Here is a 143,557-nt window from a genome sequence, read left to right as displayed (position 1 = left end):
TCATATTATTTTCTTTCCAAAATTAAGGAACTAACAAGAGTTTAAATTTTAAATAGATCCACATGGTGGAAAATTTATAAATGAAACTTGAAGAAAATTTTTCTAAATAGACCCAAATGGTGAAAAATTTAGAAATAGAAATAAAAATAAAAAAAATAAATTTCAATGATAAAATTCTTAGTAATAGCAAATAGATGATCATCTAAAAGATTTCTAGATAAGAAAATATTTATAACTGTGACCCAAATGGTGAAAGGATTAGATATATTTTTGACAAAAAAAATTAATAAAGAAATTGATTAAGTTTTCCAACGACAGAGCCTCTTCAAGAAAACAAATGGAATTCTTGAATAATCTTGAGGTGATAAAGTATTTTTAATAATTTTACTAGATTAATTGAAAAATCTTAGAAATCATTTTCAATATTTAAATATTAAAATAAAGATCATTAGAAGAAAGATAATTGTTAGGATAGTTTAAAATTAAATGGTACCATCTTAGATGGGCATTATAGGGGTGTTATAATCTTCTCCACACATAATCAAACTTTCGAACTTAATTCTGTTCAAAAAGTCAAAATCTATTCTTTAAAAACTCTTAGTCAAGCTTAGGAGCTCTTTAAAATGATAGATTCATTAGGTAACCAATCACATCTTATTAAGTTTAGCTATAGATTTATGGATCTATACGTTATGACAGTAACCATTGTTAGTGGTTTGATAAAAATTTGGTAACTTTAATACAATTTTGATAACTTTTGAAAAAAAAACATTATTGTACATGAATAATAATATTAAGGCTAAAATACTAAAAAAGCACTTGAACTTTATCACTTTACTTAAATAAATCTTTATACTTTTATTATACTCAAATAAACCCTTATTTTTTTTATTATATCCAAATAAGCCCTTGTTTCAAATAAAATATTAATTTATGTTAAGGGTTTATTTGAGTACAAATTAAACATTAAAGATTTATTTGGATACAAATTAAAGTTTAAAAAATTATTTGGGTGTAAAATAAAAGTTAAAAACTTATTTGAGTGTAATAAAAATATAAGAATTTATTTAAATAAAATGATAAATTTTATGGATTTTTTATTATTTTAACCTAATATTAATAATTTTTTTGACAATGAATAAAGTTCAAAGGCTTAAAATATACAAGTCATGAACTCAGATATTCTTTTTCTAGGTTAAAGCTAAGGAATCTCAAGTCCCCTAACAACTTTTTATGTACCAAATTAAAAGCAAAAGTCATTAATCCTTTCTCCCAAAACCATAACAAGTTATACACAAGTCATATAAAATATTCCCTCATTCTTTCCTTCCATGTGCTCCCAATCAACAAGCATTGTCAAATATTCTTTTCTTCCAAATGCGCACAACCAACCGAACCAAACAAGTAACGTCAAATATTCTCTTCCATTTTCATGTTAAAAGCATTGTTCTTTGTTCTTTGTCTTAATTACTATTGGTTTTTGAAAAAAATAGATGTCGTCTTCCTTCTTTTAATTTGTTAATCAGACGAATCTTACATCGCCTCGGGACTTTCCCTTCTTTATATGTACCAAAGAGCCAAAATCATATTCCCTTTCTTCCAAACATTAATTGTTAACCAATTGCACAAGTCATGCATCCTCAAATATTTTCTTCCGTCTTGAAGATGCCCCTAATCAGTTAATTCAACTACTAATATAAAAAGTTTTTTTCCTTTTAAAAGTTTCTATTTGTTCTATATATATGTGAGTAGGGAGGGTATATGTGGATATCTCAAAAATTGAAAAAAAAATTGGTTTAAGGTATTTTTGTCAAACACTTTTTCTATTAATAAAATTGAGAAATTCATCAATATTTTTATATAATTTTGAAACAATATCCGATATTGATTCTAGACAATGTATGATTTGAATTTAGAAACTTAAAATATTTCTTTGATATATATCATTATTAAAGTTTAGTCTGATCTTTATAACTTTTTTAATTTTTTTTCTTTAAAATTTTCTAATTGTTTCTTTCAAAAAAAAATTCTAATTGCTATTCTCATAAACAAAAATTAAAATCAAATCAAATGTAAATCAATTATATACCCATCATCAATAATTAACATTTTGTGATTTATTGAATACATTATTTAAACACTTCAATTGGATTTCATAAATTTATATATAATCCAAAATTCAATGAAGTTGGAAATTAAACATGTAGTCTCTTAATATACGAATGTTATTATATAGAATATTTCACCAACAATTATTGTAACACCCTTAATCAATCATAACTAAAAATTAAGTGGGATTTATAAAAATTTTATTTGAAACTAGAAGTGAACTTTTATATAATTTTTTTATTGTAATTGAACAATTATAATAAAAAAATTATAGGTGACATATTCTCATGTAACTAAGTATTTATTCAAAGGAAAGGTAAAAGTACAATGCGTATTGTTACTCATTAATTTATAAGTAATAGACTCGTAGTGAGGGAGTGGTTCTTAGGATACTATTTAGATCATGGCTTTAAAGCTGAAGCATGGAACTTGGTATCTACTGAAGAGACCATTATCAGTCGGTCGTATAGTTAAGAGGAGGAAGATATCTTCACTTTGTGCGTTTAAAATTTTGATTGAGTCAATGTTTAATTAATAAAATTAATTTAAAATATTATAAATAAATTTATAAATTATATAAATATTTTTGTAATTATATAAACTAAAAATTATCATTCATCCTCCTTCTTTAATCATATCTCATTTCCACTTCCCATTCCATATCCCTCCTCTGTATGTATGCATACATGTGCGTGTGAGATTTAGACCAAGCTCAATCTTCGTAGCAGGGTAGATCTTTTGATTCGTTTTTCTTCCTGAAACCGTGTCTTCATTATCTGCTATTGAAATTGCAAGCCTAGTCTTAGAGGAAATCTCTTGTTTGTGGGATTGCAGCGAAAGAAAAAGAGAGTAACTTATCTCGATCTGTCATCTCGAAAGGCGTATAAGATCTTTGAAAAGAGACACAGAAAAGCTTAGGCAGCAAAGGAACGATGTGAAGAAAAGAGTAGAAATTGCTGAGCGGCAACAAATGCGGCGTAGGGAGCAAGTCCAAGGATGGTTACGGAGAGTCGAAGAACTAGAAGCTGAACTTGACATGGTTTTAAGGGAAGGAGAAAGGGAGACTCAGCAAAGATGTTTCTGCAACTTTTCTCCCAAAAGATTGAAGTCTCGTTACAAACTCGGGAAGCTTGTAGCAGAAAAATTGGAAGTTATTTCTGAGTTGAGGACAGAGGGAAGTTTTGTTGATGTGGCTGACATGTTGCCCTCGCCCTTGGTGGATGAAATGCCCCTCGAGGACACTGTCGGCATGGATTCAAATTTCAGGGAAGTTTGGAGCTACCTTTGTGATCAACGAGTGGGAATCATTGGAATATATGGTATGGGAGGTGTGGGCAAAACCACCCTATTGAGTAAAATCAACAATGAACTAATTGGCAGAGTTGGTCAAGATTATTGTGGATATTTGGGACGTGGTGTCAAGGGATCCAAACATGCAGAAGGTGCAGGCTCAAATTGGCCGAAAACTAGGCTTCCCTGATGACAGATGGAGTAGGAAGCGCGAAGGAGAGACAAAAAATTCCATCTTCAGGGCGTTGAAAACGAAAAGATTTGTGCTATTGTTAGATGATGTGTGGGAGCTTTTTGATCTTTTAAATGCTGGGGTACCACTTCCAAGTGAACAAAACAAGGCCAAGTAGTTCTCACTACACGTCAAGAGGATGTGTGCGATCTCATGCATGCACAAACGAAGTTAAAACTGAATTGTTTAGCATGGAGGGAAGCATGGGGATTTTTTCAAAGCAAGGTGGGAGAAGAAATCCAACGGTTGGAGCCAGCCATACCCAAACTAGCAGAAACGATTGTAAACGAATGTAGCGGTTGCCGCTTGCACTCATCACTGTTGGACAAGCCATGCGTAGCAGAAGAACCATTGAAGAATGGCGTCATGCGGCCACCACGTTGAGGAAATCTGCTGCTGAATTCACTAGTATGGAGAAAAAGGTACTTTCTCTACTAGAGTTCAGCTTTGATAGCTTACCAGATGATACAACTAAATCTTGCTTCTTGTATTGCGCACTGTATCCTGAAGATTTTCATCTGGATAAAATGAATCTTATAAATGCTTGGGCTGGAGAAGGTTTTTTGGATCAAAGTGACTATCTAACTGAAGCTTATGATAAGGGGCACCATATTATACGGACCTTAATGCTGGCATGCTTGCTGGAAAGTGGTGAACGAATCGGAGATAATTACATTAAAATGCATGACATGATTCGGGACATGGCACCGTGGATAATTTCAGATAAGGGAGCTACGAAGGGGAATTTTTTGGTGCAAGTGGATGTCAAATTGACCAAAGCACCTGCAATCTCAGAGTGGGAAAAGGCTGAAATAATATCACTCATGAACAATTCTATTGATCAACTAACAGCAACACCTAGGTGCCTCAATCTGTTGACTTAGAATCTTCGATGTAATGCTTTGACAATGATATCAGATAGCTTCTTTGATTTTGTGCCTTCTCTTAAACTGCTAGACCTATTTCACAATAAAAGTTTAGAAGAGTTGCCCATAAGCTTTTTTGAGTTGGTCTCCTTGCAACATCTTGACCTTTCTTTTACAGGGGTTAGAGTTTTGTTTATGGAGTTCAGGAAATTAACGAAGCTGAAATTTTTATATGTGAATGATATGGAAAAACTTCAGATTCTTCCACAACAGGTTCTATCAAATCTCTCAATGTTGCAAAGATTGGACTTGTTCCATTCTGGTATCTCAGATCAACAAGAGGACGGTAATGTCTTTTCTGGTGGTAATGAACTGTTGATGGATGAACTGGACTGCTTACCGAACCTGCAAGCCTTAAGTTTCACTGTGAAAAGCGAACATGCGCCTCAAAAATTTTTGAGGTCAGACAAATTACAGAACTGCACATATGACCTAGACATTGAGTTGTGCAGAGGCACCGCTATTCTGCTACTTCCGAAAGATATGAGCTTATCATGGGTTCAAATCTGTAACCGCAGTGATTTGGAAGAATTGGCTATTGACTGGTTGTTGGAGGAGGAGGAGGGGCAAGAAATGGTGCTTGACAATCCATGCAACAACAGGAATTTAAGGGCGAGTTGTTTTATTCACCTTAGTTCCCTCATAATCAAGAAGTGTAAAGTTCTTCTGCATCTGAATTGGCTTATGTGTGTCCGAAACCTCAACTCTCTAGAAATTGCGAATTGTGAAGCAATGAAAAACCTTATAAGCGATGCTGATGGGAGTTGAAATAACAGAGGAAAGTTGGGTTTTCCGCCATCTTCAGACGTTACATCTTCATGATCTGCCCCAACTGGAGAGCACTTGTAGTCATCCTTTTCCTTTCTATCTCTGCGTCAAATCCATGTGTTTGACTGCCCAAAGCTCAAGAAACTCCCATTTCATGCCAACAGCGCCAAGGACAAACTATATATTATTTCAGGACAGGAAGCATGGTGGAATGGACTACAATGGGAAGACATGACCCTAAAATCTACTTTCTCCCCTTTCTTCCGCAACACTGATGCTCCAGCCGGATAGTTGGGAGGTACTAGACAGCTAAAAAAAATTGCCTTTTTCTATTTTTTGTAGTTCAACTGTTCCTTAATCTGAATTCTGAATAAATTGAACTTCAAGTATATATGCTCGTTATGTAGGTGTGATCAATAATGGCTTTGTTGAAGTGATCCATGATTCGGTGCAAGGAAAAATAGAGAGTTTGGATGGGAGCTTTTCATCTAATCATAATTGCAGTCCGTAATGCATATACACGGCTGCTCATTCCCTTAGGCTTGGAAGCAATTTGCTTTAAGTTGACTAGAGAGTTATGGATAATTATTTTCTGTTATTTGATCAGTGCGTCCTACAATAATTCCTTCAACCTGCTGTGTTTGGGCCATAGCTCTGGTTTGCATCTGTTAATTACTTGTTTACAGGGAGTGATGTAATGGCCTGATCTGTCAACTTGGGTCTGTCTTAAATGTATTTCTTGGGTTTTGAGGATGGTGTTGGCTTCTTTCCTTTTATTTAACTTCGTTATGTTGTAATTTTCTGTAACCAGAATAAATAATTCCATGTCATCTTGAATTATTTTTTAAAAAACTAAGTCAATTGAAATTTTAAATGGAAATAATTATAATAATTGCATTTAAATTTTTAAAATTTATATGAAATCAAAATAATTAAATGCAGAATAGTGACAATGGATTAAGATTTCCTCTATGTCAAAAAAATGGACCATTTACATTCGATTATTTCTTTTTTAATCAAAAGCTTTGATTTTTACATAAGAATATAAGATGTTCAAAATTTTTGGGTTCCATTTAAAACTTTCAAACAGGCTTGAATTAGTGCAGAAATCAGCTGTAATTCCCAACTTCATATCTCAAACCTATAAATGGTGGTAATTTATTCAGTTTTCATGACCAAGAAAATAACAGAAAACTTGTTCCAAGTCCTTGAATTTTCACGCACGTACAGTTTTATTTGATTATTAAGGGTGAGTGACAGAAGCTACGATGAGAATTAGTTTGACAAGAGTTTTAACAATGCTGATGATGTCAATTATGCTTGTGCTAGCTGTGGCACTGGAAGAAGATTTTCCAGGCCTCGATAATGCTGCTGAAAATATTCTTCCTTTGGATGCTGCCATTGCCATGCCTACTGAAACCCCACATTCTCCAGGAGCCCATTCGCCCTCAGCAATCCCTTTGGCTCCAGGTTTGGCCCCAGATCAGTCCCCTTCAACCCCAGCAACCACTTTGACACCTTACACGTAACAGTCCTTCGGCACCAACAACACCTTTACCCCCTCATCGCCCCACCTTCAACAACCCTATTGCCCACCAACATACCCTTTGCCTCCGTCAACCCCTTTATTACCTCCTGAAACTCCCTTGCCTCCCACAATCACTATGCCTCCAGAAGGCATGACATGTGAGGACAAGTGTGCTATGAATTGTTCTAAAAATATCATTGAATTCCTCTATCAGATATGTTTCAAAATCTGCAATCTTAAATACCAGATCATTCAATCAGAGTTCATCTACAATTGTACTAATAATTGTGCTCAATCCATTCCCACCAGTTTTGCATCCGGTACGAAACTTCCCTACCTCTTTAATCAATTGTCTCTTTATACCTTATGTCTTTTCCTTTAAAATTATTATTTATCACAATTTTGCTGGTTCCTATAATTATCCTATGATTCTGACAATGGGTGTTCCTGATTTTTCAGATGAAGGGCAAATGGATAGCTAGGTGAATTCCTGCTATCAGAAGTGCAGCAACCATAACTAGGCGTTCCTTGTTAAAATTTCCTCTATATATATAGCCTGTGATGAACTTAATCGTCCAGAGATATGTTTTGAGTTGAGAATAAATGAATAAATTAATTGAATTTTTTGTTGTTCAATCGAAGGTTTGAAATTTCTTGGATCATTCTCTCATTTATTGTGATTGAAATTTTGAAAAAAATGTAGATTCGTAAGATATTGTTAAAAAATTTATAGCCCAAGTATCTTCACAAAAAAAATCGTAAGTATTTTCTTAGAAAACGATTATGGTACAAACTAATAAATTGATCAAAATTTTAAAATTTTTGGAATTCTCCATCTCTTTTCTTTTTTCTCTTTTCATTTGCTAAAATAAAATAATAGAAATTAAATGGCATTAAGCCTTTATGATAATTATGGAACTCAACCATACGAATTAAAGTTATCTTTTTAGTGAATGAATAAATGAATGGTTGGGATTTATACTTTTTCTTAACGGATTTGATAATTGAATTACTATAAAATATATCACTAGGTACCTACAAAATAAATAATTAGATATTATTTTAACTCAAACTTTAGCATTGGTAATTTAATTCGTTTATGCATCATTCAACTATTATTATTAGGCCACGTATACATGTGTCAATATTTAAAAATACTAAAAGATTAAGAAAAGGCTCCACATGGAAGCCATGTGACATCCACATGGCACATCCAAGAATTAACTGATTTTGGATAGGATTTTTACCACTTTAGCAAAACACATAAAATTTAGTTTTAATATGATTGAAAGGAGTATTGATGGATTTATGTTTGAGTTTGGTTACGATTGAGTTAACTATGTTTGAGTTTGAGTTAACATTACATGATTTGAAAATTCAAATTGTAAATTGTATTTTTTTTTCTTCAAATACTAATTGATACATTTTGTGAAAATTAAGCTGTCAAATATATAATTAACTCAAAATAGCAATGTTAAAATAAACTAATGCATGAGAATCTAATCCCAAGACCATATATAAAGAAATTACTGTCAAATCATAAGACAAAATCAAACATTTACATGTAAATCCAAATAGTTCAAAGAAATTAATTAATTACAAAAGTTTCTTTCTTTATTTTTCTTTACTTGGTAAGGGTTTAGGGACATTCTATCTTTGAAAAACAGCCGGATATGTATTATGTACAATACCATATTATAAACATAATATTAGGCTGTAAAACTGTATTAGGCTATAAATATGCAGCCGGATTGTTTTCCTTTCTAACAAATACATATATAGGATTAAATTACACAAAAAAATTTTATATTGTTTTTAATAATTGATTTTAATAGATTCAAAGATAAGATGAAATCATTTTTTCTCTTTTCATTTGGTCTCTCATTTCTTGGATTTACTGAAATTAATAATTAAAAAAGATAAAAAATTTTAATTTTATACTACCATAAATTGATCACTCTCATATATATATATATATATATCTGTATATATATATATATATTTATATTTGATACACTGCTAGTGTATAGATTCTACGCACTATCAATGAATAAGATGATGACATCTTATTAATGAAATAAATTAGATAATGCTACATCATTAATGAGTAAGTTTTTTAAAAAATATTAACTTTTATATATTTATTTTAAGGGTTAGTATTTGCTCATTAATAAGGTGATATCATCTAATTTACTGATAGTATATAAAATTTATATACTGACAATATATCAAATAAAAACTCTATATATATTCAGATTGTTTGAGCTTTTATAATTAATTAGCTTGTGACCCGTGCAATGCACGATATTTTATTTTTTATAAAATTATTTTAATTAATTAAATTTAATATGATAATATTATATTTCTTTTAACTAAATTTATATGTTGTTATTGTATTTAATTCAATCTGAAATCAAAATAAAAAAAAATTCTTCATACAAAATTTCTTTAAAAATTGGAAAGCCTATTTTGTCTTTATTTTTTCCAACAACCTATATATTAGGTTTGGTAACTTAAAATTAAAAGAATAAATTTGGATTTTAGTATAAAATGTGTGATAAAGAATGCAAAAATATAACATTAATTCATGATTGGACAATCACTTATTTAAAATAAATTATTTTAATTTTAATGAATTCATCAATCAAACATAAACATTAAGAGAATTTATAATCTAAAAAATATATGTTAAAATTAATTTTAAAATTTTTGTTTTAATATGTTAAAAAATCTAATAATTTGATTATAGTCAATCCATTGATATTTATGTTTGTCAATTAATCACTAAATAATAAAATTAAAAGATTTTATTAGCAAGCATATTTATCTCATACCTGTACATATTACTTTTTCCCGTTGATATGTATATATATTTTAACATTATATTTGAGGCTAGATTATAAATATAAAATATTAGATAATATAAAATCAAATCAAAAGTACATAGTACTAATTTAATGTAGGATAAAATTTATCTAAATAAATTAATAAAATTTTTATAAAATGTATATAGTTATCAATTTAATAACTATATAATTTTCAAATTTTATAAGTTTTTTTTTAATGTCAAATAGTTGATAGATAATAATTTTTTAAAATATGTTTTTTTATGAATTTACTAATTGGAAGTAAAATAAATTATTTTCTCATAAGATAGAAAAGAAATCTTGTATTTAATATAGTATTGTAATATTAGAAAGATAATATATAAAATTAAAATTTGGTCTTTTGATAATAATTTAAATTTAAATTTGTTTTAGTACTAATTATTAAATGGTAATACATCAAAGCAAACTCCTATTCTTTGTGGTGTCAATGTTGAATGTTAAAAGTTAAGAATAAAATTTAATTTTGAGTAATTTAAGGTAAACAATAATGAAAAATTAAATTTTAATTACAACTTGAATTGTAACTTATTCATAAAAGGCAAAAGCACTGGCTACTTATAAGGAAATGATTGTAATATTATATTTATTGTATAAATCATTCAAATAAATTAATTCTTAACTTTTAATCCTTTAAGAGGTTTAAATCCTCATTTAAGTTTGCTTTGTCAATAACACTTGATTTGATCAATGCTAACACTATTTGAAAACTTGATTTTTACTTTAATTTTCAAAAAACAAATTTACTTGTCATAACGTCTAGATCCGGAGATCTATCGTTAGACATTGACTTTAGGGAGTCGCCACCAATCTTTTTTATCTAGGTGTGATTGGCCACCTAAGGAATCTGTCCTTTTAGGGAACACCTAAGTTTAAGAGTCCCTAAAAGAATAGGTTCAGGTCTACTAACCAGAATAGGATTCGAGAGTTCGGTTACGTATGAGGAAGGTTATAGCACCCTCACAACGCCCATCAAAAGATGGTACCAGCTTAAATTTGTGTTATCCAATGAGCCTTAAAATTTTACCAAGTAATTAATTATTGAAAATTATTCTCAATTAACTCTAATACTTTTAGCAAAAAATTGAGAAAATTCCCCACCTCAAGAGTATGCAAGAAAAACTACCGTTTCACTTGCAGAGGCTCCGTCGTCGGATTATTTAAAGAAAAATCAAAATAAAAATAAAAAGAAAAAAAATGATTGTTCTTGTGCAGGGAAAATTGATATTTTCAACTTTTCCCCAAAAATCTCTTTTTTTGAAAATTTATTTTTAAGAAAAATTGATACTTTCAACTTTTCCCCAAAAATATTTTTTGCAAATTTTGATTTTCAAGGAAAATTGATACTTTCAACTTTTCCTCAAAAACCCTTTTTTTGAAATTTTATTTTCAAGGAAAATTGATACTTTCAACTTTTCCCTAAAAATATTTTTCGAAAATTTTGATTTTTAAGAAAAATTGATACTTTCAACTTTTCTCCAAAAATATTTTTTTGATTTTTATTTAAAGAAAATAGAACAAAATAAAAGTGAAAATAAATAAAGATAAAAAAAATAAAGAAAAGTAAAAAAAAAATAAAAATAAGATAAAGATAAAAAAATATTAAATAAATCTAATCTAATAAAAAAATAAAACAAATAAATTAAAAAAATTCCAAAAAAAAAAAAACCTGGAGTGGCTCGGCTATCGGCTCGGCTCAAGAAAGAGAAACGGCTCGGGGGGTGGCTTAGGAAGCTCGGCTCAGCTCGGAAGGGGGCAGGTACGCGCGGGTCAGGAAGCGGGTCGACGCTTGGGTCGGGTCGGATTTCGACAAAACACGCGGATCCTCTGGGTCACTTAAAGCCAAAACGACGTCATTTTAGGAGGGTATAAAAGGCAGTTCCCTTCGTTTTTCGACAGAAGCCTTCTCCCCTCTCTCTCTTCTTCCCTTTTTCTCTCTCTTCTCTCTAAAAGCTGAAGAACTCCGGTGGAATATTCATCGGATTCTGGAAAATGTCACCGAAATTTGGAAAATTTCACCGGAAGTTGGTCGGAAGATCACCGATTTCTGGGATTCCTCTCCAGAAACTGGGCAGGTCGCCAAAAACTTTAAGTTTGGCTAGAATTTTCGCCGAAAAATTCAAACTTAGCCAAAAAATTCACCGGAATCTGGAATTTCCAGAAATTCCCAGAAAAAAATCGCCAAAAAGCTTCAAAAAATTCTTCTCACTCCCAGAACACTCCTAAACCTTTTCTTAGCTCTCTATACGCCCCTATTCTCTCAATCAGTAACTCTTACTTACTGTTTTTTATGTCTGTCCTTCATTCTGTTTCAGGAGGTCCCTTTTATAGGGATTGATCAGGAGTTCCTGATCAATCCCAATTCCTCCTTGGACGGGAATTCAATCTTTGAATTCAATCTCGACACTTCTGATTGAATTCCCATTCACAATGAGATTCTTCAACTTTCAATCATAGCCATCAAAAAAAGAAAACAAAAAATAATAATAATAATAATAATAATAATAATAATAATAATAATAATAATAAGATAACAACAAATAAGATAAACAGGAAAAAGAAAAAAAAATTATTAACAGATAATTAAAAATCTAAAAAAATATTACAAAAAAAATAATACATAAATTATAATATAATAATAAATATATAACTATATAAATAAAATACATATAAATATTAACAAAAAAAATAAATAAAGATATACATATATTAATACATAATAATAATAATAAATAATACAATACAAAAAAATAAAAATAATACAAGATAAAAATTGAATTGGGCTTACCCATTTGGGCTAGGCCCAATTGATCTGGGCCTGAACCCAATTTGGTGTCTACAGCTGCCCCTCTTTGCACATTTTTTGTGAAACAGAAATTGTGCAAAGACGTAGACACCTAATCAAGGCTCAACTCAACATTGTCATTTTTTGTTTTTTTTTTGTGTTTTTTTTTGTTTTTTGTTTTTTTGTTTTTTTTTTTTTTGCCCTTTTTTCTTTTTTTCTCTTTCTTTTTGTTTTTTAATTTTGATCAAAGCTCCTCTAAACAGAGGTTCAATGACTTCGAGAAACATAAACAAAGCTCCTCTAAATAGAGGCAACCCTTTTTTGTTTTTTTTTTTGTTTTTTTTCTTTAAAAGCTCCTCTAAACAGAGGCACCACGACTTTGGAAAGTAAATTGCTCCTCTAAACAGAGGCACCATGACTTTGAAAAATAAATTGCTCCTCTGTTTAGAGGCACCACGACTTTGGAAAGCAAATTGCTCCTCTAAACAGAGGCACCACGACTTTGAAAAGTAAATTGCTCCTCTAAACAGAGGCAACGGAACTTTGAAGAAAGTAAATTGCTCCTTGACAATCATGTCCAAAGGAGTTGAAAGTTGTGTTTGAAGAAATTTCAAGAGATTATGCCCAAAGGTCTTATAAATTAACCCTGATACCAAAAGACATCCTATTTCAAGGATTAGGAACTTACCTGACAAGTTTCTTCTCAAACTTGCAAAATATCTTCATATCTGTCTTCTCTATGTAGGATGTTGAAACACCACTGCTTCTTGAATTCATACACTATACTTTCCTGAAAGTAGTGTATGCTATGCAAATGCATATGAATTTCAATGCATGCTATGCAAATGTTGGCCAAATAATTCCTATTCAATGTATGGTACTCCAGTTTCTCAAGCTCTTTTTTCTTTCTTGGGTGTCAAGCCCTTTGATTCTTCAAGGATCCAATTACACTGCTCTTCTAGGATCGAACCAGTGTAGCTCTTAATTTTCTCTTCCACTCACATTCTTCCTGTAACAAAAAATCTCTTCCCAGATTCAATGTCCTAATCAGGAACTGAACGTCTCGATTCTGCCTTTATCACTCTTGATTTATTCAATGTAATGTAAAGATCTTTTTATGTTGTTATTCATTCATCAATCATTATTTCAAACTCAAAAAGTAAGAATGCATTTGCACATTTCTTTCGTGGTGGGGTATTGAGAAGAAAGGAATATGAATGGTTGGGAAACAGTCATAAGAAAAAGGCATAAAGAAATGAAATAAAACTTTTCTTATTAGCAAATGTTGGCAATCTTTGGCCAAGAAAGAATTACAAGGATAGGTATGGGGACAAAGCCCAAAATGAACAATCAGATAATCATGATAACACATCTCAAAGTCTTTTCTGAAAACCCAACCCTCTGATGTATTTAACAACTTGGAACTCTTTCAAATTTGCTAGCCTCCATATCAGCGAGCTTTTAAATTCGATGCTGTATTCTCCTTATCTAAGCCGTCTTTTCAAGTTTTCAACTTAGACAAACCCCGTATGACTCAAACCGCCCTTTTGGGGTTTTCTCCTTGAGTCCTTCTTTTTCACTTTTTCTTTTTTCATTTTTTCATTTTTTCAATTTTTTCATTTTTTCATTTTTTCATTTTTTCATTTTTTTTCATTTTTTCATTTTTTTAAAGCATAGTATTTCTTCACAGCATCAGAATTTATAGGATGGGGTAAATCATTTCCATCCATCTCAGTTAGTATCAGTGCTCCACCCGAAAAAGTCCGTTTCACCACATACGACCCTTCCCAATTCGGAGTCCATTTTTCTTTACTATCATGTTGGATTGGGAGAATTCTTTTCAAGACCAACTCTTCTTCCCGAAAACAACGAGGTCGAATCTTCTTATCATGAGCCTTCATCATTCTCCTTTGATATAGTTGACCATGGCACAGTGCAGTCAATCTCTTCTCTTTTATGAAATTTAACTGCTCATAACGTTTTCGAATCCATTCAGCTTCTTTCAACTTGACTTCTTTTAAGACTCTCAAAGAGGGGATCTCTACTTCCACTGATAATACAGCCTCCATCCTATAAACCAAAGAAAACGGGGTTGCCCCAGTAGAAGTGCGAACTAACGTTCAATATGCATGCAATGCGAATGGCAACTTCTCATGCCAATCTTTGTAAGTCTCAGTCATTTTCTCCAAAATCCTCTTTATGTTCTTATTGGCTGCCTCAACTGCTCCATTCATTTTCGGACGGTATGGTACCGAGTTATGATGCTTGATCTTGTATTGAGCATATATTTCTTGCATCATCTTACTATTTAAATTCTTGACATTGTCTGAAATAATTCTCTCCGAAAGTTCATATCTACAGATGATCTCTTTCTTTATGAATTTACAAACCACGGAGCGTGTCACAATTGCATATGATGCTGCCTCTACCCATTTTGTGAAGTAATCTATCATCACAAAAATAAATCTGTGCCGGTTAGAAGCCTTTGGGGCGATTGGACCAATGACATCCATGCCCTACATTGAAAATGGCCATGGTGGTGTCATAACATGTAAAGCAGATGGTGGAGCATAGATCTTATCAGCATATATCTGACATTTATGGCATTTACGAGCATAATCAATGCAATCATTCTCCATTATCAACTAGTAATATCTCATTCTCATGATCTTTTTTGCCATCATATGTCTACTAGATGTGCTCCACATATTTCATCATGCACCTTTTTAATGATTTTCTTCATTTCAGTCTCATCTACACACCTCAATAATACTTTATCCTTGCTTCTTTTGTACAGGACATCTCCATCCAGGAAAAAACTCATAGCCAATCTTCGGATGACCCTTTTATCATTTTCTGTTGCATGAACTGGATACTGCTGATCCTTGACATACTATAAGATGTCATAATACCAAGGTTTTCCATCTTCTTCCCCCTCTACATTAGAACAATACGCTGGTATATCCTTAACATCTAACTTGATGGGCTGAATGTCCGTATTATCATTAATTCGAATCATTGCAGTCAGAGTAGCCAATGCATCAGCAATCACATTCTCTTCTCGAGGTAAGTGATCAAATTGGATATCTTCAAATTGTTTCGTCAGCTCTAGAATATACTTATGGTACGAAACGAGTTTTGAATCTCCCATCTCCCATTCTCCTTTCAATTGGTATATAACTAGAGCTGAGTTTTCAAACACTTTCAATGCTTTCACTCTTCTTTCTATAGCAGCTTGCAAGCCCATGACACACGTCTCATATTCAGCGATATTATTTGTGCAATTAAAATTTAACCTCGCTGTTATAGGACAGTATTGTTCTTCTGAAGAAATCAGAATTGTCCCAATTCCATTCCTCAAGGCATTAGCAGCTCCATCAAAGTAAATTCTCTAACATTTTTTTACGTGCTCCCTTTTCTTCGGTTGGGAAATAGTCATTAAGTTTTCATCAGAGAATTTCAGCTTCATCGGCTCATAGTCTTCAGTAGCACGATCTACAAGAAATTTTGCTATAGCACCTCTTTTTATTACTTTTTGGCTCACGTATATAATATCGTATTCCGAGAGCATTACTTGCCATCTAGCGATTCTCCCAGACAAAGAAGGCTTCTCGAAGATATACTTAATGGGATCCAGTTTTGCTATGAGCCACGTAGTATGATAGAGCATATACTGTCTGAGTCTTTTGGCATCCACGCTAATGCACAACACATTTTCTCCAGTGAAGAATACTTGGATTCATATTCCATAAATTTTTTACTCAGATAATAAATAGCTTTCTCATTTCGACTAGCCTCGTCTTGCTACCCTAGCACACATCCCATTGAATTTTTACATACAGTTAGGTACAAAATTAAAGGTTTTCCTGGAACAAGTGGCACCAATACTAGAGGGTTTGATAAATATTACTTAATTTTATCAAACGCCTCTTGACATTCTTCATTCCATTTTCCAGAATTATCTTTATGTAGAAGCTTAAAGATGGGATCACATTTGTAAGTAAGCTGAGAGATGAACCGAGAAATGTAGTTCAACCTCCCCAGAAAACCTCGAACTTCTTTTGGTGTGCTGGGAGGTGACAAATTCTGGATGGCCCGTATCTTATCGGGATCGACTTCAATTCCTCTTTCACTGACCACGAAGCCTAGCAACTTCCCTGACTTTACCCCAAAAGTGCACTTGGTTGGGTTTAACTTTAACTGAAATTTTTTCAACCTCTCAAATAATTTTCTGAGGCTAGTGACATGATTTTCATCCTTACAAGACTTCGCAATCATATCTTCTACATACACCTCAATCTCTTTGTGCATCATATTATGGAAGAGTGTTACCATGGCCATTTGATATGTTGCCCCAGCATTTTTTAACCCAAAAGACATGACTTTGTAGCAGAAAGTTCTTCACATGGTTACAAAAATAGTCTTTTCCATATCATCCGCAGCCATTTTTATTTGATCATACCCCTAGAAACCATCCATAAAAGAGAAAATTGAATGTTTAGCTGTGTTATCTACCAGTGTGTCAATATGAGGCAAAGGAAAGTTATCTTTTGGGCTAGCCTTATTCAAGTCTCGATAGTCTACACACATTCGTACTTTTCCATCTTTTTTAGAAACTGGGACTATATTGGCTACCCATTCTGGATACTTGGCCACTTGTAGAAAACCTGAATCAAATTGTTTCTTCACCTCCTCTTTAATCTTTAACAGCATTTCGGGCTTCATCCATCTCAGTTTCTGTTGAACTGGCTTACATTCTGGCTTTAAGGGCAATCTGTGCTCCACTATCTCTATGCTCAGCCCTGGTATATCCTGGTAAGACCAAGCGAATATATCTACAAATTCTTGAAGTAGGTTTGCCAATCGTCGCCTATCTCCAGACGAAAGTGAAGTGCCCATTCTGACCTCTTTTTTATTTTCTTCATCTCCCAGATTCACTAAGTCTACTACCTCCTGATGAGGCTCAATTGGCTTGTTCTCTTGTTCAATCATTCTCATTAGGTCTGAAGGCATAACATATTCTTCAGAATTCTTTTCATTATCAAGTTCATCAGTATTAATTGAATTCTCAAAGCTGACCTCTTGATTGTTATCATGATTATCTTCATATTCATTTAAAGACCTGAAATTGAATGAAATGGGATATGTTGGCAAGATGTGCTTGGAGAGATGAAAATAATAAAGACACAAGAAGAAATGAATGAAAATGCATCCTTCCTAATTTTTATTAAAAATAATAAATGATGAATGGCCCAAACAAAAAGATCACCCCATAGCTTTAGGCGAAAGCTATTGAGATGTTATAATTACATTGCATCAAAATCAAAAGTCAAAGGCATCTCAATGGCACTCCAATTATTGAGCTCAAAATCTGGTGGACAAAGGCGAACCCACTCCTCTTGATCAACCCTTACTTCATCTTCAACAGCATTAATGGCTAACTGGGCCAAATCGTCTTCCACACTTTTTCGTGCATCTGGGTACATGAATCCTCCAGGTCTGAAGGTTTCATATTGTAAACACCATTTTTTTTAAAATTTTTATTTTTATTATTTAATTTTTTATTATTATTTTTTTTTCATTTTTGCGTTTGTCTTCTTATTCCTTTCTTTTTCTTTTTTCTTCATCTTTATCTGGTTCAAATCTAGTACACAATCCCTAAAGTCAAAAGCACCACCGATAGCTGCCAACGATCGACAAGCCACCAATCACGGATGGTAGGTGTGATTTTTCAGTTGAAAAATGGGATTCGAATCTCAGAAAATCTGAGATTTGAATCCCAATAAGCTCTATAAATAGAGCTTGTAAACCAGACCAAAAGGAGAGGGGGAATCGAAAAAAGAACAGCAAAGAAAAAGAAAGAGAGAGTTTCTGTAAAAAAATACAAAAAAAATCAACACAGTCCTCCCCGTAGGGAGGAACCCAGCGTCAAGCTTCTTGCACGAAGAAAGAAAGGTCAGCTTAAAAAAAAAAAGAAAAAGAAAGAACGCAAAAAAAAAAATTTTGGCCAAAACTTTGAAGGCAGATCTAGGAATTTTGAGACTTCTTCTGGTGAAAAAGAGGTCAGATCTACGCTCAGGGGGTCGAGAAGAGCTTGTGGGAGAATTTTGGAATTTTCTGACCACCGGAGACGGCGGCCGGTGACCGGCAATCGACGGCGGTGACGACGGACGGCGGCAGCACCAACGGTCGACCGGCGCTCGGCTGAAGAAGAAGAAGAAAAAAAAAAGTTTTTTTTCTAGAAAATGAAAAACTGACCAAAAAAAAAATTTGAACCTTTTATATAAATTGCCAAAATCAAAACGACGTTGTTTCATTAAAGGCCCAAAACGACGTCGTTTTAAGCCCGAAGATCCGCGCGTCAACCCACGACCCGACCCGGGGTCCGTGCGCTTGACCCGCGACCCGCGACCCGCTTCCTTCATCAGCTCTGCCCGGTCTGACTGGAACGGACCGAATCGCCCAGACCAAACCGAACCGGTATTGGAGCGGACCGAACCGCCCAGACCAAGCCAAACCGTCAGATCGAACCGCCGAACCGAACTGGGCGTTGACTGGACTGTTGACCGGTCCTGTTCAGGTAAAAAAAATTTTTTTTTTGAATTTTTTTTATTTTTGTATATTATTTTATTAATATTTATGCATATTAAAATATCTATATTTATTAGACTAATTGATGAAATTGTGGTTAAATTTTTTTATGTAATTATGTTAATAAACTTTAAAAACAATAATATAAAAATAAATTTAATAATAATACTAAATTAATAAAAAATAAGAGAAAAGGAAATTTTTATCCGATGATGAGATTCAAAGGTATTCTGAGTAGTGATGCCTACGAAATCTCTAGGTGAGAAGATTTTTTTTAGTACTACCAGTGTATTGGAGTATTTATAAAAAATTTTTAATGCAGTAAATATTTTCTTTTTTTAAAATAATAAATAAAAATTGATTAATAAATTAAAATATAAGTAATAAAAATAGGAAAAAAGAAATTTAATCCAATGATGGGATTCTAAAAGTATTTCGAGTAGAGATGCTTTAAGAAATCTCTAGGTGAGAAGATTTTTTGTAAAATATTACCAGCGTATTGGAATATTTATAGAAAATCTCCAATATAATTAAATTCCTTTTTCTCTAAAATTTTAATTAAAATTAAAAAATTAATAAAATTTTTGAATGAGAATAAAATGTGTGCATAAACATGAAAATATTTTGCATGGCATGCATGACATAATTTCTTACGAAAAGTAAATTTAGACCTCCAAAGATGAGATTCTAAAAGTATTCCGAGTAGAGATGCTTTAGAAATTTCTAGGTGAGAAAGAGTTCTTTTAATGTTACCAACGTACTGGAACATTTTAAGAATTATTTCAATAAAAAGGTTTTAATTTATTTTTCTCGAGAATAAATTTTTTTAACATGACATTTTCTTACGAAAAGTAAATTTAGACCTCCGATGATGAGATTCTAAGGTATTCCGATAAGCGATGCCTAAGAAATCTTTAGGTGAGAAAAAGTTCTTCTAATGTTACCAACGTACTGGAACATTTTAAGAATTATTTCAATAAAAAGGTTTTAATTTATTTTTCTCGAGAATAAATTTTTTTTAACATGACATTTTATTACGAAAAATAAATTCGAGCCTCCAAAGATGAGATTCTAAAAGTATTCCGAGTAGAGATGCTTTAAGAAATCTCTAGGTGAGAAAGAGTTCTTTAAATGTTACCAATGTACTGGAACATTTTAAGGATTATTTCAATAAAAAGGTTTTGATTTATTTTTCTCGAGAATATTTTTTTTTAATAAATAAAAAATCAAGAAAATTATTTTTTGAATATTGAAAATAAGATCGTTTTTATCAAAATCAAAGGATAACACGTTGTTAATTGGTACCGTTTTTTAACGGGCGTTGTGGGGGTGCTAATCCTTCCCCACGCGTAACCGACTCCCGAACCCAGACTGTTGCGCAGACCCTAAAATTATCTTTTTTTTAATAAATTTTAATTAATTTTAAGATTTCATTAAAAAGATATGTTTTAATAGGTGGCCAATCGCACCTAGCCAAAAAAGATTGGTGGCGACTCCGTTATTTTTTTTATTTTGTTTCCAAATTCGTCGGGCGGATACAAAACCGTTACGACACATATAAGTGTGGGATAAACATCAGTCTTGCTGTCTTTCTTGATGGCCTTCTTTTGACTTCCCACTTTGTCATCTCATAGCCTAAGCCTGCCCTGTCGCTATTGTCCACTATTGTTGGAGGTTCTTTAATTCCCTGTAAGTTTTTGCCCAGCCCAAGTCCTGGATACCAACCTTTGTTGATGACTTGGCTCACCACTATCTTTGAAAAAGACTGACTTTGAAATCCTTCGTCTACAGTATTGACCAATTCAAAAGATCGATATAAGCATTCCAATGCTTCTTTGGCAGCCTCTACATATGGAGTGTTCAATGGTTGGGTCACTAGCATATCTTTTTCCCCAACTACCACTACTAATTGACCTTTCACATTGAACTTGATCTTTTGATGCAAAGTAGAGGGCACAGCTCCTGCCATGTGAATCCATGGCCTTCCTAATAGACAGCTGTAGGATGGAGAGATATCCATCACTTGAAATTTTATATTGAAGGTGCATGGCCCAATTTGTAAGGGCATCTCAATATCTCTCAGGACTTTTTTTTTTGTTCCATCAAAGGCTCTCACAATCATCTGACTGTCTTTCATATGAGAGTAATCAATGGGTAACCTTGCCAAAGTTGACATAGGCATGACATTGATAGCAGAACCATTATTGATAAGGACCTTGGCTATGATATGGCTCTTGCACTTGACTGTGATATGCAGAGCCTTGGCGTTTCTTTTTTCCTCCAAAGGAATCTCATCATCACTGAATGAAATGTGATTTGGCATAACTAGATTTCCAGCCAAGTGGTTCACATATTCAACAGACACGTTATGGGCCACGTATGCCTGATTTAACACTTTCAGCAAGGCATTTCGGTGTGGCTCTGAGTTCAACAACAGTGATAATAATGAGATTCGAGCTGGTATTTTATTCAACTGTTCCACAACAGAATACTCACTATGTTTTACCAGCTTCAAAAATTCACAAACCTCCATTTCTGATACTGGTTTTGACTGATCCTCTTCAGGCTCTATCTCCGGATTATTTCATCTTTTTTTTTTCTTTAGCCTTCTCCTTTCTAGCCCTCTCTAGCATTTCTAGAGTGTAACATCTCTCACTTCGAGTAATGCTTCCTACACCAATTATGTTGGAAGCATTGGCTTTGGAGACCTCTTCTTCTTACCCCTGCACTACAGTGTCACAACCATATCTCCAGGGTACAGCTTTATCATCTTTGTATGGAAAAGGAGTCGGGACTTTAAAAGTTATCGACCTGGGGAAGAGTTTATCTATGACTGATTTTGGTTTGTTTCCACATTGAATTGTTACTGGTTTTGGAAACAGCTTTACAGGCCTATCAGTCATGCACACCTAAGCATTCTTCAAGTCTTCTCTTTTTTCATAAACCTCCATCTGATGTGAATCTAAGAGTTTTTGCACCTCCTGATGAAACTGCTCACAAGTCTCAATGGAATGGCCTATTACCCCACTATGATACTTACAACTAGTACCAGCTATATATGCTCCATGATAGCTGTGTGGACTTACCAGTTGTATCATGTCTGCTCTTAAAATATCAAACAATTGGTCGAGGGGTGTCTTAATATCTACCACTTCCTTCCTCACATGGCGCTCCTGTTCTTCACCTATAGCATTCACATTATGATTTGGCAAAGGATTGCTTTGGCGCAGTCATCCCTCCAGTGTCAAAAAAAATCATCCCATCCTTGATCAACCGTTGCACTTTGTGTTTCAGGGTAGTGCAATTTTCGGTAGAGTGACTAGCAATCCCATAATGGTAGTCACAATGGACGGTGAAATCATACCACTTAGGATAAGGTGGCTTAAGGGGTTTCAATTTGCTTGGAGCAATCAAATGATTGTTGTAGAGCTCCTCATACAATTTCATATAGGTTATTGGAATAGGGTCAAAAACAAGTTTCTCACGAGTGGTTCGTTGCTCCCGTGAGCCACTAACAGGGTTAGTTGGGCGATTTTGTGGTCTTGAGGTAGGTTGAATGTTAGGACTGTAAATGGCATTTTGGGGTCTATGAAGGGTTTGATAGGTTTGGAGGTATGGTGGTTGTGTAAATGGTTGGTATGGGTGAAAGGAAGTGTTATTTACAGCAGGGTGATATGGCAAATATTCTGGTGGTGGGTAAGGTGAATAACCTCTGATTTGTCATCTATCAAAGCTCACAGCCTGAGCTTCAGTTTTTTTTTTCTTTGGGACTCTTTTGCTAGATGCTTCATTTTCTTCTAGCTTACCATTCTTGATGGCACTCTCAATGATCTCTCCCGAGATTATCATATCAGCAAAATTTTTTGTCGCATTCCCTATCATCTTTTCATAATAGGGAGGTTTTAAAGTGCTAACAAATAGCACTGTAGTTTTTTTCTCGGTCAGAGGAGGTTGTACTTGAGAAGCAACATCCCTCCACCTCTGGGCATACTCTTTAAAAGATTCGTTTGACTTTTTTTCCAGATTCTGCAAAGACAAACGATCGGGGGCTAAATCGATGATATGTCGATATTGACTGATAAAGTCATGTGCCATATAGCTCCAAGAGCGAATGCGAGTTCTGTTCAGCTGAACATACCATCTGGCCGCAGAGCCAGTAAGACTGTCTTGAAAAACATGCATCAATAGCTTTTCATCATGTGCATGAGCTGTCATCTTCCTGCAATACATGGTGATGTGAGTTTTGAGGTACTTTGTACCATCATATTTTTCAAATTTTGGTATCTTGAACTTATGGGGGATAACCACATCAGGAACTAAGCAGAGCCCAGCAGCATCAACTGACCCATAAAAGCTAAATCCTTCCACAGCCTTTAACCTTTGCTCTAGCATGCTAATCTTGGAACTTTCCTCAGCCTCCACTCTCATCTTTTCCTTCTCCTTCTCTTTTAAATCATCTAGATCAGGAATTGATTCTGCTACTTTTTTAGTGAAGACATGATTTACATAGCTGTTATACTGCCCTGGGTTAAAAGCTAATGGCATTCCAGGATATGTTGGATATACGAAGTGTTGTGGTGGGACCTCTTGAGCAGACTGGACCTGAGGTGGGCCAAAACCTGAAGGGTACAAAAGGTCAGCCACTTCTTGCTGACTTGTATTTCTTTCAACCCCTTTTTCTTTATTCATGTTATTAAGAGCTTTCAGAATCTTACTTAGCTCACTTTCAATCTTTTCCTGTGCTTTTTCTATCTTTTCAAATCTATGAGAATTTTTCTACTCCATTTGCCTTACTCTGGATCTTGTGTTGAATCGATGGGTAGGGTTTTCACTAGATGGAGCTATCCTAGAACCTTGAGTATCATATCTTAGAATTAGTAAATTTGCATGATCATCACATGGTTACTTTGTTAAGTGTAATGAATGAGAATGCAATGAATAAAAAATGCATGTATGCAAAGAGCATTTACCTTAAAACGGTATTCAAAAAAATTTTCATTTATTCCAAAAAACTTTGATCTACATTGAGTTTAAAATCCTAGAATTATAGCCATAAAATTGTTTGATCTGTTCATACTGGGCCTTAGCTTCTTCTATAAAGTTTAAGAGATGCTGTCCATGTTCTCTTACTGGGCCCACCACCTGTCTTAATGCCTCTGCCTCTTCCACCATCTCTCTTGCCTTACACACCCCTTTATGAATTTGGGTTGTTAAGTGCTCAATGTATTTCTGCCTTCCTAGGTTCTCTCTTTTACCACACCAGACTTGGTATGATAATTCTCTATGTTTTCTAACCAATACAGTGATGTGGTCTCCTTGTTCTTCCAACCTTTGACTTAGCCTGTTCAAATAACTATTTAGCATATTAATTTTTGCCTGTGCTTCGGTACTTTCTTCTTTCAATTCGGCATACTCTTGCTTCAGTCTGGTATTTTCTTCAGTCGGCTCGACAATGGTTATTTCTTTGGCTCTTTCTCTCATACATAGCCTCTTATGCTCCTGGTGTAACTTTGCTAGATCTTCAGTAGCTGTATTACGTTCTCTAGCAATCTTGTGAACTTTAACTTCATAACTTTCGGCTCTATTTTTCCACTGGGCTTTTTCTTCTTGAAGTTTCTGAATCTCTTGCTTTAACTTGCTCTTTTCAGACTCAAATTCTTTTGTTGCCAGCTCTAATTCTGATGGCGTCTCTTCAAGTTTTTCTTCTATTGGTGGTTGAGAGATTTCATAAGTGAATACCATTTCTTGTCTTCTCTTTGTTCTCCAAACCAAGTAACCTGGGGTTACTTTTTTGGTAAATGGTCCAGGACTCACTCTTTGGGGATTTTTCCATGCCTTGATCATCTCATTCATCCTCTGAAATGCTTTAGGCTCACTGTAAGAGAAATCTAACTGATGAAGCCCATAAGTCACAGGAATAAACTGTTCTCCCCCCAATTGCCTCCTCACTAGGAGTGGTGCATAATTCGTCACTCCCCATAAACCCAGAAGTGAAACCACTGTACTATCCCTACATTGGTATAACATAGGTTCACGATTCATCCATGGGGCTAACCATCTCACCCTGGCACCTTCCAACTTTTGTAAAAAAGTTATCCATTCTTGTTTGGACTTCCGTTTTGACCACCTACTTTCGCAGAATTCTTTGATCGAAAAATGATTACGGATGTAAATCTTTGAGAAAGCACCATTTCCTTGTTCAAAATGGCTTTTCATCCACACGTATAATAACTGTATGCATCCTATGAAGTGCCCTCCATTCCGACGACAATAACTCAAAGATCTGATAGTTTCTGCTAATATTACCGTTGAAAGATTACAGCCATTGATCACACTCTCAAAGAAATCAACCACCGCTATCTCAATATGTCCCAAAACCTTTGGAAAAATCACCAGTCCGTATATAGCCAAGGCAAATATGTCTAACCCCCGTTCTTCATTGGCATGTTACATCAGAAACTCATGAAAGAACTTCCAAGGTAGGCAGACCTGTTCTTGTTTCTTCTTTGTATGAGAATCCACAACTTCCTTATCTATCCCCATGAATTGAGCCAGACTTTTACGAAACCCTGACTTATGCTTTTTGACATATATCTTGTCAAGAGTCTTGAGATGCAAACCTACTAAGATCGAATATTCTTCTATGGTGGGAGTCATATCAGCTTCGTTAAAGATGAAACATTTGTATGCAGGATCCCAGAATTGTGTTGCAACTCTGATTAGTTGATCATCAATAAACACTGCTAGAAGGTGTGCTATATGCCCATGTTTCTGACAAAACTGCTCTTATCTTGACGGACTCATCTTTTTCCAGATATCAACCAAATCTTTTAAATTGTTCTGTTTGAGGAGGATAGATATTTCTTGAGACAGAGTAGACTCATACCCAATTGGCAAGCAATCTCCCATCTTCAATTGAGTCTTTTCTGACAGGGCCCTTACTTCATTAGGTGTCCCACAGGGTGCTAATACTGATGAAGAGCAAACTAAGCGTTCATTGGTGTCCATGAAAAAAAATTTGTTGAAAATCATTTTTCAGGCAAATGTTCTTTATGCAACTTTATGATATGCGCATGGACCAATGCAAAAGAAAAAAAAAGGTTAGTATACCCAGAAAAAGAATAAATAACTAAATAAATTTAAACATCACACAAAGTAAAAATGGTGAATCCTATGCTTTTGGTCAATTCTAAAAGGGAAGAGTGATGGCTCTATCTATGGGTTAGGCACTCTTAAAGTTCACTATATGTGGTTTTAAGGGTCAAAGTCTAAAGGTCCTCAAATTGTTCCTTACATCCTTGTCCATCACAAACTAGTAAGGCACCCTAATCCTCACCCATTACAGGCTACAAGCGGAAAAGGTTCAATTTGAGTGGGAGTATTTCGCTAGCCACTGCGGAGGCATTAGACATCACGAAAGCAATAGGTACTTTACTCTCTCCTAGAGGGACGAAGCTCGGGTGTAGAGCTCATGTTATGCACATGCATATGAATGACATAATTAACAATGTAAATAAACATGAATGAATAATAACACATATATACAAAAAGGGTTCAATTTTATTAAGCTTTTGGATAACACAAATTATTTGCTGGCCTGACTCTCAAGTCCCCAGTGGAGTCACAAAGCTGTCATAACGTCTAGATCCGGAGATCTATCGCTAGACATTGACTTTAAGGAGTCGCCACCAATCTTTTTTATCTAGGTGTGATTGGCCACCTAAGGAATCTGTCCTTTTAGGGAACACCTAAGTTTAAGAGTCCCTAAAAGAATATGTTCAGGTCTACTAACCAGAATAGGATTCGGGAGTTCGGTTACGTGTGAGGAAGGTTATAGCACCCTCACAACGCCCATCAAAAGATGGTACCAACTTAAATTTGTGTTATCTAATGAGCCTTAAAATTTTACCAAGTAATTAATTATTGAAAATTATTCTCAATTGACTCTAATACTTTTAGCAGAAAATTGAGAAAATTCCCTCACCTCAAGAGTATGCAAGAAAAACTATTGTTTCACTTGCAGAGACTCCGTCGTAGGATTATTTAAAGAAAAATCAAAATCAAAATAAAAAGGAAAAAAATGATTGTTCTTGTGCAGGAAAAATTGATACTTTCAACTTTTCCCCAAAAATCTCTTTTTTTGAAAATTTATTTTTAAGGAAAATTGATACTTTCAACTTTTCCTCAAAAACCCTTTTTTTGAAATTTTATTTTCAAGGAAAATTGATACTTTCAACTTTTCCCTAAAAATATTTTTTGAAAATTTTGATTTTTAAGGAAAATTGATACTTTCAACTTTTCTCCAAAAATATTTTTTTGATTTTTATTTAAAGAAAATAGAACAAAATAAAAGTGAAAATAAATAAAGATAAAAACAATAAAGAAAAGTAAAACAAAAATAAAAATAAGATAAAGATAAAAAATATTAAATAAATCTAATCTAATAAAAAAATAAATAAATAAAACAAATAAATAAAAAAATTCCAAAAAAAAAACTGGAGCGACTCGGCTATCGGCTCGGCTCAAGGAAGAGAAACGGCTCGGGGGGGCGGCTTGGAAAGAACGGCTCGGGGGGGCGGCTTGGAAAGCTCGGCTCGGCTCGGCTCGGCTTGGCTCGGAGGGGGCAGGTACGCGCAGATCAGGAAGCGGGTCGACACTCGGGTCGGGTCGGGTTTCTGCAAAATGCGCGGATCCTCTGAGTCACTTAAAGCCAAAACGACGTCGTTTTGAGAGAGTATAAAAGGTAGTTCCCTTCGTTTTTCGGCAGAAGCCTTCTCCCCTCTCTCTCTCTTCTTCCCTTTTTCTCTCCCTTCTCTCTAAAAGCTGAAGAACTCCGGTGGAATATTCGTCGGATTCTGGAAAATGTACCGAAATCTGGAAAATTTCACTGAAAGTTCACCGAAAGTTGGCCGGAAGATCACCGGTTTCTGGGATTCTTCGTCGGAAACTGGGCAGGTCACCGAAAACTTCAAGTTTGGTCAGAATTTTCGCCAGAAAATTCAAACTTAGCCGGAAAATTCACCGGAATCTGGAATTTTCAGAAATTTCCAGAAAAAAAAATCGCCAAAAAGCTTCAAAAAATTTCTTCTCACTCCCAGAACACTCCTAAACCTTTTCTTAGCTCTCTATATGCCCCTATTCTCTCAATCAGTAGCTTTTGCTTACTGTTTTCTGTGTCTGTCCTTCATTCTGTTCCAGGAGGTCCCTTTTATAGGGATTGATCAGGAGTTCCTGATCAATCCCAATTCCTCCTTGGACGGGAATTCAATCTTTGAATCCAATCTGGACTCTTCTGATTGAATTTCCATTCACAATGGGATTCTTCAACTTTCAATCACAGCCATCAAAAAAAGAAAACAAAAAATAATAATAATAATAATAATCAGATAACAGCAAATCAGATAAACGGGAAAAAGAAAAAAAAATTATTAACAGATAATTAAAAATTTGAAAAAATATTACAAAAAAAATAATACATAAATTATAATATAATAATAAATATATAACTATATAAATAAAATACATATAAATATTAACAAAAAAATAAATAAAGATATACATATATTAATACATAATAATAATAATAATAAATAATACAATACAAAAAAAATAAAAATAATACAAGATAAAAATTGAATTGGGCTTACCCATTTGGGCCAGGCCTAATTGATCTGGGCTTGGACCCAATTGGGTGTCTACATTACTCTTAAAAATTTTGTGCCTATTAACACAGTTTTTTATTATTGGATCTATTTTTCCAAACTATCAAGGTCTATTGTTGGGTAAATAACAAATCTCTAGTAATACAATAATTTATTATCTCTATTGTTCAATATACTCTAATGAATGCCAACACATTTCTAACACATTTCATAAACTTAAAAGAAACCAATTAATTTAGTTAGAGGTAATTGATAGAGATTGTATGTTAAATGATTAATGTGAACTTCAATTTTGTTTTGATTTTTCAAAAGAAATGATATAGCAAAAAAATTAGCTTAATTCTCATTATGTATAATAATATATAATAAATCAATATATTTATAATTTAGATAACGAATTAAAATTTTGTTTTCATTTATAGGTATAAGATAATTGAATTTCATTTGTATTGGAATTATTGAAATTTAGAAATTGTTAATCCCATGCAAGACTAATTTGTGTAAGCCATCCATATTTGTTTGGACAATTCTTTGCGTACCATATCTTTTTTTTTTTCATGGTAATAATCTTTCATTATAGTATTTGAGATCAGACATGTTCATAATAACAACTTGTTAGTAATTAGAAAAGCTGGTAAAACTTTGTACTGAATATTAATCACATAACATATGTATATACATTTGCACATAAAAATTATAAATTATTTCATAAAAAATAAACTAAAAATTAAATTTAAAGATAAAATAAAGCAAGACATTTTATATTGTGTATGAAATGTTTAGATTAATTTCTAAGGCATATCAACATATTTGTATATTATACTAATATTGTTCCAAAAACTAAAAGCATTTTTTTTTTTTGCTAAAAAGTGAATTGTAATTTTAAAAAAGAATAAAAGAAATCACATTTTGAAATAAAGAGGAATAAAATAAATGAAAGAAAAAGAAACAAATCAATGGAACAAATAAAAAAAAAAGTGAACATAATAGAATTATAGAACAAAAGACCAATACTATTATCTCTAATGAACAAAAACATATTCTTATTTAGAATGTTGAAGTTGGTGTGAAAAATTAAGAGTAAAATTTAATTGAGAGTGATTTAAGGTAAAAAACAAGTAACTTTGATTACAATTTGAATTGAAATTTATTTATATAATGTAAGAGTAATGAATATTTAAAAGAGAATAAGTGTAATAATCTAAATTAAATAAATTTCTTTTTTTACATTACAAATAAATAAAATCAAATTAAGTATATTTATTTTTTAAGACTAAAAATGTATCAAATCAAATAAAATAATGTATTTATTACATGACACATTGTATTTATTCATGATTGTACACATATAAAAAATAGGCATCTACCTTAAATATTTTCTTTTTTGTTGAAGGCTTTGATTTTTATATATTTGTATAAATAAGATATAAGATTAATAAGGTATTCAAGGAATTTAATATTTATTATAATAAGTTGACTAAAAACTAAAAATGAAAGTAACGAGAGTAATTTATGGAATGTATAAAAACTATCACTTAATAAAAATTTAATTTTCTTATCATTATTATTTTAATTTCAAAATCTTTTTTTTTCATTTCTCTCAAGTGTATTGAATACATATTATGTTTGACTATTCTAATTATCAAGCATAAATTACTCTTAATTTAAAATATTATTACTCTTGATTTGGTTCTTAATTTATTTTTGTCAATTAATCATTTAAAAATAAATGTTAATGATAATCATTGAATGTGTTTTATAATAATAGAAACAAGTTATTTTCAATTAAATTTATTTTATCATTAAATTGTAAATTTTAAATGCATAATTAATTTTGAACACATGTCAATTTTTTATATTGTTTACATATAAAAAATGTAGACTATTTATGTTGGATTATTTCCCTTTTGTTAGAAGCTTTGACTTTTATATATTTATATAAGATTTTAAATGTTAAATACAAAATTAATTTTGAGCACATGTCAATTTTTTAAATTATCTACATATTGAAAATGTGACTATTCACATCAAATTATTTCTTTTTTTGTTAGAAATTTTGATTTTTAGATATCTATATAAGATAGTTATTTAGCATTGAGAATTTTATGCATGAACGCATGGGGAAAGGTGTGACCCGTCGCAATGCTATGATTGTCACGACAATCATGATGTTTTTCATTACAGGGCACAGAGTTGCTGATTTGTTTTCAATATATGAAATTCCATTGAAAATAAACAGATTTTTTACGTAAATTTCGTCAACCACTTTTCAAAAAAATTTTGACCAAAATTAAAATAAAAATAAAAATAAAGAAAATACTCAAAACTATATTACCGATAGATTGGTTGATATTATCAATGGAAATTTTAGTTGGTGATGATTTTGTCATTGCCGATGAAAGAGTATTACCATCCTCACATTATATACGAAAAATTTTGTTCAGAAAACAGTTCTTATTTTCGAGAAAATTTTCGTTAGAAAAACTTTTCTCTCCCTCTCCACTTGTGGTGCAAGAAAACTCAATTTCTTTTTTGAAATAAAAAGAAAAAAAAAAAAGAAAGAAAGATTTCATAACTAGTTGTTATTGTTCTGTTTGCAAGTCTCATGGTAGGAACCAAAAAAGTTTTCAACTTTCTCAGTATATGCAAAATCAGAAAGAGAAAAAAAAAACCTAAAAATATTATAGGAAGTAAAACAACCATCATCACCACCGTCAAACTCACCATCATTTTCTTTGAACCAATCCCTTCCATCACTCCACTCAATACTCTCCCTTTCAGAGTCCACTTCACTCTTGATTTTGCTAATGTTTTTCGTTAGCTATAATTCTGTTGAAAGCTTGAATAAAGCCGATATCTGTAGGGTTGAAGCAATTTATTTGCAAGAGTAAATGGTGAAATAGTGAGCTAATAGAAGTATATTTTCTTTTATAATCCAACCCGATTTCATAGAAAGTAATTATGATTTTCATTTGCATTTATAGTTCAATCTCTTCTAATCACTTTGATTATATAACTAAAATCCAATCTCGTTTATTAAAAGAAGTATGATTGACAAGCTAGCAAAAGTGGTTAATTTGCTTAATCATAGGCATTATAAGAATCAATTCAAAATTATCACATGTTGTTAATTACTTCATTCTCCTAGTTAATTAGTGATTACTTGTTTAAATCAATTCTATTCAAAATTGAAAAACTGTATGTTAAGTAGTGATATTGTCCTGTTTGATCAATTCTTTTTGAAAATGTTAGAGTAGAATATTTACATTTTATTACTTAACTAGTCTTAAGTCTTTACAATACACTGAAAATAATTATATATAAAAATTTATTATAATATGATTAATAAATTTATATCAGAATAAAAAATTTTAAAATATATAAATATACAAATATATATTTTATATTTTATATTTTATATTTTAAATTACATACGTACTCTTGACATGATTTTTTTCAATATATATAACCTATCTAAAATAAATATTTTCATATGAAATTAATTATATTAAATTTCTTTTAAGTAGTTATCATTATTTTTTTTAATTTTGAAAATACCATATTTGTTCTAATTTTTATATTTTAATTCATATAATTGTACAAAAATCTACTGTCAAATGCAAATTGGTGTCATAAGATTCATTTTACCTAAATTAATTATATTAAATTTCTTTTAAATAATTATTGTTCTTGTCTTTGTTCAATTTTTTAAAAAAAAAATTAAATTTATAAGTAAAATTAATTTCTTCTAAAATCATGGTAATTTAGTGAAAACATCACTATTAATTTTTTTAAATATGAATTTTTTTAACCAAATTTAAATTTTTTATTTAATTCAAAATTATTTTTTCCTTTGCCATCATATCTCATTAAATTTTATTATTCAATTTCATTATCACTTTGTCAATTACTTAGATTATAAATGTTGGATTCTTAAATTGATTCAAAGTATATTTTTTGTAACTTTTACAATTTTTATCCGATCAATCATAAATTTTTATTACTATTTTGCCTTTTGTATTCTTTTTTTTTTTTCATTTCATATTAATTTATTAGTTTTTTCCATCAAATAATTAAATAATGTGCTTTATTAGCTTATATAAATTGAATTAGTTTTCTACCATCTACCAATTTATTATTTTTTTCTAATACTATCTATATTTTAAAATTTGTATAACATTTTAAAAAATTATATTTTTATGCAACATTTCATATGAACTTATTTATTTTAGATAGATTTTATATTTGAAAAATAAATAATGTCAAAAGAATGTATGTCATTTAAACTAAAAAAATGTATATTTGTATATATATTTTAAAATTTTTTATTCTTATATAAATTTATTAATGTATTATAATTAAATTTTTATATATAATTATTGCTGTGCATTACATGGGCTCAAGCCTAGTTTATGTAAAATCTTTTTTTTTGGTAGAAAAAATCTAAGGGTAGATAGGTTACTCAATTCTTCAAGTCAGGGTAAGATGTGTCGTATCTGATAGCTTAAGATAAGTAGTTACAGGTTATGCATTTGAGATGACCCCAACAAGTGACTGCCAACAGAACTCGAACCCAAAATCCCTTTGTTGAGGAAGACGAGCCTAACTGTTTGAACCAACCATTTATTGGTAATTTATGTAAAATCAAACCAACATAATTTAATGCAATATACATGGCCGTTTTTCAAAATTATCCACATATCAATAATATAAATTATTCACATTGGATAATTTCTTTTTTTAAAAAAAGGTTTTGACATTTTATATATTTGTATAAGATAAGATGAAAATTTTTTTTCTTTTTACTTTAGTTTCATAATAAATCACTAAAATGTCTTAATTACAAGAGTAAATGTTCAAAAATTTTGGCACTTAATTCTTATTGATTGATATTGTCTTCTTAGAACTCCTAAATAGGCATAAATTAATGGCAAAAATCAGCTGTAATTCCCAACTTTAAAAACGGTCTTTCTTATCTACAAGTGCTTCATGTTTCAAACTTATAAATGATGGTATTTTATTTAGTTTCATGATCAAGAAAATAACAGAAAATTTTTGACCAAAATTAGAGAAAAAACAAAAATAAAAATAAAAAACTCAAAACTACATTATCAACAAATTTATCAATATTATCGACAAAAAATTTTATTGGTAATGATTTTGTCATATTCGACAAAAGAGTATTATATCCTCACTTTATCATACGAAAAATTTTGTATAAAAAACACTTCTTATTTTCGACGAAAAATTTTGTATCTACCTACCTCTCCGCTTGTGGTGCAAGAAAACTCAATTAGTTTTCGAAGTATTTCCATCCTCCCAATATATCTCTATCAATTAATTAATTATCAATTTGTAGTCACTTTCAAATTACAGATCAAATAACCAACTTTCCAAGTTTTTAAAGTTTCGCTTCATAGGAAAGTATTCCTATATGTTGAATATCATCATTAGAATACAAATATTATTTTAAGAGATTTCAATATATATAACAAGAAATATTAACATTTAGAATGACTGTTCTTCCTACTCTAATTATACTTATTACATTTCTTATTCTTTTTTTCTAGGATTTTTCAACTTATGCTTAATCACATATTTTAAATATTCAGTATGTTCATTTCTATTATGATTGAATGGAGAATTTTGAAATTAAGTCATTTTAAAATATACCAATTCAAAGAACTACATTTCTAATTGCATTATCAGGTTAAATAATTTTTCTTAAAGACATTTTGAAAATTGAAGTTTTATGAGATAAAATTAATTATAAAATAAGGTTAATGATATTAGATATAGAAAAAAAATCAAAAGAAATATGAAATATGGTATCATTATATTTGTAAAAAAAGTATATATATTACTAAAAATTAGTTTTAAACCCATGCGATGCACATGAGTATATTTATAAATCAATAAATTAATATATAATATAAAGTTTTTTTAAATAATAATATAAGTTTTTAAGTTTATGAATAACTCAAAGTTTAGAGCTTTATTTCTTTAATTTTATATATTCTAATATAATAAAATAAGAAAATTATAAATGGGATATAGTTATGCAATTAATATCAAATTTAAAAATAACTCATTATAATTTATAAAATCCAAGTAATTTCTAAACAAAACTTAATTGTGTCTTTGATAAAAATGAATTGAAAATTTTGCCATTTTAAAATGAATGTGGTGTACATACTTTTTTCATTGGAGATTATTCTATAAGTTATTGGGGTGAAGAAACAATAATTAATTCTTAAGTATTTCTTACTATTTTTGAAGGATATATCATTTTACTTAATAATTCAACTGATTGCAAATAGAGGTGAAGATATAGATAAAACAATAATATATAATTTAATTAAAGTTTTAATTATAATCTAAAATATATAACTTTGTAATAAAGATAGTCATTATAATAAATCTATATTGTTCCAATAATTTTTTACTTTCAAGCTTAGGATCAAAGTTATACATCTTATTCACTGTAAGTTTGGAACTGTTTATATCAAAATTATACTTAGTTGTCTTCATCTCGAACACAAAAATTTTACTATCTTTAAATATTTATTAAATTTTATAATCTTTATTTTCCTAAATTATAGTTATAAACATATCATTCAATTAAATTAAATATTGATTAATATTAAAATCAATTTTAACTAAATGCCTTAACAGAAATAAAAAATTGATTGAATTAATTTATCAAATTAAGTAAAAAATTAATTTAACTGTGATCCATATATATATTGATTGATTTAATTTGTTAAATTAAGTATAGGTTGTAATCTTGTGGTTTATATAATCCATTTAAATTCTAGTAACCAATGAAGAAAAACCTATGGTAAAAAAATAAATGAAATGTTAAATATTGTTAAATAAAAATATTAAAAATAAATAAAATTAACTAATCAAAGAAAGCTCTTAAAATAAATACAAAATAAAAATATACAAATAAATAAAACTGCATGTGCCTAATATATTACAATTATATATTTTGCTAAGTGAAGTTTTAAAAAAAATTTTGGCAACGATATCATGATAATATTAATGGTAATATTTCCACTTTTAAGTAAAAAAGTACAAATAAAACAGTTTACAGACTTGATGAGAGAAATTAATTTGAAAAAAAAAAAAAAACTCAACTATTGCACTTCTAAATAATTAAATTAAAATTTCATATTTGAAGCAAATCTCATCCAATACTTGAGACTGTTGAAAAAAGTATTACCAAAAACATAAAGATAAAAACCATAAAAAATAAAATTAGTGCACATTTTGTAATTAGCTTTATCTTTCTTTCATGATAATGATACAAATTAAACTAATCAAAACAATCATAATTTGAAATATAAATTATTGAAAATAAATAAATTGGATTTGCGGACAGAGCATGATAGGTTTTTCTAGATTTATAAAAGCTAATGCATTTGGAGAATAGACTTCAAGTAATGCGATGATACATCAAGATACTTTATTTATAATAGAGGGTTTTTTTTTATTTTAATAGAAAATAGGTAGATTTTACATATATGCAAATTAAATTTGGCATAATTAAATAGATTCATTTGAAAAATACAACTTGTTTATGTTTTTTTAATACTATTTTTATATTTTAGGATATTTTAACTAATAGTAAAAAATAAGTTTATTAAAAATATAAATATAATTAATGCATTTAAATATTTAAAATTTATATGAAATCAAAATAATTAAATATAGAATATGTGGCGATTGTTTAAGACTTTTCACATATTAAAATAATAGAATATCCACATTAAATTATTTTTTTATCAAAAGTTTTGATTTTTATATATAAGATATGAAAAAAAAAGAAAAAAATATATTTTAAAATAAGTTTTTCAAGTTAAAATTAAAGAAAATAAAAGTCGTGTTAAAAAAATAATAAATGTTGACGTTTTATTGAAAAATTAAAGAATGTAATAAATTATGCATTAATGAAACGAGCATTTGAACATTTTAAAATCCCTGTTCAAATTCCAAGCATTTTGAAAATTCTATTTTTATTTTGCAAAATATAATTTTATGATTTTAATTTCTTTGATTGAAATTTATTCCACCTACAAAATAATTAAAAGGTCAAATCCACCAGCCATATCTGGGAAGGCATCTACTTACCAGAGTAAAATATTAAAATTTTACACTAATGTTTGACCAATGATCTTTGTTTAATCCAACGGTCCCGAGAACGTCAACTAATTGTCCACATTAACAATAGTCAATTACACCTGGCGATCCTCTCTTTCTCATGATCTTACTCTTTTCCCATTTTAACTCTTTCCATAGTTCTCTTTTTATTTTCCCCAACAATCACGTAATTATTTTTAATAAAGTGATAAAATCAGAATTCAAATTCCGTCAATTTTAAGTATAAAATAAATATTCCTTTTTTACTCATCCATCTCCCGATTCTCCCTCCCCACATCTGCTTATGATCCAAAATTTTCATTTGTTCTTCATATTCTCCAAGTTGATATGCATGCAATCCATCCACTTAAAACAGACCATTTCTCCCTGCCTTTTCCCTCTTATTAATATGCGATAGAAGATATCGGTTAATTACTATGAAGCCCTGCATCCTTATTTTCTAACAATTTTTTTTCATGGTAATTTATGCAAATTTTAAAAAGTTAAAAAATGTGAATTGGGGTAACTTTATGGAAGCAATCATGACTTACTGTTATGGCCAATCTTTTGGGTTTTTGTTTCTTCCATTTTCCTAGATGATGAAGAAAATGAAAAGAGTTTTAAATAAAATATGTGCAGAGATCTTGAAAAAGAAAGAAAGTAGTAAAAAACCAAGGCATGGGCAAGGAGAGAGATTGGCTTGACAAGAAAGGAAAAAATAAAATAAAATAAAATGGTAATGAATTTGTTTAAATTGTAATTTATAGTAGACATTATATTGAACTAAAATCGATTGTTTTGAATTGGTGTAAAAATATATTCAATGCTTTAGCCTTGATTGATTGAGAAATGCTGAGACCCATAAAAGATGAAAAATGTATTAAGAAATATATATATTAATATTCTCCATTATTCATTAAACGAAACCTAAAACAAAGAAAAATCTAACAAACATACTTGAAATAGTGAAATAAAAAAAAAAATTCCTAATTGTTATTGTTGTTCTGCTTGCAAGTCTCATAGCAGGAACCAACAAAGTTTTCAACTTTCCCAGCATCTGCAAAATCATAAAGAGAAAAAGACCCATAAAAATATTGTTTGAAATAAACTAAATGGAGAAAAGAATTGCATATAATTCTTAGATGTAAAAATGTAGGATATAGAGATAGATTTTAGTGTTATTACCAGTGGGATTGTAAGCATTGACCATGGAGGTTGCACAATCACTTGTACAATTATAGACAACTTCTGAGGGATTAAGTTTGCATCCTATCATGCAAAGACCAAAACAAAGTGCAATGCGGGAAGGAATGATGCGAAACACGCACTTGAAAAAACACTTTCTAGCACACACTCCCATCTCGGTAGCTGGATGAACATCTGCTAACTCACCTCGCACATGAGCTAGAACAACCAATATCAACAAGGTCACCATCATTCTTTTTGAACCAATCCCCTCCATCACTCTACTCAATACTCTCTCTCAAAGTTTCTTTCACTCTTAATTTTGCTAATGTTTTTGTTAACTGTAAGTCTGTTGAAGGCTTAAACAGAGTCCATATTTATAGGCTTGACGCAATTTATTTACAGGGGTAAATGGTGAAATAATGAGTTAAGAGGAATACATTTGTTTTGATAATGCAGCCCCATTTCATAGAAAGTAATTATGATTTTCATTTGCATTTATGTTTCAAATCTCTCAGAATCACTTTGATCATGGAACTGACATCCAATCTCTGTTGTTAAAAGGATCATGATTGACAAGGTAGCAAAAGTTGTTAATTTTCTCAATCATAGAGATTGTAAGAATAAATTCAAAATTATCATATGCTTAATTAATTCATTCTCCTAGTTAATTAATGATTACTTGTTTAAATCAAATTTTTTTCAAAATTGAAACCTGTATTTTAATTAGTGATAATGTCCTGTTTAATCAATTCTTTCCAAAAATGTTGCAATAGAATATTTGTATTTTATTATCAAACTCTTATATAAATATATAAAAATTAAAGTCTTTGACAAAAAAAATTAAGATAGCCTGTATTGTTGACATATGGACAATTTTGAAAAATCCCCATATGTACTGCATTTAATTATGTTAATTTGATTTTATATAAATTTTATTTATTTAAAAGATTTATTTTGTCTAAATTAAATATATTTATTATCTTATAAAAGATCAAACATTCTTACCTTTGATAAATATATAGTAAAAATCAATTATCTTAAATCACTTTTAAAAAATTAGTTTTTAATTTGAAATATCAAACATGAATTCTATAAATAAGATATATGCTTTGAAAACATTGACTATTTAATGACCGTAATTTTAGTGTTTAATTAAAAATAATTTATACATTTATTAACTTAAATGAATATATAATGCTAAAAATTAAAACATAAACTAAAAAGCCTAATTAATTGCAAACATATTTTTAAATTTCATTCTATTTTCAATCACACATATTTATAGGCATAATTTACTCTTTAATAAAAACTTTTCAAAATGTTAAATATAGACTTTCCAATATAAGACAAGATTATTGTAGCAAAGTAGAATCTGTCAAAGTAGATATTAATTTAAAATCAATTATTTTAACTCATCCCTAATAATTTTATAAGAAATCAATTATTTTATGAGAAAAAGTCAACAACAATTCTTAATTTAAATATTATGTTTCCATGATAGGTTCCAAAAATATATTTTTTGATTTGCGTATAACCATTTTCCATAGTATGTTCCAAAAAAAGAAACCCAACCAATTAATTTTCTCTTTAATTAATCTTTTAAAATTAATTTACATTGCCTCCTATATGCTTCTTAAATTTAAATTTAAAAACGAATTTTACCAACACGTCTACAATATATAAACATTTTTTAATCATTTTCAATAAAAAAAATTCAAAAATTCAAATTGAATTAAGTTGAAGGATACTTATTTTATATAAAAATATAAAAGTCAAAATTTTTGACAAAAAACGACACTATCCAATGTGAATTTCTTCTGTCACTTTAATCCATTTTGGGGTTTAATTAAATATAATTTAAATCATTATACATTGTCATTGTTTTAGATTGTATTCAAGTGATGATGCCTTCATTTTAAAATTTAGAATACAGTCACCCGAAAGGAAATTAATTTATAATAAAATTTATTCAATGTGTCTTTAAAATTTTTTATGCTAATTGAGACAATAAATATTGATAATAAAAAATCAAATATTGTTTTGTTATCAAATTGATTCATTTTATATGGTCTAGGTTTTAGTTTCAAATTCATATAGGTAAACTTTTGATTTGTGCTAGACATATTTTTGTTAATTTTCTAAATTTTCTCAATTTTATTTTTTATAAAAAATGTCTACATATACTTCAATTTCCTAAACTATTAAAAACTTTGAGTCACCTAAGCTTTAATATCTTTTTTTCTTTTATTCATTAATTTCTTCTTTTTTAATGATATAATTTGAGTGAGTAAAAGGTATAGAAAATATGTCCAGCAAGTAATAAAATTAAGAAATTAATTTCAAAAGGAAAAAACAAGTAATAAAATTATAAGTAATTTCCTCTGATTGATTAGATTAAGAGGTGATGGAATTAAATTGAATTTTCAATCTAAAATATCTAAATGATATTCCTATTTATTTTATTAAAGTAATTAATCATATTCCTGAATTTAATAATTAAGAATGTAAGTTGATACTTAATAAATTGATTGATGTGATTGAGGCTATAAAACATAATTTGAATGATTTGGATATGATGATTAAATTGTTAAGTGAATATTTTACTAGATTAATAAGTTAACAAATTTTATGAAATTATAACTTGATAAGGCTTGAAGAAATTACAATAGTCAATTATAATTATGTCCAAAAATAAACGATGCTTCAATTGGAAACTTAATTCTATTTGCAATAAACACAATTTCTAAATTAGAATCAAATTTGAGAAATAGCCAACATTCTTTAAGGAAAAAAGGAAGAATTTGTCAACTTATTAATTGATATTGTCTTCCATTTAGAACTTCTACACATGCCTGAATTAATGACAGAAATCAACTATAATTCCCAACTTCAAAGAGCTTTCTGTCTCAAACCTATAAATGGGGGTATTTTATTCAGTTTCATGATCAACAAAATAATAACAAAAAACTTGTTCCAGTCCTTGAATTTTCACGCACGTACAGTTTTATTTTGATTATTAAGGGTGAGTGAAAGAAGCTATGGAGAGAATTAGTTTGACAAGAGTTTTAACAATGCTGATGCCAATTATGCTTGTGCTAGCTGTGGCACTGGAAGAAGATTTTCCAGGCCCTGATAATGCTGCTGAAAATATTCTTCCTTTGAATGCTGCCATTGCCATGCCTCCTGAAATCCCACTATCTCCAGGAGCCCCTTCGCCCTTAGAAATCCCTCTGGCTCCAGGTTTGGCCCCAGATCAGTCCCCTTCAACTCCAGCAACCCCTTTGACACCTGAAACTCCTTCGGCACCTCCAACACCTTTACCCCCTCTGATCGCTCCACCTCCAACAACCCTATTGCCCCCAACAGACCCTTCGCCTCCATCAACCCCTTTATTACCTCCTGAAACTCCCTTGCCTCCCACAATCCCTATGCCTCCAGAAGGCTTGACTTGTGAAGACAAGTGTGCTATGAAGTGTTCCAAACTTATCTTTAAATTCCTCTATAAGATATGTTTCAAAATCTGCAATCTTAAATGCAAGCTCATTCAATCAGAGTTGATCTACAATTGTACTAATAATTGTGCTCAATCCATGCCTGTCAGTCTTGCTGCCGGTACGAAAACTACCCTACCTCTTTAATCAGTTGTCTCTTTATACCTTCTTTCTTTTCCTTTAAAGTCATTCTTTACCAACAATTTTATTGGTTTCTTTAATTATCCTATGATTCTGACAATGTGTGTTCCTGATTTTTCAGATGAAGGGCAAATTGATAGCTATGTGAATTCCTGCTATCAGAAGTGCACCAACCATAACTAGGCGTTCCTTGTTAAAATTTCCTCTTCATATGTAGCCTGTGATGAAATTAATAGTCTAGAGATATGTATTTAGTTGAGAATAAAAGAATAAAATAGTTGAATTTTTTGTTGCTCAATTGAAGGTTTGAAATTTCTTGGATCATTCCCTCATTTATTGTGATTGAAAATCTGAAAAAAGAATGTAGATTCGTAAGATATTGTTAGAAAATTTATAAACCAAGTATCCTCACAATAAATATTCTACAAGTATTTTCTTAGAAAACGATTTTCGTACAAACTAATAAATTGATCAAAATTTAAAATTTTTGGAATTCTCCTTTTTTTTTTAATTTCTTCTTTCTCTTTTCATTTGCTATAATAAAATAATAGAAACTAAAGGACATTAAGCCTATAGGATAATTATGGATCTCAACCATAGAAGGAAGTAAAGTTCTCTTTGTGATGAATGAATAAATGAATGGTTGAGATTGATACTTCTATTAAGGGATTTGATAATTGAATTACAATAAAATATATAAATAGGTATCCAAAAAATGTATAATTGCATATTATTTTAACTTGAGCCTTAACATATATTGTTAATTTAAGTCGTTTGTTTCATTCAACTATTATCATTAGGTCATTTATATATGTGTCAATATTTAAAAATACTAAAAAATTATGAAAAGGCTCCCATGGATGCCATGTGACATACACATAGCATATCCCAGAATTAACTGATATTGGATAGGAAATTTACCACTTAGACGCCAAAACACATAAAATTAAGTTTTAATTGGATTGAAAGGAGTATTGATGGGTTTATGTTTGAGTTTGGATATGATTGATTTAATTATGTTTGAGTTTGGGTTAACATTACATGATTCAAAAATTTAAGTTGCAAATTGTATATTTTTTTTCTTCAAATACTAATTTATATATTTTTGAAAAATTAAGATGTCAAATGTATAATTAACTCTACCAAGCATTGTTAAAAGAAACTAATGAATGAGAATCTAATCCCTATAGCATAATATAAAGAAATTACTGTCAAATCATGGGAAGACAAAACATTTACATGTAAATACAAATAATTCAAATAAATTAATTAATTATAAAAGTTTCTTTTCTTTATTTGGTAAGGGTTTAGGGACATTCTATGTTTGAGAAACAGCCAGATATGTATTACATACAATACTATATTCAGAACATAATATTAGGCAGTAAAATTATATTAGGTATGCAGTCAGATTGCTTTCCTTTCTAGCAAATACATACATACATACATACACACACACACACACATATATATACATATATATATATATATATTCAGGTTGTTTGAAATAGCTTTTGTGATTAATAATTTAGTATTGAGAATTTTAAGCATGGAGGGCAGGGGGAAAGGTGTGACCAGTCGCAATGCTATGATTGTCATGGCGATCGTGATGTTTTTCATTGCTGGGCAAACGTTTGCAGTGTTAGACCATCCATGCTTCACTGACTGCGTGTCTGGCTGTGATGATCCACCGCAACACATTAGAAAATGCATCCACCAATGCTACATACGATGCTCTCATGACGGCACCGCTACCGATAGCAGGAAGGTCTATGGGCGACTGCTAAAACATTGATTAATTTTCAACAATGGGTAATAAATATGTATAGATGTAGAATCTGGCAAGTACTGCCATGAATTCTACTGTAATAAACACAAGATCATCAACGACTGTGCTCTTAATAAAATGCAAGTGATCTTAGTTTTAAATTGCAATTAATCCCACTACAAACGATTTTGGCTTTTTCTTTTTTTTTTTTTAAACGACAAAGCGTTATTGATTTTTTATTTACTATATTCTCTTTTTTGATCAATTTAAATAAATTTATTTTTGTCGGATCTAATGAATTAATAAAAAATTATTTTCTCATACTTTTTTAATATATTCAAACCTAAATAATAAAGATAAAAATATACTTTCTTTGCATTCAAGTAAACTTAACAATTTAAAATACGATATAAATACGATATAAAAATAAATCATGATAGTAATACGATTTAAAATTTTATTAATAATTATATATGAGTTTAATAAAATAAAAAATATATTTTATATGTTTTTATCAACATGAATTATGACATGCAATTTTCATATAAAATATAATACAAACATATAAATTTTAATATTTTATATAAGACAAATACATAAATCGTCAGATCTAACCCAAGCATCCATTGATATTTTGGTGGTTTTGACCTTTTCTTTTCTTTGGTTTCCTTTAATTTCAAAATTTATCACCTATATATATGCCAGAATTTTGTTCTTCATTGGAAGGGGTTATATATCATATGATTTTTTTTTCTTTTTGTATTTAAGATCTTTTAAGATATTATTAAAGTACTTTTTTATTTTTACTTTTATTTCATTATTTTCCTTTTAACTTTCACAAAATTTGTTATAAACTAGAAAAAAACAGGATAAAGTATGAAATGATAAGATACTAGAAAATTCCCCGGCTACGCCCGGGTCACTTATCTTTTTATTTTTGATGAAATATAAATTATTTAAAATTTTAATTGAATAATAAGTATATATGTTTTTTATGTAAAAATTTGAATTCACACATTCTTAAATAAAATAATAATTAATTAGTAAAATCTTTTATAATTTTTAATTATTTAAAATTATAATATTTTAATATAAAATAAAATTATGATTTAAATATGATTAATAGTATACATATGTGATTTTAATTTATTCTGAAATTTTAATAATTACTTGAATTTAATTCTCAAGCTAGAAAAATATATGTATATATTATTTTCAAAATATTCTCCCCATATTTTGACTCATTAAATCATTTTTTTATCTTAAGGAAAATTTTGAAAAAAAAATTGTCACCAAAAAATAATATCCGATTCCAATTATTGAAAATTTTATAATAATAATAATATTTATTATTATTATTATTATTATTATTATTATTATTATTATTATTATTAATTAGGTACTAGTTTAACACTTGACACGTTTTTTTTTTTTGAATTGTTAATATTGTACCATGTAGACACTGTGATGTACGAATCATTCATTTATCATGTTAAATATTATTTTTTTTTAGTTATGATTTGATGTATTTTGGTTATTTCTAAATTTAGATGTTTATGAATTTATAATATTTATAAACTTAATTAATTATGAATAAATGTATTTCATCTTTCAATGTTATTTAAATTTTAAATATATAAATTCATATTTATTATTAAACAATTGTGAATCAAATTTAAATAGAGTAAATTTAACTATTCACAAATTTAATCATTTAATCATTTATGATATTCATAAATTTAATTAATTGTTAATAAATACTTACTGTTTAATGTAATTTAAGCTTAATATACTTATTAAATGATACAAATACAAATCAATGAAATCAACGCATTACATCTATATAATTAAGAAAAACATTTACATGTAAATCCAAATAGTTCAAATAAATGAATTAATTATAAAAGTTTTTTTTCTTTATTTGGTTTTAGGGTTTAGGGACATTCTATATTGAGAAACAGCCAGATATGTATTACATACAATACTATATTCAGAACATAATATTAGGCAGCAAAATTATACTAGGTATGCAGCCAGATTGCTTTCCTTTCTAGCAAATTCATACATACTTATATACATATATATATATGCAGGTTGTTTGAAATAGTTTTTATAATTAATAATCTTTAGTATTGAGAATTTTAAGCATGGAGGCTAGAGGGAAAGGTGTGACCACTCGCAATGCTATGATTGTCATGGCGATCGTGATGGTTTTCATTGCTGGGCACACAGTTGCAGTGTTAAACCAGCAATGCTTCGATGGGTGCTTGTTTGGTTGCGATGCGCCACCGCCACAAATGAAACAATGCATCCACCAATGCTACATACAATGCTCTCATGACGGCACCGCTACCGATAGCCGGAAGGTTTATGGGCGACTGCTAAAACATTAATTAATTTTGAACATCGGGTAATAATATATGCATGGATGTAGAATCTGACAAGTGCTGCCATGAATTCTACTGTAATAAACACAAGATCGTCAACGACTGTGCCCTTAATAAAATGCAAGTGATCTTAGTTTTAAATTACAATTAATCCCACTACATACGATTTTGGCTTTTTCTTTTCTTTTTTTTAACGATAAAGCGTTATTGACTTTTATTCAGTATATTCTCTTTTTGAATCAATTTAAATAAATTTATTTTTGCCGGATCTAGTGAATGTATAAAAAATTATCTTCTCATACTCTTTTAATATATTCAAACCTAAATAATACAGATAAAAGTACACTCTCTTTGCTTTTAGTAAATCTAATAATTTAAAATACGATATGGTGATACGATATAAATATGATACAAAAATAAACTACGATAACGATACGATTTAAAATTTAAATAATAACTATACATGAATTTAATAAAATAATAAAATATATTTTATATTTTTATGTCGATATGAATTATGATTTAATTTTTATATAAAATACGATATGAATATATAAATTTTAATATTTTTATACAATGTAAATACATAAATAATCAAATCTAACCCCAAGCATCCATTGATATTTTGGCGTTTTTGAACTTTTCTTTTCTTTGGTTACCTTTAATTTCAAATTTGATCACCTATATCTATGCCAGAAGAATTTTGTTCTTCATTGGAAGGGGTTAAATATCATATGATTTTTTTTTTCTTTTTGTATTTAAGATCTTTTAAGGTATTATCAAAGTACTGTTTTATTTTTAAATTTCATTATTTTCCTTTTAACTTCCACAAAATTTTTCCTAAACTAGAAAAAACAGGATAAAGTATGAAATCATAAGTTACTGAAAAATTCCTCGGCTAAGGTCGGATCACACATTTTTTTTTTTTGATGAAATATAAATTACTTAAAATTTTAATTGAATAATAAGTATGTATGTTTTTTATATAAAAATTTGAATTCAGGCATTCTTAAATAAAATAATAATTAATTAGTAAAATCTTTTATAATTTTTAATTATTTAAAATTATAATATTTTAATATAAAATAAAAATATGATTTAAATATGATTAATAGTATACATATGTGATTTTAATTTATTCTGAATTTTTAATAATTACTTGAATTTAATTCTCAAGCTAGAAAAAAATATATGTATATATTATTTTCAAAATACTCTCCCCATATTTTGACTCATTAAATCATTTTTTATCTTAAGAAAAATTTTGAAAAAAAAACTGTCACTAAAAAAATCCGATTCCAATTATTGAAAATTTTATAATAATATATTTTATTGTTATTATTATTATTATTATTATCAATTTTTTATGTAAATGAATAAAATCATTAATCCTAAATTTAACATTAAAAATATACATATATAACACAATTTATATATGTAATAAATGGTAAAAAGTATAGTATACAATATTCCTAAACACCTTATTAATTTAACATTTGACAGAACTAAAAAATTTAAATTTAATTCGGCTAAAATTATTTAACCTTTACTTTCTCATATTTCTTTTTTAATTTTCTAAAATGTTACAATTTATTCTAATATAAAAGCATACTAAACTCTTAGGTTTTGCCTTCCCTTCTTTCTCTTATTTCTCACCTTTAGTCGTCACCCGCCAACCTTTCTCTTCTTTTTTTTTTTTTAATTTACTTCTATTTTTAAGCTCTTTAAGCTTATCCTTCCTCTCACTTTTTCCTTTTTATTTTTATTTTTTAGTCTTTCTAATCTACTTTTCATTTGCGTCCTTCCTTTATTTGTTGGTAGATTTTAGCATGTAGGTTTGGTGAATGGTTTACAGTGGTAGTTTAAGAGATAGAGGGACTGAGGTTTTTTGGGGTTTCAATCTGTTATGCCCGTGCTTTATGTTCTGTTTGTGTGATGCGACTACGGAGAATGGTACGGTGGTGTAAGAATTTCAGGTTACAATGTGCGAAAGGTTTATGCTTATGAATTTTTTGTGTCTGTTAATTGCTGTGAGCTACCAAAAGTTTATAATTTTTTTTTTAAATCTTTTTAAATGTCTAAAGACTTAAAAAGATTATTTTAATTTTAGTTCGTATGTCAATCAAAATATGACAATTGGCATGACATTGACAGTCTGAGTAAATAATTGTTTAAACGGTAAAAATTGGGAAGTTACTTTTATATTATAGTCATAGATATTAAAAATTAGGTATAAATAATTATAATATAAATGAAATTCTAACTATTATTACTTCTATAAAAGAAAAAAACAAAACAAAATGCGTTCATGAACTTAAAACTTACTTTTTAAAAGAATTTAAACTAAAATTTTTAATTCATCCAAATATTAATTTGTTTACTTTACAAAAAAAATTACATCATAAAGTAACAGCCAAATAGAATGTTTTTTATAAACCCTTTTTTATGATAAATATAATTTTTATAAACCAATATAATGGGTTTTTTTTTTTAATCCTATCAATTTGAATGGATAACTATATTATTAAATTATAATTAATCAATTATAATTTAAAATAATGTAAGATTTATAAAAAAATTTTATATATTTATAGGTGATGAATTTTTATAAAAATTTTTTATTATGATTGCTTAATTATGAAATTGTAATTCTTTATTATAATTGCTTAATTATAAAATTATATAAAAAATTGTAAATATAAAAAATCATCTCAATTCCATATGCAAACGTGGCAAAACCCCATTGGCTCCCAATCATGAAACTTCTTTTAGATTCATCCAAACAGAACCCGAAGGCCTCATGTGATTCACTGTGTACCAGAATCCAACCCAAAGCACTCTCCCGATCTTACGTCTTACTTGACTCTTAAGTTTCCTAAAATGCCCCTATCATTTACAGTAATTCCCAAACCCAAAAATAAAAATAAGAGAAAAAAGCTTTAATCAGAAAAGAAAGCCCTATCTCAATTCAATATTTTACCCAAAAATCCCCAAAAAAATCCCTACAAAATCTAGGGTTTTACTGAGTAACGCTACCCCTAGATCCTATCCTCTATGCAAATAATTCCTTAAATCTCAAGGCTTGTAGGGTTTTGATTCTCTTCGATTTTTAGGCGATTGGTTTTGAAATTGGTCTTTTGCTTCTTACAAGTTGGTGTTTGGTTTGCGACAAATTGATGGCAACGGCAGGAGAAGAAGAGGTGGAGTACGAGAGTGATCCAGAGGAGGTGAAGCGTTCGCTGGCGATGCGGAGGAGAGAGGCGGCGAGTGACGATGAGGAAGGCGAAAGGGAAGAGGATAACAATACTGAGGCGAGGATGGACCGGAGGGCTGTGATTCACTCAGAAGAATCCGACGGTCAGGGCGGTGCTGCAGACTATGATGATGAAGAAGAATTGGACTTAGAAGAAGTTTATGATGAAGAGGAGGAAGAAGAGGAAGAAATTGATGAAGATGAGATAGAGGAGGAAGTAGAGAAAGGAGAAGTGCAAGGGCATGTGGAGAGAACCGGAGACGATGTGAAGGAAGCGGTGGTGGGTGATGGGAATGTGGATAATGTTTTGGAGATTAATAATAATAATGATAATCATGTGGGGGAGGAAGATGAAGAGGAAAAGAAAGAGAATGAGCCATTTGCTGTGCCAACTGCTGGGGCGTTTTATATGCACGATGATAGATTTCAAGACAATGTTGGCGGTCGTCATAGGTATTCTATTTATCTTTATTTTTTGTTTTCTTTGCTTTTGTGGGTTAAAATTGCTTTGTTAATTCATAATATGTTTAACTAATTGAGCAAAAAATTAACAATTTATAGAAAAGTATGTGGTGCTTTTTCTATAAGATTATTTGTTATGCCTGTTTTAACTTTTTTTGTTTAATGATTGAAATTGGAATGCTTTCTTGCGGACAGTAGAAATTAATTTTGTATACCTTTAAAATGTTACATTTAGATTTCATAGAAGTTATTACATTCAAATGTGCTTAATTTTGGGTTTTTGACACCTATGATGTTCATGTACTTAATGCTGCTGTTCTATGTTTTGTTATCTTAAACCTTTAATTGGTCCATGATTATTCAAATTTAAGGAAATGTAAGGTTGTAACGATGAGAGCTTAACTTACTTGCTCTTCTGGACAAGTATGGCTTCTGGTAAATTTAAATTATGTAACTTTAATAGTTGGGAAATGTTGTAATTCACTCTAGCATAATGTTCCACAAGTAGACTTTGTTTAAATACAAAATGCTCTCGTTCTTTATTTAGATTTTTTTGGATGTCATTGTTCATTCATTCTAAGAGCTTAAAGGCTACCCAGTTTGATCCAGGCATGAGCTAGTTGATCAGGAACTTTGTTGTAAAACACTGAGTGGCCCAACACAAGACCAACTTTAACTTGATTTGGTCAAAATTTAGGCCCAGATTGGAACCTTGGTCTTTGAGGACATTATAAGTGCTTATGACTATTTTTCCTTGACTTTATTTGCTTATGAGAAGGGAAAAGTAACTTTTAATTCTGAACATATTTTTCATCTATATTGGCAATACAATGACAACTATTTGAAATTTTAATAGCAACAGGCTTATTATGGTTCAAATCTTTATTTATGTCCGTATTTATCATTGATTTGTGTGTGTAAGGACTAACTGTGTTATAGTGTGTGCATATTTTGTAAAGATTGGGTGTATAATCCATCTGCTGACCTATTAATGGGAAATAGCGCTCCCTTAGAGGAATAGCAGCCGCTACTTAGAGGTAGTGGCACCCTCCGCCACCGCTGTTTACTGCAATAGGGTTGTGCACAGTGATTCATAGGTGTAACGGCTTTTAGCGGCCGTAAATAGCGACGTAGCGGAAAATATCGGTTGTAACGGGACGCTAAAGCCGCTAATGTTGTTTTTATTTTCAGCTTCATACCAAAACAAAGAAAAACCCACTCAATATCCAGTCAATTCAATCAAAATTAAACAGATTTAAGTCGTCATCAATATAAAAGGATAGAATTAATTCAAGGTAATAAACAAATATTCACTAAAAATTACCAATTTTCTTCACATCTTTTAATATTTTAGCGGGGGATGGTCATGAGAGAGAGGTCTGTTATGGCTTCCATGGGTGTTGGCTTCAGTTTCTGTTATCATCTTCAATCTTTGCATTTGATAAATATATATAGGCTAGACTTTATAGTTGAAAATCTTGAGGGAGGGATTGTGGTGATATGAGAGAAGCATGAGGGTGGTGGTTGGGTTGGGTCATGATGGCTCTGTTGGGGAAGAAAAGGGGAAATAACCAGGGGAAAAACAGAGATGGGTGGGGAAAGGGACATATGGAAGGTTGCTCATCTGTGGCACAAAATCAAAAGTGGTTTTTGACTTTTTATTGTTTAGGTGAAAATCTAAAGAGAGAAAGACAAATGGATGGTGGAAAATTGGTATTTTAATATAATTTTTTTGATAATTTAAATGAAAATTAAAAGTTAATTGAGTTGTTAATTATTTTAAGAGTTTAAGAAAGCAAATTTGGGAAAATGGGGAAATTTGAAAGGCTGCCTTTTGTGGGTTTTTTAAAAGTTAAAATTAATTTTTTATTTTCTCTTTCCTTGGGTAAAAATTTTGAGAGGGAAAGACACATGATTTGTGGGAAATGGAAATTTGAGAATTTTTTTTTGAGTTATTTGAGAGGGAAATATGCACAATAAATAGTGAAGTTTATTTTCATAAGTTTAGTATATGTTTTAGTCTCATATAAAAAATTAATCTTAAATTATTAAATTTGGTATTACTTATGTTATTTTAATTTTCTTTTATATTTTTTGTGTTTTTATTTAAGTTAGATTGCCAAGATTCTTATTAATTAATATCTTAAAACTTTTGGCTATTATTTTTCTGGTTAATTTAAAATTAATGAGCTTAATTTTGTATACTTGAAAAAAAAATTTTACATATGATACTTTTTTTTTAATCTCATGTATTTATAGTAGTCATAATCATAAAATTCATGGATATGCATATTGAACACTTTTAAATATGCACATTGCCAATTTATGTTATAAAAAATAATAATTTATTTTATCATATAAGTAAAGGAATTAAAATGTCATAAATTATTTTAGATAGCATAAAATAAGAGTTTTCGTGGATAAAATTATTATTTACCCAGATTTGGTGAGTTGTGCAAAAATTAAAAAAAAAATTCATGATCGTGGTAGGTGCAACGACCGCTATTTCATCTGTTATGTCTGCAATCGCAATAAACACTACGCAACCGAAAACTGGATCGCAACTGCAATTTAAATCTCTTATGGGACTGTTGAACTAGTAACTGATAAATCTTTGCTATCATTGCTTAATTTCTGGCCCAGATTTAATCTTTTTATGGGTTCAGCCCTCACTGTTGTATTTTGGTTTTTCTTACATTCATAGGTTTGCATTGTCATGTCCTTATCCTGCTTTCTGCATTCAAGTTATTATTAATGATTTAAGTTGTATATCAACCTGATTTGCTCGTTTTAGGCGAACACATGGTGGAAGGAAATTGTGGGAATCCAAAGACGATAGGAAATGGGGACATGACAAGTTTGAGGAGATGACTTTGCAAGAAAAGCATTATGAAGGGGTAATGGTTTTGTATATAATCAACTTGCATGATTAGTGTTTCTTTTCTTAATCTCATTTGATCTTTTTCTTTTTGCTTACTGATATGTTTTTTCTTCCACATTCAGGGAAGAAGATCTTCTAGAGGTAGATATCGAGCTCGGAGTAAAAATCGGGGTTCAGATCATGGTTATCCTGGTGGAAGTAGGTCTAAAGCATTTGGGAAAAACAACAATCAGAACCAGGCTCCTAAGGCTGTGAGAGGAAGAGGACCTAGGAGGTATGGACCTACCATGAAAAACAGCAGTCAGGCACCTCCTACACTGAACAAACCGTGAGTATTAATATGCATTTTTTTTCTTAAATTTTCTATCTGTTTCTACCATGATTAAGTTTGCATGATATTGAATGAGTTAAATATTTCAGTTTTAGAAAGCCTCTTCAGGGAACTTCACAAGCCAATTCAAATAGAGCTTTCACACCTGCAACAAATGCAGACACAGCATCACTTCCTGCTAGGAAACATATTTTTGCCTCAAGCTTGAGTTCTGCTTCCCCACCCTTTTATCCATCAGGGTCTTCCAACAAAGACATTACTTTGACTCAGAAGAAGGATATGCAAGCTGGAAGCGTGAGCAGGAATCTTCCCCCTTCTGTTACAGATGAGAATTTTTCTGTGTCGCAATCAAATTCATTGCGAGGGAAGAATGTACTTGATTCTCTCAGCATGGCAAAGCTTTATATAGATGATTCCAGCACGTCAGCTTCTGTGAAGCCTTTGACCAATGTGCAAATGCTGCGTTCTGGATCTTCATTGGATAATAGTAATACTAGTCAACCCTCTCAGTCCAGGCTACAGGCTAGAGGTGTAGCTATCCCAGGACCAAAGGCTTATCAGCCAGCTCCACATCAGAACAAAGTCAATAGAGTTTCTCTACCAACACAGGTCAATGCTATTCGGAGAAATCCTGTTCAAGGTAGGTCTCACTATTCTGTACGAGCAGCTTCTCAGCAGTTGGGCCAGCATCCTGGTATTGGGTCTCAAGCTTCCTCTCCACCAAAAACATCTACGTCAGTTAGTTCCTATGTGTCTGGAGAGGTTGAATCTTCAGAAACAACTAAATCCAAGGGTGCATTGGTAAGCAAGGGTAAAAACAGTGTTCAAGGAGCTGGAAGGGGCTCTTTTCTGTATGGTGGAGCTCAGATTATGGGAGCTACAAGAAATATGGCTGTCGGCCATGGTAAAGCTTTTCCCATTTATAATTCTTTAGTTTATTTGGATAACATAATCTACTATAAAAGGTAAAATGTAAAATGTAAAGTGGGGGAAATTGCCTTACCTGGAACAGTGCATACTAAATCCTGGGGCCCTTTTTTTAACTTTTTGTATGGATTAAATTAAATGTTTTAGTAAATATTAGATTTAATTTTCATCTGAATATCTTTTATGGCCTTTTGGCTAAGATCAGATGGAGTTTTAATTCCTGGAATGTAGTTTGTTTTGATTAGGAATATACTTTTTTCTGGCTTGGCTAGAGGTTGGAGTTTGTTTGAGTTTGATTCTTTTGGGTGTTAGGGAAGAACTTTTATCTTCTGAGTTGCTTAGATTCATTATATTATTCTATATTTTCTCTTGGACATTTCTTTGCTTTCCCAATTCCTGGCATTAAACTTTTATAATTTTTTAATCGTTTTTTTTTTTTCCTGAATGCATGCAGTTATGCAATTTGGGGGCCAGCACCCTGGTGGCCTTAGCGTTCCTGCTGTTGGCATGGCATTTCCTGGATATGTTGCCCAGCCGCAACTTGGTACAGGAAATTCCGAAATGACATGGTACAATAATTCTTTCCCTGTAAAAAAGTTTTTTCTTGGATTACATCTGCTTTCCAATGAGAAGTGAGAGTGATGTCTCGATCAGTTCTGTAAAAGGCCAATTGATTTTCTTATGGAGTAAGTTATCTCTCCATAATTAAACATAACTTATGAGTTATGAGTCAGCTTTTCAGACTCCACATAGTTTCCAGATAAGCCTTTCATGGCTAATCTCCAATTTGCTACTCATTGTGGCAGTAGTGAAATGGTAATGTAGGAATAACTTTTAGCTTGAACATTTATTTGACTATCAATGCAATGCTAAATCTCTCTCTTGATCACCTGTTTATTTGGATTTATTCATCTGTTTAAGCCAAAAACACTAATGATTTTCATGTTTATGTTTAGGCTACCAGTACTGACAGGTCCTGCTGGGGCTTTAGGGGCAACGTATTGTCCACCTTATATCGCTGTTGATGGGGCTTATCATGCTCGTTCATCGGGACAGACATCTTCAACAGGATCCTCAAGGTTAGTAGCATGGTTTTGGTATCCTTCAACCTGTTTGGTTTAAATAGCCTTGATTGTCATTGTTTTCCTTCTGCTTGCCAGGGTGGGTAGGGAAACATTAACTTCCTCATTAGTCTTGGAAACTGGAAGCATTCAGTATTTGCCTCTTTGTTTTTAGTGTTGAAGGTTAACATCTGGTTGGAATTTCTTTGCAAGAAACCCGTTTAATCCATATTAACACATGGTTAAGCTGAGTTGAATGAGTTTAGTTATATACACAGTTCTGTTTATTCAATCTTGGCTATATCTTCGACTTTATAGGAATCCAATTAATATATTTGGTGTGAAAGCCAAGTCTTTTGGGGGATACTAGTATGATTGGTTTACATAGAATAATTGCCCTTTTACATTGATTAACTTTAGATAGAAAATAATTGTTGAAAGATGTTTTAAAAGAGTCTAAAGGTTTGATGTTCTTTCTTTTTTTTATCTCTATAATGGCCTACTGGTATCTCCCTTCTTATTGCAATGTTTTTATTGGGAGATTGTTTGATGATCAAAGTCTTACACCCTTAGAGATAGATGTCTGATAATTGATCTTAAGGACAATGTCTAGCACTTTTTCTTCTCTACATGCTTAGCTGTTCGTGTGTGTGTGTGTGTGTGTGTGTGTGTGTGTGTGAGAGAGAGAGAGAGAGAGACCAAAAAACTAGTGAATCTAAGATGACAGATATTGCATCTGGTTTTGTTTTATTCTATTTATAAGTTACAACAAGTAGTTATTGTTGTTGCTTGGTGATTGTTTTAGTAATATTTAATCACCCTTCCTTTGCAGCAAAGAAAATACTTCTAACAAACCAAATAATGAATGGAGGCCTTCCCAAAGACCTGGTAAGCAATGATCTTGGTTTTATCTTAGATTTGGTGGACTTATGGACATAGACCTTTCCCATTTCTTATATTTTGGTTGTTAAACAACTTGTATCCTATGCAGAGCTTGTGAGTGATGAATTTGGGCAACGACAAAGTAACCCAAATAAGCAGCCTCGCAGGTAAGTTGAAACTCCTAAGTTATATGTAAGCAATGGGAGGTGAAATTTTTCAGTCTGTTTCTGTCATCTACTATATCTAAGCATCATGATTTATTTTATCCTTCATTTCCGTGCAGATATTCAGAGATGAGCTTTACCAAGTAATTTACTTATTTAAGATGGAGCCTGTCCCAATTAACTGATAAAGGTTAAAATTTAGCAATGAAACTTTTTATTATCTTTATGGATATTTGGAGTTTCTTATTTGTGAATTACTCGATGGTGCAGGCCTTTCTTCCAGGCCCTTTGTGATCTCCAGCTTTTGACCTGGACCACTTTGGGCGGCAATTTGTTTCAGGATATTGTAGGTAAATCATGCATCTGCCCTAGTTAATGCCTGCTTAAGCTGTTTGGAATTTAAAAATTCTCCTTTCTTTTAGAAGAAAGTTATTACTTATTAGTTCCGTGGCAATTGTCTCATGTCCAAAAAGTAAAACAGAGCATCAGTAACAATGCAGTTTATATGCCTGCGCTTTCCCTCCATCCTCTCCCCCTAATGAGACATTGGAAATTTCTTTTGTAATTACAGGCACATGTGAAAAAGTTCAAGGTCATAAGCAATAAAGACATAATTTATGTGGTTTAATGTTGGTGGCATTTTAGAGACTGGCATTGATTTAACATGTCTGCGATGGATTTAGGCAGTTTTGAAGTTTTTTTCTTGGCATTTGTGCTTTCATGAGTTCATAATCAGTATATTATCTGCAGTGGTTATTTATTTTCTCCCATTAATTGGAGGTGTCCTGGTCCATTCACTCCAATCATAAATCTCTCTCACTTGCAATTTTTTTTGGCTGGCAGTATGTATGAGAAACGCCTGTTCATGCTACATTCAGTTTAAGAATATTGTTGTGGCTTGATGGGTGGCATTCCCTTGTTTAAATGTGCGGTATGAATATATATTAGAGAAAATAATCTTCTTTTTTTTTTTTCTCAGTTACACTGCAAAAAATTCCTAAGACTGCTATTACTGTTTGTAACAGGTTTTTCTTGTGGCTTGATTTTCTAATGAAGCTTCCCGTAAAAGTATGAACAAGAATTATTGTGCAGCAGCTGTTTGGTTGGCAAATTTTAGTTTTTTTTATTTTTATTATTATTATCATTTGCATAGATGGTGTTCTTGTATCTCTTTGGCGAGGATAGTTGCGTGGTTGATGGGCTAGGCCTGGTTTTGAGAGTAACATTATCAATGTATGTATGGGGTTTCTGTTATATTTTTATTTGAAGGCTGAGTGGTTATTGAGATAACAGAGTTGTTGAGAATTGAAAGGGTAATGAATGAATGCGTTTTCGATGGGACAAGGTGGGCTACTGAGTGGCCAATTCAAAATGAATTGCTGGCTTGCATTCCCAAAGCTTGGAATTACTAAATTACCTGGTCTCTCCTGTCCAACAATTCATTTCACAATTAAAGCCTTCCCCTTCTAGCCTGGCATTTTCATTAGATATTTGAAGTAATCTGATTTAAAATTTTAATAAATTAATTTTGTGAGTTTGATAAAAAAAATTTTATATTTGGTGTGATAACATAAATTTGGTCGGATAATTTTTATGTATTATATGTATTTAATATATAATAAATACAATTCAAATATACAAATGATCAAATTTAATTTCCATTATTATCTTTATACAATAAAAAAATTTTATACAATACTCTAATCATTGTCTTATAAATTTTTGAAAAACTAATAGTAAATTAATATTCGGATACGGTAACAACATATGTTAACATCTTGAAATAAATTATTGAATTCTTTCTATCTTTGTAAATTTAGAACTTAACTAACTCTTTTCTTTTGCTCTCTTAATCTAAAAAAAATGAAGCAAGTGGGGGTGGGTCCCTGAGTTTGTTAAGCTTCCTTAATCAAAGCAATTTCAACCCATCTTAAAAAACTATATCCACCGACTCCTCATAATGCAAAAAATAAATAAATAAAACTGAAACCCAAACTCTAAATAATATTCCACACGTTTCTCCGATCGATTGCCCATCATAACTTCCCCACCTTCGGATTTAAATAAACTACACCCGCGCGCCTGATCGGACGATCCACAGAACAAAGGAGCATACGGGATTCCTCCTACAGCTGTTTACACTAAAACAACCCACCCGCCATTCTTCAAAATTTTTGTTCCAAGACACTTTTTCCCGTGTGTTAACTGGCACGTGCGATCCTTTTCAACAAAAAAGTTTCAGACATTGCTCTCTTCCTTAAACCTCCTCTCTCTCTCTCTCTCTCTCTCTCTCCTTCTGGAACCAATTTTTTTACTCTGATCTGTTTCTCTCTCTAGAATTTTCTTTGGGACCCTTTCTTTAATGTAAGCTTACATCAATCAAGAACAGAGATCCAGAAAGAGAAAAGAAGAATCATTTCTTCATTTTCTTCGAATCTTTTAATGTAAGCTAAAGTAGTTGCTTTTTTTTATTTTGCGTTTATTTTTAAGATATTTTCTTAAATATTCTGTGATCTTAAGTTTTAGTTCTCTTTTTAATGTTCTTTAGCTCCTGTAACTTTTAAAAGTTTGATTAGTTGGTTTCTTGATTTTTTTCCTAGCTTTCGTATTCGAGTGCTAAGTTAGTTACATGCATAAAGATGCGTTTGGTTGTCGAGAAAATGCAAGAAAGAAAAGAAGAGAAAATAAGATGTGGAATGTAGTGAAATTTGAAGAGCTTGGTTTTTTCCGTTCTTGCTGTTTTCTTTTTCTGAGAACTGTTTGGTTGCTGAGAAAGTATAAGAAAAGAAAAACAATTGATCTCAACGTTTTAAGATTTATTGAATGTTGCTTTCCATTTTCAATATTCTGATTGGTTCCTAAGAAAGTGTTAGGGAATGAGTTAATAGAAAGTTAAATCTAGTTTTTGTCTAGGCATTGTTTGGTAGGAAACAGATTATTTTCTTGCTTTTCAATCTTCTGGTAGTCTGAAAGATAGAACGTTAACTCTCACAGCTATAATTTGCTAAATCAGGCTGTTGTTTATTCATCGCATTTTTTGTTTCTTTCAAGTAAAAATCAAGAATTAATGCAAGACTTGGTAACTTCTGCGAATTGTATTATTTATCTTTTCCTGTGTTTGTATGCCAATAATATTTTTTACTTTTCATGCATTAGATATTGATGCTGTTGTCTGAAGAATATCAAACCTGTATTTTCTTCATCAATGTAGGTTTGGAGTTCTAAAAGCTGTAGCAGAAGGTGCTTGTAAGCATTTGGAGTTATAAGAACAGCATAGATCCTTAAGTGCTGTGTGCTTTTGGTATTGGCTAACATATGAAGAATGTTGATTTAGTTTGTCAGCAATATACTCTAGCCAGAAGCTAATGGAGGAAAGTGTCAGCAAGGGACCATCGTCATTAAGGCAAGGTAGCTTTAAGTCCAGTTTGTCAGGAAGATCAACTCCAAGGAGTTCTCCTACATTTCGGAGACTGAATTCAAGCAGGACTCCAAGAAGAGAAGCTAGAAGTGGTGCTGGTGGCATTCAGTGGTTTAGGAGCAACCGCTTAGTTTATTGGTTGCTTTTGATCACTCTTTGGGCTTACCTTGGATTTTTTGTCCAATCCCGGTGGGCTCATGGTCATAACAAAGATGAATTTTTGGGTTTTGGTGGTGATCAAAGGAATAGGCTTGTGGATGCTGAAAAGAACACCCGAAGAGATCTGCTTGCTGAGGACAGTTTGGTAGCAGTGAATAATGGAACTAAAAGAACTCAGGTCTATAGTGATAAAAATTTTGATGTGATTTTGGCCAAGAAAGGGAATGACGTTTCATCTAGGAAGAAAAGGAGTAAAAAAGCAAGGCATAATTTGCGCAAGATGCATGGTAAGCCAAAGGCAACAAAGAACATTGAAAATGGTGACAGAGAGGTGCAAGAACAGGAAATTCTGCTGAAAAATTATACTTACGGATTACTTGTTGGTCCATTTGGGTTGGTGGAGGACAGAGTGTTGGAGTGGAGTCCTGAAAAGAGGTCTGGAACATGTGATAGGAAGGGGCACTTTGCACGCCTTGTTTGGTCTAGAAGATTAGTGTTGGTATTTCATGAACTCTCAATGACAGGGGCTCCAATTTCAATGATGGAGCTGGCGACAGAGCTTTTGAGCTGTGGAGCCACAGTATCTGCTGTAGTTCTCAGTAAGAAGGGAGGACTGATGTCCGAGCTTGCAAGGAGAAGGATCAAAGTGATTGAAGACAGAGCAGATCTTAGCTTCAAAACTACCATGAAGGCAGACCTTGTGATTGCAGGATCAGCAGTTTGTGCATCATGGATTGGTGAGAAATTTATTGGAAAATTTTTATATTTTTCTTTGAAATTGAGAGTAATTGCTTCTGCACAGATATGAAGATCAACTATCATCTAATACAAGGTTGCAGCATTTTTCATTTTAGCTGCATAGTGTTTTAAACACGTGGTACTAAGCTACATATTTTCACTTCTCAAATGAAATTTTACATTAGAACTTATCTTGTGTGTAATAATGCTTCCATTAAGATTATTGATCCTTTTTTTTATCTAAGTTTGTATATGATAACTTAATCCAAAAGGATAGTCCATTTCAGTTTCAATAATTTTGCAATATTGCTTGATTTTCATTGATTAAAAATGGCATCGTCCTATACTTCCTTCAAGCATCAACTGACTGTCCTAGAAATTGTGATCATTGTGGGTTGGAAGTGCTAGTTTTTAATTCTAGAAAATTACTTATTGAATATAGTAAACAATATACATGCCTTCAGTTAAGATGGTCCACAATGTCCTTTATTTTAGATTATATGGCTTTAACAATTTATAGTAATTTGTCTTACTGCTTGAGTTGATGGACTATACTCTTCCATGGATTGTTTGCATTTGTTGATAGTGACTGGGTAGTAGACACTGCTTTGAGTCAAAATGCAAAACATTTTCTCTAACAAAGTAGTGGATTTATCAGTCCTGTTACCAAAGTTGACCTATCTCTCACGGTCTTTCCCACACACATGCATAGAGACAGTCACATGAAATTTCCCCAATCCCAATTAGCGTTGTCACAGTTTGTTCACCTGCACTTTGGAATAGCAGTAGGTATCTGGTTTAAGCTTTTGAGGTCATTGTCAAAAATTTTTTATCTATATTGGACACTGGTCCTCTTAACTCCCTGTTATTATTACCTGAAAACCACGTGAAAAGCTATTGAAAATTGTCATAGGTGTGTATTTGTGTACTAATTTTAGTTTGCGCTAAAATCCTTAAACTTAATTTTTCATTGGTTGGTCTGCATCTTGTAGTTATCTTTCATTGTCATTTCCACTACAGCTTAATCATCCGAGTTCCCTAGAGTTTTGAATCATAATGCCCTGCATATATGCAACTGTGGTGTAATATTAGATGCAATGTGTTGGTTTCAGATCAGTATATTGCTCATTTCCCAGCTGGGGGAAGTCAAATTGCTTGGTGGATTATGGAAAATAGAAGAGAATATTTTGATCGGTCAAAGCTTGTTCTACACCGAGTGAAAATGCTTATTTTCTTATCTGAATTGCAGAGTAAACAATGGCTCACCTGGTGTCAAGAAGAAAATATTAAGTTGAGATCTCAACCTGCTCTTGTTCCACTTGCTGTTAATGATGAACTGGCTTTTGTAGCTGGCATTCCTTGTTCTTTAAATTCTGTGTCTGCTAGCCCAGAAAAGATGCTTGAGAAAAGGAAGTTGTTGCGAGATGCTGTAAGAAAAGAGATGGGTTTGACAGATAATGATATGCTTGTGATGTCTCTAAGTAGTATAAATGCTGGAAAGGGCCAGCTCTTGCTTCTCAAATCAGCAGGCCTTATAATTGATCAAGTTCCTTTGGAAACTGATTCTGAAGTTAAAAAATCATTTGATATCAGGCAAGATCAGTCAACCTTGGCTGTAAAGCATCATTTAAGAGGTTTGCTTCAAAAGTCAAGCTATGTTAATGTATCTTCTACAGATTTGCAGTTATTTACCCCCGTAAATAGCACAACTGCTGTCAGCTTTGACAGCAGTAACAGAAGAAGGGAAATGCTGTTTGATAGTAAAGGAAAACAGGAACAAGCTCTTAAAATTCTTATTGGTTCTATTGGATCTAAGAGCAATAAGATACCATATTTTAAAGAAATTCTAAGATTTTTGTCTCAGCATGAAAAGTTGTCACAGTCCGTGCTCTGGACTCCTGCAACTACACGTGTCGCTTCACTATATTCTGCAGCAGATGTTTATGTCATGAATTCCCAGGTGATAGATTGGTTATCTTTTTGTCTTAATTTAGATTAGCATAGATATGCTCTTATTTCTTCAATGTTATATAGCATATTTGGATGCCATTCCAGTTGGAATGTTTTGCATATAAGTGGCCCTTTAATATGAATTAATCTATAGCTATATCTTCCATAGAATTAATATCTTGCTAGTTTTCTCCCATATGAGTAGAGAATTCAGTGCTTTTTTTTGTTGTATACGTTCATTTATTTGCTTCATCCTGATTAACACATTGCTTCTATTTGGCAGTAGAGTTTATACACATAGTTCATGTAAAATGTTTTGATATTATGTTGTTTCTTTGTGCAACTATATGGTGGAGCTTTTTTAATGAAGGAAAAAGAAAGCTGTCTTGCAACTGCTAGGCTGTTGGTTAACACCACAAAAAGCCATATTTTTCCTGGTTGTCTATGTATTAATGAATTTGTTATGGAATACCTGATGAGAAAGGCTATGCTTTTTCGACAGATTGGAATTTTTTTTTTTTTTTCTGAAAACAACATATTGGAAATTGATATGATTAAAACGTCTAACTCTGGTTAATTATGAATCTTAATTCATATTCAAATTATAACTTAGGTAATACTTATTTCTCAATTTTAAGATTTTTTTGAATTAAATGGAAAACATGTAATGATGTCTACATTTTATGTACAGGGACTTGGAGAAACATTTGGCAGAGTAACTGTTGAAGCAATGGCATTTGGTCTTCCAGTAAGACAACTAACTTATTTACCTTTCTGATCTGTCTATGCGCTTCTGACAGCTGTTGTTGGATGTTATCCTGCTTAAACTTTGTGATAACATGTGCTCCAAGAATGTCACCTGCTATGTATTAGTCATAGATCCTATCATTGATTGGGTTGTGTTTCCTCCTAGTACATGAAGTTCCATTTGTAGTTGCCTTCATCCTCGTGAATGCCAATGTTTGTTGAGATTTATGGGATTAGATTAGTCTTGTTCACCTTTTTCTACATGTGTGCATATATCATGCAAATTTCTATCAGCACGTGTACTTATAGGTGTAAGTGCATACATGTGGATTAGTTAGATTTTGTTTTATCATTTTGACCACATCAACTAAGTTAAACTCCAGACAATTTTATGAATCAGGTTCTCATAAATAGAGAATTCCTTTTTAAGGGCAAGATTATTGCGGAAATTTTCCATTTTGAGAACAAATCTCGAGTAATAACATTATTAGTAAATAATGTCTACTCGGATAAATTGACGGCTAAGGTATTTTAGATTGTGGAAATTTATGTACTCATGGCACATCAGTATTAGATACTAGCATGTGTTTCTTTTTTCTTCTATAATTTTATGAGATACTAGCCCATGCTTTGTGGACAAAAAGCGAAGGTAGAGCCAATTATCTTGAAGTGCCAGAATCATGTGTAGCTAGTAAACTTTTAGGTCATGGAAGATAGACCTCCATAAGAACTTTGACTCTACTTTTCCGATTAATCTTTCTTTAAGCATGCTTTTTTAGTGCCTATGACATATCGAACTAAGTTTATTGTGATGCAAATCGAAAAGCTTGGACCTTCATTTGGCGCTATCTGGATTTGGAAGTGGAAACAAAAGGGTTTGTCTACTAACAAACAATCTACATTTTTGCCTTTCATATGATCTGATCACAGGTTTTAGGGACTGATGCTGGAGGCACAAAAGAGATAGTTGAGCACAATGTTACGGGCCTTTTTCACCCTATGGGGCATCCTGGGACCCAAGTTCTAGCTGAAAATCTCCTGTTTTTGCTAAAAAACCCGGCTGCAAGAAAGCAAATGGGGATGGAAGGAAGAAAAAAGGTAGAAAAAGAGTATCTAAAGCGGCACATATTCAAGAGATTTGTAGAGGTTCTCTCCAGGTGCATGAGAAGCAAATAGCATCTAGTATTGGACACTCTCATTCTTTAATTGGTTTTTGATTGCGAAACAATGGCGAATATTGGAATTTCCATCACTCTGCACGAGTGATTTGTCAAATTTCTTATTGCTTCAGTTAAAAGTACATAGCTTTTTTTTTTCTTGTTAGAGTTTCAAGTACATAAGCCCAAAGTAACCAATAAGACCACATCGGGCCGATCCTCAGGCCTGGTGATTACGTATACGACCATAAATTACAATCCAATGAAACATAAATAATACATATGATATAATTATAAAATTTAAGAAGAAATCAATAAATAAATTAAATAAATCAATAAATTATTATAAACACAAAGTTGGATTTTAATTTGGTATCAAAATCTTTTGTTTGCCCTTAAATTAAGGTTTCATCGGCATATATTAAAAAAATCAAATAATCACCGAACCATTGAGACATAAAATTTTTCAAGTCATCCTTGTGGGTCAATGGATGTAGTAAATATATAAACACAAAGTTGAAAGAAATCCATTATATGCTAGCAAGGTCCGGCCGTGGGGAGAAAGGAAAGAAAAAAAAAAAAAAAAAGATAAAAAATTTTTAAATAAAAATAGATTTTTTTTCAAAATTTAATAAATTTTTTAATTTTTATAATTTAAAATAAATATATCTTAATTTTTTATTTTTAATAAGTTTACTGTCAATTTTTTGTAGTAAAAATACTTTTAAATTGGATTATTATAAAAATTTTAAGTTAATTAATTCATATTTGACATATTTCATTATGTGATAATAAGTGACACCGCTCAATTGAAAAAAAAATGGATCGAAAAGCCAAAACATTACGAGTTTAAAAATTTGTAGACCAGCAAAAAAATTTTTATTATTTGAAAATCAATATGCTATTTGGCTGAAAGTTAAATAGACAAAAATACTAACTAAGAATGTAATAGTAGAGAAAATATACTAAGAAGAAAACAATGCCTCAACTACAGAGATTCCTATTAAAGTGTTTCATTTAAAAGGTGGAAAGTTTGATGGAAATTATAAAAACAAATATTTCATTTCGCCATCAAACGACTAAGCGGAATAATTGATGAAGAAATTTTCTTAAGATATTGTTTTCGTCTTAGTCTTAGTCTTTTTATACTGGCCTTTGGATAAAAGACGAGAAAGTTGGTCACCATGCGGGAAAAGTCGTCACTGTTTGTCTTTTTCCTGGAACTTGCCGCGGCATTTCATGGGAAGCATCTTTAATCTTAAGTGGAGGGGAAGGAGGGATTAGGAAACCGCGTTTCGCATTTCTTACTGTCTTTGTGTTGCTCTTTCCTTGCGCCTTTTTGTCTTGAGTCGTGTTCGACTCGATCCTTTATTTAATTTTAGAAGAAATTTCCCCATGCCTCCACGCGATGCTCTGTTGCTTGCAATTAATGGTCTTTCACTCCTCAGCTTCTTAATTTGTTTGCTCTACTTTTTATGCTTACAATTACAACGCGTGCTTGGGGTCCAAAACGACTCAATGGATTGCCTGAGCTTGCTGGAGATCGCCACTGGCTTGTGCTTTTGCATTTGCGGGCATATTGCCGATATCTACTATCTTGAAGATAATCTTCGACGACTTCGGCGTGAGAGGGACTCACTCCAAAGTCGCAGAAATAGCATATGCCAAGTGGTGGAAAGCGCTATTGAGCGAGAACCACGAATGATACCTGGGGAAGAAGTGCAAGAATGGCTGACAAGTGCAGAACAATTGCTGATTGTATTGAATGTAGTTGTTGGAGAAGGCGATAGAGCACTCCAAAAGACAGCTTTGGGATATCGCTGGTACTTTAACTTCGTATCCAACTACAAGGTTGGAAAGCGAATAGTTCAGCAGTCGAAATCTGCCGCTGATATGATTGAGCGCGGTCGCCGATTAGAGGTGAGTGTTAAATTGTTGTCATGTCGTATCAAATAAATATTTAATTTTTTGTAATAATATATTTAATTTAAATTCATCTATTTATTATTAATTAATTTTAAATTAAATATCTAATATAACATTAGAGGTAGATTTCTTTTCTTGTTCTTTTTTAATTTGTCACCCAAGGTTTTTTAATATTTCTGGATCGTATTAAAATGATGTTATCATATATATATATATAATAAATATATAATTTTTTTATAATTTTATATTTAAGTTAGTTAGATTTTTTTGTTTATTGTCAATTGGTTAATTTGATATTTAAGTTAGTTAGATTTCTTTATTGATTGTCAATTTTCATCTACACACAATTAATATTTATTAAAATGATATTATTTTATATTAATAAATATTTAATTTTTTATAATCTACTTTTAATTGATTTTAGGTTTAATATTTAATGTAGTATTATGTCAAATTTTCTTTTTATTGTCTTTCATCTATGGTTTAGTTATCCTTTTCACTTATTATCAATTGATTAATTTTATATTCAAGTTAGTTTAGATCTTTCAATTATTGTTAATTGATTTTAAATTAAATATTTAATATAATATCAAAAATATTTTTTTTCTATTGATCTTTTCAAATTTGTTATATTATAAGCTTTTTCTATTTCTATTTACAGATGGTGTGATCATATTAAATCATATCTAATTAATATTTAATTTTTTATAATTTTATATTTAATATTCAAATTAAGTCATTCAATTTAATATCAATTGATTTTAGCATGGCCATTTAACAACGAGGATGCCACGTATGCGGCTTCTCATGCCTAAGCTGCTTGTGGAAAACACAGTTGGCCTAGACTCGACCGTGAGAAGGGTATGGAGATGCATTGAGGATGAAAATACTCGAGTTATCAGGTTATGCGGCATTGGCGGTGTTGGAAAATCGACTCTCTTGAAGAAGGTTAGCAATGAATTCCATAACCAAAACCATGATTTCGATTTTGTCATCTGGGTCAAGGTGTATAGACAAGAAGACTATATAGAGCAAGTTCAAGAGGCCATTCGGAAGAAGTTAGATATTTCTGATGGCATATGGAATGAGTGTTCAGGCGAGGAGGAGAAGGCAGCTCAGATATATAGAGTCTTGAAAACTAAAAAGTTTGTTCTGCTATTGGATGATGTATGGGAGCGGTTCGACCTTTTAAGACTGGGCATCCACCTTCAGAGTGATCATTGGAATCGGTCCAAAGTAATATTTACAACCCGTTCGGTGGAGTTGTGCAACGCAATGGGAGCTCAAGAGACAATTGAAGTGGAGTGTTTGCCACCGGATCAAGCCTTGTTATTATTTAGGATGACAGTAGGTGAAAATATCCTGAATAACGATCCAGAGCTTTCAAAATTGGCAGAAATTATAGCCACAAGATGTGGAGGGTTGCCACTTGCTCTCCTCACTGTGGGTCGAGCCATGGCTAGTCGGAGGAATCCCGCTGAGTGGCGCCACGCAGCTGAGCTGTTACAGAGCAACCCATCGGAGATTGAAGGCATGGCGGCTCATGTTTTTCCTCTTCTCAAGTTTAGCTACGATAGCTTGAACAATGCCACCGCTCAAAATTGTTTTAAATATGGTTCCATATTTCCAAAGGATTATAACATCAGAATAGATGAGCTTATTGACCTGTGGATGGGAGAAGGCCTTTTAGATGGATCAAATCCACGCGATCAGGCAGAATATATAGTTGGGACTTTAAAGCTTGCATATTTGCTGGAAAGTGATGAATCTAAACAATGTGTTCGTATGCATGACATAGTCCATGACATGGCCATGTGGTTAGCCCGAGATCAAGGCAAAAACAGGAACAAGGTTTTGGTGGCAAAAAGTGGAACCGTTACATATCAGGAACTCACAAAATGGGAAGGGGCGAATTGGATCTCCTTGTGGGGTAGTAGTAGCAGAGTGAACATAGATTATTCACCATCTTGCAATCACCTATCATCTTTGCTCTTTAGAGATACACTGCTGAAATCATTCCCCAGTGGATTCTTTAACTCTATGCCGGCTTTGAAAGTGTTGGATTTATCAGGTAATCAAGGCTTAGTTGAGATACCTGACATTGGAAATGTGAAAACGTTGCAGCATCTTAATCTGTCATTAACAAGCATAGCAGAGTTGCCTGCTGGCCTTGTGAAGTTAACTAACCTCAGGTGTTTGCTATTAGATTATACCGCAAATCTTAAAAGGTTTCCCAAGGAGGTGATCTCCAGTCTTTTACTTTTGCAAGTCTATAGTAAAATAAATGGAGTCCTTGAGTACTTTGACCCTGTTGAAGTTCCAGCTGATGCTGAAGTTGCATTCTTGGATGCCTTGGAGTGCTTGAATCACATCAATAAAATATGTATCACAATATTTGCTGCCTCTTCTGTGGACAAAATTCTGGAGTCCTACATTTTACGGAGTTGCATTAGAAAGTTAACAATCATGGACTGTAAGGGTTTGATTTCATTATGTTTTACACAAGAATTTGGTAATCTAGAGAGGCTTGCGATTTCTGGTTGTTATTCACTCAAAGAGATTATGTTATCAGAATGGTGTAAACTCGGCAACCTTCGTGAGGTGTACGTAGGAGTTTGCCCTCTCTTATTAAACCTCAACTTCCTCGCTTATGCTAAAAACCTTGAGACTCTTACCATAATTGATTGTGAGTTGCTGGCGGTAGTTACCAGCGAGATAATAGCATTCCCCGCACTGAAAACTATTTCTTTGACTCGTCTCCGAAATTTGAGTAGCATCTGTCCATCACCCAGATGCTTTCCTTCTCTGTCAGAGATTGAAGTATCTCAGTGCTCGTTGTTGATGAAGCTTCCATTTGATTTAGATACTGCAAATTTATTGCAGAAAATTAGAGGAGAAACAGAATGGTGGAATGGCTTGATTTGGGATGATGAAGCCATTTGGGATGCTTGTCGCTCGAAATTTGTATCCACCTCATCCGGACCCCTGCAGAAAAAGAAAGATCAGGCATCCACTAGCAGGTAAATCATATATCGTATTATTATTGAAGTATCTGCCTTTTGAGAAATGAATCTTTGAATCTCGCTAGCGAGGGATAATGGCCACCTGAAATGAATAGTTTGTGTGTTACTTTTGTAGGTCAACTATTTGATGATTTAGAAGCTAGTTGCAAATATGTTGAAGCATTGGGGCCATGGACCATCTTAAAATGAGGAATTTGGATTGCTAGAGAGAAAAAGAAATATTTGGTTTACTTGTGCTGGTCATATTTTAATGTATTTTTATATCCATATTTGTTTTGTGGAAAAAATGTGTCCAGAGTTAATTGGTGTATGTGGCTTGCAATTTTATGTTTGTTTGTGTTTGTGAAACTTGAGAGTTAAATTTTGCTGCTTTGATTAAATGAAGTCGGATGTTTTGCTTGGGCTCTTATGTATTATTTTGTAAGTATCATTTTTGTAGATATTGGCTTTGTGTTAGAGGTTTACAGTTTCAGATAAGGATTCATACCAAAAAAAGAAATCCATGTTCTTTCCACCATTATTCATTTGATTGTTGAATCACCCTGGAAATTAACATGACCAATTTTCTTTTATCCCCTGCTTCAAATGTCAAATCCCTAACAAATATCTCAGCTTTTAGTAGTGTTAGAACATGATTCGCTACTGATTATAAAAAATCAATCATCTATCCTTTCCAGGACTGGGACCGCTTCTTGATCTTGATTACAGTTTTCAGGGGAGTTCATTAGTCTCCTGGCCTTTCAAAGCTCCACTGTGCCTCGGGCCATTAACTTAGCCCACAAGCTTGCCAAGTCTATCGATATCTGTTGGCCCTTTTCCGTCCACTGCATTTTTTTCCAACCAGCTGCCTGACTTTTGGTAGTTTTGCTGTTTTACTTAAATGAACGATCAATTCAGGAAAAAAAAAAAGGGGTTCTATAAAACTAAGCAATGATTACTGATTCAATGAATTTTGTAAGATTCCTTGAAAATTCTTCTACAGGGAACTTTTTTTTTTCTTTTGCAAAGTTGGATGAGTTTTGTTTTTTCATACCAAGATGAATTAAATTCTTTACTCCAAAAAAAAGAAAAAACAGCTTTGGTAGATAAGCATTGTCATTGACATAGTTGATGTGACTTGAAATACCTTATTTAGAAAAAAAAAAAAATCTCATTTGAGAATAAAGATTTTAAATTATTTTGATGTGAAATTTTTGAATGTAAAACGTATCTTTACATATCATTTTTAAAAGGACCATTTCCCTTAATAGTATTTATTACAAAACTCGTATGCTTACACCATAAATCATCCCTTTGTTGATTAACACTACATCATGCTTCACTCACTCTCTCTCTCTCTCTCTCTCATTTCTGATAAATTCAATGATAGTGATCTTTGTCATTGCATTTACCAACAGACTTGTTTGACATTTATGGCCTTTAACTATCGCCGGTCCTCTTACAAATTTAGAGCTGTTGATGAGTAAAAAGTGTAGTGATAACAATGACAGGCTAGACTTCTAATTATGCCTTCTCATCTCTATTCTCACTTCCTTTTCTTGACTTAAAATTGTTAAAATGACCCAGGACCCAGCCACACGTTATTCGTGCTTTAGCAGGCACTAATTGAGATCAAATGTCAAACAAGTTGCTTCAACAAGTATTTCCAATATGAAGATAATGCCTTAAATTGATCCTTCAATCTAACTTGATAAATTTAAGCCTTATACGTATAAACCATAAATGTGGAGATTTTAAACTCTCAGATGCATCTCATGCTACTAGCAAAGCATGGCTCCCTGCCCATAGTTTTGCGTTTTGTTTGCCCAGTTGCCACTCTAAATCATTCCCAATCTCAAATGATTTTCGCTTCCGTCGATCAACTTATACATTGCCCTTTTAAAGAGGCCCACATCTTGTAAACGCCTTTTCACTTTTTTCTTTAGCTTTCTCTTCCCTTCTCAAACTTAATTTTAAACTGTTCTATTTAAAGGAAAATGACATCACCTTATCCTGTTTGCCTGAACAAATTGGTACGGAGCATCAAAATTGCAGTTACAATGATCCTGGCACACCGGAAAAAGAAAAAAAAAAAAAAAAAAACCAACGGCCCAAGTGTTTCATTTGTAGTCAAACAGCCTGCGAAAAAAGCAAGCAACCCACTTGAACCCATTTACAGCTCTAGATAGCAACCTGACTGAACATGACCGGAGTATTCATCTGCCACTTCCATTCTTATCCATGTGTAATTTCTCAAATTTAACACGTAACAGTGTGGGGCTCGACGAAGCTCAGTGAACCAATCACCAACAATTTGTCTCATTATTACGGTAATTTTCCATTTTGAGAATGAATCTTGAGTAATAACTTTATTAGTAAATAATGTCTACTCGGATAAATTGACGGCTAAAGTATTCTAGATTGTGGAGATTTATGTATCCATGGCACGTGTATTAGATACTAGTATGTGTTTCTTTTTTCTTTTTTATATTTTTATGAGATACTAGCCTATGTTTTGTGAACAAAAAGCGAAGGTGGAGCCAATTATCTTGAAGTGCCAGAATCATGTGTAGTTAGTAAATTTTTAGGTCATGGAAGCTAGACCTCCATAAGAACTTTGTCTTTACTTTTCCCATGAACCTTTCTGCAATCATGCTTTTTTAGTGCCTGTGACTTACATGGAACCGAGTTAATTGTTATGCAAATCGAAAAGCTTGGACCTTCATTTGGCACTGTCTGGATTTGGGAGTGGAAACAAAAGGGTCAGTCTACTAACAAACAATCTACATTTTTGCCTTTCATATGATCTGATCACAGGTTTTAGGGACTGATGCTGGAGGCACAAAAGAGATAGTCGAGCACAATGTTAGGGGGCTTTTTCACCCTATGGGGGCATCCTGGGACCCGAGTTCTAGCTGAAAATCTCCGGTTTTTGCTAAAAAACCCGGCTGCAAGAAAGCAAATGGGGATGGAAGGAAGAAAAAGGTAGAAAAAGAGTATCTAAAGCGGCACATGTTCTAGAGATTTGTAGAGGTTGTCTCCAGGTGTATGAGTAGCAAATAGCATATGGTATTGGACACTCTCATTCTTTAATTGGTTTTTGAATACGAAACATTGGCGAACATTGGAATTTCCATCACCCTGCGCGAGTGATTCGTCAAAATTCTTATCGCTTCAGTTACTAGTACATAGCTTTTTTTTTCCCTTGCCAGAGTTTCAAGTACATAAGCCCAAAGAAACTAATAATACCACATCGGCCCGATCCTCAGGCCTGTTGATTAGGTATGTGAGCATAAATTACAATCCAATGAAACATCATTAATACATGTGATATTATTATAAAATTTAAGAAGAAATCAATAAATAAATTAAATAAATCAACAAAATATTATAAACACAAAGTTGGATTTAAATTTGGTATCAAAATCTTATTTTTACCATTAAATTAAGGTTTCATAAGCACATATTAAAAAATTTAAATAATCATCGTACTATTTAAATTTAAAACCTTGCAAATCATTTTTGTTGAACAATGAATGTAGTAAAAATATAAACACAAAGTTGAAAGAAATCCATTATATGCTGGCCAGATTCGGTCAGAGAGAGAAAAAGAAAGAGAAGAGAAAATAGATAAAAAAATTTTAAAGTTTATGAATTTTATAATTTAAAATAAATATATAGTATTTTTTTTTGTTTTTTGTTTTGTTTTTATAAAAGCACTTTTAAATTGGATTGTTTTGAAATTTTCAAATTAATCAATACATACTTTGACATATTTCCTTATGTGATAATAAGTGACACTTAACTGTTCAATTGATAGAAATACAAATCAAAAGATCAAAACATTATGAGTTTACAAATTTGTAGACCAACAAATAAATTTTGATTATTTGAAGACCAATATAATATTTGGGTGAAAGTTAATAAACAAAAATACTAATTAAGAATGTAATAGTAGGGAAAATATACTAAGAAGAAAACAATGCCTCAACTACAGAGATTCCTATTAAAGTGTTTCATTTAAAAGGTGGAAAATTTGATGGAAATTATAAAAATAAATGTTTCATTTCGCCCATCAAACGACTAAGTGGAATAATTGATGAAAAAAATTTCTTAAGATATTGTTTTCGTCTTAGTCTTAGTCTTTTTATACTGGTCTTTGGATAAAAGACGAGAAAGTTGGTCACCAAGCGAGAAAAGTTGTCATTGTTTTTCTTTTTCCTGAAACTTGCCGCGGCATTTCAAGGGAAGCATCTTTAATCTTTAGTGGAGGGGAAGGAGGGATTAGGAAACCGTGTTTCGCATTTCTTACTGTCTTGGTGAGGCTCTTTCCTTGTGCCCTTTTGGATATCAAAATATTCTGTTTGCCATTAAATTAAGGTAGGTTTCAATCGAAGGCATATTAAAAATTATTTAATGTTTCATTCGTACACATATTAAATATTTTAAATAATCACCTTATTATTGACTTGGACTTATGCGTCCTTGTGGATCAATGGATGTAAACATATCAACAATTAAGAGAATGTTAAATTACAAGTTTAGTCATTTAATTTTAAGTAATTTTTTATTTTGATCATTCAATTATAAAAAGTTATGATTTAATCATTAAAGTTTATGATTTTTTTTGTCATTGGATTGTTATTATTAATTAATTTTAAATCAAATGTCTAATATAACATTAGAGTTCGATTTCTGTTCTTGTTCTTTTTTAATTTGTCACCCAAGGTTTTTTCATATCACTGAAATTTTATTAAACAATGTTATCACATATTTAATAAATATATAATTTTTTATATTTTTATATTTAAGTTTGTTAGATTTTTTTTATTATTATCAATTGATTAATTGGTATTTAAGTTAGTTAGATTTTTTTTATTTATTGTCAATCTTCGTCTACACATAATTAATATCTATTAAAGTGATATTATTTCATATTTAATAAATATATTTAATTTTTTATAATTTTATATATACTTTTAATTGATCTTACGTTTGATACTTAGTATAGTATCATGTCAAAAATATTTTTTATTGTCTTCCATCTCTGGTTTAGTTGTTCCTTTTACTTACTATCAATTGATTAATATTATATTCAAATTAGTTTAGATCTTTCAATTATTGTTAATTAATTTTTAATTAAATATTTAATATGACATGAAAAATAATTTTTTTCTATTGATTTTTTCAAATTTGTTATATTATATGCTTTTTCTATTTCTATTTACAGACGGCGTGATCATATTAAATCATATCTAATTAATATTTAATTTTTTATAATTTTATATTTAATATTCAAATTAAGTCATTCAATTTCCTATCAATTGATTTTAGGAAGGCCATTTAACAACGAGGATGCCACGTATGCGGCTTCTCATGCCTAAGCTGCTTGTGGAAAACACAGTTGGCCTAGACTCGACCGTGAAAAGGGTATGGAGATGCATTGAGGATGAAAATACTCGAGTTAGCAGGTTATGCGGCATTGGCGGTGTTGGAAAATCGACTCTCTTGAAGAAGGTTAGCAATGAATTCCATAACCAAAACCATGATTTCGATTTTGTCATCTGGGTCAAGGTGTATAGACAAGAAGACTATATAGAGCAAGTTCAAGAGGCCATTCGGAAGAAATTAGATATTTCTGATAGCATATGGAATGAGTGTTCAAGCGAGGAGGAGAAGGGAGCTCAGATATCTAGAGTCTTGAAAACTAAAAAGTTTGTTCTGCTGTTGGATGATGTAGGGGAGCGATTCGACCTTTTAAGACTGGGCATCCACCTTCAGAGTGATCATTGGAATCGGTCCAAAGTAATATATACAACCCGTTCGGTGGAGTTGTGCAACGCAATGGGAGCTCAAGAGACAATTGAAGTGGAGTGTTTGCCACCGGATCAAGCCTTGTTATTATTTAGGATGACAGTAGGTGAAAATATCCTGAATAACGATCCAGAGCTTTCAGAATTGGCAGAAATTATAGCCACAAGGTGTGGAGGACTGCCACTTGCTCTCCTCACTGTGGGTCGAGCCATGGCTAGTCGGAGGAATCCCGCTGAGTGGCGCCACGCAGCTGAGCTGTTACAGAGCAACCCATCGGAGATTGAAGGCATTGCGGCTCATGTTTTTCCTCTTCTGAAGTTTAGCTACGATAGCTTGAACAATGCCACCGCTCAAAATTGTTTTAAATATTGTTCCATATTTCCAAAGGATTATAACATCAGAATAGATGAGCTTATTGACCTGTGGATGGGAGAAGGCTTTTTAGATGGATCAAATCCACGCGATCAGGCAGAATACATAGTTGGGACTTTAAAGCTTGCATATTTGCTGGAAAGTGATGAATCTAAACAATGTGTTCGTATGCATGACATAGTCCATGACATGGCCATGTGGTTAGCCCGAGATCAAGGCAAAAACAGGAGCAAGGTTTTGGTGGCAAAAAGTGGAACCGTTACATATCAGGAACTCACAAAATGTGAAGGGGCGAATTGGATCTCCTTGTGGGGTTGTAGGAGGAGAGTGAACATAGATTACTCACCATCTTGCAATCACCTCTCATCTTTGCTCTTTAGAGATACACTGCTGAAATCGTTTCCCAGTGGATTCTTTAACTCTATGCCGGCTTTGAAAGTGTTGGATTTATCTGGTAATCAAGGCTTAGTTGAAATACGTGACATTGGAAATGTGAAAACGTTGCAGCATCTTAATCTGTCATTAACAAGCATAGCAAAGTTGACTGCTGGCCTTGTGAATTTAACTAACCTCAGGTGTTTGCTATTAGATTATACTGCAAATCTTAAAAGGATTCCAAAGGAGGTGATCTCCAGTCTTTTACTTTTGCAAGTCTATAGTAAAATAAATGGAGTCAGTGAGTACTATGACCGTGTTGAAGTTCCAGCTGATGCTGAAGTTGCATTCTTAGAGGCATTGGAGTGCTTGAATCACATAAATAAAATATGCATCACAATATTTGCTGCCCCTTCTGTCGACAAAATTCTGGAGTCCTACATTTTACGGAGTTGCATTAGAAAGTTAACAATCATGGACTGTAACGGTTTGATTTCATTATGTTTTACACAAGAATTTGGTAATCTAGAGAGGCTTGCGATTTCTGGTTGTTATTCACTCAAAGAGATTATGCTATCAGAATGGTGTAAACTCGGCAACCTTCGTGAGGTGTACGTAGGAGTTTGCCTCCTCTTACTAAACCTCAACTTCCTTGCTTATGCTAAAAACCTTGAGACTCTTACCATTATTGATTGTGAGTTGCTGGCGGAAGTTACCAGTGAGATAATAGCATTCCCCGCACTGAAAACTATTTCTTTGACTCGTCTCCGAAATCTGAGTAGCATCTGTCCATCTCCCGGATGCTATCCTTCTCTGTCAGAGATTGAAGTATCTCAGTGCTCGTTGCTGATGAAGCTTCCATTTGATTTAGAAACTGCAAATTTATTACAGAAAATTAGAGGAGAAACAGAATGGTGGAATGGCTTGATTTGGGATGATGAAGCCATTTGGGATGCTTGTCGCTCCAAGTTTGTGTCCACCTCATCCGGACCCCTGCAGAAAAAGAAAGATCAGTCATCCACTAGCAGGTAAATTATATATCGTTTTATTATTGAAGTATCTGCCTTTTGAGAAATGAATCTTTGAATCTTGCCAGCGAGGGATAATGGCCACCCGAAATGAATAGTTTGTTACTTTTGTAGGTCAACCATTTGATGATTTAGAAGCTGTTTGCAAATATGTTGAAGCATTGGGGCCATGGACCATCTGAAAATGAGGAATTTGGATTGCTAGAGAGAAAAAGAAATGCTTGGTTTACTTGTGCCAGTCATATTTTAATGTATTTTTATATCCATGTTTGTTTTGTGGAAAAAATGTGTCCAGAGTTAAATTGGTGTATGTGGCTTGCAATTTTATGTTTGTTTGTGTTTGTGAAACTTAGTGTTACACGTTGCTGCTTTGGTTAAATGAAGTTGGATGTTTTACTTGAGCTCTTATTTATTATTTTGGAAGTATCATTTTTGTAGATATTGGCTTTGTGTTAGGGGTTTACAGTTCCAGATGAAGATTCATGCCAAAAAAAGAAATCCATGTTCTTTCCACCATTATTCATTTGATTGTTGAATCGCCCTGGAAATTAAGATGACCAATTTTTTTTTATCCCCTGATTCATATGTCAAATCCCTAACAAATATCTCAGCTTTTAGTAGTGTTGGAACATGATTCGCTACTGATTATAAAAAATCAATCATCTATCCTTTCCAGGACTGGGATCGCTTCTTGATCTTGATTACAGTTTTCAGGGGAGTTCATTAGTCTCCTGGCCTTTCAAAGCTCAACTGTGCCTCGGGCTATTAACTTAGCCCACAAGCTTGCCAAGTCTTTCGACATCGGCTGGCCCTTTTCCTTCCCCTGCATTTTTTTCCAGCCTGCTGCCTGACTTTTTGGTAGTTTTGCTCTTTTACTTTCAAGGAATGATCAATTCAGAAAAAAAAAAAAAAAAAATGGGGTTCTATAAAACTAACCAGTGATTACTGATTCAATGAATTTTTTAAGATTCGTTGAAAATTCTTCTACAGGAACTTTTTTTTTTTCTTTTACAAAGTTGGATGAGTTTTGTTTTTCTATAGCAAGATGAATTAAATTCTTTACTCCAAAAAAAAAAAAAATAGTTGCTGTGACTTGAAATACCTTATTTAGGAAAAAAAAAATCTCATTTGAGAATAAAGATTTTAAATTATTTTGATGCGAAAATCTTGGATGTGTAACATATCCTTGCATATCATTTTTAAAAGAACCATTTCTCCTAATAGTATATATTAACTTGAATGCTCACACCATTAATCATCCCTTTGTTGATTAACACTATATCATGCTTCACTCACTCTCTCTCTCTCTCTCATTTCTGATAAATTCAATGATAATGATCTTTGTCATTGCATTTACCAACAGACTTGTTTGACATTTATGGCCTTTAACTATCGCCGGTCCTCTTACAAACTTAGAGCTGTTGATGAGTAAAAAGTGTAGTGATAACAATGACAGGCTAGACTTCTAACTATGCCTTCTCATCTCTATTCTCACTTCCTTTTCTTGACTTAAAATTGTTAAAATGTCCAGGAAGCCAGCCACACGTTATTCGTGCTTTGGCAGGCACTAATTGAGATCGAATGTTAAACAAGTTGCTTTAATAAGTATTTCCAATATGAAGATAATGCCTTAAATTAATCCTCCAATCTAACTTCATAAATTTAGGCCTTATACGTATAAATCATAAATGTGGAGACTTTAAACTCTCAGATGTATCTCATGCTACTTGCAAAGCATGGCTCCCTGCCCATAGTTCTGCTTTTTGTTTGCCCAGTTGCCACTCTAATCATCCCAATCACTAATGATTTTCGCTGCCATCGATCAACTTATACATTGGCCTTTTAAAAAGGCCCACATCTTGTAAACGTCTTTTCAGTTTTTTCTTTAGCTTTCTCTTTCCTTCTCAAACTTAATTTAAAACTGTTCTATTTAAAGGAAAATGACATCACCTTATCCTGTTTGCCTTGACAAATTGGTACAGAGCATCAAAATTGCATTTACAATGAACCTGGCACACCGGAAAAAGTTAAAAAAACAAAGGCCCACCAAGTGTTTCATACGTACATTAAAGTCAAACAGCCTGCTAAAAAATCAAGCAACCCACTTAAACCCATTTACAGCTCTAGATGGCAACCTGACTGAACATGACCCGAGTATTCATCTGCCACTTCCATTCTTGTCCGTGTGTAATTTCTCAAATTTAACACGTAACAGTGTGGGGCTCGACGAAGCTCAGTGAACCAATCACCAACAATTTGTCTCCATTATTACGGAAAATTTCCATTTTGAAGTGCCAGAATCATGTGCAGTTAGTAAATTTTTAGGTCATGGAAGCTAGACCTCCATAAGAACTGTCTTTACTTTTCCCATGTACCTTTCTGCAATCATGCTTTTTTAGTGCCTATGACTTACATGGAACCAAGTTAATTGTGATGCAAATCGAAAAGCTTGGACCTTCATTTGGCACTGTCTGGATTTGGGAGTGGAAACAAAAGGGTTCTACCAACAAGCTACATTTTTGCCTTCCATATGATCTGATCACAGGTTTTAGGGACTGATGCTGGAGGCACAAAAGAGAGTTGAGCACAATGTGACGTGGCTTTTTCACCCTATGGGGCATCCTGGGACAGTTCTAGCTGAAAATCTCCGGTTTGTGCTAAAAAATCCGGCTGCAAGAAAGCAAATGGGGATGGAAGGAAGAAAAAAGGTAGAAAAAGAGTCTAAAGCGGCCTATGTACAAGAGATTTGTAGAGGTTCTCACTAGCATCTAGTATTGGACACTCTCATTCTTTAGTTAAACAATGGGCTATTGATTTAGAAGCTGTTTGCAAATATTTTGAAGCATTGGAGCCATGGACCATCTGAAAAAGAGGAATTTGGATTGCTAGAAAGAAAAAGAAATGTTTGGTTTGCTTGTGCTGGTCATATTTTAATGTATTATTATATTCATATTTGTTTTGTGGAAAAGATGTGTCCAGAGTTAATTGGTGTATGTGGCTTGCAATTTTATGTTTGTGAAACTTGAGGGTTAAATGTTGCTGCTTTGATTAAATGAAGTTGGATGTTTTGCTTGAGCTCTTATTTATTATTTTGAAAGTATCATTTTTGTAGGTATTGACTTTGTGCTAGAAGTTTACAGTTCCAGATGAAGATTCATACCAAAAAAAAGAAATCCATGTTCTTTCCACCATTATTCATTTGATTGTTGAATCACCCTGGAAATTAAGATGACCAATTTTCTTTTATCCCCTGCGTCATGTGCCAAATCCCAAATAAATACTCAGCTTTTAGTAGTGTTGGAACATGATTCGCTACCGATCATAAACAATCAATCATCTATCCGTGCCAGGACTGCGACCGCTTCTTGATCTTGATGAGTGTATTCAGGGGCCTCCTGGCCTTTCCAAGCTCAACTGTTCCCTGGGCTTTTGACTAAGCCCACAAGCCTGCCAAGTCTATGTCTATCGATATCGGTTGGCCCTTTTCCTTTGCATTTTTTTCCAACCTGCCGCCTGACTTTTTGATAGTTTGCTGTTTTACTTTCAATGAATGATCAATTCAGGAAAAAAAAAAAAACACACACACACACACACACACACACAAAGGGATCAATAAAACTAAGCAGTGATTACAGGTTCAATAAATTTTATAAGATTCCTTGAAAATTCTTCTACAGGGAACTTTTTTTTTCTTTTGCAAAGTTGGATGAGTTTTGTTTTTCCATTCCAAGATAAATTCAAATCTTTACTCAAAAAAAAAAAAAACAGTTTTCGTAGATAAACATTGTCATTTACATAGTTGATGTGACTTGAAATACCTTATTTAGAAAGAAAATCTCATTTGGGAATAAGATTTCAAACTGTTTTAATGCGAAAATTTTGAATGTAAAATCCTTACATACTTTTTAAAAAAGAATCATTTCCCCTCATAGTATTTATTATAAGACTTGCATGCTCATACCATTAATCATCCCTTTGTTGACTAAAACTACATCAAACTTAAATGTTTCACTCCCTCTCTCTCTTGTTTCAGATCAGCTCAATGATACTGATCTCTGTCATTGCATTTATGAACTTATTTCTACAAAAAAAATTGACTTTTATGGCTTTCAAGCTTCCACTATCGTTGGAAAAATTGTAGTGACAACAATGACAGGCTAAACTTTTAATCAGGCTTCTCATTTTCTTCCCACTTCCATTTCTTGACTTACAATTGCTAAAATATCCAGGAACCCAGCAACACGTTATTGGTGCTTTAGCAGGCATTAATTGAGATGCAATGTGAAACAAGTTGCTTCAATAAGTCTTTCCAATATGAAGATAATGCCTTAATTGTTCATCCGATCTCTCCTCATTATTGGCTGTTGCAAGAGAAGGCACTCACCTCAATGTAATAATTATTAAACATCATTGGGAGTAATCACTATATTGCGTATCCATTAAGATCGTATAAATCATAAATGTGGAAATTTTAAGCTGCATCTCATCCCACTTGAAAACCATGGCTCCTCACCCATGGTTTTGCTTTCACGGGCAAAACCAGATGACAACAAATCCTGGATTTACAGCATTCCATGTTCCAGGCTTTCTCACAGACAAGAGTGCCTCTCTTGTAGGCGGTGCGGTGGGCCTTCTATGTGAAGCACAAGAATCACATTGTTAAGCTGTTGATGTCGCATCATATGTCCGAATTTTTGTTTGCCCAGTTGCCACTCCCATCGATCAACTTATAGATTGCCCTTTTAAAAAGGCCCACATCTTGTGAACGCCTTTTCACTTTTTCTTCAGCTTTCACTTTCCTTCTCAAACTTAATTTAAAAGTGTTCTATTTAAAGGAAAATGACATGCATATTCATCACCTTATCCTATTAGCCTTGACAAATTGTTACAGGGCATCAAAATTGCATTTACAATGAACCTGGCACACTGGAAAAAGAAGAAAAAAAAAACAAAGGCCCAAGTGTTTCATATGTACATTAGAGTCAAATAGCCTGCTGAAAAATCAAGCAACCCACTTGAACCCATTTACAGCTCTAGATAGCAACCTGACTGAACATGACCCGAGTATTCATCTGCCACTTCAATTCTTGTCCACGTGTAATTTTTCAAATTTAACACGTAAGCAGCGTGGGGCTCGCCAAAGCTCGGTGAACCAATCACCAACAGTTTGTCTTGCCATGTGGCCATATGGGCTGTATTGAACACTTCAGCTGGCAGCTCAGCAACCGCTTTCCACGTGTCATTTTCTGTTGTTGCCACGTCACCACCTCGACACATGTATAATTTTCCATCTACAACCACGCAGGTTTTTGGACAGGCGCCAGTTCCTAAGAGCTTCTCTTGCACTGGGCTCCATTGCCACGTGGAAACGTCGAATTCCTCGGCACTGCTTTCGAATTGGCCTTGTCTATCTGTACAGTAGCCGCCGATGACGTTGAACTTTCCGAGGTGGAAAATTCCCTTGCACTCATCACGCTCTCTTCCCATGTCAGGCAATGGAACCCACATATTAGCGGCCACGTCATACGCCATAGCTGATCTTAACGCATTTTTCTCACCATCATGTCCACCGGCAACATACACCATCCGATCCAAATCCGACGCACATCCAAAAAAGATCCTCCTTACACCTGGCATATCAGCCCCACGACGCCACGTGGCGGACATAAAATTGTAAACATAAACAGCATTTCGGACCTCAAAAGTGTCTGGATCCAACCCACCCATCACCACAATGTTCGACCCGACTCCAACAACTTGACAAAACATGGGCAACCCATCGGACAGCCCCGGAACCGGTGGCAAGTCACTCCAGTCACCGTTATCCGGCTCGCAAAGCACGATTTGATAAACCGGCATGGCCTGACATTTCAGGCCAGAATTTCTATTTGGTTTGACTCGGGCTTGGGTCATTAACATCACATGCTTACTACACCCAGCAGCTTGTCGGTGACAAAAAAACTGTGGCAAATGAATTTCAGCCTTCCACTCTTTACAGGTTGATGAAATATTGGAGAATCTACTGTATGGGACACGAACTAAACATTCACGGGCAATATCATTAGGAAGACCAGGTATGAGCTCCATGGTAAATTAGTTGGGAAAAAGAAAGGGTGGCTTTTGTAAAGGAAAGGGATGAGATATATGGATGAATTAGCAAATCAGAAGTGAAGTTTTGGGGGAGAGAGTAAAGTTTTGGTGGTTTTTATAGGGAATTGGAAGAATGCGAATTGAAGAAGAAGAAGACGAAGAAGACGGGCACCGAAGCAAGTTGATGGTAAAGGTGAAAGAGACAATGGGAGACCATAGGAAAATCGGCCGTTTGTTGTCTTAATATTATTATTTTATTTGTTTATTAATTATTACTATATGCTTCAACGGATTCTCAGGTTGCTGGGTTTGCATTATTAAATACATAATATCACGAGGAAAGAAACTAGTGATCATATCTATTATCAAATAAACTTAACAAATTTTTTAGTATTAGACACATTTTTAATAGATAAATACCAATCTTTTTCACCTAAAGTTATAAATATCCTACACCATGTTACATGCTCATTAATTATAACTTAGCATGAATTTTCTAACTCCTTTTTTTTGTTTGTTAATTTTGTTATTCATTTTAATTTGCTTCCAATTTTATGTTTTTTGAAAATAAAAAAGCAAAAAAAAAATGTTTAGATAAAAATAAATAGAGTTATTTGAATAAGTAAAAATAAATTTTTAATTTTTGTGAATAATAAAAGAGATTATTTTCTATATATGGTAAAGAAAATTTTAACTTTTACTGGAAATAAAAAATAGAAGAAAATTTTGAGTTTTGGCTTTATGTTTTTTTCCCTGTAACTATTTTAATAAATGTTTATTGAATTTTTTAATTATTTTAAAATTTAAGATATAATAATAAATTTAATTTATAACTAAAAATATAATAATTAAATTACATCAATTAAAAAATTAATAATAAATTTAAACCACGAATATATAAATTTAGACCTTTGCCCCTTATTTATAAAAAATTTGAAAAAGTAAACAATGCGGCAAATGACGAGCCAAATTAAGCATAGTAAATAAAAATATTGTAAAAAAAGTTTGCCAGGTGCTAGCTGAAAGCGGGGAGAATACATTGCTATTTGAAAGCTACAAAGGTTATCGTATATAGCTAGCCAATGAGCATGTAACATGGTATAGGATATTTATAACTTTAGGTGAAAAAGATTGGTATTTATCTATTAAAAATGTATCTAATACTAAAAAATTTGTTAAGTTTATTTGATAATAGATATGATCTTTAGTTTCTTTCCTCGTGATATTATGTATTTACTAATTAGTAAATTGCTAAAAATTCAACGCGCATGGATTGGAATTTGGAAAATAAATGCAATAATTGATGTTTGTTTTTACTTGACGTAAGAACATGGATGAAGAATTTATTGGTTTTGGGTCTTCCATTATCTTGAATTAATAATTAGTACTAAGGTGGTGAATCTTGTTAATTTAATTTTGCAAATCAAGTAAAGTAAGTTCAAAACAATGATGTTCATTCATGATGGATCGGAGTGATTTTCTTCCACTTGAATTGGAAAAACAATAGGTATGTTGAGATATTTTTTAGGTTTGGTGAGAAAAGAGCTCATTGAAAGCTGAAATCAATGAGTTTGTTAGATCTATAAAAATAAATTAAAATTATCGAAATTAAAATTTTAGAGCATTATTAAAGTGGTATTATTTTATTTTCATAAATATTTAATTTTTTATATTTTTATGTTTAGGTTGAACCTTTCATTTATAGTTAATTAGTTTTAAGTAAGATGCATGACAGTTTTAATGCTCGGATCTACTAAGTTTTTTAGAGGAAAAAAAAAAGTAAATGAAAAGAGAAAGGAATAGAGTAATAGAGGTAGACTGATTGTATAACATTCTTATCTGACTTTTTTATATCTTTCATGGGTGGTGACCTCACTATATGCCTTGAAATAATGTGTCAGGTCACATGTGAGTTTTGATGACATGGCCATTAAAGTTAGAGATAGCAACAAAATATATATCAATTATTTTTTAGTTATACGTATTTAAATTTGTTTAATATTTATAATATTTAAATTTTTTTAAGTTTAATATTATACTCTAAATTTGAATCATTTAAATATTTAAATTTATTATAGTATTTGTTTATTTAAATTTTTTTATCAAAATATAAAATAAATAATAATTGAATTTAAAATTTAAGTTCATTCTTAATAATAATAAATAAAGGTTAGTTGCTAAAATATGAAATTTTTTACAAGTATAAAATTTTATATATGTAAACGGATAATAGATTTGGATACAAATTATATATAAATTATTATTTATTAAAATTTAAATAAATTTGGATATTAGATACCCAATGATTCTATCTATATCATATCCAAATTCGTTATAAATAATATATATCCTATCCGAATCCGTTAATTATTTATTTATAATTATTTAAAATTAACATGAATAAATCAACTAATGATAAATATACCTTTATTTACTATCTATTTCCATACCTAAATTCAAAGTATAACAATTAATTTTTTTTTCATATTTTTTAAGCAACAATTAAATTGAGAGCATTTCACCTAAATTTTGTTTGGTTAAATCATTGCAATAACAACAGCTACATAGTATACTTCTATAAATGATTTTTCAACAAATATGTGTCAATTAGGGAGGGAAGAAAATAGATTAATTTTTAATTACCACTTGCCTACGTTATTTAGAAATGTTGGTCGTAAAAAGCCTTTGAAATTAACACAAGAAGGAAATAACTGAGTATTCAAAATGTTTGAAGAAATTAACACATGGATGTTGAATTTTGGTAAGGTGGTGTGTAATGTGAACAAAATATTAACTATGTCAACTCTTTTTGGTGACTAAATTTCCATCTTCGAATGGCTGCCTGGATAACCTGGCAACCACGGAGAGTAAATGATACATATGGAACACGGTACCATTATTGTTAATTCCCATACCAGTTGGTATGGACCGCCAACGCACCATATTATAAAAAAAATGTCAAAAGATGGCCAGAAAGAAAAGATGTAAACCTTTGGGAGAATGTCTTTTTAATAAATAAAATAAAATAAAATAATATATATGTATGTATATATGTATGTGAATGTAAAAAAAAAAAACTTCGTAAAAAAGTAATTTTCATAGGCATCATGAAAAACACGGTTGATCTTTTATTGATGTGAATTATAGATTGAGTGCACAAATAAGACTTAGGGATAAAAGTGAAATTTGCATCTGTATTATGTGTCAACATTGAATTTTGTTATTGTAATTTAATTTCGTTGAATTGTGTTGTAACTTCAATTTTGTTAAATTTTATCATTATATTTTAATTTTATTAACTTTTTTATATAAAAATAATGAAAATTTATCTACTTATTATTTAACTAAAAACGATAAAAATTAAAAATATAATGATAAAATTTTCCATTTACATTAACAAAATGGTTCATGAAATATTTCAATTCAATTACTTTTTTTTCAATAATCAATGAAATTGAACGCATAATTAGTGATAAAATTCAATACTGTAAATTTTGAGTGATAAAATTCTACAAAGTGTTGTGCAAATTGTTTTAATACTGTAAATAATAATGTTGTAAAAAACATTAATAACAATTTTGTATAATTCTTGCTGTAAAATGTTACTTTTATTAATTTATTGTAACATAACACAATTCATGATGAAAAAAAAAAATTTTACGACATTTATATAAAATTACTTTAAAAAAATATTATTTCTCTTTAATTTGTTTCAAAATTAAGATTAAATATTTCAAGAACCAAGTGAGCATAATCACGGCTATCATTAACAAAATCAGATTACACATTTTAGCTAAATCCAAATTCAAAAGTATTGATGAAAAGATTAAAAAAAAAAGAATTAATAAATGCAATTGCAATTTATGTACAGCTGCAATATCATCAATCTTAAGTTTGTCTGCCTCAAATCTCCAAGTAACATCCTGATTGAACGTGACCGGAGTATTTCTCAGGGGTCTCTAATTTTGTCCACTCTGATTTCTTCAAATTCAACAGGTAAGCATTGTGGGGCTCATCGAATCTTGAAGAACCAATCGCTAGCAAGTTGTCCTGCCATGTTGCCATGTAAGCAACCTTGCACAGGTCACCAGGTAGCTTGGCTATTACTTGCCATTTGGCATCTTTAAATGCCACCACATCACCTTCACAAATCATGCAGATATCCACGTCATCGCCACCTATGCAAGTGCTTGGATTGGTGCTGGCTTTTAAAAAGTCATCTTGCACATGATCCCACCGCCAGGTGGCAATGTCGAACACCTCAGCACTTTTCTCAAATTGACCTTGCATGTCGGTGCAATAACCCCCGACCACGTGGAACTTGCCACGGTGGAAAACTCCCTTACACTCGTCTCGCTCTTTTGCCATGTCAGGCAATGGAATCCACTCACCCTTCGCCACATCATATGCCAATGCTGACCTCAAACCATTCTTCTCATCATCATGTCCGCCGGCAACATACACCATCCGATCATCACCGGAAGCGCATCCGAACATTGACCGCCGAACACCTGGCATGTCAGTCCCCCGCCGCCACTTGGCAGTCAAGAAATTGAAGACAAAGACAGAAGCGGACACCTCCCAAGTGACCGGGTTCAACCCACCCATTAGAACAAGATCATACCCGACAGCTAGTAGCTGGCAAAAATAAGGCAGCCCATCAGGGAGCTGAGGCAAATCAAGTTCAACCCAGTTGCCCGTATCCCGCTCCCAAACAGATAGCCCATAAACAGGTTTAGCAGAGCATCCTTTTTGAACACCCTGTTTCATATCAGGGTCAACCCGAGCTTGAGCCACGACAAGAAGTTTTTGGCCATGGCAAGTAACCTTCCTAAGGTGAAAAAAATGCGGCAGCTCAATCTCTGTCTTCCACCCTTTACAAGTTGACAAAAGTGTGGCGAATTGGTCGTAACTGACTCGAATTAAACATTCTCTGGCAATATCGTTGGGGAGATTTGGAACCAGCTCCATATGGTAATTGGTAAAATAAAGAAAATAGATTTTGACAAATGAAAATTGAAGAAGCTAGGTTTAACATTGATTCAAGAAACGATGGTTCCTTTTATAGGGGGTGGGATTAAGCTGCAGACATTCTAGAAAAGTTTTGAAACTTCTTATTTTTGTAATAGAAAAGACCAGTTGGAGACCTTGGAAACAGCCCTAACGTTAATGTTCTTTGTTCCTATTAACCTAGAATTTTATAGAGGAAGTCAGACAATCAAATTGAATCTTTTTTCATGATTCGCATATATTGGGTTGTCGTAGTCATTGTGTCTGGAACATTGTGCCAAAACTACTTGTGTATTTGAAAAACACAATCCGACGCGTTGAAGTTTATTTATGTATGGGATTTAATGCAAATGTCTTACAGATTATTTTATTAGTATTGATTTGTATCCACCAGACATGTTTCCTTTTAATCCTCTGAAGAGTGAAGTCTGATCTATTTTATTATGGATTGAAATTAAAAACAAAAAGAGAAAGAAATTGAAATTCAATATACAATAAAATTATAAAAATTAAGAAAGGGTTCAATTATTGTCATCCATGAATTTCATGATATAATGAGATGATAATACTTAAATATTTGAGTAAAAACTCGTCAAATATATTTTTTAAAATAAGATGTTCATTACTTCAAATTTGAAATATCAAGCATTATAACTGAGTTGATAATGTCTGAAATTTTTTCAATCTAAGAGAAATTTTTTGAAATTGAAAAACTTGTCAAATATTTGGGTGAAGGCTAGCGGGATTAGTAGTTCTCCTATGTTTTTAATCTTTAATCTCGTAAATAATCATGTGATTGATGGAAAAAATACTAAATTTTTTATTCTAATGATCAATTTCTAAATTTCATCAATTTTAAATACTAAAAAAAAAAAAAATCGTTGATTAGAGATCAAATTCACCACTTTAACTACTAAAAAAAAATTATTGATTAAAAATCAGGTCCATATGAATTGTGAGTTATAAATAAGGAAATAATGGATAAAAGAAAAGATAGCTCTCCTTTTTTAGATCAAATTCAGGTAGACTGAATTATTGGAGCTGAAAATGTAATGGTTCTTTAAAGACACTGACTTTACATGCCAGCTGTTGGAATTTTTGTTCACAAGTTGAACATGTGACATTGACCAAGAGAATCTTGCACCAAAAACATTGATTACTTTGAGGTAAAGTCAAGGTAAACAAATAATTTTTAAATGAAATAGAAAACAAACCATTGAACTCAAATTGAGAGCCAACACGAAGTTGGTCATGGTATCAACTTGTCTGTGGGTACCATTCTCTAAAATTAACTTTTTCTTTATCATTTTCTTAGTATTTTTTTAATGTATTTTCTAGGGAAATAAAAAAGTAGTAAATGAACCGTAAGAATTAGTAATACGTAAAATGTAAAAGTTTGTTTTCATATTGATAATAACAGAGGTCAAAGCGACCCTAGAAGCGGCGTCGGTTTCCCTTTAAGAAGCGGCAGCGAACGCGATTAAAACATGCACGGTGCTCTTTTAAAGAAAGTCTGAACGTTAGTTTGGTGATTTGCACTTTAAAGCTGTAAACCATAAACATTGGATTCATTTGGGTCAGACCATAAATTGTATTTTTAAATGTGATGAAAATTCTTCAATCAAATTTTTTAATGTACTTTAAGTCAAATTTATAAAAAGCTGATAATTACTAACCAAAAAGTGTATTTTAATTGGATTAAATTTTAGCCAATGGTTTAGAAGTTGTAAGAGGTTGATGACCAGTAACAGAAACTAAACCTACCCTATGATAACAGAAAGTGTGTATTAGTTAGATTTGGAGATAAATGTGAAGCATCAATGAAATGAATCAATCACATTACGTTTATGACAGAAATGGTGAAATCAAGTCTGATTGCACTTGCTTTCTGGTTGGAAGTCTGTTGTTTTCTAGAATTGAATAAATGCAATCAAGAATAGGTCATTTGGGCCCATTTTATTAATAATAGTAATAATAATAATAAAAAGAATAGGTCGCTATCGAAGCTAAATATGAGGAGGATGGAGCACGCAACCGTTCTTAGAAGGTGACAAAATGGTACACAATAATAACAAAAGGACCTACATGTTTTACAAACTAATTACATTTGAATTGAAAAGAATGAATGGGAAAAGCAAAAACCGCAAACCACGTTGCATATGTGCTGTTCTCACTTTCTCATCATCGTTTCTTCTTAGTTATGGTTTATGAACATTCCAAATGGAAACCAAAAGATTGACACGAACTAAAAGACTTGGACCATAATACAAGAGTCCTTCCGCTATAGTGGTCAAGACCTGTGAATATTATGATGCTTGGGGGAAAAGAAATAGCCAGGTCTTCGCTTTATAACTTGGACACAGATAATAAAATATTGAAATCTAAAATGCAGGTTTGTCTGGTAAATTCAATTGCTACAGAGAAAAATTCAAAATAAACATAGGGATATGTAGTCATAAGTCCCCTACACGTCAAGCTTTCAAATCTTATTGATCATCATACAAATTCACCAAGAAAGAAATCCCTACTACTTCACAAGCAATGCAGAACAACCATATATAGAAACAAGAGAACCGGTGAACAAATGGTCAGTTCCTGAAAGGATGATGTACTCAGTCCATAAACACCAATCACAGCCATTTCAAAACCTGGCAGCCTGTTCAACCATATCTTTGTACTCATCACTTACAAAAGACTTCACTTTGAGAGTAGGGTTTCCACCATCAACCTTCCCTGGAGACTCGTACTTTATCCCAATTACAGTTGCCAGACCTGTACAAAAACAAAGGAAAACCAAATTCTACCACATAACAAAGTCTCAGGTAGTTCAAATTCAAATGGAGGCATATTTGACATTTGATGCCAAAAACAAACATTTGCGTTCCATGTAATGCTAAACAGGATCTAAGGGGAAGGGACTTCAGGTGGAGATTGATATATTTGGTTTCAAATATCTTCAGGTAACAGTAAACATTAATGCAAAACTATGAATTTACTATAGTAAACTTTCACCAAAACATAGTTATTTAGGAAGGGAAAAAAAACTATTGCTCAATATTATTGCAATAAAATCTCAAATTAAACATATATAAGATATGCTAAAATTTGCTACAACAATAAAAAAAATGATTTGTGATGAAATGACCTCAGGTTCGGGGATACCAAAAATCAGATTGCCTTTCTCCCTACCTTTCAGAAAGCACTGTGCCAGACTTAGGGCTAATATAATGCAGGCACTAATCTAAACTAATTTATAATAACACAATAAACTCCTAGAATAGTAAAAGGAAAAAAATAAGGTACTCACTTGAATGTATGCGTCCATACAAGAATCTTTCACCTTTCCAGAATTCCAAAGGTCTTGACCTGATCCTTGTGCTTCTTCTCCTCCCTTCTAAATCAAACATTGTACCAGAACCTATAAACAAAGAATGCACCTAGTCATCCCAACAGATTTACTAAAGAACTTCAAAGTTGCAAGTTGAACTTTTGGTATTAGTAACACCTGCAAGGCTTTGTCTTCGAGAAAGTGCTTTCATCTCACGTTCATTGTGTGGTCGTGGTTTTGTTTTACCCTTCTGTTGCTAAAGAAACAAATTAAAAAGTAGAAAAGAAAAAAAAAAACGTAAACTTCAGAAATTTTCAAAAGGGGGGGGAAGTAACCAAAAACAGGCATGAGTCTTATTTCTTTTTCTTCACTAAATAGAAGAAATGATTCGATTCATGGTTTTATAGACACAGACTAATAAAATATGGAGGGATTTTGAACAGTAAGCTGAAGCATGCAAAGTAAACATACAAACATCTAACAGAAATTGCCACTAATCCACAACCTTTGTCACTTTGTTTTGTTCAAAATGACACCATCAGCCATAGCAATAAGTACCAGGTAATATCCTAGAACACATTTCAATTTTTCACCTTAACCCTGATACCCTTGGGCTCAAAAAGAATTACAGATGTAACATTTTCAGTAGGTGAAGTTTCCCATTCAGGACTTACCAATCAAATTTCAGGCTTTACCTTTCTCAATTAAAGTAAAAGCAAAGTCTAGACTTGGCATGATTTGAGATAATGATTATTCTTAGATACCATAGTAGATCAAACTGTTTCTCATCTCATAAAAAGGGCTAAGTACATTGTCTTTGTCAACTATCAATTTTAATTATTATCATAAACTAATGACAGCCAATAGAACACAACACATTTTCAAAATATGGGGTAAAGAAGCAGTGGTACAAAAGACAACAAGCAACAATCTTACAATAATTGATATGGAATGTATCAGAAGCATGTATCTCCCCTGTTTTGCAGTCCCTTATTCCCTTCAGTTACCTAGTAGCCGGGTTACTTATTGAAAAGTTTTAAAGTCCTTTACACTAGGGGAATTATTCTGGAAGAAGAGGGGTGGGGGCGAATGAGTTGGCATTATTTGCAATCACTGTTTCACATAGCAAATGCTTACTCTAAACATGTGCAAAGGATATCTTAGTAAGAAAAACGTCCAAACAGAAGATGGAAACCATAGATTCTATGATTTGAGATGTAGCCCTATTCACTGTCATTAAATCAATCTTCGTGGTGCAAAATTCTAAAAGACTAGTGACAAGCAGAAAACCTTTTGAGTTGATATCAATACATTATATGAGCTGTTACAAGAAAGGGATTGGAAGATTGAGAAAATCAGATAAAGCATGTATCTCCCCTGTTTTGCAGTCCCTTATTCCCTTCAGTTACCTAGTAGCCACGTTACTTATTGAAAAGTTTTAAAGTCCTTTGCACTAGGGGGGAATTATTCTGGAAGAAGGGGGGTGGGGGAGAATGAGTTGGCATTATTTGCAATCACTGTTTCACATAGCAAATGCTTACTCTAAAAATGTGCAAAGGATATCTTTGTAAGAAAGACGTCCAAACAGAAAATGGAAACCATAGATTCTATGATTAGAGATGTAGCCCTATTCATTGTCATTAAATCAATCTTTGTGGTGCAAAATTCTAAAAGACTAGTGACAACCAGAAAACCTTTTGAGTTAATATCAATACATTATATGAGCTCTTACAAGAAAGGGATTGGAAGATTGAGAAAATCAGATAAAAAAAGATATCAGTGTTTCAAAAATACAAAGGTAATATACCTTCCATATATAAGCCCAAACAAGCACAAAAGAACTCCCGAATCATGAAAGTTGACTGCCATATTAAGTGGAAAAATAAACAAGAAGATAAATAATCTAGGAAAGTACAAACCTCGTGCAGCACCTGATCACTTTCTGCAGGTCTAGAAGATCTATCCATAGCGCGGTCCTCATCCATAGCAGGATTAGATTCATCTGTTAAGGGAAAGGAAATGTGCACAAAGGAAACTAATAAATTGAAACCATCAAAGCATATCAAAGACTACGGTAAATCTGGTCAAGATATGCTAGGTCCAAGGAAACTAAAAGCAAGAATGTTATACTTTACCATTTAGGTATTTCACATTTAAAACCCAATAATATTAAATTTAGAAAAGATATTTCAATGATAATTTATTTAAAGCATAAAGCAGAAAATTACCGCCTGAATTGTCTGATGACTATAACATGAAATTTCTTTTCTGATTTATAACAGACACCAAACCACATGCCACATATGTTGAACTAATTAGTTAAATGGGTATATCCAATATAAATTTGTATTTTTAATGTAATTTAAGTATTCAAGTGTATAAGGAAGTTAGTCTTCACTAGCTATACCAACTAAAGCATGAACGTAAAAATCCCATTTAACAAGAATGAGGAGGGCGTCCAAGGAGTTGCCAAAAGGTCAGGATGATAGTATGTAAGGCACTAGGATGGGATCATAAATTCTACATCTTGCAGCACTGACTTCAAACCTCTTTGTGGAAAAAATCCCCCAGGACATTCAACAGGTAAGACCAACCAAAGAGCACTAGACCTTTAATGCATTGGCAATTAGAAAACATATTTGAAGGAAATCACACAGCATTTTTGAAAACCAAAGAGGCCAATAAGGAAGAAAATTATCTTTCCATTTTGCAAAAAATCATAAAACATCTTTGAAAACCAATCACTATGCTACTATGCAACCACTAAATGAATTAGAGAAGAAAAAAACTTGTAACTGAGGCATTTTGGTACAAGTCATTTGTATCCCCATCCAACAAGAATATCTCATCGACAACAGAGAAAATAATCATACCTGACGCTCTCTGAATGGCATCCAAATTATCAACAGTTGGGCCTTCCACATTAAGTTGGATCTGAGGTGAAACAACTGCTTTTTGTGGCATATCTTGCTCCTGCGTTTTGTCACAATGAGTCAGAGTATGACATTCAGTAACAAGGATTTACCTCAGAGTATGACATTCAGAAACAAAGGTTTCCACTAAACTGCAAATGACTGTTGAAAAGTCAATAGGAAAACTCACCCTTCCACCAAATTCATTTGGTTTGATTGTAGGACCATCGGCATCAATTTCAGGCCTGCTTAAACTATTATTCTCTAAGTCAGCCTGAGACCCACTTGAGACAACATTAATACCAGAATCAAACCTCCTTGCATTATCATTTATAAATTTATCAAAGAGACCAGCAAAATCTCCCCTATCAAACTCGGAACTTGCATTAACAGTTGCAGTTTGATTTGCTTCTAATAATGGAGACCTTAACAGGGGAGACATGTTCGGTTCCTTTTCTGCATCAACCTGACTAGATTGTTTACTGAAAGTTTCAATAGGAGGTGCATTTATCCCTGGTGATTGATCAATATTATCAGTTGAAAAAGGACCACTTTGTGGATCTGACTGCAACAACTGTTTCTTCTGCAATGACATTGAAGCCAACGGACTTCTTGGAGTAGGAGAAACTAAATGAAGAGCTGAACTTTCAGCCTGCCTTTTTAGTGTTCTTCTATCATCGTTTTGAGACAAACTTGGTTCCTTTTCTGTATCAACCTGATCAGATTGTTTACTAATACTTTCAATAGGAGATGCATTTCTCATCGGTGATCGGTCAATATCATCAGTTGAAAAAGGATCACTAAGTACGTTGGACTGCAACATTTGTTTCTTCAGCAATGATATGGAAGCCAATGGACTTCTTGGCGGAGTGGGAGAAGCTAAATGATGAACTGAACTTTCAGCCTGTTGTTTTGGTGTCCTTTTACTGGTCCCTTTCATCAAACTTTGTATGTCTGATAGTGAATTTCTAGGCTTTGGCAAGTTTTCTGTAGAAGCTTTCAAATCAATCCTCCGAATATCTTGCAAGTCAGGCAGGCATATTTTCTCCAGATCAATAGGTTTGATCTGCAAGTGCTCCTGTAGAAGACTGACTGCCTCATCCCCATCATAATTACTGGTAAGCAAATGATCCAGAAGGTCATTGACCTTGTTCTCTACATTAGTCACCAAGCCTAGACAGAATATAACATTATGTTATCATATACACATGGTGCGGGAAATTTTACAACATTGTGCAAAAAAACACAAATGAAAACCAAATCATACAACAGGTTAGATTTAGAGAAGATATCACGAATGAGTGAGCAGGAACAAAATAAAGTAACAACTTAGGACAAATCAACCTTTCTTGACTTACCAGTGAACTCCTCTTCTAATTCGACATTGGGGTCAGATTTCTCTTGCTGTGAGCCACAAAGTGGACTGCAAATTTCCTCTTTTAAGCTTTCTACAGGGGACATAACAGTAGAATAGCAATGTCTGTACTTAACTGATCTCCTGAACATTACATCATAAGGATATGTTATAAACCTCTATACATACAGAACAGTAAAAAAAAATCAAAATGAATACAACAGAAAATCAGTAACAGGAAACATTGATCAGACCGGGATATTCCAGGGCGACGAGGCCTTGCTGCCACAGACTGAATATTCTGATCCAAATCCATCAGAACAGCACCTATCTGTTTCTTTATTTCTCTTTTGGCATCTATAAAACAATACAAACGGACAGCGAAAAGCTAAGTTCATATAAATAATTGCAGATTAAATTTTCCAAAGTAATCGAAGCAGCAAACTTACTTTCAGCCCTTTCAAAAGCCATAAAGAATTCTTCAGGATCTTTTAATTTATCAATGTCTAAACTGGGTTCTATAATCACAGAAGGCTGACTACAAAAGATTAAAGAAGTAAAATTAAATTCAACTAGCATTTTACCACAAAAGTGAAACAAATTAAATAAATCAAGCCATTTCAAATAATCTTAACCTAGAGTTAGGTTTCAAAGAAAAACGAGGTCGTTTACGTCCTAAAGCGGGTCTTCGTTCACGAGGATTTTCCATAACTTCAGCATCAGAGCGTGGCATATCCAAGTCCATGAGCTCTGAACTACTATCAACAATTGCTTTGGCTTGCTCTATAAGCTTATTAGGACTTTGCAATGGCTGAAACAGTAAAAAAATTAGAACAAAATAATTGAAATAAAATAACAGTAAGGTAAATTTAGGGGGAAAATCACCATGGATTTGAGGAAATCGTGAGAGTGTTGAAGATCGTCAGGGTCGTAAGGTCGAGGAGGGTTTGGAAGGGCAGCGAAGGTCCGAGCAAAAAGCGAGAGACCCGAATAGCCCTCCAGCGGATCTGGAGTAGGAGTTTGGAGAGGCATTTGTTTTTGTTTTTATGGGCTTTTTTGGGGGATTGAGATTGGGATCATTGCCTCAGAGCGAGAAAGAGTAGGGGTGAAACTGGAAGGGGCGTTTCTGATTCGAAAAATGGCACTGAGCGGGACTGGATTAGGTTGTGAGCATCCAGCTGTGATTATATTTTATCGGTTTTTGCAAATGTATCCCTGCATTTACAATTATTTTCATATTCACTGCTCTCTTTATGGGTTAATATTAAAAATAATTTTTAAATTATAATATAATATTTAAATTTAAAAAAATTTTAATATAACATTTGAATTATAAATTAAAAAAAAATTTTTAATCGTTACAAATCATTATTTAAAATTAATCATATTAAAAATAAATATTATATTAATTAATAAATTCATAATTCAAAATTACATTAAATTTTTTTTAAATTATAATATCATATTAAATATTTTGTTATAATTTAGAAATTATTAATCTTTTTACATTACACCTTTTTATTGAAATTAAAAAAAATATATTCTATTGAAATGTTTCTCAAACAAATGAAAGAGACAAATATTACACTTTGCCACTCCCCCTCCCCCTCCCCCTCCATTTCCTTTTTCTTTTTCCTTCCATTCCATGCAATCCAAGCAAAACTAAGTAATTGGAAATCATGTCCAACATCATAAGCATTTTCCGTTATCTCTTATAAAATGAAAAAAATGGTTTTTCCGATTTTCTTATCAAAATAAGATAAAATTTTAATAATACCGTGGACGGCAGGATTCGAACCTGCGCGGGCAGAGCCCACATGATTTCTAGTCATGCCCGATAACCACTCCGGCACGTCCACCACGGTGGCCTTCCGTTTTACTAAAGAAAATATATCTGTAAAAAACAAAAAAAAACCCATGAATCTCGCGGTTATTGAAAATTCTGAGACTTCTTTTTAAAATGAATATCACAGCAAAGCAAAGCCACAACCCAGTTTCTAAAGCACGCTTCCCTTTTTGTTGCAAACAGAAGAGAAACAGGTTCCATTTCTTCCTCTCTTTAAATTTTGTGTTCCAGCCCTAATTAGTTATTCAATGTGTTGTTTTATAATTTGAGAATTTGACCAATTATGATATGAATTAAATTTTTTTAATCATTGATTTGACATGTTTTCGGCAAAGATAATGTGATTATTTCAAAAGCCCAACTTTGGTAGTCACTTTAACTTTTTGGCTACCATTTGAAGTGAAAGTTTTCTCCAGTTGATTCTGATTAATGTGTACTCTGAAACAGCTTACTTGCATGGTATCAAAACATCAAACATAATTGCACCAAATCGAACACAATTTATTATGGTTATTGAAGTGGTGTTTTAACATGTCTGATTCAAAGACAAGCCAAAGTGGTGGTGTTGGAAAGACCCAGGCTGGAAATCTTCCATCATGGACGAGTTCAAGAGAGAATGAGAATGAATGCCACGGAAACAAGTCAAATTATGCTAAAGGACGTGGTCAAGGACAAGGCCCTAGTTCTAGCAACAAAAATTTTTCCAAACTTATGGTACTGGATTGTTATGAAGTGGGTTGATATTCGTAGTTTCTATGATTAATCTAATGGAATTGTATTTGATTTGTTTCTGTCTGGGCAGGAAGGGGTGGTCTTTGTATTGTCAGGATTTGTTAATCCGGAGCGCAGTACATTGCGTTCCCAGGCTTTGGCTATGGGAGCAGAATACAAGCCTGACTGGAATTCAAATTGCACCCTCTTGGTATGTGCTTTTCAAAATACTCCAAAGTTTCGACAAGTTGAAGCAGATTGTGGAACAATTGTATCAAAGGTAATATAAGCTGCTGAGCTATAGACATTTCTAGGCCCAGTGTACCACCTATGACTCGGTTGATGTAGTCTCCCATTTTTAGTTCAGCTATGCAATCTACTATTTGGCTGAAATCAAAATTCCAACACAAGGAGATTCTGAGGTTTTGACTGTTGCCTGGTTGCAATTGCGATGGATTTGTTAGCAAGAGGAGTTCCCAGGGTTGTTTCATTCATATTAGATTTATAGGGTGTGTTTGGTACATAAGATTATGATAAAATAGGATAAGATGATATTATGATTATCATTAGATTAAATAATATTATACTATCTTGTATTTGATATGTGCAAAGATTAAGATAGGATAATTTATTTATTGGTCAAAATTATCCTTCCTCAAAGTTTAAATTATTAGTGTAATTTTTAAGAGTATAATGGGACATGTAAGTTCAATTTCATGGATTAAAAATAATTCTCTCCATTTTGAGAGGATTGAATCATCCTATACCAAGAGGATAATTAATACTTTTTACAATCCTACCCCTTTCTTTAGATGCAAACCAAACATAGTATAGGATGATAATCATCCTATCCTATCCATCATCCTATGCATCAAACATGACCATAATGGGTTACAGAACATTGTTTTTATATTATCTCAGATTCTCCACAGGCTATTTTCTCATGCTTGTTTAAACTTTTGCCTGTTAAACTGATTATATCTACTTTGTTCTGTCTCAGGAATGGATATTAGAATGTTATGCACAGAAAAAGCTTGTCGATATTGATCCTTACCTCATGCATGCTGGGAAACCTTGGCGAAGAAGTAGCATTCCTTATGAAACTAGTGAAGGTAATTTTGTTTCAGTACCTTCTTTTCTTCCCTTTGAGTAAAGACTACATATTACTATTATGTTAGAGAAGACATAAATGGAAGACCTCCATGAGCTTTATCCCTTGTCCTAACAACCCAAGCCAAGGTTTTTCTGTCTTGTTTTTTGTCACCCTTGTTTGAATCATTTGAGTTGCTGATTGTTGAACATACCTTCATAAAGCTTTAGCAGGTGAGTTTTTGGAGACTTGTTGTGAAAATGAGTTTTGTTGAAGAATATAAGGACATTTACTTTGCCTAAGTATGGACCTGGTTTGTCTTGGAACTTACTGAGTTATCCAATAGTCAATATAAGTATAGAACTGTTGGTCTCTAGTCTTTCAGATCTGCTGTCTGGGAGCTAGGTTACAGAAGTGAGCCAAATTTTCACCAATTGTATGTGCAAATCCCTTAACGAAAAATCAAGAAGAATGTTAGTACAAGCCCTACGTGGCTGGTCGATAACTATGTAGTTTTTCCAGATGTGATTAATCGTTCCAGTGGCTGGAATGAGTCAAATGACGTTCAATTTTTAATCAACAAACATTGCTGCATTATTGAAGTCTAATGTGGTGTGTTCATCAAATGTAATAATTTTTGTGTTTTCCCTGCACATGCTGTGCTTCTTTAATGTTTTCTGTATTTCTACGTTTTAGCATGTGTAATAAGTCTATGTTCTGAATTCAAAGAGTGCTTGCAGAACAACAAAGATTATTTGCAGAACAACAAATAATGTTTTCTGTATTTTTGGAGACTTGTTGTGAAAATGAGTTTTGTTGAAGAATATAAGGACATTTACTTTGCCTAAGTATGGACCTGGTTTGTCTTGGAACTTACTGAGTTATCCAATAGTCAATATAAGTATAGAACTATTGGTCTCTAGTCTTTCAGATCTGCTGTCTGGGAGCTAGGTTACAGAAGTGAGCCAAATTTTCACCAATTGTATGTGCAAATCCCTTAACGAAAAATCAAGAAGAATGTTAGTACAAGCCCTACATGGCTGGTCGATAACTATGTAGTTTTTCCAGATGTGATTAATCGTTCCAGTGGCTGGAATGAGTCAAATGACATTCAATTTTTAATCAACAAACATTGCTGCATTATTGAAGTCTAATGTGGTGTGTTCATCAAATGTAATAATTTTTGTGTTTTCCCTGCACATGCTGTGCTTCTTTAATGTTTTCTGTATTTCTACGTTTTAGCATGTGTAATAAGTCTATGTTCTGAATTCAAAGAGTGCTTGCAGAACAACAAAGATTATTTGCAGAACAACAAATAATGTTTTCTGTATTTTTGGAGACTTGTTGTGAAAATGAGTTTTGTTGAAGAATATAAGGACATTTACTTTGCCTAAGTATGGACCTGGTTTGTCTTGGAACTTACTGAGTTATCCAATAGTCAATATAAGTATAGAACTATTGGTCTCTAGTCTTTCAGATCTGCTGTCTGGGAGCTAGGTTACAGAAGTGAGCCAAATTTTCACCAATTGTATGTGCAAATCCCTTAACGAAAAATCAAGAAGAATGTTAGTACAAGCCCTACGTGGCTGGTCGATAACTATGTAGTTTTTCCAGATGTGATTAATTGTTCCAGTGGCTGGAATGAGTCAAATGACATTCAATTTTTAATCAACAAACATTGCTGCATTATTGAAGTCTAATGTGGTGTGTTCATCAAATGTAATAATTTTTGTGTTTTCCCTGCACATGCTGTGCTTCTTTAATGTTTTCTGTATTTCTACGTCTTAGCATGTGTAATAAGTCTATGTTCTGAATTCAAAGAGTGCTTGCAGAACAACAAAGATTATCATCAACAAAATCTTACAAGCAAGTCAAAGAAACACAATCAAAGACAACTTCTGTTCCCTCCAAGGTAACATTTGATTGTTATAAAGATAAAAATGCTGTTGCACTTTCCTTTCAGTCCCATTATCCCTGAGTTTATCGGAGGTTGTGTATTTTCAGAATAAAGCTTCTCATTCCGATAAAGAGAGCTTTTCTCCTTCTGAGGTGAAGAAGTGGGTTATTGATGATTTCCATGGAACTATTTCATGGCTGGAGAGTCAAGAGGAAAAGGTAAATGGCATTTGTTGCTTTCATTTTCAGCTGATATGCTGGTCTATCATGGCCTCCTTGTTCTTGTAGACTTACAATATCTATTGTACTAGCCTGATATCTGCTTTCTCTTTTAACAGCCAGAACCACATGAGATAAAGCAAATAGCTGGTGAAGGCATCTTAACTTGTTTGCAAGATGCCATAGATTGTCTTGCACAAAAGCAGGTATGCTGTGGTCAGGACAATGCATTTATGCTCTTAAAGTTGTCAGGAATATGTGGTGAATTTAATATAAATGTCTCCCTTTAGAAGGTACCTATATACCATCCATCTAATCTTCAGGATGCAGTGTCACGGAAAAATTATATACCCTCTTAATTTGTTACTGTTTTATTTGACAATATTTCATGAGCCGTCAACTTTATCAAATTTCTTATCTTTTATGAAATAAACATAATGGTGTTACAGAAGTGTTATTCAAAGGGGAGGGTCAAGGGTGTTTATGTTTTCTTATGTTAGTTTCCTTTTCTTTGCAACTTAGTATTCTATAGATGGTATCCTTGAAAGTTTTCCCTCTTATTTTCAGTTATTGATGAGTTGTTTCTTTAGGATTTTCTCTCATTATTAGCAGTTTTGAAGTTCTGTGGATGATCATTTATCAGTAGCCTCTCTTTGCTCCTTCGGCAGGAGCCTCTTGACTGTACATGAGGATATATGCAGTGATGATTATAAAGTCTGACATTTTTTGTAATGTCGTCCTGTTAAAGCATAAAACTATTCAAATGAATGTCTATATCTGATAATGCTTCCTGATAAATATTTTGAACAAAGAAATTAATATACTTGGGGATAATTTTATTTAATTATATTATGGGATTATATTGTTGGTTTCTTTCATTTTTTTCTCTAGCATTACAAGATTTATTCATATCTGGAATTTGTCAGAAACTAACTTCTTATAAACATGATTTTGTGGTTGTTTGCTATCTTGCTCCTAACAAAATTACCATTTCGTCTGTTGTTTAGGATGTGCGGCAAATCACTGAGGAGTGGAGCTTTGTACCTCGTGTGGTCAAGGAGCTTGCCATCTTTGATGGTAGTGAGCATGGCTCACTCACCAAGGAAGATCTTTTGAGAAAGGCCAAGGTCTGCAAACAAATATACAAGGATGAACTAAGCCGGTTAGATAGCGAGTGCTCATCAAAAAATAAAAAGCCAAAGACTGATGGAGGTGGAGAGGGCAACAAGGAGGGAACCAAAGCCCGGGATACAGCAGGATATGACAGCGATGAAACAATTGAGATGACAGAGGAAGAGATAGACCTTGCATACAAGAATTTTGCATCTGAAACTTTGTAAATGCCGTTTGTGTCAATGGACTGAAATACTGGTTTTATGATTGGCTTGTTTAAGGCATATGCATTACAGGTATAACAACATTGCTCATGAGAGAGAGAGAGAGAGACTGTTGCTATTGCTCTCTGAGCTTGCATATATATGCTTGCTTCTCCTTTCCTAATTATCCACATTTTGGAGTCAAAATGTTCTGGACTATCGGATGTATGCTTTCCCACTTTACAACTAACTCAGGCAATCGAGATTTTGTATTATTTATTTTGTATTACATTGAACCACGAATTCCCTACCATGTCCATGAACAGACCGTCAAATGCTTGATGAAGAATTTCTTTTGAACAGAAAAATAAGAACATCTTTTCCACTCCATTACCTTTTTTTTTAATGCATAAGAATTGGACTCATTGGATTGCAGGTGTCAAGACAGTGCACATCCAGCACTACAGTGCCGCCCATTGGGCTCGATAAAGACATTTCCAAAGGCAACATAAGAAAAACCTCAATTCTCGAGTGCCACTACAGTGGTTTTAAAATTTTATTTTTGAAATATTTTTTTTTACAATGATTGAATCTAATTAATAAAAGAAAACATTGATTGAATTAATCTTGTGGGGATATATATATATATATATTTATATATTTTTATTCTTACAATTACTTGTAAAGCGTAAATTAACAAGAAAAAGTTAAAACATGTAATTTAACTCTAATTTAACCAATAGCACTGTTTAAATTTTTACTATTAAATTAAGATGATCACTAAATGATTTAATTACACAAATTACGCTCAGTGTATCAATGTCACTTATGAATAAGAATAAAAACTCGGTAACCTTAAAGAGTGTGCGATTTTTTATCGAAGATTTGAAGTTTCTAAGTTATTGTACTTTGACCGTTTTGCAAATATTTATATTTAGAGATTAAATTCTAGCAGCTAAAGAGAGAAAAATATGATCAATTTTGAAAATATAATCATTATAGTTTGTAAATTTGATTTTTATGTTTCGACATTCAAATTTGGTAAGTAAAATATTTTAATGATTTAATGTAATTTTTATTTTATGTGTTTATGCAAGATTGATATTTGGATGACATGCATAAATCATTCGTCGTACGTTTAATCAAGTTTTTGAGTTTGGTTGAAATTTCTTGATCAACATTCAGATGCCACAAATATGACAACCGAATGCCTCCCTGTTCTTGCTAAGTTCATCATTTAAAAAAAAAAGGGCATTTGTATGTCATGCATATGGATTCAAACCTCTCGAGCAATCATACGATACGTGTGAAAGAATATATCATAGACATTCATTGACTGCAATGGCTTGATTGATTGGAATAAAATATTAAAAATTTAAATAATTATTAAAATTTTGTTTTAAATTTTTTTTATCTTTTAATTTTTTAAACAAATTTAATATATATACATATATATATTATAACAACATATACAAATAAATTTGTCACATAAGCATTTATGTGAATAACTCTTTTAAATGATACATATGATAGTTTTTTAAAAAATAATATAATTTATTTTAATTATAAATTAAATAATTTAAAAATTACAAAAATTAAGTTTATTAAAATCTTTAAACAATATTTTTTATCTTTATTTAAAAAATTATCTTTTTAAAAAATTTACGTACAAGTAATTTTATGTAAGATTTTGAAAATTTAAAAAATTTTCATCATAAATATTTAAATAATAAGGTTATCAAAATGATTATATAAATTTGAACTGTAATTATTACATTTATATATCAAATAAATGTAAAAAATTTAATATTATATTTATCACTTATTATATTCATTTTAAAATTTAAAAAATTAATTTAAAAATTATCTATTTAATCTTAATTGCCACTAAATAATTTTCTTATAAATTTAAGACTACAAATGTAATCTGTTATACATCAGATTTTTTTATTTTTTCAGTAACTTTTTAAAGTTATATTATATTATTATTGCAATTTATTTTTTTGTTTATAAATTTTTTAATATATATTTTATTATTATTACAGTTTCATTCATATGAAAAATAATATTTTTTACAATTTATTTTTTTCACATATTTGCTAACATTTTTCATATTTTGTATAATAATTTTGTCAAGATTACTAAAGTGAAAATGTGTTAATATTTTTTTATTATTTAATTTATCATTCAATAATATATATTTAAAAAAAGACATAATTTATTTTTATTTGATATAATTTTACAGATTTATAGATATTATTATAAAAAAAATATTCAAAGGAAAGACATGATTTTTTTTTTGTTGTTTTCAAAAAATTTATTTTTTAATGACAAGTCAATATATACAAATTTTATATATATTATAAATTTTAAAAATTTAATATAATTTTTTTAAAAATTAATTTATATGTATTTATATTAAATAAATAAAATTATTTTGAGCAACGCATAAATTATAATCTAATTTTGTTCATAAGACAAACCGATATCTTGAAATATTTAACTAAACTCATTAATTAATAACACAAAAAGATTTTGGGTATCATCATAATCGATATAAGTTCTACAAATTTTCATTTTTACATTAATTTTTTAAACATGAAAACGTTTTTTTTTAGGACAGAAGTGAGTACAATTGTGATTTACTTGAAAATTTTCAAGTATTGGTGCTTGCTTTAGTTATCTTGCATTAACGGTATGTATAAATAAAAAGCATAAAAAAAGTCATAGAAAAAAAATATAGCTTCACGACGACTGTTTTCATAAGTCTCCGACAATTTTATTCATTAATTTATTAATTTTCTCTTTTTTATCAGCAAGTGAGAAAAAAAATATTTATTTTTATTTTTCGAAATTACAAAAGGGCCCCCATAAAAGGGACAAAGACAAATGATCCCTTGCTATTTCTTTTTGTAATTTCAACGGACGATATATATTATTCAAATAATTAATTAATTATTATTTTTAGTTCTACTTTTATTTTTTAAGCATCTTGTTTTCACGGTAGGGTTGAAGAAGCAGATAGAACGCCACCTTTCTCTTTTCTCGTCTCTCTCTTGCAAACCCCTAACTCTCACATTCTCTCTCAATCTTTTCACTTCTCTTTAAACCCTGTTATTTTTTTATTTCGATTCTTATTTTTCTTGTAGAAGTTTCTAATTTTCGTCCGCGGAGAAAACAATGGGAGCTTCGTTGCCTCCGAAAGAAGCTAACCTGTTCAAACTCATCGTCGTAAGGCTTCGATTCTCTTTTCTCTCTTATGTTTCGATTCTATCTACTTATTTCTACTTAGTATTTGTAGTCGTATTGGATTTTTATTTCATTTTTATACGATCGCACTTCTTTTTCTTTTTGTTCTTTGCTTGCAAAACCCTAGCTGGATACTGGTCTGTTTGGTTGCTGAGAAAATCGGTGGATATCTAATGAGAAATTGAAATTTGGACTAGATATGCTTGTTTGTCAATTAGGTTTTTTTTTGGGGGGCGTAATTTTATGAATTAAGTTCGTTTTATTTTTCTGTTTAGCTATTGAAGCTTAATTAAGTTTATTGGCTTTGCTTAATTTAGGTCAATGAGTTCGATTTAGTTGAAAAGCAACTGTAAAAAATTGAATTTTGCTTTGAACTTTTTTGTTAAGCAAGGATGCTCTTCGTGCATTGCATTGGTGATAATTCATTTGTATAATCTTGTAGAAAATTAGAGAAATCAAAATAAAAAGGTTTCATGACTCTTGCTATTAGTGATTTCTCTTGCGTGTTGTTAACTTTTTTTAAATTTGAATTTTGTTTGTTCCTAATGGGAAGCGATTGTGGCATTTTGGCTTTGACATATACAACCATTCAATGCATTAGAATGACCTTTGTGGAGAAATCTATTTAAAAATTTGATAATTTGGCCGAGCCGTTCTTAATGTAATTCTAGACTTCATAGGTTAAATTTGAATATTTACACATTTTAAGAACTTGTTAGTATTAGATATGGAATAGCAACATTTGAATGTTTTATACACACCATTGAGAGTCCCTCCTCCTTTTTCTTTATTATTTATAATGAAAACTATAATTTTGACTGTTGAATTCTCACTTCTTTTTAGTTTCTATCATAAATAAACTCTTGACACGGTTATTTTTCCTTTTGGCCTGAATTTTATGTAACTAATTTTTATCTGTTATTATATTATAGCTAATTCTTATGACTGAATTTTTATATTATTGACTTGGAGGTTCATGTGCTATTGCTAAAGCTCTTTTATATTTTTTTCATTCTAGAAATCATATGAAACTAAACAGTACAAGAAAGGACTGAAGGCAGCAGATGCAATACTGAAAAAGTTTCCTGATCATGGAGGTAGTTTAATTTGATGCAAATTTTTTTTTTTTTGGCCAAGAGGCACTGATTGTTTAGTGTTTATGTAACATGGTCTTTTTAAATGTAATTGTGCAAAGGGGCAATAACTCTGAAACAAAAAGAACTTTATAGTTAGAAGAAAAGGGGTTATCACTAAATAGTTTGTGTTGATATCTGTGTTATTGGTTTGGATAATCTTTACAAAAATGCATCTGCACTTGACATGATTGTTTCTGTGGATTCGTTTCTTATGTCTTGTTTGCTGTCAAAAGCACTAGCTGTCTAGTGACTTTTCCATGATGTATGAGAGATATTGCATTATTTTGGGGGTATATAACTGCATTTTATTAACTTATAACGTTTAAAATCTGTGATAGTTTAATAATTTCTTCATCTTGGTTGGTTTTTGTGGATATTCATTAATGTGTGGAATTGCTATAGTATCAGTAGTTCTCCCTCTCTGTATTTTATGTAATATATCTGTCCTTTTAAATATGCGGTTTTGAAGTAGTACTTTATATTTTCTAGTAGCTGTTTGTTTATTGTTTTGTATATTGTTTTTATGGGCTTTTGTTCGTTGTTGTTAGAAACATTGTCGATGAAGGGGTTGACTTTAAATTGCATGGATCGTAAGTCTGAAGCATATGAACTCGTCCGGCTAGGTTTAAAGGTTCTCTTGTTTCTTTTCTTTCAACCTCTGTGATGTCAAAGCATTGTCATTTTTTCTTAACATTGTTTTCTTGTTTGTGTCTTAATTTAGAATGATGTAAAAAGTCACGTTTGCTGGCATGTTTATGGTCTCCTCTATCGGTCAGATAGAGAATATAGGGAGGCTATCAAATGCTATCGAAATGCTTTGAAAAGAGATCCGGACAACATTGAAATACTACGAGACTTGTCACTCTTGCAGGTATACCTTATTTACCTTCCTTGTTTGTGATTTGTGCTTCTAGACTCGGTATTTAATCTAAGATGTTCATCAATTGTATGCTTGATATTACGGAACACATGCTCACACAAGTTCCTAGCATTGATGCTAGGCATGGCATTTCTTGAACAGTTTGTGAGCTCTATGGTTTACCTAAAAGGTTTTTTGGATTCCATTGTGGAATTTGATAATCTAAAGTATTAGGGTTCTAATAGGCAGGTCAAGATTGCAACTACAATAGTTTGCTGTTAACCTTTATGCAGCTAGAATTTTCATGGTAGGGGCGGTTTCATTGTGGTAACTTAGTATAATTGGATGAAAACCCCAAGATCGGGCTAACTTTACTGGTGAAAATAAATTCTATGAAACTTAGGCTGTTTTAGTTGCAGGCTGTTTTAGTTGCTAGAAGGAATCTATAGATGGGTAGAAAGGACTGAGTTATCTTGAAATAGGGATGAAAGAAATGAAGATATGTGGCTTATAACAGAAATGAAATGTAGAGAGATAACTGAACTAAAAGTGAGAGGCTGTATTAGACCATGAAAATCTTCTTAGACACTTGTAAAGTAGATGAGGCAGCTGGTTTTTATAACTTTGCAAATTTAGATCATAGTTTGAATAGAAACAGCTTATGGCTCTAGGGAAAGGAAAAGAATCTAATGGGCATCATCTGATATTTTGGCACCATATTTTATATGAGAGATGGTTCAAATTTAGCATCTTAATCGTAGTTTTTGTTTTGTTGTGCGCACAAAAATAAAAAGTATTACAGTCAGAAGCAACCAGTATGATTTGATCCTTTCATCCTCATATACTCTAAGAATCAACCACTTTGAATTGATACTTTCTGGTACCATGACAGATCCTTTTCTCTCTCATTCTACTTGTTCCTTAATGGTTGAAAGTGTTTATAAAATGACCTATGCTTGGATCAGTCCTGAGTTCTGACTCGATGCTTCTCTTAACTTCATCCGCACATGTGCCTTGCTGCTCCAGAATAGTAAAAGAGTCTGAAATTGATGAATTTTAGATAGAGACTAATGATGTTTTGGTTACCGATGTTCTGATTTTCATTTATATTATTCTCCATCATTCCTTTGGTGCTTGCCATATTCTATGGACTCTTAACTCCTGATATTCGGATGATTAAAGTCATCTGTTGGCAGTAACTTATGTGTGCTTTATTTATTATGGTTTATATACCTTGAACAGTTAAAGAAAAAGGTATGAAGATCATGAGCACTTGTCTTTCTATTAAGATATGACGTTTAGGAGAATGTTTTTTTTAATTTGATCATGGTTTTGTAATTTCTCATATTTCTTATTTCAGGTTGTTTTGGAAATTATTATGTTTTTTTATCTTCTCATTTCAGGCACAAATGCGGGATTTGACAGGATTTGTTGAGACAAGACAACAACTTTTGACTTTGAAACCAAATCATCGCATGAACTGGATTGGCTTTGCTGTAGCCCACCATTTAAACTCTAAGTATTTGTCGTTCTCTATTGCTTCTTCAAATAAGAATTTTGTTCCATACTTATGCTTACCTTTCACCAACTTTTGTTCGACTATTATTTTGTGAAACATGCTTTAGAATGTTGTTATGGTTAAGCAAAATTTGAAGGTTGGATGTGAAGGCTCTGTTGGTATTGAAGATTGAAACATTTGTTCATATAATTAAAGCCTTTCTTTAGATTAAATGCTTAGAAATCAGAACTCTATGTTTCTAATTACATTATCAAATGGGTGCTAACATAGATGAAATTACTGTTGATTTTTAAAATGTTGTTCATGTGGTTTGTAGGATTTCAACTAAGTATCCAATAAGATTTTATAAGATGTTGAAAATACAAGTTGAAGGTATTAAAATTCTTGTGACAATATATGGTGGTGTACACTGTATTAAAGGTGATAATGGTATATATAGGTAGGTGGGTAGATAGATAGATATATATTCTACTGGTCTACTAGGATGCTGATGACAAATGCATATATGAAATTTGTTGCAAATTAGCATTTTACAAACAATCCTTAAACGATGCCTTCAAATGCCTAGTTAACTGCTGAGTTCTGTTGTTTTCATTATGGTGTTATCTGGAAACAATGATGATGCGATATATTCTTCTGGCTTTTACTTGTTGATATCAGTGATTCTGTGTTGCATATTTTATGAACGAATTGAAGTTATTGCATTGGCACATCAGTATCAGTGTTTTTCCTTTACCTTTCTGTCCCTGCATCAGTCTTGTAGTTCTAAGTGAATGAAGATTACTTATTAATTTCTTTCATCCTTCAGGTATTTATGCTAAATGCCTTTTTTTTTTTTTGTTGATATCAGTGGTGCAAAAGCCGTTGAAATTTTGGAAGCATATGAAGGGACATTAGAAGATGATTATCCACCAGATAATGAACGTTGTGAGCATGGTGAAATGCTTTTATATAAGGTATTGCTCATATGCTACTTGTATGTTTTTGCATGCATATGCATGTGGCTGGCATTTCACATGAGTTCACTTCATTATGCAGACTTTCTAACTTTTAGAATTTATACTAATATATAATGGGAGTAACTGAGTTGGTGTCACTAGTTAACCAGACACCAGTGTAGTTAGTGAAACCATCCATAAACCAAATAAAGTAATAAAGTAATAATAAATATACAAAAATTAAAGATATTAATGTCTTCTCTACCTTCTTTATAAATGGGGTAAAATTTTTGAGTTAATTTTATTTTCACTTGCAATTATAAAAACTACCTGTTTTTCTTGAGTTCTTTTTCCTTCTGCTTATATTTCTGCCAAAATCTGTTATACTTTTGTGTAAATTCTACACCTAATATTTGCAAACCTAATCTTTTTACTTCTGAAGTATGGCTTTTCATGATTCTGTTTGTGTAGCAGATAACTAGAATTAAATCTGTTCAAGTTTACTTTAATCTGAGATGTGGTACAAACTGGTAACCCATCGTGGTATATGGCATCTATAAGATATTTAATTCTTTGCTCTCTAGGGTCTAGACCTATGTTTCATGTTAGAGAGAAATATGGCTTGTTCAAAAAGTGTTGTGCCTTTTACAAGGGATCATATCTGTGGTGCCTGTACCTAGCTTCTTCTGAATCTCTATCATTATTACAACAAACAACAAAAACAAACTAAGCCTTATATCATTGTTGATCTTCAATTAATTTTCTATGGAACCATTCTGGATTTTTTTTTTTTGCCAACATAGTAATAAACAAGTCTACCTTTTATCTTTTATATACTCTTTTTTTGGTTTAGCGCTAGTAACAAGATTTAGATATAGCTTAATCAATTGTACAAGTACCTACAGTCCCTTGTGATGTCATTTATTTCTTTAATTCTGCTATATGTATTTGCCTAGATACATGCTACATATATTTTTTATAATGAATGCCATATATTACTAGACTAGGGGTGCCCCCTTGGAGCTTTTTTGATGTTCATATGGGTATGGTATCTTTCTCCAGATCTCTTTGCTAGAGGAATGTGGGTTTCTTGAGAGAGCACTTGAGGAGTTGCACAAAAAAGAGCCAAAAATAGTAAGTGTCAACATATATAATGCCAGGATACTTTTGAGATTAAAAATTTTGTGAAGTTTTGAATTCTTGAACATTAAAAATCTAACAACTCTACTCTCCTAGGTTGATAAATTGGCTTACAAAGAACAAGAGGTTTCTCTCCTGGTGAAGCTTGGACGCCTAGAAGAAGGTGCAAATCTTTACAAGGTTTTACTCAAGATGAATTCTGACAATTACAGGTGAATCCTATGCATTTGATATCTCTTTTGATAAGCCTAGTTAAACTCATAAATGAATCTTTTATAGAAAATAATATCAACCAACTTTTAAAAAAATCTTTTTTATCTAGCCTTCTAGAAGTTATAAGACTTCTTTTTCTCATTGCGATGGTGTTTTATTATTCTAAGGAAAGAAGAATTATTAATTTCTCTGAATGGTGGATGTGCTTAAAAATATATATTTTTCGAGCTAATAGCTTGTTCAGTTCTTCTTGTAGTTGCACTTACAATTTCTTTACCTTTAGAGCTTTACAAGGATTAAAGGGATGATAGAAATAGTCATATTATTTTTTATGTTCTATTATAGTTGGTGCTTTAGCTTGAACCTAATTAGTGTATCTCCTATGTCAAAAGCTCAATATTTTTGTAGTTTTAACCTTTGTTTTATCTAGCTGTTTTGTATAGTAGTTGCATGTTACATTTACATTCTGGTATTTTTATGTAAAGTGAGGTTATATATAATTTTTCATTCTTGGGATCATTTTATACCTTCATGTCCTGTCAACCTGTTGCTTGGAGAAATTGTTTTGATATTCTACTACTTTACCCCTCCCCCCCCCCCCCCCCCCCCCCACACACACACACACATCATGGGCATCGTTTTATGTCATAGTGAGCCTTATGTAACATGATTTCAGTAGTCAACATTATACGTAAATGAAGTATAATTATTTGTTTTAGGATAAAGATGCATTAGGCACCTTTTATGTAAATACAAAAAGTAGCAAAGCAACTATCAGTACAGGTGTAATTCTATACTAGTATACTCTGCCTGTGTCAACAGTCTCTTGGGTGCTTTCTCCGGTTGGGATACAAAGAAATTCATATGACAGAAATGTTAAATTCTGTCTCTTCACTTAGTATAGCCTCTATATCGGTGTAATTTATTGCTTTTATGTCTGATTAACGGGGAGCCAACCAACTCTCATACTGTATATGTATATTTTCAGATATTATGAAGGCTTGCAGAAATGTTTTGGCCTGTATTCTGAAAATGGCAATTATTCTGCTGATGAAATTGATCGATTGGATGCATTATATAAATCACTTGCAGAACAGTACACTTGGTCATCTGCAGTTAAGGTGATGCACTTATGTCATGCTTCTATATTTATTAAGATGGATGTTCATGATATGTTCGTATTTGAAAAACTTACCAGTAGTGGAATATGCTAGTATAAACTGCTTTACTATGTCCTAGCTGTTAGTCGTATTAATTCAATGTTCTGACTGTATCTTTTTGTTTTATGAGTTCCAAACGAAAACCATATATTTATAGAATGACACTGAAATTCCAATGAAAACCTTGCTTTTCTGTGGAGCTGTCAAGCTTTCTCCCCTTTCTTAGGGATAGGAGGGGTGGCTATGGTTACTAATACTCTTGTACAGACTTTGTTTTTCTTGATGGCTTGAATAAGAATGTAGTGATGCGGTTCTACCAAAGATTGAATCCATCCAATGACTTTGTAATATTCTTAAATAATTTGGAAAAAATGGTTGTGGTGGTTAAAATTCTACTTTCATATGCTTCACCCTTAGAAGTTGACATGGTGGCAGCATGGCAAATTCAAGATCTAATTCTTTTATTAATGACTATCTTTGCTTCGTTCTTTTAGTTAAGCTGTTATTTTCCTATATAAAAACCTGTAAGGGTGGGTACATGACAAGGCCTGGTTAATGGATGATTGCAATGAATTATCCCAACTGTAGAGCTATCAGAATTTGATTCTTGCAGTGAGGATGTAATTAAATAGTTTTATTCCTGTAAACCCACATTTGTTATGAATTCATGCATGAGAATTGTATTTATTGCTGTTATAATGCGCATTGTCATTGTCAATAAATGCCTACTTTCTTTGTTATGTATGATGAATTTACCAGGACTTATATTGGAACTTTGTTTTCTCAAATTTTAGAGGATACCACTTGATTTTCTGCAAGGAGACAAGTTCCGTGAAGCAGCTGTTAATTACATTAAGCCTCTTTTAACAAAGGTACATATGCAAATAAGTGTTTTTTGTGTGTGTGTGTGTGCTAGTTTGAGTGGTGTTTCTATTTTGGTGGGTGAAATAATGATATATTTTCTCTGTGGTCTCAGGGGGTTCCATCTTTATTCTCGGATCTTTCTCCTTTGTATGATCACCCTGGCAAGGTAAGTTTGGTAACTTAAATTTATTGCAAAAATAGAATTAAGTTTCTAAATATGAATTCTCCTAAATTGCTTGGCAACTGGTTGGGAGCATGATTTCATTAGGACTGATTTTCCTGCTTTGTTCACACTTATACAGGCAGACATATTGGAGCTACTTATTCTTGAGTTGGAGCATTCAATTAGGACCAGATACCCCGATAGGTAGTATATGCTTTCAACCCTTGTGCAATAGTGTAGTAAGTCTTGAAAGCAAATAAACATTTAGATTTGCCTACCCTTAAGAGGTAATATATACTTTAAGCCCTTGTGTGATATTGTAATAAGTCTTGACAGTGTCCAAATGTTTAGATATTGGGTGTGGTTTGAGTGCATGTTTACTGCTTATTGTTTAGTCAAGTCCTCAGTCATTTATGTTTGATCTGTTAAATGTGTACATAATGCTTATGCCATATGGTTGTGTATAAAGTACCTAAATATTTTTATTTGTCTGCTAAAACACTAGTACACATTTGTTATTATGCTGAGTCATTTGTTTGCTTGTGTTTCATATTGAGGGCAGGACAGAGAAGGAGCCCCCTTCAACACTTTTATGGACTTTGTTCTTTTTGGCTCAGGTAGTTAACCATCAGTTTTCCTTACCCCATTGGCCATGGTCCTTTCTTCTTCTTTTCTTGCAATAAATATTTGGTGCTTTCTTTGCATCTTCCTTTGAGTGACTTTGGACTTGTTGATGTAGCATTATGACAGAAGAGGACAGTATGATGTTGCTCTTTCAAAAATTGATGAGGCTATCCAGCACACGCCAACTGTAATTGATTTATACTCTGTCAAGGTTTGTTCTTGTCAATAATCTTAAAATTTTCGCGTTGGCTTCATCTGGTGGGTTTATATTTTTGTCAGCTGGATCCTTTCTTTTTTTTTTTTTTAATGATTTTAGTATTGTTATATTTTGAATTTGTTTTGTCTGGTTTGTATCACATCTCATGAGACATAGCATTTTCTGAAAACTCTTCAAGATATTTCCTTGGACTTATTCCTCAGTTGTAAGACTTATCACTTACTATGATACTGAGCTTCATTGAATTTTTTTTGTGCAATAATGGTGCAAAGTTGCTATACATATTCATATAAAATGGATACAAGTTTTTCTTTGTGCAACAGAAGTCTTGATGGGCATTGGGCAGGTATATGACTTCCTTTCTTAGGTTTTAGGGTTGTGGTACATGACTTTTGCTTCTTTATGAACGTTTTTCCTTTTAATGTCTTCTAGAGAAATTCTTGGAATCTTTTTTGAAGCTGGCTGTAGGTTTATATTAGTTGCTTCTTTGGTGTCAGAGCCGGATATTGAAACATGCTGGTGATTTGGTAGCTGCAGCTTCATTTGCAGATGAAGCTAGGTGTTTGGATCTCGCAGACCGCTATATAAACAGTGAATCTGTCAAGCGTATGTTGCAGGCTGATCAGGTTCTGATGCTGTTCCCCCCCCCCCCCCCCCAATCTTTTGTCATATTTGATATTTGTCACTGTCAAAATTTCTTTCACTATTACTGTACTCTTCACAAACTTTTCTACTCTTGAAGGTGGCTTTGGCAGAAAAAACTGTTGTATTGTTCACCAAAGATGGGGACCAGCACAACAACCTTCATGACATGCAGTGCATGTGGTACGTTTTTGTTTATTGCCTTGGGCATGATGTTATCTCTAACTATAAATTGGATACACCTACTGAGCGATATTCATCTTTTGAAGGTATGAACTTGCTTCTGGTGAAAGTTACTTTCGACAAGGTGATCTTGGACGGGCCCTGAAGAAATTTTTAGCTGTGGAGAAGCACTATGCTGATATTACTGAAGATCAATTTGATTTCCATTCTTATTGTTTACGGAAAATGACACTGCGTGCATATGTTGAAATGCTAAAATTTCAAGATCGGTTACATTCACATGCTTATTTTCACAAAGCAGCAGCTGGTGCCATCAGGTCAAGCATTTTTGTTAGGATCTGCAAACTTCTCTATGATTCACAAATCACAATAGACTTATTCTGTTTGTTCGTGGGTGGTGTAAAATGCTATGTAATCTCTGTTGTCTCCTTGTCAGAGTCCTTTTAGTGTCTGTCACATATTGTTGGTCAATACATGCATGTGTTGCTTCATTTTGGGTTGGGTTCATCTTTGCCTCCCTCTTTTTCTTTTTCTGTTTTGGGGATGGGAGATGATTTTGATTTTTTGAAAGCAAGGTTCAGACAAATGCATCTTTGCAACTTTCAACTAACACATAATGAATGCACCGGAAATCTACTCAATCATCCAGGTGCATTCATCATGTGTTAGTTGAAAGTTGCAATGATGCATTTGTCTGAACCTTGCTTTCAAAGTATCCAAAATTTCCTGAAGGTAATTTTTCCATTAGTTGATTACGTTATATTAGAAAGTAAATATTTTCGTGGCTTGACACATACCTTAGTTGCAATAACTCCACTTGTTCAGGAAAAAGGTTTCAAGTTCAAATGTATCTCCCTCAAATTATTAACTATTAAAAGAAGGTGCAAATATTTGAATCTGCTTCAAAAATTTGTATTTAGATGATGCCTGATTCAACTTTACTTTAACAACCATTATAGATTATAGTGTCATTTTTGTTAGTCTGTTTGCTTCTATCCTACTTTGCACAGTGTTCTATGTTGTCTTTAGAGGATTCACATGATGACAAGACAAGATCTTGTGGTATATGTCAAACAAGTTAAAAAATTTTGCTTGGTGGTTTCAATTTGCTTCTGATCTATCTTTTGTAAATTCATATTCTTGTGATGGTATTACTGAAAAGGATTAAATGTTCCTTGTGGGCATATTCGTAATTTGAGATTGTGGCTGGTTAAATGAGAGGAAGGTGTTTCCTGGATTTCTGTTTGGTTAAGGATAGAATTGCATGTTACTATACCACTATTTGTTGATTATAACTTTTAATATTGTTCCTTAGTGGTGCTTGTTTGTCAGAAACTCTTTGCTTGAAATTAGTGATTAGTTAAATTTCAAAATTATTCTTTCTGCATTGTGATAATTATTGGATTTTGAAGTGCAGATGCTATCTAAAGTTGTACGATTCTCCTTTGAACTCACCACCTGAAGAAGAGGACAACACATCAAAGACTCCTTCTCAGAAAAAGAAAATGAAGAAGCAGAGAAAGGCAGAACGAGCTAAGAAAGTATACCAGCTTGTTTTGATGATTTTTGGATAACATTCTCTTTGATGATTTCATCTAATGCTGTGTGTTATTTTAGGAGGCAGAGGAGAAAAATGAAGAATCAAGTGCTAGTGGCATCTCTAAGTCTGGGAAACGACACCTTAAACCTGTAGATCCAGATCCTTATGGAGAAAAATTATTGCAGGTTATCTATTATTATTATTATTAGTTTTGTTATTTTTTAGATTCCTGGTTGAAGTCCTCTTGTGCTGTAAGAATGTGTTTCTCTAATGCCTATTAATCTAAGGTTCTGTTTAATGTGGTTTTTTTAGACTGAGGATCCCTTGTCAGAAGCATCAAAGTACTTGAAGTTGCTTCAAAAGAACTCACCTGATTCTTTGGAGACACACTTACTTTCTTTTGAAGTAAATATGAGAAAGCAGAGGATTTTGCTTGCTTTTAAGGTATTCATGTTTTCCAAGAATTGAAATGAGTCTGCTTGTTCTTTTTGTTGTGCTTGACCAACTAGAACTAATATGTAATGTGATCAAGTGGATTTGGATCAGTGTAATTTGTGAGGCCCCTTCTCTCTTTTTCCCTTGCTGCCTCAATATCTGCTCGGAGTAATGAAACTGTATCATTAAACCAAACATCTTTGTCTTATTATTTGATTATTCAGGTTGTGTTTCGTCACTTGAATTTAGAAGAAAGGATTTGAATTTGAAATTTAGTATAAATTTGTGTGACAAAATACATGTAAAGTTGACTCCCATGGTTATTTTCAAAATCATGGATTTGTTGGATCCCTATTTGGTGGTTAATTTGAAATACCTATAGGTATGTACAAATTTGAAATTCATCTTCCTAAGTTGAATTTTAACTAATTCCGTAATATAGTTTGTGCATTTGTTCTCACAATTTATATAGCAAACTAAATCCAAGTTCACTCTCTCAAATTCATCTCCCAAACATAGTGTCAATGATTTTGTGTGAATCAGATAGTTTGTGTAAGTGTAACATGTCTTTGAGTTAAAGAACAATGGTTTTGCTCAATTATACTTGATATTATTTCATGATCTCATTTTAGTATGTGTTGTTTTTATTTCTTTTTCCTGAAGGCTGTAAAGCAACTGCTAAGGTTGGATGCTGAGAATCCTGATTCCCATCGCTGCTTGGTATGTAACATCAGCCTTGCCATATTGTGCACTGTCATGTACAAGTACATTCTTTTTTTTTTTACTCAGATAGGAAGATCATCTAATCTTTACACTGCTCATTTTATTTTAATGCAATGCAGATTAAATTTTTCCATAAAGTGAGCTCAATGGCTGCTCCAGAGACTGATGCAGAAAAACTTGTTTGGAGTGTCTTAGAAGCTGAGCGTCCATACATCAGGTTCTCTTTAAAATGGCTTTATGATAGTTATTCGCCCAGCTGGAATTTCATTGTATCAGTGTTATTATTATTTTGATCCTTGATGCATTAAATCCTTTTATTTTCTCTTTCTGCAGTCAATTGCAGGAGAAAACACTTAGTGAGGCAAACAAAATTTTCCTTGGTAAACATGAAGGTATTATTGAGCTTATTTAACATGATGCATTTTAAGCTCCTTGAGTTAGGTTGTACAGTCATGTGATGTTCACTTTTCTGTTCTGCAGATTCTTTGATGCATAGAGTGGCAGTTGCAGAAATGTTATATACCTTGGATCCCACCAAGAAACTTGAGGCTGTTAAGTTAATTGAAGATTCATCCAATAAAGTTGTGCCAACGTAATGGTTTTAGTATTAAATTTTCTGCTGTTTGCTATTGATTCCATGCACCACAACTTGCTCGAGATTAATTGTTTCTTTCTGTCTTACATGTCCAGGAATGGAGCACTTGGACCAGTAATGGAGTGGAAACTCAAGGACTGTATTGCAGTCTATAAGCTCTTGGACAAGGTTCTTATTGATCAAGATGTTGCTCTCAGTAAGTACAATTCTCCATGTATATTGAAACTGACTAGAAATTTTTGACTTCGACTCCATTAACAACTTATGAAATTTATTACTGTTGTTAGTTTCACAAGTGTTTTAGTAAGAATTTTAATGGTATTGAAATTTCAATATACTGTTACTAAATATTGTAAGATTAGCTGCCTAAAATTAATACATTAAATTATGATTTTTAAAACTTACGGTTTCATCATTCAGTGAATTTTTTTTGGTGAGATTTATCTCTCAAGCTCTGATGGCTTTTTGGTTTTTGTTATTTTGATGTTTAATCTTTAAAAGGTGGGTGCTGTGATTACTATTGGCATCTTAAGGAAAGGTGGACTTTCATGATCAAATTTTCTCACTTTCTTATCAATGATTATTCACTTCTTGTTGCAAGCTATGTGACAAAATTATGCAAGAAATGGTTGCTCATCTTTGATTAAACCCTCTTTATAGATGTCTTATAGGACAATTGAAGTAGAGTTCTGTAGACAATTTGAAGTAGTAGTCTGTGCTTAGATGTTTGTTATTTCTCTTTTCTGTTCTCAATTACTGCCTCATGTTTTTGTTCTGTATCCTGTAGCACTTACCCCTTGCTGGGGTTGTCAAACCCTGAAGAGTATAGAAAATTGTTCTACAAATACGGGAATTTGCCTGTGTGGTTCTATTTGATCATGTTCTGCTCTTGGGGAAAGGCTAATTGTCTAACGTAAAGATTGCTCAGGCTGAACGTAGTAACATTTTTGGTCTGATAATTTTCTTATTCTGCAGGATGGAAAGTGCGTTGCGCAGGGTACTTCCCCTACTCTACCTACTTTGAAGGTAGTCGTAGCTCTGCTGTGAACAACTTATTGAACAATCAGGATATCACAACCTCTGTGAATGGCGTTACAAGCCATCCTGAAATCAAGCAAAGTGCAAATTCATTTATACCAAATGGAAAGCTTGAGGCATTTAAAAACCTTGCCATTTGAAGATGATGCCTACTTACGTGCATCAACTGACATCAGAGCTCAATGTGTTTGAATGATGGATGGCATTAATTGTACGCCCACAAAGGGTGCTTTGCAGCCTGGGAAAGAGGAGTATCTTGAAGTTGTGCAAGCCATGGCAATCCTTTCTTCTTTTGCTTTTAGATCAAAATTTTCTCTGCCTTTCCTGATTGCGAAATGCATTCCTTTGCTAATGTGTATAATTTATTTGCATTTATGATTTTAGGGTTGAATGAATTAATATATTTTTTGCTTTTAAATTGCTCACTATTTGGTTGAGATCCGTACAGATGTCTGGCTGGCTCCATGGCTACAGAAAAATATTGGATACTGGTTCTGAGGTCAGCATAGAAAAGATACTGTGTTAGAGCAAATCATCGGAGCATGTTGTACTTGGACGTCATTTCATTTACCTCATCTTGTATAAACCTTCTTCATAATGTGGAAAATTTTGCTACGGAGTTGGAAAGAGTGGCTATAAGAAATTTCCAGTTTTGTTGCTTTATCTCTTATGATTTGTTCTGATTATTTTTTTTATTCTACTTATAGTGAATTGCAATTAAATCATACATATTTAATTGAATTTTTAATCTCATTTTTATGATTAGCCGGAGATTAAAAACTACGAGAAAGCATGAATTTTATCCGTTTTATCATAAGCTTGATCAATATCAAAGATTGAAGATTTAAGATCAAGGTAATGAATGGGGAAAGGGTTTCATTTGTCCTATCATATTGTATACGATGAAAGAAGGCCTTTTCCTTGTAAAATGCAGCACAGCAGAGATACAGATATTCCAACTTCAGCTGTAAACATTCCGAATAAATATAAGACGTTCATGTTTACTTACAACATGGTAAAGAGCAGATGAAATAGTCAAGAACAGTAGCAAATCAAAAACAATTCCATGGCAAGAAGAGAGCTATATAAACAGTGCAGGGAAATAAAGTACGAGTGGTAGGTTGAAGAAACAATCTCGTATATAGTATAGCACTTCAAATTTTTTGATAACAGAATAACTCCATATTTGTTTCTGGTGCATGGGGCACAGTCACTTTGCTGAGTGTGAGGCTTGACTCAGAGCTTAAATGCAACAATCTGTAAGAACAAAGTAAAAGCTCTTCAAGGATGTTGCATATCAAGTTAACGATCACAAAGTTTGATACAGCAGCCAGGAGATGAGCACCAAAACATTAAGACATTGTCTTTGTCCCATCTTCAACTGATTCCTTTGTCCATCCTTTTCCTATGATGTTAATTTGAGTCTCTAGCCAATGGTGAAGCACTGCTGCTGCTCTCACCAACCTCACTTTTACAAAGGGGACAAGATGCATTAATTTTCAACCATTTATCTACACACTCGACATGGAAGACATGGATGCACGGCAGCTCCCTCAGCTCGTCATTGTCTGCATATTTTGCCAAGCAAATACAACAAGACTGCAACACCTCAAGTTAGTAAGCTGTATTATTAATCCAAGGACAGGCACAAATCAAATCTCTCATGTCCACCTCACAGTCAATGTACCATATCTATTTTATGTCTCCAGCAAACAATGTGAATAAAGAGAAATAAACATCTCAAGTCACTAAGCCATACAGCTTTAGGACACTGCTAATAAGAAGTCAAGCAGAGCAAAGTGAAAGCTGAATTCAGCAAGTAAAATTAAGAGACAACTCAGCTAGATGCTCCCAAAATTTGTCATTCTGTATATGATTAAATCTGTTCAGTTTCATCTAGTTTGACCCTAGCAAGTACTCTGAATGCAGTTTTAAGTGGTTGCAGTTTACATGTGAAGACCAACAAAGTGTTAGCAAATTCTTAGCATTAAACTTACTGCATCTTCTCCTGATATCACACGTTCCTTTGCCGTCCCTGCTGCCAGGACTCCACCTTCACCCTGATCATTAACATTTCCAGTTTTCTTAGATTTAAACTTGTAGGTCGGCAAAGCATTTATAGATTCCATGGTGGCTCCTCTAGTTTGTGAAAAATCCTCCCGATAACCAAGGACAGAAATTATGCAAGGCAAGCAGCAACAAATTGTTGCACATAGTATGAATGGCATGGCATATCCGATACAGCTAAAAGTAAGGAACACTATACATAACCTGCAATGAAACCAGTAAATGGTGCGCAAACCATAATGAAAATTTGAATCTCAGGCAAAACAGAGTAATAGATATTTTTTTTTTTGGCCTAAAAGCAATAGATATCTTTGGGCCCCATTGTACCTGTACAATTTAGGAGCATCAGAAGGAGATGTGTGACCTCCAAATATCCACACATTGCCCACGACAAACCACACAGCAAAAAAACAATCTAGGGCCATCTTGAAATGGTCTACTAATCCATTGAGCCTGCATATTTGATGCCAATTCTTCACTCAGTCACAACATCTAGATGATAATATTCAGAATCTATGGAGACTTCCAAGATAATATAATAGCAGCTTATATTTTATTATGTTTTATATGCATACATATTTTTTAACTACATTTCCTTTTTAAGGCCATAAAAGCTCCTAAATTTTTTACATGCTCATTTTTTTCAAGGTACAGTATTTTATATTCTGTTGAATTTGTGCAAAGTTTTGGCTTCACTTTTATTTATCTCCTTTTGAGCAAGAATTTAAAGTTAACCTCAAATACCAATTGAAGCCCAAAAGTGGGAATGTTTCACTCCTATTTCATCAAATTTTCAAAAAATTCAATGACAAGAATGTTGGTTCTTGAAATAATAGTGAATGAGCAGATAAAAGATTACAGATATCTTAAATGTGTGCTGGTCAAATAGATTATCAGGCTCCTTTTGCCTACTCCAGCTTACATTTCGATGATCACATTAATCCAAAACATATCAGCTGTTTATTACACAAGAACGGCAATTTAGAGGATTTCCAATCTATATTGCAATCTATTACTAATCAAAAAGAATTCTTTTAAGCAAATTAGACCTGATTGCCATTCTTGCTACCTTTTTTTCTCTATTTTAATTTTATTATGTACAAAATGAAAAAAAAAATGCAGTTCGGATACAAAAAGAAAAAATCATTTCTAAATAGCTTCTAAATAGTTCAAAAATTGACTTTCTTAGATAACAAAAAGCATAATTCTCTTTGTGTAACTTAATGAAGCCTTAGATGAATCTAAAATAATGTGCAGCATATATATCCATCTCCACTGCCAATGACACTGCAGTAGCAATTGCCACTACTGCTTCCCATTTCCAGCACCATCACTCACCAACACTATCACAAAAACAAAGATTCTAGCGGTAACACCACTGAATTTTGCGGTATTGGCATAAATATGCAACTGAATCATCAACATCTTCTTCAATATTTTCCACCTCTATCACTGCCACCATAAACATCATCATTTCGTTCTTCTACCATGGCCATCACACCAGTTTTGCTCTTGGCAATTCCCCCTTAGCTAGAAAATCTTAAAGAAGGATAATGAAGAAATTTGAAGACCTTTCATCTCAAAGCCTTAACGCTCTCAATTTCTTACAAGACATTCAGAATCTATTTGGAAAACTTAACAGAAATAAACATTATTTGACACATTGATGAAAACTCCCACCAGGGAAGAAAAAAAAAAGGTGAACACTCATTCTGCTAACTGCAAATAAATCAATGTTTCAAGTGCAGGCAGTCATCAAGTCAAAGTCTAGCATACCTAAACTCAAAACACATCAATTGTTTTCAAACTTTAAATAGATAACTAAATAAGTTAAACCATGAAACTTTACCAAAATGTTTTGTGTGCCATATTACAGCAGCTTAGCCTTAGTCCAACAATGCGTTCAAAAAGATATCAACCAAAAAATAGCAGGAACCAGAACCTTTTTCCTTTGCTTTATCTTACAAAGAGTTATTAAACTAAAATGTACTGTTAATTAGTGTTTTCATCATTAATCATAAAAGCAAGTATGTTTATGATGTAAAGTAATTTTCCAATCCACTCTATCCAACTTCATCATATAAAAAGTAAGAGCAATGTGGAGTTTTATTAACCCAAAAATAGGCATAAAGTAGCGACTGAAAAACAAATGCAAACACACCTTGTACTTAAGGTTCCTCCAATCAGAGTGTTCCTTGTTGCTGATTCAGAGATGCGATTATTCTCCTCATCTGAAGCTTGAGTAACTGAGATAGCAGTATAAGGTGTAGACTCACTGGGATTGCCATGAGAAGAACCTTGACGCAAGTGTGTCGAATCTTGCTCAATACCCCGGTTGCGGTTACGAAAGCGCCAATAAAGAATAGGAAGCGTTGCAACACAACCAGATGCATAACCAACAATCCATGCAAATAATGGAGCTTGTGGCTTTTCATTTCTTGACAACAACAGAACAACGATAGATGCTATAATCTGACTAACAGTGACAGCTAACTCAACAGAAATCCATAATACAGAATTTAAAGGGCTTCTGCGGCGTCTACCATACCCATCACTTCTCCTCATAAATGATGAATTCCTAGAGTTTAATCTGTTTGAGGAAGAAGTCTGATTAGTGGGAGCTTGTGAGCTGCTTGAAGGTCTATCTTCACTTTGTGTTAAGTTCACTCCAGAAGGTTGCTCATCCCGAGATGAGCTTGATGAAGCATCATCATGTCTTGTTATGTCAATGATATGCTCTTGATCACTATGGCTTTCCACTCGTTCCATTAGCAATGGGTATTGGTCAGTTTGCTCAATGCTTTCTTCTGGAGAGGAACTGTCCATCTAAGTCTGGGGTCCCAATTAGAAGTTGTGAAAGCATAGGACACTTATAGACTTTCTAGATATCTAATGTTCCACTCCCCCCACAACTCCCCCAAAACTTAATAAGCTGTGCCAAGCAACTTAAAACGCTTGGCACCGCAAAACCTACAAATCGACCAACTTTATTCCCTCTTTACACAAAAGCTGCCATGAAACCAAGCAAAGAATCAATTTTTTATACTAATCATGTCAACAAAACCCATATCTTGAATTTTAAAGAGAGCATATGCGTGTATGCATGTAGTTATAACACGGTTTAGACATCGCATAACTGGTAACTAAAATTAAGCAGAAGCAGCTGACCACAATGCTGCATCAACAGCATAATCAGACAACAAAGCAACTATAGCATATAATGGTCTGCATTTACAACAAATACATTGACAAAACTCTTAAAATCACTTTTGGAGGTCACCACTACATAATAATAAAAAAAACTAGATCCTTAAACAACAAACACAACGAATCAGTGACATTAAGCATCAACAACACTTTCTCAAGAAAAATCTGATATTTCCACAACAAATTCATACAAAATTAAACTAAAACTACTCATAAGTAGAAACCCAAGCAAAAACAAATCGAATTTTTCAAAAGATCGTTATTATATTAAACTAAACATTACATTTCCTGTTATAATTTTGATAACCCAAAGCATTATTAGCATAATATTTTCACAATATCTTAAATTCAACTTAAAAACAATTAAAAATTCGATATTTTAAATATTTAAGCTATTTTTAAGCAAATTTAAATCAAACCATTAATTAACTACAACAAAGCTAAAAACCATTATTAATTTGCAGAATCAAGATAAATTCATAGGAAAGTAAAGCCCTAAATTAAAAAAGAAAAAAAGAATTAGAGGAAAAAGATTAGAACATTACCTAAGATTTTGAATAATAAATATCTGATAGTATATGAATGTAAATAGAAAAAAGAAGTGCCAATATAAACTGATAAAGCTTTTCAAAGCCCAATTCTTTTTCTTATCTATTCTTTCAGTTTCTCGAGAAAATATAGCGTCAGCTTTTCCGCTCCATTGCTTACGCCAAAACAGAGAGAGAGCCAGCGTTTTTTTTTAAGAAAAAGGTGAGAAAATTAGTGAACCGTTTGATTTGAAGGAGTTCAGATCAAGTAATAGATTTTTTTGCCATCATGGATCTAACGGTTTGGATCTATTTAAGATGGCCAAAAACCGTAGGTATTATAGCTGGGTCGGATGCTTGCTGACATGTGCACAGGATCTGAGTTTTAGGTCAAATGACTCAATCGATCATTGGGATTAATTTGAATTAATAAAATAATTTAAAATTTTATTATAATTAAATTAGTTATAAAGTATATAAATGCTTTGTTTAATTATATAAACTAAAACTTATTATAAAAAAAATAAAAATATTCGGTATCATTTAAAAAATTACAAAGAAAACCAAATTAAAAAAAGTTTCCTTAATTTTTAATTTTTTATAATGTATTATCAATTTCATATTTAAATTTTTTAAGAAGAATAATTTTTAGTGAAAACATGAAAGAATCAATAATTAATAAATAAAAATATAATTTTAATTCTCAACTTCTTACCTTAACGGTTAAGGAGTTCGAGATATAAAAATTTTGATCTCAAATCCAAATCTCTTGTCCTTTTCAATGATTATACTCATTTTATGTATAAAAAATATATAATTTTAAAATAATTTTAAAATTTGTTTTTAATTGATTGAAATTCATAAAAAATCTGACGAACTTTAGATTTTTTTTTTCACAAATCCGATTGGTTAATACAGGTCATCTTTATTTTATATTTACAACTCTCACATATAATTGTTTATATCGTAAATATTTTTATATTTACACCTCTTTTAATTTAATTATCAACAAGATTCTTCATTTAATATTTAAAAAAAAAGTAAAGTCAATTCCTATTTAATTCAATTACGTAAATGATTCGATTAAAAACCATTTCTGGTCAAGTGTCGGTTCACGGGGGCTTTGGTAACAATCCACCGACCAAAACCATGCGTATCCATCATATGTAAAATTTCGAGATGCTAATTGCATGAAAAATATTTTCTTTTAGTTTAATAATAGAAATATGTATTTTTTATGAGATCATGGAGAAAAATGATAGATTATATTAAAAAAATTTTTAAATTATAAATTTTTTTTATGTATAAATTTCAAAATATTGCTATTGAATTACGTTAATGTTCTATGAAGAAGTTTTTATTAAAGTTTTTAATGGCATTTTTCATTAAAAAAAAAAAAGGTTAATGGCACCTCATTAGTTGTTTGTAAATTTTTTCTTTTTTTTTTTTAAATAAATTAACTATGTAGCCTAACTTTCTCTCCTCTTAGTCATAGAGTATCCGTTAATTTTCAATCTCTTATGATTATAGTTAGATTTAAATTTCATTCGATTGAATTTATCATACTATTAATTAAATTTAAATATCAATTTTAATAAAATTTATTTAATATAAATATTTTATTAAAATTTTTTAACCGTAATTATAATTATTTTTTTTAATTACAATTATAATAATTTTTATTATTTTTAATTTCATCGAAATTAATTTCATCATTTATTCAAATAGAATCTATATAAATCAATGCCTCAATGGCCATTCTTCACCCTTTTTTTTCTTTCACTTTGTTTTTCTTCTCTCTTGTTTATTTTCATTTTTTTCCTTAATTATTTTGAAAAGAAAAAGAAAAAAGTGAGGATAGGGATTGATATACTTGACAATAGTAAAAAGAGGAAAGAGTGAAAGAACTAAAGAGAAAAGAAAAAGTGTTTGTGAACAAAGAAATAACTAAGATAGAGAAAAAGAAAAAGAAAAATATATTACCAGTAACTCAAAGCAGAAGCCAGATCCAAGAAAGATATGAGAAATCAAATAAAATAATTAAAAAAATGAAACAAATCTTAATTTTTTTATATACCTTGTCTTTAATAACTTTAATACTGCAATTGATTGAGATATAGAAGAAAAACAATATCTTACTTGAGGTTGTTGTTGAATTTGGCACGTATACCTAACATAATTTTAATTTTTTTTCTTTTTACTTTCTCTCCAGCAGTCGTTGCTGCCACCATGAGGCTTTGTCTGTTGTTACCTACCTTCCAAAAAAAAATAAAAATGGAAAGATTGGAAGAAAAATATATATACTCGCTATTATATTCAATCAATTATATTTAAAAATAATTGGCCAAAACTATATTTTAAGATATGTTATTTAATTACATTAATTTTTTTTACAAAAAAGAAACTGTTGCATCGTGGATTAGGCTGATGTCCTTCTATATATATATATATATATCATTTAATATATATTAATTATTATCATTCACATGTAAAAATCTACTTATAAATTAAGAAAATCATATACTACTTGCTAACGGTGATTAAAATTGTACTGGATCATAAGGAATATTTGTCTAATAGCACTGCCTGTTCATGGCAAAATTAAATTTTCCCAGTTTTCCCCCGACAGCGTTGCTCTTAAATCCGTGTTGATCTGGTGATGATTGGTAAAGACGAAGAAACAGGCCCAACCTAAAGAGTAAAACCTGGTCTGGGCCATCGTTCGAAGTATCCAACTTTGATCAGCCCAAGATTCAAATGTAACAAGTAACAACTGGACAAATTTTTGTGGATTGCTATGATTTGAATGAAACGTGTCGGTTGATGGGCCACTCGTATCATATCCAGACCCATGGTTTGTCGTATTTTATCCACAAGCTAGAATGGCTTCTCTCTAACATTAGGGAGACAAAATAAAAGGATTCAAGAGGACTTGGTGGGTTCAAATTTGAATATTTTTGTAATGGAAAGAGGATAATTGCATTTTGAGAATTTTAATCATGTATTGCTAAAATTTATTATGGATTCATTAGAATTTAATCTCTAAATAAAGTTAAACTTCGTGGATTAAAAATAATAATGATAAAAAAAAAAAGACCAACAAAAGCTATTGAAGAAAATAATAAGGTCATTTGAAGAAAAATTCAAACAATGAAATGAAAAGGGTTATTATTTTAAACATTATTCATGAAGTTTGTAAATTTTACAAGCAAAATAAAAATACTATTAGTTTTTTTTTTATCATATTGATTTATTATTCATTTTTTATTTAAATTTATTACTTATTTTAAATATATAATAAGATATGTGACAATCTCTGATTCTATTAGTTGGAAAAAAATTTTCTAATATAGATATAATTATTGTAATTTATTTTTTTAACTACTTTTTAAATGTTTTAAACTTTCCTTCAACTCAGAGTAATCTATTTACCTTTTATCTATAGGATAATTCACTTTACAAGAGGTATGCAACTATGCGTAGCCCTTCAAAGAAAATTCTGAGGCTTCAATCCTTTTCAATGGCAAAATATCTTGTTCCTTTTTTTTGTGCCAAAAAAAATCCTCTTTCACGACAAACGATTCTGGTCTTTTTATGTCTTTCCTCTCACTTTCTTCGTCACTTCTTTAGAAAGAAAAAGATAAAAAAAATCTTCAACCTTGTTGATTCCCCGTAGTTCTCCTATGCTTCCCTGTCTCTTTCCCCCCCCCCCCCCTTTTTTTTTTTTTGCTCTGTGAGAAAAGGAAACCGAAAGAATAGAAAAAGATCGAAAATGAGAGAAAAGAAAGACGAAGTTTGCAGCAATTGTTAGTCCTTTCTTTGCTTAATAAAAAGCTTTGGGACCTATTCCTTTTCTCTAGTCTATCTGGTTATTATCACTTTCCACATACGAAGAAAGGGCTCAGCCACATCTACAACTTGCCTGCAGGCCCACAACAATGTTCTAGGGGAAAACATATCTAATTTCACTTGCTCTTTTTTCTTCCCTTCTCGTTCTACTATAATTTCGCTAAGTTTTTTTTTTTTCAGATCCAATAATTATTTTAAATCTCGATTAATTTAAAGTTAAATTAAATTAGACTTCATAAGTTAATTTTTGTTTCCACTTTTTGAGCTATACTCTCAATCCAATAAAAAAAATTAAAGGAATTCATTTTTTTTATTAAAATAAAAAATTTTCCACTGACAACCGTAATAAAATATTGAACTTTTTATTTTAATTATCAAGATTTAATCTTGGGATAATCTTAAATATATGTAAACAAATTAATTTCTTAATTATTTACAATTAATCAAATGTGAATATCTCACTCATGACTCAACATTCATGAAAACAATTTTTCCCAAGCTTCTCTCATATTTAATTTTTTTTTAAACATTGTATTCACTTACAATTGCATATTGTAGATCTTCCCCCGCAATTCTAATTTAATTAAAAAAATTGTGTTTACGTACAATTCACATTCCTATGATAAGTCTTCCCCCACAATTCTAATTTAACAATAAGATTCTGTTCACATCTTACGTTATCCTATGTGTCAAGTTACTTGTCACACAATTTGTATCCTGATCAATGGTCATAAATCAACCACGCAGCTAGCAACGGGGTCGAGGATCGACCACTTGAATAAACGGAAAAGATTTGATGATCCCAACTTACCAGTGATGTACTGTTATGCCCCTTAAGGCATATCTTTATGATGTGGGTTACATTGTCTAACCATGATTAGTCTTATGACGGAGTGATCCAGTGCTTTGCCGCTGACATTGCCATCACGTGTGCCATATTATAGGACCCTGCCATGAATCTTGTTGTCCTGTCGAACCCAAAGGAAACATATGCTCGGTTGCCAAGAAACATTTCACATATGTTATATTTTGAATCAAAATTTGATGAAGTTGCAAGGGAATCATGTCTGGAATCATGTCTAAGTGTGTAATCATCGGGATGATTGCAACTTGTAAGATAGATAAATAAATTAGATATCAACGGCTTTGTTTGTTTGGTGTAATTAATATTGCTTTGAAGATTCATCAATATCTTTTTAATAGCTTACTAAAAATTATAGCATTTTCAATTATTCACTTCGATTCACTAAATTTGTAGTTTGAACTTTGATCTAATTAATTATCCAAATCTAATTTCTTATGGGACATGGAGGAAATTATATTTGATTAGTAGCAACTCGCATGTAGATCTTGGTCAAACTTAGCTAGAGTTTAGTGAAGGCAAGGCCCTATTGTTGCAATCCCAAGAGAAACTAAAAGCACTAATTTTTTCATTGAAAGTGAAAAGCTGGCAATGGCTTGCACCAATAGAAAAGAAAAAACAAATGTGAAACTAGATTTGATAATTAAGAAAAAAAAAGCAATAAAATTAATTTTATATCGACAACCAAGAAATGCATGTATCTATGAATATTGCACAAAATACCAGAAACTTTAAATTTCTTTCAGACTTCCTGCTTGTTTGCAATGAAAATGTTATAATGTTCATTGAACCATAAGTGCACCACCCAAAACTTAAAAGTCAAATCGGAATATTGAATGCAATTCTCAAGCATTTTCCTTACATTTTTCATATGCAATTTCCAAGACGCAAACGAAGGTAAGAATTACGTTTAAAGATAAAGTAGTCTGCAAATGTATGGCCCTAGTAGCTGTTACTTCAATTTCTGTGGTTCCCTCCAATGAGAAATAAGAGTGCGACTGGATGTATTATAGAATTAATTAGAGCTGACCTAATAAACACAATATCTTGGTAGTCGTTAGAAATGTTTGGAAGTACACACACCACAATCAAAGGGCCCCGAGGAGTGAAGACCTAACAAAAAAATTTGACGTTCGTCTGTCCAGCTTGTCCGAAAATAGTTCCTTAATATTCCACAGTACCATTAACAATTTAAATATGCTCTAATATTACACCGTATACACAAATAAGCATAATTCAAACTATATTACACCAATAATAACCGATTAGCTTAAATATATACGAGGTGTTGCACGTTTTGAGCAAGTTAAAAACCTTCAAGAGATAGAAGCATGTGCAATAAAACACAGTGTTCAGTTATAGTAATCCCAACCGAAGGACACTGTCTTGTTCTTCAGTTATAGTAACCCTAACAATAAGACACCTTCCGCTTAAAGTAATTAAGCATGGTTTATTGAATCAATATTGAAGATGGCTGTGCACATGTATGGAGACAAATGTCATGTGATGTAACTAAAATTTGTTTGTATTTTATTTTGCATTCCCCCAACATTAATGATGTATTCAACCATGTATATGCACAAAATTATTAGTTAGACTTGATGTGAAGTATTTCTTTGTCGTTTGAAGTCCTAAAATTAGAGGTGTCATGTGAGATATGGTAAGAATAGATTCCCCACTGATTATTTGAAGTTAGGTTTGTTAGTTAATTATCAATAATAGTGATGCTACTATTGGCACTATGAATTTAAACAAATTTTTTAGGGAACCATTTCAAGATTGTATCCCTAATAAAAACCAACAAGAAATCCATTGGACTCTTTTTCTTCCTACAGATTCTTTCTTTGACAATGTATGCTGTCTAGAATCTATAAACTTTTTGGTCAAGGAAAATAAATGGAGTTAATAATTTGTTTGATTTTGTAGTTTGTACACGCATGATTTTTTTTAATTTGATTGAAGTTAATGCTCAAGTTTTGACATATTTTACCACATTATTATAGTTATTCAAAAATAATTATTGCTAAATATAAAGTTTCATGCAGTGAGATTGTGAAAGCATATTATATATAGTTGTCCCTTTCTTCAAATTGTTTTTGACAAGACGTTTTATCCTCAAATCAACAAGCCGTACAAGTATTGGCAGAATGTGAAAAATCTTTCCAGGTCTAAGGACCACAGGAAAATAAGGGGCGTGGTTGATTTTTTTTTGTTTAGAGAGGGAGGGACCATGCTCGAGAAGCAATTTATTCATTTATGCACGAACAGCTGACATGATTTTGTGAAGACTGAAGGGAACCGGGTCACCACACTTTTTCTTTATGGGGTAGGTTGTGATCCAAACCAAGCCATGCTCGATACTCTACCTTACTATTGCTTAGGACGTCGGTAACTATATAAAAGGGCAAGGGCCTCAAGTTAAACTTTAAAAAAGCAAAAGGATTTTTTACTATCACTGAGTGTCACCCAACACAGTATTATTGTACTATGGCATTTGATCCTCTTTTTCTTATGGTGCTTGCACTTCTTTAGTTACCTTCAAGAAGTTTTATTTTTAGTAACAAAATTTTTTGCAATAACTTTTTCCTCCTAATGTTTGTAATTGTTAGAAATTGAATTCTAATCATTAAAATTAAAATTTTAATATTTTATCAATAGATCACACAAATATTAATTAAAATAACTTTTATAATGCTACAAATTATTGTCTTTTTCATAATATAAAAAGTATTATATATGCTGCAATACATATATTTTGGAGCAAAAATGTACCTAAAAATTGTTTTAAATACTTTTTGCGACACATTATAGCAATTTATATTTTGTTGAAAAACCTTTTGCAGCTTATAAAACTCTTATATATGCTGCAATTATTATTATTATATTTCACAACAAAAATGTATATAAATATTGTTACAAATTTTTTTTTACACTATAAATATGCGAATCATCTTAATTACTATAATATTGCATAAAATTTTCTTGCTTAACGCCCCTTGTTTGTCTTAAACTGTTCCTCGAGTTATATCTACATCTAATTATAGAGGGGGTCTAATTTTCTTCCTACAGTCTTATCGTGCAAAACTGTACCATGGAAAAGTAATGGTGCTTTCTTATATATGACTTACAAAAGGATGCTAGTTTTTTTTTTTATAGAAAATTAAAGAAGGGTACTTTTCCCATTGAAAATAAATTCCCATAGCAAAAATTTTCTTCGAGATTGAAAATAGAACAAGCACTTTCCAGCTAGAGTACCATTGCTGGCGTATAACAGGCAACCTGGACAGCAATCCTCGAAGCGGTAATGGCCTTAGGGACCCTTAGATTGAAAAATGGAGTTGACTCTGCTGGAAGTTCCCTTACAAGAGAAGAAACCTCAGTCAGGTCCTACTTGCTGGATCACCTCTTCTGTTCGTGTTGGCTATGTACATGATTAAATGCACATCATTTCTTATGCATGAGATTCTATACTTTCAGACATGATCCTTCATAAGCTAGCTCAAGTATGTTGCCACATATCGATCAAATGTCAGTAATGACATTATACTTGCTATAATTTATGATCCATGCATCCTTGCATGCATGTACCATCGATCCCTGCGCATAATAATTTTAATGGTCTGCAACATTAATTTGAACATTATATGGTCCTCATACACATTAATAATGGTCTAAGTATCTGAACATTTACTAATAATTTGTGCACCCCAAGCATAAAAAACAAGCAATTATACTTGTTTCTGATAATACAATTATTAGAGAAAAATCTTGATGATAACCCATTGTATTGTGCTGTTAATTAGTAAAATCCTATATTTGATAGGATCATAAGATTAAATATTTAGAGGTAATGAACAGGAAGAATTCTTTGTAGTTGTAAGCGGGAAAATTGAAATAAAATTAGTATGTAATTTTCGATTTATAGTTAAAAATAAGGAAAATTATCTTCAGCTAGCAGTTTTAAATTCTACAAATTGGTTTATAGAGTTATTATATATCAATTTGGTTATAATATTAGGAAATTAACAAATTAAAATAATTATCATATAGATTCGTGTTAATTATACAAACCTACTTATAGAGTTAAGAGTTTCACCATTTGTGTATAAACTAATAATCCTAAAAATAATGGTTTCCCATTGAAATTATTGTTTAATTTTCTTTTACCAATTTCCTGCATCCTGCATGTAGCTAAATATTTGTTTTTATATAAAAAGCCCTAGTTTGAGGATAGAGAAAAAGATTATATATGCTAATATTTGTCGTAACGATTTTTGGATTGTCTGACGTAAAGTGTTTTATAATTAGAAAAAATAAAAGATGATTCACCATCAATCTTTGTTAGGGTGTGATTAATCACCCAAAAATTTATCTTTTTAATAAAACTATAAAAACGGATTTAAAGTTTATCAAAAAGATAAATTTTGATCTACGAAAAATCAGGTTAGGCTCGAGAGTCGATTATATGTGAGAAACAATTAATACCCTTACAACGCCCATAAATTGGTATCATTTAATTATGCGCTATTTTCGATGTCGGATAAAATGATTTTGACTTGAGATTTAATACTAATTCCTTTCGTTTAAAGAAATACTTTTTTTTGCTAAAATTTTTTATTTAGAAATCTTGAGAAAATATTTAAGTTAAAGAATTATCTTAAAATTCTCCAATATTTCAATAGAATTTAAGATGACTCGTTTCATTTGAAATTTAATACAATATCCTTTAAAATGAAATAACACTCTTTATAGAAGATAATTGTTGATAACTCTTCAACATCTAGGCAAAGTATCAATAATCATTTTTTTCGGAATGTTATTTTTATTTTATAATATCACAAATTTTTAAAAAATGTATTATCCCTTTTTATTATAAAATATTTTATCATCAAGTGGTAAATAAATAAAATAAAATAAATAAAAAATAGAAGAATGCAAATGATTGTTAATGATAACATGATAGCGTATGTATGCCGATGAATATTATGCAATACAAACAATGGATTCTTAAATATAATGAGACCATCTTGACTCTCCAACATCTAAGCAAAGCTTAGACGTGACTATTTATATTTAAGATCCCATTTTATTATTATACCTTTATTGTTAATTAGTCCAATTATTAAAACGAATTAAGAATTGGTTTGGAAAAACTTAATGAAATAAAATTTCCTAAATATCCCATTATTTAGGTGGCATTCGAGAACAAATTACTTTAAGCGAGACTTTCACACGTATCCTTAGGATTTTTAGATAGTTTTGGTTATAGCTTAAGTCGATATTTTAAAGGTTAGGGTCCCAAAATTTTAAAAATTTGAAAATATGTATCAAATTAAGGTCTTTACCTTTGAATTTTTAGATTTTGAATTTTGGAATTTGGGATTTTGGATTTCAAGAGGGCTGTTAGAAATTTAGATCTTTAGGTTTTGGATTTTAAGAATTGGGATTTTTTAATTTTAAGGTTTGAGATTTCAGTTTTAGGGTTTGGGGTTAATGATTTTGATTTTAAGGTTTTAAATTTTTAGGATTTTAAAATTTTAGGTTTTGATTTTAATTTTTTTAAATTTTAAAACGCTAATATCTCTAAAATCTCCAAAATCTAGGCGAACTTTCGGAACAAGTTCAATTTTTATGAATTTTAAGAATATTATACTTTATACATATTTAAATGAAATTTTTTTATTATTATTATTATTAGTTTTTTTATTTATTAATCTTATTATTATTATTATTATTATTTAATAATATAATTTTCCAACATCTAAGCGAAATTATATTTTAGAGTTTAAAGTTTTTATTCTCTCCAACATCTAGGCAGAAAAAATAACAAATATATTATTTTATTCTTTTTTTTAAATATTATTATTTTTAAGCATTTTTTGTTATTATTCTTGTTTTATTTATTTATTTATTTTTCAAAAGTTTGAATACATTATTTATTTTTATTAATATTATTATAAAAATTTTTTTAACATGTTTAAATATTTTTATCACGCATGAACATTAATAATAATTTTAAAATAACAGAAATAATGTATAAAAAAATTAAAAATTTTTTTTTTTATCTGAATCTGATCGGTCAACGGCGGTTTGGTCAGACCAAAAAAGGGTTGGTTTAACGCGTGGTTTGGTTGAGCCGTATGGGGAATGGTTCGGTTCGGTCTGAGGAGCGATTTGGTCCAGTCTGGTCAAATTGGTTCAAAGCTATATGACGAGCCGGGTTGGTGGGTTGGTTGCTCGGATCCCAGATCGAATCCGAGTCCACGCGCGGATCCTTCTTGGTTTATGCCTTTTTTATAAAAGGCTTAAAAATTTTTTTTTGGTCATTTTTCCTTTTTACCCGAAAAAATCCCTAACTTCCAAAAAATCCACTTTGGCTTTGCCAGAATCTGGCGTCGGTCGTCACATCGATCGCGGCCTAAAGTTGTCGCCGATAGTCGAAAAATGTCAAAATTTACTAGAAAGTTTCTTTCGACCTCCTGAGCTCAGATCCGACCTTCTTTTCATCAAAAATAGCCCCGATCGACGTAAATCAAAGCTTAAAGTTTTGATGTTCTTTTTTTTTTTATTTTTTTTTTAGAACTCAAACTGACAATATTTTTTTCTTTATTGCAAGAGAGCTTTGGCACTGAGGATCCTCCATACGGGGAGGACCGTTTGATTTTGCTTTTGTTTTTTTGTTTGGGTATTTGTGTGGGTCAAGAAGGATCGCTGCTAGTGGGTGAGTCTGGTCGGAGTGTGAGAAAGCTTTTGGGTTTTCGCAAGTGCTAGGGTTTTGGGCGTCTGTCTGAAGATTCGAGAGTGGTAGGGGTGTGCTGATGGAGCCATAGTGCCCCAGTGAAGGGACTGGACAAAGAAGTTGTATGATGGCTAGGGTAATGGCATGATGACTAGGCAAGGATGTGGGTAGCCAGTGGTGCCGTGTAAGGCACCCTCTGGCACCGGCCCTTATGTTTTTTTTTTTCATTTGGACATTTTTGTTTTTTTTTTTAAATTTATTTATTTTTTAATTAATTAATTTTTAATTTTAATTAAACCAATATTATTATTATTATTATTAAAATTATTATTATTATTAATATTACACGAGAATTGAAAATAATAAATCCGAACAAAATCAATGTCTACAATATTTAAATTTTAAATCTATTAAATATTATTTTTTAAGAATGATTACATAAATCACATGAGCTAAGCTCTCTTCGAATTCAAAGCCAAAGTGTTGTTACAAGGGTTAATGCATCTTCTGAAACAACAGAGAAAAAGATGGAGAGAATGAGAAAAGTTCAATATATTGTCAAAATACTCCGAATGTGAGAAATTAAAGTTTTGCTTTTAAAGTACTTTGTATTATTTACAGAAAATGTCCCTATTTCCATATTCTCACCTTGATTTTGAATTCAAACCATTTAACACATCTCCGATTTTAAAAAATGCGTGTCTTTTTACATCATGATGATGAAGATGGTTTTACAAGGACATAGATCTTTACTTAATTTCGAAGTCTTTTACCTGCATAGTAGTATATACCAATAGGCAATGGCATTTCTAAATAAAGCAGGTTAGGTATGAATGGCGCACAGCATTATATGGCTATGATTAAAATAATAACAAATTAAGTTTATATTTTATAATTTTGAAATCGATTGTATAAAAAATAAAAAAAAATCATGGTTAATAAGTATAATATGAATATTGCAAAAACATATATAGTTGCCTCTAAATCATGGGGCCGTTTTTGGGCGGTATTTCCATATGATTTATAGCAAAAGAGACCCTTTCAAACCGGCAGATCTCACATGGACCTGTTTCAAATTCACCAAATCAAATGGCCAGGATCAAATCCATATCACCGACCCCAAAACAGCCCTAGGATCATGTCCACATGTCCAACTTCTGGTGCCGGCCTTTGATTGTGTTTTAAGGGGGACACGAAGTCCCCACTTTTGCCTCTCATGTGACCGACCACTATGCCTTAGTTGACCTGTAATTGCTCCCACTATGTCCTCCATTCTCCTTACCTTGAATAGAAACTAGCCTTATTTTCCATATCCTATACTATTTAAAAACCCTATATATCTTCATAATTAGCATAGAAAAACACACACAATTGAAAACCAAAAGTGCCAAAGAAGAACTGCAAACTTGTAAGCCATAATCATCAGAGAAAATGGCCACGGCAGGTCTTGGACTCGAAATCACGGAGCTGAGGTTGGGTCTCCCTGGGGATGCTGGAATTGACAAAAGTGAGAAGAAAAGGGTTTTCTCAGAGATTTCAGAGGAGGATGAAAATGGGAAGATCAATGGGCAGAAAATGCAAAGCAAGAGTCAAGTTGTGGGGTGGCCACCGGTATGTTCGTATAGAAAGAAGAACAATTTCAACAACAAAGATGGGTCTAAAACATCAAAAATGTACGTGAAAGTTAGCATGGATGGAGCTCCTTTTCTTCGCAAATTTGATTTAGGCATGCTCAAAGGTTACTCTGATCTTGCTTCGGCATTGGAGAAGCTCTTTGGTGAGTGCTTAGTTCCTTCTTTTTGTTTTTTTGCTCCATCTTTAAATTATTTTCACTATGCAAATTAAAGTTTTAAATTCGAATCTTAATATAGAATCAGAACAGAGGGATTATTTGTATAATTCAGTCAATTATTCGGAACATTCAACAAAAAAGTTCAATTTATAATAAAAGGAAAAAAAAAAAAAAAAAGAGAGATTGGTAAATTCAACCCTTCTAATTTTTTTTTTATCAAAATTTCCACCCTCGTGGAAGGAATTTAGGAATTTTTAATAGGATTTGTCACGTGTAGAAAAAAGGTAATGACCATTAATAAATAATAAATATGTATACTTTCCTGTAGAGAAAATTTTAATTGCACGAAGTTGAACTCAAAAAAACTATAATCAGAGATAAATATATAAAGAAAACAAATCAATTAATCAATTAATTAATTACTTAAGTGCTTGAAAAAGAAATAAATGCATAACAAAAATTAATTATGTTTTGGGGTATATGATTGTTTACAGGGGAGGCGTTACGGGATGCAGACAGCTGTGAATTCGTTCCCATATATGAAGACAAAGATGGAGACTGGATGCTAGCAGGAGACGTTCCCTGGGAGTAAGTCTTTTTCTCCAACCACCATTAATTTGACTGTCATATATATTATGATTATTATTCCATTAATCACGAATTAAATGTGAATATTGACCTGACATTTTATGTTTTAGAACTCTATTTATTGAAAACTTTATCAATAAATCCATACCAAGTTAAAAATATCACATCCTTGTTTCCCATAGTTTAGACATTGATATTTCGATTGGACAAAGAAATTTGCCATGACATTTTGAAAATGTTCCAAAGTTTGTGCATTGGTCAAAAGATTGTTGGGGAAAAAGCGTTGGACATTAGCTTTCTCAAAAGTACTTAATTAAGGGGTAAATCATGATTACATGCTGGGTAAAGCATGCAACTTCTTAGATAATCATAGTCGTAATTCTCTAATTATAATCACTAGTTTTTTTTTTAATTATTTTTTATCATTGAACAAATTAAGGGTCATAAAAATTTTCACATTGATCAAGCTTGTTTTATATAAAATTCATGTAATCGAATTGCTAGAAATGTTGTGAAATCATGTTCCACACCATGAAACAACCAAAAGCTATCTAACTGTTTCCAATTAATAAATAAATAATACTTTAGAACATAATTTTTTATTTTCGTATAAAAATACAAAGTGATAGTAAGAAGATTTAAAATTATAACTTAATATAATTTTTTTTATTTTTATATAACCGATTTTAGAGTTATAGGATATATATATATATATAATTTAGTTTATATTGTTATTGTTGTAAAGAAATTTAAAGTGGCAAAATTTGTAAATTTTGCACCATGCTTGGATTCCATTAGGCTGGACCAATATTGCCGACATTGGCCAATTAACTCCATATAATGATGTCGGTTTGACTACGATTACATGGTCCTCAAAAAACGAACCTCGTCAAGCCCAGAAATTATTAGTGAGAGAAGATTGTTGGCCACCACAAATTCCTAAAATTTTAAACAAATGAAAAAAATTTTATTCAAATAAGCAAATAAATGAATACAATTTTTCATAAAAAAAAAAAAAGCAAGCAAAACTTATGTTGTAAAAGCTAATAATTAGTAGGTTAATCAATAATATTTTGCAGGTTGTTTATTGAATCATGCAAAAGGCTGAGGATCATGAAAAAAGCAGATGTCAAGGGTTTTGAAGTGATGAGATCAAGGGAAGCTCTCAATGGAACTTTAAAGGAGTGACTAGAAAAGCACATGAATGCATGCCGTATTGAAGAATTACTTGACTGAAAGCTTCTTTGATCCTATACTTTGTTAAATGTTAATTATGGATTATTGATGTTAAGACGTAATTTGTTATAATCTAATTGGGATAGGACCCCTAATAATAGATAAGAAACCTAATTTGCTTCCTCATCGTGAACTTGAAGTTGTTATTTGTTATTTGGTGTTGGAGATTGACTTTTAAATTATAATAATTAATATTTGTTTTTTTATATTATAATTTAATTTTTAATTTTATAAATGATGTTAGAAAATTGATATATATATATTAATTTTTAAATATACTTAAAGGTATATATCATTTTATTAACATTGATTATGAAATTTAAAAACTCTAGATAGTAGATTAAATAACTTTTTTTTTGTTTTTATTTTCATTTATAAACAATGAGAAAGCAGTGAAGAATTTTCAGAAGTGAACCCATGTTACCTTATACTTTGCACATCCATAAAAATATATACAAAGGAAATGCACATGATTAATGTAGATACCCTATTTAGTTCGAACCCAAATTCATAGAGTTTGGTCCAATAAAATTTGGGTCTAAGCCCATTAGACCTGATTTAGGATCTAATTAGCTGGCCTCAATGAGTTTTTTTTTTTATTATTTAATTTTTTTTTTATTTTTTATCTATTAATATTTTTATTATTTATCTGCTTTTATTTTTTATTATTTTTTATCTATTTTTTTATTTATCTAATTTTTTTTTGTTATCTATTAATATATTTATCTTTTTATTTTGATTAATTTTCGGTTAAGATTAAGATAAAAAAATTGGAATAAATTTGGCTGTGATTTGAGAATTGACAAAATTGGGATTGGATTCAAAGATTGAGTCCAAATCTCAAAAGAGTTGGGATTGATCATAAACTCTTCTGATCAATCCCTATAAATAGGTGCTGCAAAAACAGAAGAAGACACACAGAGACAAACACAGAGAAGAAACAAAAGCTAAAAAAGGGTTTAGGTGCTTTAGAACAGCTCTAGGAATCGGTGAAAATTTTTTAGAATTTTTTAGTGAATTTTTTCTGAAAGTTTCTGAAAAATTTTCAAATTTCGGTTGAATTTTCTGATGATATTTTATTTTTTGGCTACTTTTTCGGCCAAGTTTAAACTTTTCAGCCAGCTGCCCAGTTTCCGACAAGAATTTTCAGAAACCGATCAACTTTTCGATGAACTTTCGACAAAAAACCCAGATTTCGGCTAAAATTTTTAGAATCTGACGGGCATTCAACCGAAGTTTTTTGGGTTTTTAGAGAGAATGGAGAAAAGAAAGAAGGGAAGAGAGAGAAGATGAGAAGGGATTCTGAGAAAAAAACTAACTTTCAGTCTTATATACCCTTCCCAAAACGACGCCGTTTCTACCTTAAGTAATTCAAAGGATCCGCGCGTTATGCCAAGATCCGACCCGATCCGAGCGTCGACCCCCGTTCAACCCAAGTGCGAGCCGTTTCTTGAGCCGAGCCGCGTCTCCAAGCCATTTTTTCTTTCTCAAGTTGAGCCGAGCCAAGCCGTTAGCCGAACCGTTTCAGGTTTTTTTTTTTATTATTATTTTATTTATTATTATTATTTATTCATTAGATTAGATTTGTTTAATACTTTTTATTTTTATTTTATTTTCCTTTATTTTTATTTTATTATTTTATTTTCTTTAAATAAAATTCAAAAAAAATATTTTTGAGGAAAAGTTGAAAGTATCAATTTTCCTTGAAAATAAGCTTTTCAAAAAAATATTTTTGGAGAAAAGTTGAAAATATCAATTTTCCTTAAAAATAAATCTTCAAAAAAAAGTTTTTTTGAGGAAAAGTTGAAAGTATCAATTTTCCTCGAAATTAAAGTTTTCAAGAAAATATTTTTGGAAAAAAGTTGAAAGTATCAATTTTTCTTAAAAATAAATTTTTAAAAAATATTTTTTTGATAAAAAGTTGAAAGTATCAATTTTATCAAATTTCTTCAAAATTAAAGTTTCCAAAAAAATATTTTTTGGGAAAAGTTGAAAGTATCAATTTTTCTTAAAAATAAATTTTCAAAAAAAAAAGTTTGTTTTGATGAAAAGTTGAAAGTATCAATTTTCCTCGAAATTAAAGTTTTCAAAAATATTTTTGGGGAAAAGTTGAAAGTATCAATTTTTCTTAAAAATAAATTTTCAATAAAGTTTTTTTTTTTTTTAAGAAAAGTTGAAAGTATCAATTTTCCTCGAAATTAAAGTTTCTTAGGGAGAAGTTGAAAGTATCAATTTTTTCTGTACAAAAGCAATCATTTTTATTTTATTTTTTTTATTTTTCTTGAATTTTCTTTAATGTTAAATAATCTGACGATGGAGCCTCTACAAGTGAAACAATAGTTTTCTTGCATACTCTTGAGGTGAGGGGATTTTTTTAATTTTTTGCTAAAAGTATTAGAGTCAATTGAGTATAATTTTCAACAACTGATTACTTGATAAATTTTTAAAACTTATTGGATAATACAAAATTAGGCTGGTACCATCTTTCTATGGGCGTTGTGAGGATGTTATAACCTTCTTCACACGTAACCAAAATCTCGAACCCTGTTCTGGTAAGTAAACTCGAACCTATTTTTGTATGGACCCTTAAATTTAGGTGTTCCCTGAAAAGATAGATTCCTTAAGTGGTCAATCATATCTAGATAAAAAAGATTAGTGACGACTCCTTCAAGTCAATGTCTAGCAATAGATCCCCAGATCTAGACGTTATTACAGCTTGGTGACTTCACTAAGGAACTCTGAGAGTCAGGCCAGCAAATAAATTGTGTTATCCAAAAGCCTAATAAAATTGAACCATTTTGTATAGATTTTTTATTCATTCATGTTTATTTACTTTATTAATTATGTCATTCATATGCATAACATGAGCTCTATACTCGAGCTTCATCCCTCTAGGAGGGAGTAAAGTACTTATTACTTTCGTGAGGTTTGATGCCTCTGCAGTGGCTAGCGAAATACTTTCATTCAAATTGAATATTTTTCGCTTGTAGCCTGTAATGAGTAAGGATTAAGGTGCTTTACTAGTCTGTGATAGATAATGATGTAATGAGCAATTTGAAAACCTTTAGATTTTAACCTTGAACCACATATAGTGAAACTTAGAAGTGCCTAAACCTAGGATAAAACCCTTTCTACCC

General features: G+C 31.9%; 11 protein-coding genes, 1 non-coding gene and 3 pseudogenes across 24 annotated transcripts; 9 read left to right on the top strand and 6 right to left on the bottom strand.

The window, feature by feature from the left end:
* Positions 1–3,079: 3,079 nt before the first annotated feature.
* Positions 3,080–3,749, top strand: LOC149511120 (disease resistance protein UNI-like). The gene is made up of 2 exons (XM_089755105.1): positions 3,080–3,437; positions 3,490–3,749. Exons 1-2 carry the CDS (start codon positions 3,080–3,082, stop codon positions 3,747–3,749), a joined length of 618 nt encoding a protein of 205 aa, XP_089611231.1.
* Positions 3,750–3,963: 214 nt separating this feature from the next.
* Positions 3,964–4,515, top strand: LOC149511119 (putative disease resistance protein At1g61300 pseudogene; annotated as a pseudogene).
* A 24-nt stretch (positions 4,516–4,539) lies between these two features.
* On the top strand, positions 4,540–5,325 carry LOC149511118 (disease resistance protein RPS5-like). The gene has a single exon (XM_089755104.1). It carries the CDS (start codon positions 4,540–4,542, stop codon positions 5,323–5,325), a length of 786 nt encoding a protein of 261 aa, XP_089611230.1.
* A 32,304-nt stretch (positions 5,326–37,629) lies between these two features.
* Positions 37,630–38,428, bottom strand: LOC149511117 (uncharacterized). The gene is made up of 2 exons (XM_089755979.1): positions 38,107–38,428; positions 37,630–37,978 (listed from the first exon to the last, which is right to left on the bottom strand). Exons 1-2 carry the CDS (start codon positions 38,381–38,383, stop codon positions 37,908–37,910), a joined length of 348 nt encoding a protein of 115 aa, XP_089612105.1. The 5' UTR covers positions 38,384–38,428; the 3' UTR covers positions 37,630–37,907.
* Positions 38,429–48,841: 10,413 nt separating this feature from the next.
* LOC111274497 (protein MLN51 homolog) lies at positions 48,842–57,201 on the top strand. 3 transcript variants are annotated; one of them, XM_022859185.2, is made up of 12 exons: positions 48,842–49,602; positions 52,406–52,508; positions 52,615–52,820; positions 52,913–53,727; positions 54,205–54,319; positions 54,707–54,829; positions 55,644–55,699; positions 55,803–55,860; positions 55,977–56,047; positions 56,128–56,207; positions 56,701–56,783; positions 56,883–57,201. In XM_022859185.2, exons 1-9 carry the CDS (start codon positions 49,073–49,075, stop codon positions 56,002–56,004), a joined length of 2,034 nt encoding a protein of 677 aa, XP_022714920.2. In that variant the 5' UTR covers positions 48,842–49,072; the 3' UTR covers positions 56,005–56,047; positions 56,128–56,207; positions 56,701–56,783; positions 56,883–57,201. The 3 variants fall into 3 exon arrangements, with proteins under 3 accessions (XP_022714920.2, XP_022714919.2, XP_022714921.2); XM_022859184.2 differs by having other exon boundaries at positions 56,701–56,788; XM_022859186.2 differs by lacking the exon at positions 56,701–56,783 and having other exon boundaries at positions 56,883–57,162.
* Positions 57,202–58,092: 891 nt separating this feature from the next.
* On the top strand, positions 58,093–64,185 carry LOC149511116 (uncharacterized; annotated as a pseudogene). Its single transcript, XR_016334290.1, has 5 exons — positions 58,093–58,301; positions 59,069–60,171; positions 61,285–62,132; positions 62,814–62,870; positions 63,800–64,185. The product of XR_016334290.1 is annotated as an uncharacterized LOC149511116 (transcript).
* A 1,243-nt stretch (positions 64,186–65,428) lies between these two features.
* Positions 65,429–77,441, top strand: LOC111274496 (putative disease resistance protein At1g63350). 4 transcript variants are annotated; one of them, XM_089755747.1, is made up of 3 exons: positions 65,429–65,946; positions 66,718–68,972; positions 76,658–76,798. In XM_089755747.1, the coding sequence occupies exons 1-3, from the start codon at positions 65,545–65,547 to the stop codon at positions 76,668–76,670; spliced, it is 2,670 nt and encodes an 889-aa protein (XP_089611873.1). In that variant the 5' UTR covers positions 65,429–65,544; the 3' UTR covers positions 76,671–76,798. The 4 variants fall into 4 exon arrangements, with proteins under 4 accessions (XP_089611873.1, XP_089611871.1, XP_089611872.1 ...); XM_089755745.1 differs by lacking the exon at positions 76,658–76,798 and adding an exon at positions 69,653–69,817; XM_089755746.1 differs by lacking the exon at positions 76,658–76,798 and adding an exon at positions 69,091–69,384.
* A 3,947-nt stretch (positions 77,442–81,388) lies between these two features.
* LOC111318562 (F-box/kelch-repeat protein At1g80440 pseudogene) lies at positions 81,389–82,872 on the bottom strand (annotated as a pseudogene). The gene has a single exon (XR_016334391.1). The product of XR_016334391.1 is annotated as an F-box/kelch-repeat protein At1g80440 pseudogene (transcript).
* A 3,492-nt stretch (positions 82,873–86,364) lies between these two features.
* On the bottom strand, positions 86,365–87,959 carry LOC111318561 (F-box/kelch-repeat protein At1g80440-like). Its single transcript, XM_022921423.2, has one exon. It carries the CDS (start codon positions 87,602–87,604, stop codon positions 86,537–86,539), a length of 1,068 nt encoding a protein of 355 aa, XP_022777158.2. The 5' UTR covers positions 87,605–87,959; the 3' UTR covers positions 86,365–86,536.
* Positions 87,960–90,017: 2,058 nt separating this feature from the next.
* On the bottom strand, positions 90,018–96,393 carry LOC111274494 (centromere protein C). Of its 5 annotated transcripts, none has more exons than XM_022859180.2 (11): positions 96,123–96,393; positions 95,873–96,048; positions 95,687–95,775; positions 95,492–95,594; positions 95,242–95,381; positions 94,074–95,056; positions 93,845–93,944; positions 92,891–92,973; positions 91,149–91,227; positions 90,951–91,061; positions 90,018–90,443 (listed from the first exon to the last, which is right to left on the bottom strand). In XM_022859180.2, the coding sequence occupies exons 1-11, from the start codon at positions 96,267–96,269 to the stop codon at positions 90,367–90,369; spliced, it is 2,088 nt and encodes a 695-aa protein (XP_022714915.1). In that variant the 5' UTR covers positions 96,270–96,393; the 3' UTR covers positions 90,018–90,366. The 5 variants fall into 5 exon arrangements, with proteins under 5 accessions (XP_022714915.1, XP_022714911.1, XP_022714912.1 ...); XM_022859176.2 differs by having other exon boundaries at positions 90,018–90,415; XM_022859177.2 differs by having other exon boundaries at positions 90,018–90,415; positions 91,149–91,221.
* A 621-nt stretch (positions 96,394–97,014) lies between these two features.
* On the bottom strand, positions 97,015–97,096 carry TRNAS-AGA (transfer RNA serine (anticodon AGA)). The gene has a single exon. It is a non-coding gene; the product is annotated as a tRNA-Ser (tRNA).
* A 39-nt stretch (positions 97,097–97,135) lies between these two features.
* On the top strand, positions 97,136–102,601 carry ATXRCC1 (BRCT domain-containing DNA repair protein). The gene is made up of 8 exons (XM_022859173.2): positions 97,136–97,277; positions 97,531–97,797; positions 97,886–98,074; positions 98,795–98,906; positions 100,717–100,796; positions 100,889–100,999; positions 101,119–101,205; positions 102,007–102,601. The coding sequence occupies exons 2-8, from the start codon at positions 97,615–97,617 to the stop codon at positions 102,337–102,339; spliced, it is 1,095 nt and encodes a 364-aa protein (XP_022714908.2). The 5' UTR covers positions 97,136–97,277; positions 97,531–97,614; the 3' UTR covers positions 102,340–102,601.
* A 2,725-nt stretch (positions 102,602–105,326) lies between these two features.
* Positions 105,327–120,216, top strand: LOC111274491 (N-terminal acetyltransferase A complex auxiliary subunit NAA15-like). Of its 2 annotated transcripts, XM_022859168.2 has the most exons (26): positions 105,327–105,546; positions 106,583–106,661; positions 107,249–107,331; positions 107,422–107,571; positions 108,963–109,078; positions 109,929–110,034; positions 111,079–111,150; positions 111,253–111,368; positions 112,358–112,490; positions 113,324–113,401; positions 113,506–113,559; positions 113,696–113,760; positions 114,119–114,173; positions 114,296–114,391; positions 114,895–115,023; positions 115,140–115,222; positions 115,309–115,539; positions 116,640–116,763; positions 116,840–116,947; positions 117,075–117,206; positions 117,861–117,917; positions 118,040–118,137; positions 118,254–118,312; positions 118,401–118,512; positions 118,611–118,711; positions 119,491–120,216. In XM_022859168.2, the coding sequence occupies exons 1-26, from the start codon at positions 105,496–105,498 to the stop codon at positions 119,691–119,693; spliced, it is 2,691 nt and encodes an 896-aa protein (XP_022714903.2). In that variant the 5' UTR covers positions 105,327–105,495; the 3' UTR covers positions 119,694–120,216. The 2 variants fall into 2 exon arrangements, with proteins under 2 accessions (XP_022714903.2, XP_022714905.2); XM_022859170.2 differs by lacking the exon at positions 106,583–106,661.
* Positions 120,217–120,504: 288 nt separating this feature from the next.
* On the bottom strand, positions 120,505–125,543 carry LOC111274492 (RING/U-box superfamily protein). The gene is made up of 5 exons (XM_022859171.2): positions 125,373–125,543; positions 123,782–124,629; positions 121,948–122,073; positions 121,551–121,824; positions 120,505–121,152 (listed from the first exon to the last, which is right to left on the bottom strand). Exons 2-5 carry the CDS (start codon positions 124,444–124,446, stop codon positions 120,967–120,969), a joined length of 1,251 nt encoding a protein of 416 aa, XP_022714906.2. The 5' UTR covers positions 124,447–124,629; positions 125,373–125,543; the 3' UTR covers positions 120,505–120,966.
* A 12,605-nt stretch (positions 125,544–138,148) lies between these two features.
* LOC111274490 (auxin-induced protein AUX22-like) lies at positions 138,149–140,626 on the top strand. Its single transcript, XM_022859167.2, has 3 exons — positions 138,149–138,581; positions 139,091–139,184; positions 140,264–140,626. The coding sequence occupies exons 1-3, from the start codon at positions 138,236–138,238 to the stop codon at positions 140,370–140,372; spliced, it is 549 nt and encodes a 182-aa protein (XP_022714902.1). The 5' UTR covers positions 138,149–138,235; the 3' UTR covers positions 140,373–140,626.
* Positions 140,627–143,557: the final 2,931 nt, after the last annotated feature.

This window comes from Durio zibethinus, chromosome 26 (assembly GCF_047325235.1).
Source record: "Durio zibethinus cultivar Kanyao isolate XHJ-2024 chromosome 26, ASM4732523v1, whole genome shotgun sequence".
In the NCBI taxonomy this organism is placed as follows: Eukaryota; Viridiplantae; Streptophyta; class Magnoliopsida; order Malvales; family Malvaceae; genus Durio; species Durio zibethinus.
This window is presented reverse-complemented; position numbering and strand designations above follow the sequence as displayed.

Bases quoted from the DNA above. Each gene is read 5' to 3' on its own strand.
- LOC111274490 (XM_022859167.2), top strand. From the start codon at position 138,236: ATGGCCACGGCAGGTCTTGGACTCGAAATCACGGAGCTGAGGTTGGGT. The intron at 138,582-139,090 runs GTGAGTGCTTAG...GATTGTTTACAG, and splicing joins GGCATTGGAGAAGCTCTTTG to GGGAGGCGTTACGGGATGCA. The intron at 139,185-140,263 runs GTAAGTCTTTTT...AATATTTTGCAG, and splicing joins GCAGGAGACGTTCCCTGGGA to GTTGTTTATTGAATCATGCA.
- LOC149511118 (XM_089755104.1), top strand. From the start codon at position 4,540: ATGATATCAGATAGCTTCTTTGATTTTGTGCCTTCTCTTAAACTGCTA.
- LOC149511120 (XM_089755105.1), top strand. From the start codon at position 3,080: ATGCGGCGTAGGGAGCAAGTCCAAGGATGGTTACGGAGAGTCGAAGAA. The intron at 3,438-3,489 runs GTGTGGGCAAAA...ACTAATTGGCAG, and splicing joins TGGAATATATGGTATGGGAG to AGTTGGTCAAGATTATTGTG.
- LOC111274491 (XM_022859168.2), top strand. From the start codon at position 105,496: ATGGGAGCTTCGTTGCCTCCGAAAGAAGCTAACCTGTTCAAACTCATC. The intron at 107,572-108,962 runs GTATACCTTATT...TTCTCATTTCAG, and splicing joins GAGACTTGTCACTCTTGCAG to GCACAAATGCGGGATTTGAC. The intron at 114,392-114,894 runs GTTTGTTCTTGT...CTTTGGTGTCAG, and splicing joins TTGATTTATACTCTGTCAAG to AGCCGGATATTGAAACATGC.
- LOC111274497 (XM_022859185.2), top strand. From the start codon at position 49,073: ATGGCAACGGCAGGAGAAGAAGAGGTGGAGTACGAGAGTGATCCAGAG. The intron at 52,821-52,912 runs GTGAGTATTAAT...TAAATATTTCAG, and splicing joins CCTCCTACACTGAACAAACC to TTTTAGAAAGCCTCTTCAGG. The intron at 54,320-54,706 runs GTACAATAATTC...GTTTATGTTTAG, and splicing joins GGAAATTCCGAAATGACATG to GCTACCAGTACTGACAGGTC.
- LOC111274494 (XM_022859176.2), bottom strand. From the start codon at position 96,269: ATGCCTCTCCAAACTCCTACTCCAGATCCGCTGGAGGGCTATTCGGGT. The intron at 95,595-95,686 runs GTAAGTTTGCTG...ATTGTTTTATAG, and splicing joins GGCTTTTGAAAGGGCTGAAA to ATGCCAAAAGAGAAATAAAG. The intron at 95,057-95,241 runs GTAAGTCAAGAA...TATTCTGTCTAG, and splicing joins ATTAGAAGAGGAGTTCACTG to GCTTGGTGACTAATGTAGAG.
- ATXRCC1 (XM_022859173.2), top strand. From the start codon at position 97,615: ATGTCTGATTCAAAGACAAGCCAAAGTGGTGGTGTTGGAAAGACCCAG. The intron at 98,075-98,794 runs GTAATATAAGCT...GTTCTGTCTCAG, and splicing joins GTGGAACAATTGTATCAAAG to GAATGGATATTAGAATGTTA. The intron at 101,206-102,006 runs GTATGCTGTGGT...TCTGTTGTTTAG, and splicing joins ATTGTCTTGCACAAAAGCAG to GATGTGCGGCAAATCACTGA.
- LOC111274492 (XM_022859171.2), bottom strand. From the start codon at position 124,446: ATGGACAGTTCCTCTCCAGAAGAAAGCATTGAGCAAACTGACCAATAC. The intron at 122,074-123,781 runs GTGTGTTTGCAT...TCAAATATGCAG, and splicing joins GGAGGAACCTTAAGTACAAG to GCTCAATGGATTAGTAGACC. The intron at 121,153-121,550 runs GTAAGTTTAATG...GAGGTGTTGCAG, and splicing joins TGATATCAGGAGAAGATGCA to TCTTGTTGTATTTGCTTGGC.
- LOC149511117 (XM_089755979.1), bottom strand. From the start codon at position 38,383: ATGGAGGGGATTGGTTCAAAAAGAATGATGGTGACCTTGTTGATATTG. The intron at 37,979-38,106 runs GTAATAACACTA...ATGATTTTGCAG, and splicing joins CAATGCTTACAATCCCACTG to ATGCTGGGAAAGTTGAAAAC.
- LOC111318561 (XM_022921423.2), bottom strand. From the start codon at position 87,604: ATGGAGCTGGTTCCAAATCTCCCCAACGATATTGCCAGAGAATGTTTA.
- LOC111274496 (XM_089755745.1), top strand. From the start codon at position 65,545: ATGGATTGCCTGAGCTTGCTGGAGATCGCCACTGGCTTGTGCTTTTGC. The intron at 65,947-66,717 runs GTGAGTGTTAAA...AATTGATTTTAG, and splicing joins AGCGCGGTCGCCGATTAGAG to CATGGCCATTTAACAACGAG.